General features: G+C 42.7%; 5 protein-coding genes and 1 long non-coding RNA gene across 7 annotated transcripts; 2 read left to right on the top strand and 4 right to left on the bottom strand.

The window, feature by feature from the left end:
• Positions 1–82: 82 nt before the first annotated feature.
• LOC120045962 (apoptosis regulator BAX-like) lies at positions 83–5,888 on the bottom strand. Its single transcript, XM_038990886.1, has 6 exons — positions 5,542–5,888; positions 4,800–4,848; positions 4,543–4,704; positions 2,066–2,198; positions 1,843–1,947; positions 83–687 (listed from the first exon to the last, which is right to left on the bottom strand). The coding sequence occupies exons 1-6, from the start codon at positions 5,606–5,608 to the stop codon at positions 589–591; spliced, it is 615 nt and encodes a 204-aa protein (XP_038846814.1). The 5' UTR covers positions 5,609–5,888; the 3' UTR covers positions 83–588.
• A 24,031-nt stretch (positions 5,889–29,919) lies between these two features.
• On the bottom strand, positions 29,920–31,091 carry LOC120055866. The gene is made up of 2 exons (XR_005477728.1): positions 30,798–31,091; positions 29,920–30,611 (listed from the first exon to the last, which is right to left on the bottom strand). It is a non-coding gene; the product is annotated as an uncharacterized LOC120055866 (long non-coding RNA).
• A 12,623-nt stretch (positions 31,092–43,714) lies between these two features.
• On the top strand, positions 43,715–90,601 carry LOC120052169 (anoctamin-1-like). The gene is made up of 25 exons (XM_038999006.1): positions 43,715–43,881; positions 49,171–49,515; positions 63,935–64,033; positions 64,527–64,678; positions 67,070–67,124; positions 67,468–67,519; positions 67,689–67,744; positions 67,831–67,872; positions 71,267–71,331; positions 71,519–71,653; positions 73,311–73,471; positions 75,283–75,365; positions 75,489–75,500; positions 76,795–76,866; positions 77,957–78,031; positions 78,869–79,070; positions 79,330–79,441; positions 79,636–79,693; positions 80,046–80,146; positions 80,391–80,533; positions 84,138–84,290; positions 84,831–84,883; positions 85,049–85,233; positions 90,120–90,225; positions 90,389–90,601. The coding sequence occupies exons 1-25, from the start codon at positions 43,774–43,776 to the stop codon at positions 90,599–90,601; spliced, it is 2,838 nt and encodes a 945-aa protein (XP_038854934.1). The 5' UTR covers positions 43,715–43,773.
• Positions 90,602–94,959: 4,358 nt separating this feature from the next.
• LOC120045951 (FAS-associated death domain protein-like) lies at positions 94,960–96,754 on the top strand. Its single transcript, XM_038990878.1, has 2 exons — positions 94,960–95,296; positions 95,733–96,754. Exons 1-2 carry the CDS (start codon positions 94,999–95,001, stop codon positions 96,020–96,022), a joined length of 588 nt encoding a protein of 195 aa, XP_038846806.1. The 5' UTR covers positions 94,960–94,998; the 3' UTR covers positions 96,023–96,754.
• On the bottom strand, positions 96,522–116,769 carry LOC120045935 (low choriolytic enzyme-like). 2 transcript variants are annotated; one of them, XM_038990863.1, is made up of 10 exons: positions 116,679–116,769; positions 116,491–116,581; positions 106,130–106,136; positions 105,940–106,014; positions 105,702–105,848; positions 105,480–105,597; positions 104,511–104,689; positions 97,237–97,318; positions 96,938–97,062; positions 96,522–96,686 (listed from the first exon to the last, which is right to left on the bottom strand). In XM_038990863.1, coding segments are annotated over exons 2-10 (813 nt in total). In that variant the 5' UTR covers positions 116,569–116,581; positions 116,679–116,769; the 3' UTR covers positions 96,522–96,684. The 2 variants fall into 2 exon arrangements, with proteins under 2 accessions (XP_038846791.1, XP_038846797.1); XM_038990869.1 differs by having other exon boundaries at positions 105,973–106,014.
• Positions 116,770–123,765: 6,996 nt separating this feature from the next.
• On the bottom strand, positions 123,766–131,985 carry LOC120055858 (low choriolytic enzyme-like). The gene is made up of 10 exons (XM_039003883.1): positions 131,975–131,985; positions 131,779–131,869; positions 125,917–125,923; positions 125,735–125,809; positions 125,493–125,639; positions 125,278–125,395; positions 124,852–125,030; positions 124,477–124,558; positions 124,172–124,296; positions 123,766–123,909 (listed from the first exon to the last, which is right to left on the bottom strand). Coding segments are annotated over exons 2-10 (813 nt in total). The 5' UTR covers positions 131,857–131,869; positions 131,975–131,985; the 3' UTR covers positions 123,766–123,907.
• Positions 131,986–144,179: the final 12,194 nt, after the last annotated feature.

Genomic DNA, 144,179 nt, shown 5'->3' with positions numbered 1-144,179 from the left:
GGTTTTTAAACAACTTTGTTTCTATTGAACATGCCATACTAATAAATGCATTTTAATTAATTATATGAAGAGTGCCTTGGTCCTCCTTTCTTTTTGGCAGTAAATTACAAATTCAATATTACTTTGCCTTGGCAAAAAGATTTTTATTAAACATGTGTGCATGTTTGCCACGATTTAAAAGACATTTGTTCCATTCAGATACATACAAATAATATATATTTAAAGCTGTGAAAAAGCTGTAGTGGCTTACTTTTAATTCCAAATCAATAGGAGATTAGGGATTCAATAAAACATCTCATGTTCAAAAAAACACCTTACAAGGTAGTTTTTTTGAGTAATAGAAAAATACAGTTTCACATTGGTACTAATAAATACTTTCTCAGTGTGGAGTACTGTCCCAAAAGGCACCAACTGTTTCTTCTCAGATCAATTCAACATATAAAACAAGATTACTATGTCACCATTGCCCCAAAGTCAAATCTACTGCACAGGACATAACATATGAACCCGTTTAACATTAACCCGTTCCCAGAGAAATGTACACATTTTAAGAGCACTTTGATTTCACCAAGGACACTTCCTGAGATGTCAGCGTGTTTTCCTCCAGTAAACCATGACTGTCACGAAAGCCACTGCAGCCACAAGCGACACCGTACGCCAATGTGACACAGTGCTAACAACCGCCTCCTGCAAGCAAAAAGAAAAGTCAACCACACGGTCACATTCAACAGTGGAACCATTACATTGTCCCTACTAACCATATTCATGGGCTGGACTCAATACCATTCAGCCTGCTGAGCTAAAGCCTAGTGCTAGTTCTGGGATCTATAGGTGTGAGGCAAGGTTACTCATCATCAAACAGGCTTAGCTTTATGAACTGACAGTACTGTGACTTGGCCCAGGTAGTTGCACTCGGTGCTGCCCACATCGGAATTACCTGCCTGCATTGGCCAATGGCCCCAATGTGCTGTGCGACGTTTGAAGTCCCTCTCTAACACCCCCTCCAACCCCTGGTGCAGCTTCATTTAATAACTCCATCTGTGTTTTAAAACTGACAACCCCCAAGCAGGACCTCCTTTCGGAGCCTCCGCATTACATGTGCACACAATGCTGTCGAGTACACATATGTTCATGGTCGTATTTGAGTAGGAGTGAGTGCTTCCTCCTCTTGATATGCATGCATGTGAGTCACCATACGCAGTATGTACACGAGCGTTTCAACTAGCATCCTTTACATTTTTGTTTTGTCAGATGGGCGTGTGACTTATGTCTATACTTGTCAGATGTGCATTCTTGAATAGATCAGTTAAGAGTTCGTCCAAACCAATGGACAGGCCATGGAAACGCTGTGGTGGATCGATCCAGAATCTCCTCACCTCCACCCAAAGTTAGCCTACATTTAGGCTATTGTTTATATGTGTATTTGACATTATGTTTGGGTAAAAAAAAAAAAAAAGTGTACAATGCTTGTATGGAAACCACAATACATGTTCACGTCATCTTTACCAATAAATTGCATTACACTTAAAAACAACTGAAAATAACACCACTGATTGCTATATGGCTAGCTATGCTATCAGCTTATCTGAACGGTGGTTAACATTTAGGACATCATGACAGATTTGACGAATATCCACTTTGTTAGAATGGGCATCAAAGACGGCGTCCTTCCTCTATCCCCCCACGGTCTGTTTTCAATTGATCTCTTTACTGCATGTATGTACTGATTGTGACAGTGTCTCTGCTCTTGTGGTATTAATAAATAAAATATGGTCTCCATGTAAATCTGGCAGTGGAGTCTTCATGGGTGGGTATGTTGGCATACTCCAGCAGGGTACTCACCCATCCTCCTTGCTGTCGGATCCAAGTGGAGACATTTTCCCTGATGAACTGTAATACCCAGTTAATAACCTTCTTGATGCTTTCTAAGTGGTTCTGTGTCAGTGCCTTGGAAAGGGGGATAAAGAAATATATATATATATATAGTGAGGGGAGATTCATTCTGCTTTACATTTGAACGTTTCAATGATTTCATATTCAGTAACATGCACATTCTGGGTGTTACCTTGTAAATGAGCTTGTAGGCCAAGTGAAACAGGGAGACCACTCTGCCCCAGTTGATACCATCTGCAAAGATTTCCCTGGCCACTGAGAAGAACACATCCTGGGCACAGTTTACCTGGACTCTGTTTATTAGGCTGTCAGAGGAAGGAGAGGCAAATAATTAGAAACTGAGGAAGAGTTTCTTTTTCCATGTTTCTTGTTGTCAAGGAAATGAAACAATGACAAAATAATAAAGTTCTTAATTCGATGAACATTTGCCAGACCACCACGATAGGATATGGGAATATACTCATTTGTGTTCACATCCAGGCTTACAATCTTTGTTGTTTGAGTAAAATAATAGTACATAAAACCACCACCATAACATAGACCAGCCAAATACAGTGCCTTCAGAAAGTATTCACACCTCTTGACTTCTTCCACATGTTGTTGTATTACAGTCTGAATTTAAAATGGATTACATTTTGATTTTTTTTGTCACTGGCCTACACACAATACCCCATAATCTGTTTTTCAAAATGTTTACAAATTAATTCAAACTTAAACGCTGAAATTGAATGAGTCTAAGTATTCACCCCCTTTGTTATGGGGAGCCTAAATACTGTAAGTTCAGGAGTAAAAATGTGCTTAACAAGTTACATAAGAAGTTGCATGAACTCACTGTGTGCAATAAGTGTTGAACATGATTTTTCAATGACTACCTCATCTCTGTACCCCACACGTACAGATAATTGTAAGTTCCCGCAGTCGAGCAGTGAATTTCAAACAGATTCAACCACAAAGACCTGGGAGGTTTTCCAATGCCTCGCAAAGAAGGGTAGATGGGTAAAAAACAAAACAAGACATTGAATATCCATTTGAGCATGGTGAAGTTATTAAATACACTTTGGATGGTGTATCAATACACCCAGTCACTACAAAGATACAGGCTTCCTTCCTAACTCAGTTGCCAGAGAGGAAGGAAACCGCTCAAGGATTTCACCATGAGGCCAATTGTGACTTTAAAACAGTTACTGAGTTTAAACGCTGTGATAGGAGAAAACGGGGGATGAATCCACAACATTATAGTTACTCCACAATACTATCCAGATCCTCAAAAGGTTCTACAGATTCACCATCGAGAGCATCCTGACTGGTTGCATCACTGCCTGGTATGGCAACTGCTCGGCTTCCGACAGCAAGACACTACAGAGGGTAGTGCGTACGGTCCAGTACATCACTGGGGCCAAGCTTCCTGCCATCTTGGTCCTTGAGGCTTCTAAACAGCTTCCACCCCCTAGCCATAGACTCCTGAACATCTAATGAAATGGCTACCCAGACTATTTGCATTGCCCCCCCCCCCCCCCCTTTACACTGCTGCTACTCTGTTATTATCTATGCATAGTCACTTTAATAACTCAACCTACATGTAAATATTACCTCGACTAACCGGTGCCCCCGCCCACTGACTCTGTACCCCCGGTATATAGCCTCGCTATTGTTACTTTACTTTTTAATGTATTTTTCTTAACTGCATTGTTGGTTAAGCGCTTGTAAGTAAGCATTTCACTGTAAGGTCTACACCTGTTATATCCACGCATGTGACAAACACAATTTGATTTGATTTAAATAGAAGGAAGCCTGTACAGAAAACAAATATTCCAAAATATGCATCCTGTTTTCAACAAGGCACTAAAGTAATACTGCAAAAAATGTGGCAAAGCAATAAAATTTTTGTCCTGAATACAAAGTGTTATTTTTAAGGCAAATCCAATACAACACATTACAGAGAACCACTCTCCATATTTTCAAGCATAGTGGTGGCTGCATCATGCTTGTAATCGTTAAGGACTGGGGAGTTTGTCAGGATAAAACAGAAATGGAATGGAGCTAAGCACAGGCAAAATTCTAGATGAAAACCTGGTTCAGTCTGCTTTCCACCAGACACTGGGAGATGAATTCACCTTTCAGCAGGACAATAACCTAAAACACAAACACAAATCTACACTGGTGTTGCTTACCAAGAAGACAGTGAATGTTCCTGAGTTGCCGAGTTACAGTTTTGACTTAAATCTACGGCAAGACCTGAAAATAGTTGTCTAGTAATGATCAACAACCAATTTGACAGAGCTTGAAGAATTTTGAAAACAATAATGGGGAAATGTCAAGGTGTGGAAAGCGCTTTGAGATTTACCCAGAAATACTCACAGGTGTAATCACTGCCAAAGGTGATTGTACAAAGTATTGACTCAGGGGTGTGAATAGTTATGTAACTTAGCTATTTCTCTATTTAATTTTCAATCAATTAGCAAACATTAAAAAAAAAAATATATATATATACACACTTTTGTCATTACGTTATATTGTGTGTAGATGGGTGAGAAAAACAACAATTTAACCCATTTTGAATTCAGGCTGAAACACAACAACACTTTGAATAAGTCAAGGGGTATGAATACTGTAGCTAATATGCTAATTCAGAAGAAAATAATGTCATACTGTTGTAGCTCAGCATTTCTGTTCATGTCATCAGCAATCAGCAGCAGCTGGTGTACCACGTCTTTGACTTGGTGGTCCTCTTGTTCGTTGGGTCTGCCACCAAGGTCCTCTGGAGCCAAATGTCTCTCTGGGTTTTCTGCATTGATCCTCTCTACGACATACCTTCATGGATTAAAAAAATACATTTTTTTGGGGTGAAAATGGATAATGTGATAATCAGGATGGATACTAATGGTAATAGTGCTATGTTTATTTACCCTCTTAAAACAATAGCTCCTTGTTCCATAATTCTGTCGTCGTTGACATCTGTTACAAAGATTTTGTTAGTGATTTTATGTTTTTATTATCAATGTTTAATGACATGATGACAGTTTATTGGGGTGATTAGATAGACGTGTTTATCACGCATTGTGCTCCAATTCAATTGGTAGATACTTTTCCCTCACTCCCAGGACCTACATGTTAACTTCATGATGTAGACTTTGTACTTCACTGTACTTGGGGGTTAGAGTTATGTCGCGTTCAAAACAACTGGGAATCTCTGACTTCCAACTTCAGTGCATTCAAAACCACTGGGAACTCGGGGAAAAAATCTATTTGAACAGTCATACAACTCGGAATTCCAACTCTGGCCCCTTTCTAGAGTTCCCGACCTCGTATTACACTTTTTGTTTCACATTTGTTACAGTGAAGTGACGTCAGAGGACATTCCTATGGACTTCCAAGCCCAAAGTGTGTAGGCCAAAATAGTTCTAGATTGTTAGTGCTAGATTTTTTTATTTTTGAAATAGCCGACCTCACTTGACTGTTTTCACCATTTCGCTAATTAGTCTAGAACTAGGCCTATATGCTGAAAGATCAGAGAACAACATGAAGTCTAGCTTCGACCGCAAGTAAGGATTCTGACGGGAGCATATAGTTTGTTATTTGACAATATTTTAGATTTTAAAACATTTAGGTGACGACCTTTCAAAGTCTCATGCGCCTATTCATATGTACCTTCACCCCCGACTGCACCCTGAGGCTCATCTTCGCCAGTTTTCCTTCTTTCTCGGGAGTCTGCCATCGACGAGAAGTACTGGGGCGAAGAAGTCCTACAGTTCCTGATCTCCTCAGCGGGTCTGTCCCAATCAGTAACCGCAAGCCGGGGATCTAAAGAAAAAAACTATTAGAATTATGTGTCGCTCGCGTTGATATGTAGCCGAATCAAAAAATGTTACCGCTGTTGACCTATTTCTCTCCGGAAAAACACCAGAGACTAGACAGAACAAGGAAGTAACACGGAAATAAACATTGGGGTGTGCAAGTGCTCAGGGCTGCTTGTGTGTCTAAATTGTGCCTCTTCTTCGTGTGCTTTCCGGCAGAGTAGACACTATGTTGCGTATTGCTACCTTTCACAGTTTGGAACGTGCATTACGCATTCGTTCACAAAGAAAAGGGAATTTAAAAAATTTTACAAATTGCACCACCATCTAACCCAGGGTTGGGCAACTGCCCCAGACCCAGATAACACGAACTCCAATAATCAACTATTCATGATCTTCAGTTTAGAATGCAATTCGTTTAATCAGCTGTGTTTTCTAGGGATGGGGAAAAAACTGTGACACCTCTCCGGCTCCTGAGGACCTGATCTAACTGAGTGTAGAAAACATTAAGACCACCTTCCTAATATTGAGTTGATTTAACAAGTGACATCGATAAGGGATCATAGCTTTCTCCTGGATTCACCTGGTCAGTCTATGTCCTGGAAAGAGCAGGTGTCCTTAATGTTTTGTACACTCAGTGTATATACCACTATACCCAACACACCCCACCACCCCTTCCCACTACTTTGGCCCAGACAGATCCTACACCAGTCCGTTGGCCTGGGAGGCTGGAACCCCTTCTCTCAAAACCCCATGTAGTTCTTCTGCACTAAAATATCTAACATCACAAAACTTCTCTGCTGCTGCTACTATCAATTCAATCTTCTGGGATTTTTTCCATCTGTGTGGTACAAATAATGAACATTTCTGATCTTCAGCAACATTGCCACCCCCACAATTGAAACACTACATTTTTTCCACCGAAACTACGTCGCACCAAACATCTGCGTCGCACCAAATGGCGCGCATCACAGACAATCCCCAACTTCCGTCGATCCAACTTAACACTCAACCCCACCCCAGTTATCACTCCTTTCAGCGGCGCTCTGCTCCGGAGAGCAAAGCAGGACTGGTGGCATGACACTGCTTTCATCCCGAGTCTTGAAACGCCCTCTCCCTCTGAGCAGCAGACACACAAGAAATCCCACTCAGGATACTTTGATTGAATTGACCGAACCCAACTCCTTCCATAAACGGATCATCCAAAAGGCATGGATCCACTTTCTCCATGAATTGTCCTCCCACTGGGCCAGAGTCATCCAGGTCATTTTCCTGATCATTGGGGTGACCTGGCGACACAGGTTCTTCCTCCTCACTTTTGTCAGGTTCAATTTCAAGTACACTATCCGTCGACTGCTCAGTGTTTTCAAGTGTGTAACATGCAATTTTATCTCCTGAACTTGACCCAAAGGAGAAAGTCCTCGGCTTGTATTTCGCAGTCGGTTTGGGTATGCACCTCGCACCCTTTTTTCTGCTTTTCTCGCCATCTGCCCTCTTCCTTGCCTGGGCCTCCAACATGAATTCCATCTCCATGTGGGACTTCAGGAAACTCAGTATCTAGCCACTGGTACTGCCATGCTCCCTTCCCGATCCTACCATTGTAGTACAGTGTCGCCCAGGGGTTATCCAACTGGGATTTGCGGCCAGATAGAAAGCATGCAGAAAAGATATTGAACTATATATATTTTTTTATGATACCATCTTTGAGAACTAACAATCAACTAAAGACTAGACAGTCAGGGAGAATCAAAAATGAAAAAAAGGGGGCATTCATGACATGCTCATTGATTTTGTTGTTTGAGCAGAGGAACACAGCATTAGCTATAGCAAAATGCATAGATTTGCAGGAAATTAGCTTACAAACCGCAAAATTGTCTCTCAGCTCCATGCGAAACTGTGTAGAATTGCTGGAAATTAGCTTCAAATCTGCGAAATGTTCTCTCAGCTCAATGGAAAAATGTGTAGAATTGGAGATCATTAGCATTACAACAGCAAAATGTCTCTCCACTGCAATGATACCTTTCTAGCTAATAGACTATGTTAGAGTTAACACTTCCTTTTCCAATGTTCTGTGGGGGGGTCAAATAATGAAACTGTTTAACAAATCTATTAATTTAAAAATGGATTACTTCTACTTGACAAGACATTACTTTTTTTGTTCTAACATATGATGGGGTCCCTAGGTTGCCGGTTTGCCTGGGCTGTGGAAGGAAAGTTTGAAAAGCCCTGGTGAAGCCTAGGCTAAATTATTGTCTTTCATGATTTTAAAGGTACAGACGCAGGCATTACACTGACTGAGACTCACATCCTTAAATTAACTTAATTAAATTACACAATAACAAACAGAACATTCACGCACATTATTTAAATGAACATTTTAGTTAACAAAGTTGTGAATTTGCGTTCATGCAGACACTGCAGTGCTTTATTAGTTTGAACTAAATGAATACATTGCATTCATGGGATTTACCTTTTCACAATGTTTTTTACTCAAACTACAAACTTCTTAGGAGATGTCGCTGTTGCCCTATGGAATTCTCCTCTACTAGGAATAGCCTATCAAGGAGGCAATCTGTAGGATGACACCTACACAGAGCAGCACCAAAATAAACACAGCCTTGTTACATGGTCACTAATAGCCTAACCCTAGGTGGTGCTGTGTCATTTCTGTTTTGATGAGCAGACATGGGATTTTAGTGTCCCAACCCCCCTCCTTCACACTCCACCTGCTTCCCTCCAGCCATCTTGCTTGTCTGGTTTTTCTACCACATAACAAAAGCCCAATGGACTCTCAGTCTCACTATGCCCGCATGGAAGACACGTGGGCTATTAGGCTCTACCACCAGCTCCCACATTGCCATATGGTGTGATGTTGATAGATTTCCACTACCAGTGTAAGCAGGTAGCCTATCACAACAAGAGAGACAACACAACACTACACAAAGAGAGACCTAAGACAACAACACAGCAAGGCAGCAACACATGACAACACAGCATTGTAGCAACACAACATAACAACAACGTGGTAGTAACACAACGTGGTAGCAGCACAAAACATGGTACACATATTATTGGGCACAGACAACAGCACAAAGGGCAAGAAGGTAGAGACAACAATACATCACACAAAGCAGCCATAACTGTCAGTAAGAGCGTCCATGATTGAGTCTTTGAATGAAGAGATTGAGATAAAACTGTCCAGTTTGAGTGTTTGTTGCAGCTTGTTCCAGTCGCTAGCTGCAGCGAGCTGAAAAGAGGAGCGGCCCAGGGATGTGTGTGCTTTGGAGACCTTTAACAGAATGTGACTGGCAGAACGGGTGTTGTATGTGGAGGATGAGGGCTGCAGTAGATATCGCAGATAGGGGGGAGTGAGGCCTAAGAGGGTTTTATAAATAAGCATCGACCAGTGGGTCTTGCGACGGGTATACAGAGATGCCCAGTTTACAGAGGAGTATAGAGTGCAGTGATGTGTCCTGCAAGGAGCATTGGTGGCAAATCTGATGGCCGAATGGTAAAGAACATCTAGCCGCTCAAGAGCACCCTTACCTGCCGATCTATAAATGATGTCTCCGAAATCTAGCATGGGTAGGATGGTTATCTGAATCAGGGTTAGTTGGCAGCTGAGGTGAAAGAGGAGCGATTACGATAGAGGAAACCAAGTCCAAATATAACTTTAGCCTGCAGCTTTGATATGTGTACCGTCTAGCCATACTCCCAAGTACTTGTATGAGGTGACTACGGCAGGTAGCCTAGTGGTTAGGGCGTTGAGCCAGTAACCGGAAGGTTACTAGATTGTATCCCTGAGCTGACAAGGTAAAAATCTGCCGTTCTGCCCCTGAACAAGGCAGTTAACCCACTGTTCCTAGGCCGTCATTGTAATAAAGAATTTGTTCTTAACTGACTTGCCTGGTTAAATAAAAAAAGCTCTAAACCCTCAGAGGTAGTAATCACACCTGTGGGGAGAGGGGCATTCTTCTTACCAAACCACATGACTTTTGTTTTGGAGGTGTTCAGAACAAGGTTAAGGGTAGAGAAAGTTTTGTTGTAGAGTATTTCACACAAAATCCAGGGAGGGGCCAGCTGAGTATAAGACTGCATATAAATGGATGCGAGAGCTTCTTACTGCCTGAGCTATGTTGATGTCTATGATTTTCTGGAGGGAGATTTCTTGTAGAAAATGCCAGTGAATGGTCTTTGAACAGCAGGAGGGTGCTTCATAAGGGGGCTTCAAAGACTCCTGCCACTTGTTGGGCCCAAAGGCCTTGACACCTTTTACTTCATACCTCAGTGCTAATTGAAGTTGTATCTGGTCTATCCTTGCATGCCTGGCAGCCTTAACTCAGCATTCAGTCCCAATAAAGTAAAATATATCATTGTAATGTACTTTTTTATTTTTTTATTTTTTTTATTTTTTTGTCTTAGCTTTCAAAATAGCATCAGACCAAACACTACTCACTCAGCTCCAGGTTGGATGGTGTCCTCAGGTCTCTGCTGTTTGTTTGCTAGAGCACCCTCCGTATAGCTTGGAAAAGGAAAACTTGGTAGCAGTAATCTTTCCGGTTAATTTTGGTCAAAATTAGGTTGTAGGTCTGGAATCTTGATCTGGAGCAAAGGCCATGCTGTAGAGGGTAGCATCCTGCATATGTTCCTGCTGAAAAAGTTTATCTAACTCCAAATCTATCCTTTTGTAAAAAAACATGTTGAAAAATGTGAGAGCTCACATGCAGCTGTGTCTCTCTCTCTGAGGACTGCTAAGCAGCAAGCAGAGAGCCTGCTGCCTACATAGAGACCCAAATCACTGGACACTTTAATAAATGGATCCCTAGTCACTTAAAACAATTTCACTTGAATAATGTTAACATAACTTACATTACTCATATCATATGCATATACTGTACCTTATACCATCTATTGCACCTTGCCTATGCCGCTCAGCCATCGCTCATCCATATATTTATATTTACATATTCTTATTCCATCCCTTTAGATTTGTGTGTATTAGGTAGTTGTTGGGGAATTGTTCGATTACTCGTTAGATATTACTGCACTGTCGGAACAAGAAGCACAAGCATTTCGCTACACTCGCATTAACATCTGCTAACCATGTGTATGTGACCAATAACATTTGATTTGATTTGATTTGACATAAGTACATAAGCCAGAGTAGTGGAGTGGTTAAGCTGCAAAATTTGACTCAATTGTTCACTTTGAGAAAAAACAATTTGCTACAGACCTTGGGATTTTTGAATGTAACTATCAGGAATCAAGGTAAGACCCAGATGCAGACACGTCGAATTGACAATGGTTTAATATTCCACAATGGTTTAATATTCCAACAGGGGCAGACAATAGACAGGTCAAGGCAGGCAGGGGTCAGTAAACCAGAGGTGGGGCAACGGTACCGGACGGCAGGCAGGCTCAGGGGCAGGCAGGTGGGCTCAGAGTCAGAACAGGCAAGGGTCAAAAACCAGGAGGGCAAGAAAAAGAGAGACTGGGAAAAGCAGGAGCTGATAACAAAAACACTGGTTGACTTGACAAACCACCAGAGGACAACAACACAACGAGATGCAACAATTCAAGTTTTTTCTGTCAATTACTTTTTGCTTTTGCTGTGATTGGTGTGAAGCCAAATCCAAACTAGCTTCCCTTGACACTTTCTTTTGGTGCGCCAGGAACATTCACAGTTGAACTCACTCAGTTTAGCTCAATGCTGACTGGCTATTATTTTATGTTTTTTTATCAAGGGAAGCCAAATGCTCGCTGGCTTCCTTTGCATTCAATGCTACGGTCGGCAACAATGTCATACTCTTTTTAACCAGACAGCATTAGATATATGGGCTACACATACAGAGACAGACAGGCACTGTTTCGCTTGCTCGGATGCTTTTTCTGGTGAGATACATTCAGTGTGTTGCGAGTTTAAGGAAAAGAATTCAACACAGAAAGACGAAAGACACATCGTCTTTTTCTTGTTAGATTTTTTTGGGAAGCCTGGCATCCATGAATACAAGTCACTGTCACAGGTACACATAGGCATGTGACAAAATCACACAGACCCATACTAAGGCAAAACAAATATCTAAACAAAGTCTATTGTATAATGGTCACAGTACCAAACCCTATGACACACGAAACACATAACAGGCTTGGAGCAGTACAGGGTCAGCATTGCCCTTAGCAGTTTAAGGGCAAAGTGACTTACTCATGGCGGTAGGGGATGGCACCTGAAAAAGTGATGTAGGTGTGGAGTAAACTTGTCTGAGAGCTTAGCGCTGAAGACCTAGAATATGCCTATACTTTAGCTTATCAGCGTGATGCATTCTTGTGGCCTGAAGAAGACCTACATTAGAAACCAGTCTGTCCCGTTGGTGACGTGACCCAGATTTGTGAGGAGGAGGTGAAATGAGTGGTGGAGCGTAAAACATGCTTTTGTGTTGAGTAACCTGTCTTGATACCTACAGACGATAGAGTGGCAGGCCAGTAGCTGGAAGGTTGCCAGTTTGAATCCCAGGGCTCACAGAAACAATCTCGGGTGGGGGGGGACCAGACAGGTGCTGGTGTTATCAAACCTGGGGCCTCTTGTTACCTTGCTGAACTATGCTGGTTTAAATTCTGGGTCTGATGGGAAAAATCTAGTGAATGTGACCCTGCAACTGGAAGGTTGCTGGTATCTAATCTTAGATGCTATCTCCTGCCGTTGTAACTCAGTTGGTAGAGCGTGGTGCTTTCAATGTCAGGATTGTGGGTTCAATTCCCAATGGAGACCAGTAAAAGAAAAAGTGAAAATGTATGCACTCAGTACTGTAAGTTGCTCTGGATAAGAATGTCTGCTAAATTTCTAAAATGTAAAATGCTGTGCCATTGAGCAAGGTACAACCACAAAATGGTTCCAAGGTGTAATCTTCTTAATCTCGGGGGAACTAACGCAAGTCTTCAGGTATCGCACTCAACATGAAACTACCAAACCACCTCTGTTACACTTCACCCCCCTTTGACTTCCCCTTCCTGGAAGAGACCCATCCTGGCACAGACTCGATTCTAACCCGGGTCTCAAGCAAGGTTACTCATCATGATACACAGCCTGTTTTGTGTTTGGTGTGTCAGGGGTTGGATAATGTGACATCAAAAATACAAGTTCCAGTTGTACAATGAAACTTTTTTTTTTAGAAAATCTCTTTCCAATGATGTCATGACTGGTTTCATAAAGGTGCTGTGAATGACTATCTATAATCAAGTATAGTGTTACCTGAGAATGTGTGTTTGTTTGTGTGTGTGTGTGTGTGTGTGTGTCTGTGTGTGTGTCTGTGTGTGTGTCTGTGTGTGTGTCTGTGTGTGTGTGTGTGTCAGTGTGGTCATCGCAGGGGCCAACAGGCGGAATTCCATCAAGACCGCCACAGAGGCAGCCGATAGAGCCTCTACGTGGCTGTGGATCAAGAGAAATGATCAGTGAGTGACATAGTGCTACTTGGACACATGTCTGGGCTTGATCAACCCCGGCTGGGTCACCTGGGCGAGGGTGTCTGATGTTGAAAGACATCGAAACACCCAAATGACCCCATGTTACATCACCGATGATGTGTCCAAGTGCATCGCAAGATGTATATTTCAAAACCCTTTCGTATAACATACCGAACAAGTAAAAAACAGGGTCAAACTTTAGTGTGTGTGTACACATCTGTGTGGGTGCGTGTTCCGTGTGTGTGTTGAGCTTGTGTGCGTGTGTGTCGCAGTTGTGCATGTCACGTGTGTGTGGGATACAGTATGAGAGTGTGAGAAATCTACTGGTTCTACACTATAGACACAGTAGATATTTTCCTTCTTGCTTAACACACCCTCACATGATTGGACCTTTAAGGAGTGGACAACCCTTTTTTTCTCACCCATGATGTTTATAAATATTCATATGTGGCAGTATTAAAGTCTCAGAGAGAGTTAGAGCAGAGAGACTCTTCAGACACTGAACATTGAGACTGCTCATCAGTCAGCTGGGTAAGACAGAGACGGTGTGTAGCTCCTTTTTCAAACGATCAACGGGGCTGTCATGGATTGTCCTTGCATCTACTGCACTGTGTATGAATTTGTAAGCTTCCTCAGCCCCATCCCCATTCATCAAAAGAGTGACTTGCTTCTGACGCTAAGCAGGCTTGTTGCTACTTGCTCCCTGGATGGGGACCAGGGGCCTTTTTTATAAAATGATTGTGCGCACAGATTTGACCGCAAATTGTAGGTATGATGAAATCCACAGCAAAAATGTGAACATTTGGTTGTTTAGCCAACTAACATTTTTGATAGAATTGAACAAGCCATGACAAAGACAGAAAGAAATGTGGACCAACAACAACATGACCCACAATCACAATATCAGGTTACAGGTAATCATTTCAATCGGATAGATGAGTCTGTTTTACTGTTAATTGAGATGATCAGGACGATCATACTTTATTGTATGTCGATGACTTTAGTTTAAAAAAAAGAGGTGTCATAACTAGGTCAATTTTGTAACGGAATGAGAAATGTTTTGATATACATTTCATGTTCAGTATATCTTATAGAACAAGTAACAAGTACAGACACACACACACACACACACACTGTAGTGTTTGTAATTGGTTAGTGGTGGTATGTGTATCAAATTGAGGCAAGACATACATACAAACATGGATTTTGGTATGTTATTACATGATCGGTTGAAGTTATTACATTATTCATCCAAAGAGTTGTGACATCTGATAAAGTAGTTCATCAAATCAAATCAAATTGTATTTGTCACATGCGCCGAATACAACAGGTGTAGGTAGACCTTACAGTGAAATGCTTACTTACAAGCCCTTAACCAACAATGCAGTTAAGAAAAACACCTAAAAAAAGAAGAAATAAAAGTAACAAATAATTAAAGAGCAGCAGCAAATAACAAAAGAGAGGCTATATACAGGGGTGACGGTACAGAGTCAATGTGCAGTTGCACCGGTTAGTTGAGGTATTGAGGTAATATGTACATGTAGGTAGAATTATTAAAGTGATAATAACAGAGAGTAGCAACAGTGTAAAAGAGAGGGGGGGTATTCAAATAGTCTGGGTAGCCATTTGATTAGATGTTCAGGAGTCTTATGGCTTGGGGGTAGAAGCTGTTTAGAAGCCTCTTGGACCTAGACTTGGAGCTCCAGTACAGTTTGCCATGCGGTAGCAGAGAGAACAGTCTATGAGTAGGGTGGCTGGAGTCGTTGACCATTTTTAGGGCCTTCCTCTGACACCGCCTGGTATAGAGGTCCTGGATGGCCTAGCGTTGTCCGGGTTAGGGAGGGTTTGGCTGGTAGGGATATCCTTGTCTCATCGCGCACTAGCGACTCCTGTGGCGGGCCGGGCGCAGTGCACGCTGATCAGGTCGCTAGGTGTACGGTGTTTCCTCCGACACATTGGTGCGGCTGGCTTCCGGGTTGGATGCGCGCTGTGTTAAAGAAGCAGTGCGGCTTGGTTGAGTTGTGTTTCGGAGGACGCATGGCTCTCAACCTTCGTCTCTCCTGAGCCCGTACGGGAGTTGTAGCGATGAGACAAGACAGTAACTACTAACAATTGGATACTACGAAATTGGGGAGAAAAAGGGGGTAAAAATAATCATAAAAAAAAAAAAAAAAGTCAGTGAAGACACTTGCCAGTTGGTAGCGCATGCTCAGAGTACACGTCCTGGTAATCCATCTGGCCCTGCGGCCTTGTGAATGTTGACCTGTTTAAAGGTCGTACTCACATCGGCTATGGAGAGCGTCGTCCGGAATACGAGGTCCATAGGGTGACGCGTCCGGAATAGCTGATGCTCTCATGCATGTTTCAGTGTTACTTGCCTCGAAGCGAGCAGAGAAGGAATTTAGCTCATCTGGTAGGCTCGTGTCACTGGGCAGCTCGTGGCTGTGCTTCCCTTTGTAGTCTGTAATAGTTTGCACATCCGACGAGCATCGGAGCCGGTGTAGTACGATTCGATTTTAGTCCTGTATAGATGCTTTGCCTGTTTGACGGTTCGTCGGAGGCCATAGCGATATTTCTTATAAGCTTCCGGGTTAGTCCCGCTCCTCAAAAGCGGCAGCTCTAGCCTTTAGCTCAGTGCGGATGTTGCCTGTAATCTACTGGTTAACGTATTAACTATTTACATTAAGCGGAGAAATGTATTACGCTACCCGTTCAACATTTTATTACATTAACTGTGTTATAATATTAACCATTGTTACAAGCCCTTAGCTGTGGTATATCTAAGCAACAAGGCCCGAGGGGGTGTGGTATTTAAGTGATAATGCCTGAGATGCCGGTGTTTTGAGGATATATTGGCAGGCCCAAGACAAAGTTGTTCATGCTGGCTGGCAATGTTCTTATCCCTTGCTTGCTAGCTAACCAACTACGGCTAACTTACAGTCACGTCAGAAAGTGCAGCCAGAATAACAGCAAAGTAGCTGCATTTGCATTTGTTTAAAGCTGTTTTCTAGTGACATGTATTTGGATATATCCATAACTATAAGCTGATGAGGCGCGATTTTGCCTGGCATAGAAAATGTGCTCACTCATCAGGACACTGTTGTTCGGAGGAGCTAGCCAACCACACAGCTACAGTAACACAATCACTTCAAGGTAGCCGTTGGAAAGACTGCAAATTAGCTGCGTTTCGTATTTTTTTGTATATATCCATAAAAATGATGCCAGCTGAATCAAGATTTAGACTGGCTGAGAAACGCTGCCTGCCTGTGTAACGCCCGTCGGAAGAAGTGGACCAAGGTGCAGCGTGGTACGTGTTCATGATTTTATTTACTCAGAACACCAAACAAAACAACAAAATAATAACGAACGTCACATTCTGTAGGCTTCACAGAGCTAACAAAAAACAACATCCCACAAAACTAAGGTGGCAAAACAGGCTGCCTAAGTATGATTCCCAATCAGAGACAACGATAGACAGCTGTCCCTGATTGAGAACCATACCCGGCCAAAACATAGAAATAAAGAACATAGAGTTTCCCACCCGAGTCACACCCTGACCAACCACACATAGAGAATAAAAATATCTCTACAGTCAGGGCGTGACAGCCTGTCTGTCTTGTCCCGACTCACGACACATTCATTACTATGGGACAGCAGGAGATCGATTGAATATTGAAACAATGTTGCAAATGTCGGAGAGACAGAAAGCAAGGTTTATGCAAATCTCTGCTGTTGAAAACTAAATGGTAGTCTAAATAAATGTGAGATAATGTCTAGATGCTTTTTATAGTGGAGATCAAGTTCATAAATTGCTTACCTGGGCTGATGAGACAATGGATTGCGCAGTCAGAGTAAATAGGCATTTTAATTGTCATAGGTTTAGCTGGTGGCAACTTGTGAAATAGACACCGATTGGAATGCGGTTTTAACCAATCAGCATTCAGGATTAGATCCACCCATTGTATAAATGGCCAATATACCATGGCTAAGGGCTGTTCTTTGCACAACGCAACGCGGAGTGCCTGGATACTGCCCTTAGCCATGGTATATTGGCCATATACCACAAACCCCCAGAGGTGCCTTATTGCTATTATAAACTGGTTATCAACGTAATTAGTATAGTAAAAATACATGTTTTGTCATACCCGTGTTAATCGGTCTGATATACCATGGCTGTCAGCCAATCAGCATTCAGGGCTTGAACCACCCAGTTTATAATGGCCAATATACCACACCCCTTTCGGCCTTGTTGCTTAATTATAGTTTAGAGACCCCTGTGTACATCTCCCAACGTTTTTGTAACATGCCTGCTGTTGGTTGATATACGGAATTGGTTGTACAGCATACACTTAAATGCAGGGTATCAGGTAACGGCTTTTGATGCTGTGCTGATTTCTTTTGATATTCTGTCTATTGCTGTGTATTGCTCCACTGACCCAATAAATCAAATCAAATCAAATGTATTTATAAAGCCATTTTTACATCAGCAGATGTCACAAAGTGCTTATACAGAAACCCAGCCTTAAATCCTAAACAGCAAGCAATGCCGATGTAGAGGCACAGTGGCTAGGAAAAACTCCCTAAAAAGGCAGGAGCCTAGGAAGAAACCTAGAGAGGAACTAGGCTATGAGGGATGGCCAGTCCTCTTCTGGCTGTGCTGGGTAGAGATTATAAGAGTACATGTCCATTATTAAGGCCAGATTGTTCTTGAAGATAATAATTAGGCTGTCTCTTAGGGAGCAGTAAGTACACCATTACCTGATGTTGCCTCAGACCAACATTCACCATCAAATGTCCATAGCATACCGAACTGTGGCATGGCCTTTACTTTGTTGAAATAGCAGGATATTATATTAAACTGCAAGAAGAAAAACTAGTGTATAATTTTATTTAACTAGGCAAGTCAGTTTAGAACAAATTTGATTTACAATGATGGCCTACACCGACCAAACCCGGACGACGCTGGGCCAATTGTGCGCCGCCCTATGGGACTCCCAATCACGGCCGGTTGTGATACAGCCTGGATTTGAATCAGATTGTCTGTAGTGACGCTTCTAGAACTGAGATGCAGTGCCTTAGACCGCTGCGCCACTCGGGAGCCCATACAGTATTTTGTCATGAAACGGGTTGAAAGTTAAAGAGGTGTGCCAGCCACAGTTCTTGTCTGATTGAAGCACAGCTTTCAAAATGTTCCACAACAATTGTAAACAATTCTAACTCAATGTCTCCGTGCATTGCAAAGTTGCATTAGTAGCCATTCATATAAATGCTCATGTAGAATGTGAACCCCAGTCTCCCACTCAGGAAGTCAACGTCTTAACCAATAGACCAAAATAATATTTCATTCACGGCCGAGGCTGGTGTTAAATCTCAGGCAAGGCTACCTCATCAACATAAAATCAAATCATATGTTATTGGTCGCATACACATATTTTGCAGATGTTATCGCAGGTGCAGTGAAATGCTTATCTTCCTAGCTCGTACAGTGCAGTAATACCTAATAACACACACAACTCCCAGAAATGAAAAGAAAGTGATTAAGAATTTTTCTACAAGCAATGTCAGAGTACGGAATATTATGATATACAATGACCGCATTCATTAAGTAGAGAGATTAAACAGAATCTTAAGCACTTACAAATTTGTAACATATTGTATGAATTGGCATTCATAACATATCATAATATTTGCAGGAATGTGTATATATACAGTTGAAGTTGGAAGTTTACATACACTTAGGTTGGAATCATTAAAACTCATTTTTCAACCACTCCACAAATTTCTTGTTAACAAACTATAGTTTTGGCAAGTCGGTTAGGACATCTACTTTGTGCATGACACAAGTAATTTTTCCAACAATTGTTTACAGACAGATTATTTCACAATTCCAGTGGGTCAGAAGTTTACATACACTAAGTTGACTGTGCCTTTAAACAGCTTGGAAAATTACAGAAAATGATGTCACGGCTTTAGAAGCTTCTGATAGGCTAATTGACATAATTTGAGTCAATTGGAGGTGTACCTGTGGATGTATTTTAAGGCCTACCTTCAAACACAGTGCCTCTTCACTTGACATCATTGGAAAAATCAAAAGAAATCAGCCAAGACATCAGAAAAACAATTGTTGACTTCCACAAGTCTGGTTCATCCTTGGGAGCAATTTCCAAACGCCTGAAGGTACCACGTTCATCTGTACAAACAATAGTATGCAAGTATAAACACCATGGGACCACGCAACCGACATACCGCTTAGGAAGGAGACGCGTTCCATCTCCTAGAGATGAACCTACTTTGGTGCGAAAAGTGCAAATCAATCCCAGAACAACAGCAAATGACCTTGTGAAGATGCTTGAGAAAACAGGTACAAAATATCTATATCTGTCACGATCGTCTTCTTTAAAGAGAGTGGACCAAGGCGCAGCATGTGCAAAATACATCTTCTCTTTATTTTGAAGAAGAACAAACAAAACAAAACAACGACCGTGAAGCTATAAATGACTAAGTGCAAACATGCAACATAGACTAGACATAGACAATTACCCACAACCAGCTAAAGCCCATGGCTGCCTTAAATATGGCTCCCAATCAGAGACAACAATAACCAGCTGTCTCTGATTGAGAACCAATTCAGGCAACCATAGACTCTCCTAGACACCTACACTGAACACTAAACCATCTACTCTACTTAACCCCCTAAACCATACAACACCCTAGACAATACAAAAACACACAAAGACAACCCACCCCAACTCACGCCCTGACCAACTAAATAAATAAAAGAAAAAGGAACAATAGGTCAGGAACGTGACATAACCCCCCCCTTAAGGTGCGAACTCCAGGCGCACCAGCATAAAGTCTAGGGGAGGGTCTGGGTGGGCGTCTGTCCACGGTGGCGGCTCTGGCACTGGTCGTGGTCCCCACCCCACCATAGTCACTACCCGCTTTCGTAGCCTCCTCCAAATGGCCACCCTCCACATTAACCCCACTGGATTAAGGGGCAGCACCGGACTAAGGGGCAGCACCAGGATAAGGGGCAGCACCAGGATAAGGGGCAGCACCAGGATAAGGGGCAGCACCAGGATAAGGGGCAGCACCAGGATAAGGGGCAGCTCCGGACTGAGGGACGGCAGCTCCGGACTGAGGGACGGCAGCTCCGGACTGAGGGACGGCAGCTCCGGACTGAGGGACGGCAGCTCCGGACTGAGGGACGGCAGCTCCGGACTGAGGGACGGCAGCTCCGGACTGAGGGACGGCAGCTCCGGACTGAGGGACGGCAGCTCCGGACTGAGGGACGGATCCTGGCTGGATGGCGGATCCTGGCTGGCTGGCTCTGGTGGATCCTGGCTGGCTCTGGCGGATCCTGGCTGGCTCTGGCGGATCCTGGCTGGATGACGGCTCTGGCGGATCCTGGCTGGATGACGGCTCTGGCGGATCCTGGCTGGATGACGGCTCTGGCGGATCCTGGCTGGATGACGGCTCTGGCGGATCCTGGCTGGATGACGGCTCTGGCGGATCCTGGCTGGACGGCTCATGGCTGGCTGACGGATCTGGCTGCTCATGGCTGGCTGACGGATCTGGTTGCTCATGGCTGGCTGACGGATCTGGCTGCTCATGGCTGGCTGACGGATCTGGCTGCTCATGGCTGGCTGACGGATCTGGCTGCTCATGGCTGGCTGACGGATCTGGCTGCTCATGGCTGGCTGACGGATCTGGCTGCTCATGGCTGGCTGACGGATCTGGCTGCTCATGGCTGGCTGACGGATCTGGCTGCTCATGGCTGGCTGACTGATCTGGCTGCACATGGCTGGCTGACGGATCTGGCTGCTCATGGCTGGCTGACAGATCTGGCTGCTCATGGCTGGTGGAAGGCTCTGGCTGCTCATGGCTGGCGGAAGGCTCTGGCTGCTCATGGCTGGCGGAAGGCTCTGGCTGATCCTGTCTGGCGGAAGGCTCTGGCTGATCCTGTCTGGCGGAAGGCTCTGGCTGATCCTGTCTGGCAGAAGGCTCTGGCTGATCCTGTCTGGCGGAAGGCTCTGGCTGATCCTGTCTGGCGGAAGGCTCTGGCTGATCCTGTCTGGCGGAAGGCTCTGGCGGCTCCTGTCTGGCGGAAGGCTCTGGCGGCTCCTGTCTGGCGGACGGCTCTGAAGGCTCATGGCAGACGGGCGGCTTTGCAGGCTCAGTACAGACGGGCGGCTTTGAAGACTCAGTACAGACGGGCAGTTCATTCGGCGCTTGGCAGACGGACAGTTCAGACAGCGTTGGGCAGACGGGCAGTTCAGACAGCGTTGGGCAGACGGGCAGTTCAGGCGCCGTTGGGCAGACGGCAGTTCAGGCGCCGTTGGGCAGACGGGCAGTTCAGGCGCCGTTGGGCAGACGGGTAGTTCAGGCGCCGTTGGGCAGACGGGTAGTTCAGGCGCCGTTGGGCAGACGGGCAGTTCAGGCGCCGTTGGGCAGACGGCAGACTCTGGCCGGCTGAGACGCACTGTAGGCCTGGTGCGTGGTGCCGGAACTGGAGGTACCGGGCTAAAGACACGCACCTTCAGGCTAGTGCGGGGAGAAGGAACAGGGCATGCTGGACCCTGGGAGCGCACATTAGGCCTAGTGCGTGGTGCCGGAACTGGTGGTACCGGACTGGGGACACGCATCTCAGGGCTAGTGCGGGGAGCAGCAACAGGACGCACAGGACTCTGGGGACACACAGGAGGCTTGGTGCGTGGTGTAGGCACTGGTGGTAAAGGGCTGGAGACACGCACCATAGGGCTAGTGCGTGGAGGAGGCACTGGTGGTACTGGGTTGGGGCGGGGAGGTGGCGCCGGAAATACCGGACCGTGCAGGCGTACTGGCTCCCTTGAGCACTGAGCCTGCCCAACCTTACCTGGTTGTATGCTCCCCGTCGCCCGACCAGTGCGGGGAGGTGGAATAACCCGCACCGGGCTATGTAGGCGAACCGGGGACACCATGCGTAAGGCTGGTGCCATGTAAGCCGGCCCGAGGAGACGCACTGGTGACCAGATGCGTTGGGCCGGCTTCATGACATCCGGCTCAACGCTCAATCTAGCCCGGCCAATACGTGGAGCTGGAATGTACCGAACCGGGCTATGCACGCGTACAGGAGACACCATGCGCTCTACTGCGTAACACGGTGTCTGCCCGTACTCTCGCTCTCCACGGTAAGTACAGGGAGTAGGCGCAGGTCTCCTACCTGACTTCGCCACACTCCCTTTAAGGCCCCCCCCCAATAAATTTTTGGGTAGTACTCACGGGCTTCCAGCCTTGCTTCCGTGCTGCCTCCTCATATCGCCTCCTCTCGGCTTTAGCTGCCTCCAGCTCTTCACGAGGGAGGCGATATTCTCCTGGTTGTGCCCAAGGTCCCTTTCCATCCAATATCTCCTCCCATGTCCATGAATCCTGTGTAGGTGGGTCCTGTTGCCGCTTGACACGCCGCTTGGTCCTCGATTGGTGGGTAATTCTGTCACGATCGTCTTCTTTAAAGAGAGTGGACCAAGGCGCAGCGTGTGCAAAATACATCTTCTCTTTATTTTGAAGAAGAACAAACGAAACAAAACAACAAAATGACGACCGTGAAGCTATAAATGACTAAGTGCAAACATGCAACATAGACAATTACCCACAACCAGCTAAAGCCCATGGCTGCCTTAAATATGGCTCCCAATCAGAGACAACAATAACCAGCTGTCTCTGATTGAGAACCAATTCAGGCAACCATAGACTCTCCTAGACACCTACACTGAACACTAAACCATCTACTCTACTTAACCCCCTAAACCATACAACACCCTAGACAATACAAAAACACACAAAGACAACCCACCCCAACTCACGCCCTGACCAACTAAATAAATAAAAGAAAAAGGAACAATAGGTCAGGAACGTGACAATATCCACAGTAAAATGAGTCCTATATCGACATAACCTGAAAGGCCGCTCAGCAAGGAAGAAGCCACTGCTGCAAAACCGCCATATTAAAAGCCAGATAGATGGGGGGCAATCAATTCACATATGGTGTCCAGGGCACAGCTGTGGGCAGAAGGTGGTCTATAACAAGCGGCAACGGTGAGAGACTTGTTTCTGGAAAGGTGGATTTTTAGAAGTAGAAACTCGAATTGTTTGGGCACAGACCTGGATAGCATGACAGAACTCTGCAGGCTGTCTCTGCAGTAGACTGCAACTCCGCCCCCTTTGGCAGTTCTATCTTCTCGGAAGATGTTATAGTTAGGGATGGAAATGTCAGGATTTTTGGGTAAAAAAAACTTAGGTAGGAGGCTTCTAATGTTAACATGCATGAAACCAAGGCTTTTACGGTGACAACAAATCAACAAATGAGAGCGCCTGGGGAATGGGAGTGGAGCTAGGTGCTGCAGGGTCTGGATTAACCTCTGCATCACCAGAGGAACAGAGGAGGAGTAGGATAAGGGTACGGCTAAAGGCTATAAGAACTGGTTGTCTAGTGTGTTCGAAACAGAGAGTAAAAGAAACACGTTTCTGGGCGTGGAAGAATAGATTCAAGGCATAATGTACAGACAAGGGTTTGGTAGGATGTGAATACAGTGGAGGTAAACCTAGGCATTGATTGACGATGAGAGAGGTTTTGTCTTTAGACATAATTTAGACCAGGTGAGGTCACCGCATGTGTGGGAGGTGAAAGAAAAGGGCTAGCTAAGACATATTGAGCAGGGCTGGAGTCTCTACAGTGAAATAAGACAATTATCACTAACAAAAACAGTAATGGACAAGACATATTGACATTAGGGAGAGGCATGCGTAGCCGAGGGATCATAGGGACCAGTGGGAGGCTAGGCAAGCTGGAGACACGGCGATTCAGACAGCTAGTGGGCCGGGGAAAGCAGGCTAGCAGAAGGGCCTTAGGGGGGACGTCGCGACGGAAGAAGTCTGTTGTAGCCCCCTCGGACGGTTACGTCAGCAGACCAGTCGTGTTGGATTGTCAGGGCTCCGTGTAGGCAGTAAAAGGGTCCAGGTCAAATGGCAAAATAGGTATTGTAGCCCAAGAAATTGGCCGATGGTCCTCTTCAGCTAGCAGTCCGATATGCTCTCAACAGCTAGCGGGCCGCAGCAAGCAGGCTAGCGGATGGGCCTTCAGGGGACGCTGCCACGGAGGACCCTGTTGACACCCCTAGGGCGTATTACGTCGGTAGACCAGTCGTGCTGGAATCAGCGGGGCTCCGTGTTGGCAGTAAAAGGGGTTAGGGTTAGGGTTAGCCCTAACCCTAACCCAGGCCAATTGGCAAAATATGTATTGTAGCCCAAGGAGTGGCTGATGGACCTCTTCAGCTAGCCGGGGGATGGGCCTAGCTCGAGGCTAGTTCCCAGGCTCACTGCTGCTTGCTTCGGGACAGAGACATTAGCCATGGGGTAACCACTCGGATAGCAGCTAACTAGCTGCGATGATGCAGGTGAAAAGGTTCAGAGCTTGCGGTAGGAAACCGGAGATGTGGAGATAGAGCAGTCCGGTAAGCTCTGGGTTGAAAAGCGCTGTGCAGACTGGTAGGAGTTGACCAGGCTAAGTTTAGATGATGACTGCTAGCAGTGGCTAACTGACTATTAGCTAGTAGCTAGTTAGCTGGCTAGCTTCTGTTGGGGGTTCCGGTTCTAAAGTATAGAAAATAGTAGATCCATACCACATTAGGTGAGGCGGGTTCCAGGAGAGTATGTTGAAACTGAGGTTAAAATCTAAAAAAGTATATATGAAGGGAAAAAAAGATATATACACGGGACACGACAAGACGAAAACAAAGACGTCTAAACTTCTACGCCATCTTGGAATTGAGAGGAACCGAGAAGAACCTGTGGTGGCGCCATAAATATAATGTGTCTACAATTTGGCCTACACGACTGCTGTATTTCCGTCTGACCCTCGTTGATTTATATTGTGTGTAACTGCTAAATCTTTTGGTTTTCCGGAGATTCAGACCAAGAAGTATAGGCCATAACTTTTGGTATATTAAAGGTTTGTAAAATAGTGGTACAGTCTGTGGCCATTTAGTAAGATGGCTGCGATGGCTCCCAGGGGCCAAATCTGTGGTGGCTCCATATCTAAATATTTTTAGGGTACTTAAATTGACCTCTGTGCCAAATTTGGTGTGTTTATAAAAAAAGGCCTTCAGAACTGTAACATTGTATTACCAACAATGGCCATTTTGTAAGATGGCTGCCATGGCCCTAAGGGGCTAAATCTGTAATGGCGCCATATCTAAATGTTTCCAGGCTACATAAATATAGCTCTGTAACACATTTGGTGTGTTTGTCACAAAAAATATTCTGAACTAATAAATAGTGCTGCCACAGCCCCCAGGGGCCAAATCTGTGGTTTCTCCGTATCTTTTCAGGGTACATAAATCAAGCTTTGTGACATATTTGGTGCCATTACCTCAAAGCAGTCTCTCTGACGTGAAATAGGGGCCAAATATGTGGTGGCTCCATATTTAATTATTTTAAGGGTACATAAAACAGCATCTCTGCCAAATTTGGTGCTTTTATCAAAAAGTGAATGATTTATCAGCTTAACTGCCCCACTAGAGGTGATAAGTGAACTAAACATAAGCTTGTTTAGTTATGTTAAAATGGACAGAGGTTTGTATAGCAGCTGAAAACAGTCATACTGTAACTGTGTGTTATTCAAATATGCATTCATAAATAAACCTTAACAACAGTAGATAATATGATTTAATAATGACCCCTAACATACTGGGCTCAATCATGGCAAAACAATTATGTATGTCAAAATGTTACCTTAATTCATAATGCCCAGGCACTTTGATGTCTCTTACAGACTATCTTCCAATAGGGAAGTGTTTAAAATGTATTACTGATTTCACCCACAGTTGTTGCCTTTTAGAGTATTTGTTTTTCCTCTGCCTTTATGGCTGCAAGAGGACTTTAGAGTGGCAGTATACTGTGGTCGAATAACCTGAAAAGTGTGCCTCCCACATGTTAGGGCACGGCTTTATCTAACAGTATCACATTGTGTAAACATAAAACACCATGTCTGGCCATTTGTGGAAAAGCATGTATGACTACTGTGCAGAGTAGACATACTGATTCCCCATAAAATAACACTTCACTTGCCCTTAGGGCATCACACTAACCAAAGTGATTAAGTCGTGTCTGAGAATTAGCCTGTGATATTTGCCTCCAAGTCTCCAGAAATGAGAGAGTCAAAGCATCATAGCCACAATGCACTACACTGCCCCTGTACTAGAGGCTTGTAGAGTATGTTTCTATTAAAGGGGAAGTGCAGTTTTTTGATGACGTCATCACACTATGTGGTCAAAATAATACTCTGAAATTGTGAAAATTATGATAATGCCCTTTTAGTGTAAGAGCTTTAAAAAGAATTTCAGCCTGTTCAGGTGGGATGGAGTTTTTGGCCCACAGCATGACATCACAATCTGATCTCATTATTCTGACCAATGACCAGTCATCTTTAATTTGCATATGTATCCTCCTACTTTCAAGGGGTAAGCGGGGTAGGCTCTAGTCTAGAGTCTAGACAATCCTATCCGCCAATCCAGGCTGTGTACTGTATGTAAATATATTTCAATTTTGTATCAACATGCCCACACGATCAGACTGAGCATTTCAATGGCAAAAGGAGGCTCAGGGAAATAAATGATCAAAATATCTTTTTTGTTATTTTCATGAAATAAATACACACTGTGATTTATTAGACACAGAGTGATGATTTAAAAATAACATAAAACACACAGCATTCCATTCCAGTTGGAAAAAAATCACTCCGACATCCAGCAGTGCTCTGTCAATCTCGATTGCCACTCTCTTTATCTGTGAGAAAATGTTCTCACTGTCTGCTCTAAGGGATTGGGTCTGCCAGCTTGTTTTAATTTCAGCCTTGTCATGACAGGATGTGTAGGGACAACAGGAAAAGGACAGTGCGTGGGAAATGGTTAATGCACTTATTTTAGACTAGAGTGTTTGCCGGTGTGAGGAGGACACTCGAAACGCTTCTCATAGAGAATTAGAACCCATGTTTTGCAAAACCATGGCTGGTGATTTTGCCACAATAAAAATATTAGGGTATTTGTTTTGACTTTGTAACTGACAGATTAACCTTGACTTAAATCTGAGGTCACATAAATAATGTTTTACTGATGATGAAAGATAGGCTTGAAAACACATTCAAGCTGTTCTCAGCCCAACCTGTATAAGCTGATAATCAGAATAAGATATGAACACAGATCTTCCTTCTCAAACAAATCTCCACTTATGTTTAAATTTCATTCTTTGCCATCTGTGAATGTCAACCAGCAGAGTATAAAAAGGAGGAACACTGGTAGCATACAACATTCAATCCCTACCCATCTCTTTGTTTGACCTGTTTAGCAGAAGTACTATCATCCATGCAAAGAGATCCCTTACACTAATCCAAAGGCCACAGGGCATGGGTAAAAGTGGAAGCGGAGCTGGTGAACTTAATTGTATTCATTGCTGTGTCTGTGTGTTTGTGCGTGTGTGTGTGTGTGCGTGAGAGACAGATCGAGAGAGATAGAGGAGAAAGTCATTCAGGCTGGGAGGGTCTATGTCTAGCAAGACACACAGATGTTGACCAGAAGGAAGCGTTTGTGAAACTGTCCAATCTTCTGTTTGTCCACCATTCTCATGGGAGTGTGTGTGTGGGGGGGGGGGGGGGGGTTCATTAAGTGTAAACAACTTCCTCTCATGCTTGTCTTCCTCTCCTATACATATCAACTTTTCCACAGTGAAGTTTATGAAATGATGGCCTTATAACTTTCAGGGACAAAAAAAAAAGAATCCCCAGGGCCTATGATTTCTTAATCTGGCCCTTCATGCTCAAATGACAGTCTCCTAAGCATTTACCATTTGGGTGCACCTCAAAGTGGAGGTGTTACTCATGGAGCAAAACATTTATTTATTTTAATAACGAAACACCTGAAACAGGACACAGACATTTTAGAAGATATATGTTTGGCCAAATCGAAAACAAAGATAGTATTGCCAAGTTAAGGTTGGTTTAAAATTCTCTGTGCTACCCCAAACAGTACCTATCCTGTAACGGCGAATGGAGCATCGCATTAGCCTGTTACAATCTGCTAGCTACCCTCCCCCACAACTACACACATAGCCCCAGGAAGATGTTCTGCACTCAATGGAAGCAGAAATGCCTCTTTTTTTTCTCTTCATTGTTCAATAAAGGGTGTGTCCAAACAAATGTCACACAAGGAAGTGTAGGGAAATATGACAAAGACAAAAGAGTGGCAGAGAAAGTTTGGTTTGTTTAGAGTAGGGATAGGCAACACCAGCCCTTGGCGGCTGGCCAGTCGTGTATAACCGTAACACAATTTTGGTGACCTTATTTGACCTTTTCTGCCGTGTTTTGAGACATGGTTCAATCCCACCCAAGGACACATGAATTACAGGAGGAGGGAACCAACTGTGATTAACTAGTTTTACAGAAGAGGAGTGGAGCCAATGTGATTAACTGAGTGCCTCTTTAGAGCAAGGCATCTATATCCTGTGAAATGTAAAGAAAAAGAAAATCTGAAGTTAAACACACTTTCAATATTCTACCTTGGCAGTTACATGCTTCATGATCAGCACCTATTTATGAATTTCTTCATGCAACAAACCTAGATAGTTGTTTAAGGTCTGTTTAGTGTAAACGGTTTGATATGGGAATGTAAATACAAAGCTTTTTATTTTCTTAAAAATGGCACTCGTCTCCTTTACACCTCATGTAACACCTGATTTACTTAACAAGAGGCACATCTCAATAGGTGTTCCAGGTAAGTCATGACACAGCAAAAGTGGGAGCTTTCCTCTTTTGTTCTCTATTGTTCCTCTATTGTTCCTCAAGCAAGATTAAATCACAAATTCCCATCAGACCAACACCTTGAATGACTGAAACGTTGTGTCTAAAAAACATTATTTTGTTAAAAATGTATTTTGTAACCTGTGTACTTTACTGTATTTATAGTTGGGATATCGCTCAAAAGTTAAAGTTCAAGACATTGCTGGAGGACATCTTGCATTTGGAGGACGTTGCATTTGCCATTGTAATGCATATATAAAGACAACATGAAAAAACAAGAGAAGATTGCTGTACGTTGAGGTTTAATTTAATGAAATCAAACTTCAGTAAAAGTAAAGTTACCTTAATAGAAAATGACTCAGTAGAAGTGAGTTATCCAGTAAAATACTACATGAGTGAAAGTCTAAAAGTATTTGGTTTTAAATATACTTAAGTATCAAAAGTAAAAGTATAAATAATTTCAAATTCCTTATATTAAGAAAACCAGACGACACAATGTGTTTTATTTCTTCAAATTTACAGACAGCTAGGGGCACACTCCAACACTCAAACATCGGACATAGGAAGAATTTGTGTTTCGTGAGTTCGCCAGATCAGAGGCAGTAGAGATTCTCCTCTAAGTGCGTTAATTGGACCAATTTCCCTTCCTGCTAAGCATTCAAAATGTAATGAGTACTTTTGGGTGCCAGGGAAAATGTATGGAGTAAGAAGTACAATATTTTTTTTAGGAATGTAGTGAAGTAAAAGTAAAAGTTGTCAAAAATATAAATAGTAAAGTAAAGTACAGACACCCCAAAAAACGATTTAAGTAGTACTTTAAAGTATTTTTACCTAAGTACTTTACAGCCCTGATAATATATCCAGTGATATACAGCAATGTATGTACAGTAAAGTAAAAGAATGGACAGTACCTGTGAAATAAATACAAAATCAAACAAACCACTTCCATCAATGGAAATTTTCAGCTCCAATTTATTTCAGTCACTCTCCCTTCCCCACCATCCATCTACTTTTCAGTCTCATTAAAAGGCAGACTGTTGGCGCATCCGCCAATGCCCTGTATCAGGCACAGAGAAAACTTTGGCTAGGTAGTAGATATTTTCCTGCCACTCAAGGAAAGCTGTTGGATGGCTGTTGGAGCCTTGTTTCAGCGACTGGTGGCAGAACCTGTACAGATGGACAGAGGGATGTTGCTCTAAGGATTTTCTCTTTCTTCAGTTTGCTCCTTCCTCACAGCCTCCCTCTGCTTCGAGGCCTCCAGCTCCCATTGAAAGAAGGCAGCGGCAGCAAAATACTGAAATGGCATCCTTGAATTGGTGAGGCTTTCTGCTGTGTAAGTGCAGGTGGTAGGGGACGTGACTGGGACACTGACCATTTTACTCTCTGCAGTAAAATAATGTCACAGCTGTGTGTCTCTAGGAGCTTCTCTGGACTGGTGTTGAGAGCAAAGCAAATCTACCCACTTCAGGATCTCTTCCTCCCCATGGTGCTTGGCCAGTAGGACATCACTGGCAGCTTCAAGGGGCTCTGTCCATCGGCCGTGGTCCAAGATGAAGAGGCAACCTCATCTCTTGATGGGTCCAGTGGAGAAGCTATCAAGGGCAGTGGTGATGTGGCTGGCAGAGGTGTGCTTGGAAGATCTGAACGAGGCACAACATTATTTTAATGACAAAGTCTTTAATATACATGAAGCTAAATCAAGTGTGTGTGTGTGTGTGTGTGTGTGTGTGTGTGTGTGTGTGTGTGTGTGTGTGTGTGTGTGTGTGTGTGAGAGAGACAGAACGAGTTAGTGCCTACAAGTATGTGTGTGATATCATTCAGATTACCTGTATCCAGCAGGAACTATTCAGAGGAATCCTCTTTTGTAGTGGCAGGAGCTGGTGCCAAAGGGGAGCGGAGCAGGACAGCCTGTAGAGAAGACCACTGTGAGAGCTGGGCCTGTTCTGCTGGGGCCTGAGCAGAGAGGAGAGCCAGAAGGTCATGCATGTCATTCCTCTCCTGAAATAGAGATCCAATTATCTTAAATGAGAATAATCCTAAAGCGAAACTATGTGAGTAAGTGAGTGCATGAGTGAGTCTGTGATTGAGAGGCAAAGAGTGAACTGTGTGATCATGTCACTGTGCTGTTTCTTTTTGTTGCATTCAGTCACAAATTGCACAATATTAGCTTTTCCAGACTGCTCAGTGTACCCGCCCTGGCAATCCCTGGTGTGTGTGAGTTCATATGACACATACGTTTGTCAAGCTGACCGAGTCCTTGTAGTAGGACATTCAATGATTAACTTTGGCATCAACTACTATCAACAGTGTACAGAAAAAAAGGATATCAAACATTCAGATCTGTATTGACATAGGCTTAATCATGTGAAGTTACAAATCTTCTTGGGCTTAGTCATCACTCAAGTTTAACAACGGATGTAGATTGCAGTGTGTATGCACTTCTCGACCGTTGTGATATGCATTAATTGGCACAATTAATTGGCACAACAAATGCATTACATATATGTTGTTCCACCTGAGTGTAGACTGAGGCTGGTCATGATCCAATTCTTGTCAGTTACTCTAAATCTAAATATGAACATGAGTGATCTTAATTTTACTCAATACTAAGTCATAACTCTTAAGCCCCTTTTTCTCAATTTTTGACTAAAATGACATACCAAAATCTAACTTCCTGTAGCTCAGGCCCTGAAGCAAGGATATGCATATTATTGGTACCATTTGAAAGGAAACACTTTGAGGTTTGTGGAAATGTGAAAGGAATGTATGAGAATATAACACATTAGATCTGGTAAAAGATAATACAATGAAAAAAAAAAACGTTTTTTTTTTGTACCATCATCTTTGAAATGCAAGAGAAAGGTCATAATGTATTATTCCAGCCCAGGTGCAAATAAGATTTTGCCACTAGATGGCAGCAGTGTATGTGCAAAGTTTTAGACTGTGCCAATGAACCATTGCATTTCTGTTCAAAATGTTGTATCAAGACTGCCCAAATGTGCCTAATTTGTTTATTAATAACTTTTCATGTTCAAAACTGTGCACTCTCCTCAAACAATAGCATGGTATTCTTTCACTATAATAGATACTGTAAATTGGACAGTGCAGTTAGATTACCAAGAATTTAAGCTTTCTGCCAATATCAGATATATCTATGTCCTGGGAAATGTTCATGTTACTTAGAACCTCATGCGAATCGCATTAGCCTACGTTAGCTCAACCATCCCGCAGGGGACCCACCAATCCTGAAGAAGTTTTAATTAAGCCAACACTTTTCTCTGGTCCTTTCTGCTAGGGTCAGGCGGCTTCATGTTCGGGAATGGAGGACCTAGGGTAATGGAATATTAACATGAACTATGCTTAACTTAGGTAGGCCTAATAACTCAGTAGGCCTAATAACCACACATATTTAACTGCCAATTTACTGGTAGTTTCCTTCAGTTGGTATAGATGAGAGAGACGAGAGAGAAGTGTCCTCCCTGTCTCCTGGGATGGCACCCAGGAGACAAGGAGAGCAGTTCTCGTGTCAAGCCCAACTCTAGAAAGCAGATGCCCTCCTCCTCCACTTTGGGGGAGTCTGTCTTCTGCCCGAGAAGGGGCAGGGCCGGACACTGTATGAGCTGTGCCCTGCTCCTCTCTGCCGCTGGGGACAGACCCTTTAGGTCGGCTGCAGTGAAGGACCGCTTGCCCAGGACTGTGTCGGTGGGATCTGGAGCCCCTGGACGCCGAAAGCTGTCCACAAGCCTGATGACTCGCACTCACCAGAAGTAGGCTTTTATAGGCATAACAAGGCTCTGTGCCCCTTGGCAAGGGGACATAGAGTGATATATTTCTGGAGGTGGTGACTGATATTTACCAGTCCAGCCTCTGCTTGAATTTAAATCGGTACAGAGGGGACAATTTTAGCTTGGAAGACACAGAACAACCGTCTTTTAGCCCAGCTTCGGTGAGTAGTTGTAAAAACTAGCCTTGACGTGGTAGCTGGCTTGGTTTTAGAGTCTCTTGGACCGTAGTACCGTGTAAGTGGGACCATTTAAGTAAGCAAGGACGACTGACAGAAAGTAGGTAAACTATATTTAAGAGAGCTAAGCTAGCCGTGTGCTAGCTAAACGAGGGGAGAAGTAACGCTACAAAGTGTAGGTAGAAATAGCTAGCACAATGAGTGAGCTCTAATCGTGTGCTGTCCGACGTTAGCTGTGGAGCTAGTCCAGGCGTCAACTAGCTAGCATTCACCCCTTGGGCTAATATCCTAGCTATTGCTAGCACACTGCTAGCTGGAGAGAAAGCGTGTTCTTCACAATCTAGATAGGTTAGCTTTGCCCTGCAGCGTGGTCTAACCTAATCTCAAAAAGGATATTTTCTCTCTTCCACAATGGTGTGAAAAAGCAGCACAAAGTGGGAAGCTAAGTGGGTTAGAGGGGGGAAGGCTGTGGCGTTAGCTTCGACAGGAGACTGAGACGTACATTTTTCGGTACGTGTGCTCAATCCTCATGAAGAGCTTGCCTTTTCCGCAAGGGAGAAAACGAATCATGAAGTGGAGGATGGAAGTGTGGCGCCTTATAAGGAGTGGGGTTCTCTGACACTTGTGTGATTGGAGCTTCCTGTGACTCTGCCTAGAAGGGTGTGTCCCCATAGTGAGAGACCAAAATTAGTATTTGAAAGAGGACCCACTTTCACCATACCAAACTGTTAGTTGAAGGCAAAACACATATGGGTTGTTTCACAGTTGTAACTTAAAACTTATGGCTGCAATCCCGTTAACGGGATCGATATGACAACAGCCAGTGAAAGTGCAGGGCGCCAAATTCAAACAACAGAAATCTCATAATTAAAATTCCTCAAACATACATGTATCTTATACCATTTTAAAGGTAATCTTGTTGTTAATCCCACCAAAGTGTCCGATTTCAAATAGGCTTACAGCGAAAGCACCATAAACGATTATGTTAGGTCACCGCAAAATCACAGAAAAACACAGCCATTTTCCCAGCCAAAGACAGGAGTCACAAAAAGCCGAAATAGAGATAAAATGAATCACTAACCTTTGATGATCTTCATCAGATGACACTCATAGGACTTCATGTTACACAATACATACATGTTTTGTTCGATAAAGTTCATATTTATATCCAAAAACCTCAGTTTACATTGGCGCCATGTTCAGAAATGCCTCCAAAATATACAGAGAAATTGCAGAGAGCCACGTCAAATAACATAAATATTTATCATAAACTTTGATGAAAGATAGATGTTTTACATAGAATTAAAGATACACTTGTTCTTAATGCAACCGCTGTGTCAGATTTCAAAAAGCTTTACGGCAAAAGCACAATATTCAATAATCTGAGAACAGCGTTCAGCCACAAAAGGAAGCTATACAGTTACCCGCCAAATTGTACAGTCAACAAAACTCATAAATAGTATTATAAATCTTCACTTACCTTTGCTGACCTTCGTCGGAATGCACTCCCAGGAGTCCCACTTCCACAAGAAATGTTCGTTTTGTTCGGTAATGTCCATCATTTATGTCCAAATAGCTATTTTTGTTAGCGTGTTTGGTAAACAAATCCAAAGTCAGGAAGCGTGTTCACTAAAAGCAGACTAAATGTCAAAAAGTTCCGTAACAGTCAGTAGAAACATGTCAAACGATGCATTGAATCAATCTTTAGAATGTTTTTAACATAAATCTTCAATAACGTTCCAACCGGAGAATTCCATTGACTTCAGATGTGCGATGGAACAGAGCTCCCTCTCATGTGAACGCGCATGGTCAGAGCATGGTCCGGTCATGGTAGACCTGACTCATTCCTGTCTTCTTCGGCCCCACTTCACAGTAGAGGCATCAGACAAGGTTCTACAGACTGTTGACATCTAGTGGAAGCCGTAGGAAGTGCAAACTGATCCATATCCCACTGTGTATTCAATAGGGGCTGGGTTGAATATCGACCAACCTCAGATTTCTCACTTCCTGTTTGGATTTCTTCTCAGGTTTTTGGCTGCCATATGAGTTATGTTATACTCACAGACATCATTCAAACAGTTTTAGAAACTTTAGAGTGTTTTCTATCCATTACTAATAATAATATGCATATATTAGCAACTGGGACTGAGGAGCAGGCAGTTTACTATGGGCACCTCTGGGCACCTTTCATCCAAGCTACTCAATACTGCCCTGCAGCCATAAGAAGTTAAAGTGAATGAAGAAGAACGCCTGAGTAGTTAACCATTCCGCATAGATACAGTCATCGGGATTGTGGTTCGTCACATGAGAGTTTAGCCTAGCTCAGGTTACCAATGAACTGACATCATGAAAAGGCTCCAGAAAACTCATCAAATGAACAATAGAATGAAACCAATGCTTGGATAAATTTTAAGATAAATTATTCTTGACACCACCCAGATTGATATCCCTATTATTCTATATTCCATAGTGGATTAATCTGATGTGTTTAATGTTAGTGGTTATAGGCCTGTAGGCTGTGCACCAGCATTTGTCCAGAGCACTGCAGGAAAGTTTTACATATGTAAAGTCACTGTTGTTGCAGAACCATTTGGTAGGAAAATATATTCACATCGTCCCTCGTTGAAACTTGGAGACACAAGCCAAATGGGTATACCATAGAGCATGATAGAGAGTGCTTCCCTATATACTTCCCACTATGGTGTCTGTGAGGGCACTGGCAGCGCCATTGAGGCGCCAAATTTTGAAGTCATCAATTTTGTTTTTCACGATTGGCTGATCCCTCCTGATGATGTAGTTAAAATGGTGAAACAACATTAAAATGGTGAAAGCTCTCAGTGGCGCTGCCATTGCTAAAATGGCCTTTTGGCCACTAGAGGCCTCTATCATTCTCTATTTGGGGCAGGTACTGAAGATGCAAAGCATTGCGGCAAATTTGACATTTGGGCACTCTCCAATGTTTTAATTACATACGCTGACTTTCTCTGTTTCCTATTTCTATCAGAATCAAACGTCAGTAGGCCTAATAAGCACACATATTTAACTGCCAATTAACTGTTAGTTCCCTTCAGTTGGTATAGCTTTCCATTTAAACCTTTGTTTCTTTAGCTTAATTTGCTTCCTCTGTAAACGGCATCACGGCCGTTTGGTTGTTACTGAGAATCTCTAACAGTTGAAAATATTTAATGTAAAAAAATACATGTAACCTACCGAGTGGTGCAGCGGACTAAGGCACTGCATCGCAGTGGTTGAGGCATCACTACAGACCTGTGTTCGATCCCAGGTTGTGTCACAGCCGGCCGTGACCGGGGGAGACCCATGAGGCAGCGCACATTTGGCCCAGCGTCGTCCGGGTTAGGGGAAGGTTTGGCCGGCCGGGATTTCCTTGTCCCATCGCGCTCTAGCGACTCCTTGTGGCAGGCCGGTCACCTGCAAGCTGACTCCGGTCGCCAGCTGGACGGTGTTTCCTCCGACACATTGGTGTGGCTGGCTTCATGTACATGTACTGTAACTCCAATAAATTGAAGACCACTAATCATGGTCTTCCGTTTGGAATGCAATTACTTTCATCAGGTGTGTTAGCTATTAGGATTGGGGGAAACAGTGTGATACCAATCAGGCCCCCGAGGGCTGGAGTTGCCTATCCCTGCTTTAAACAAACCAAACTTTGCCACTCCTTTGGTATCTGTCGTATTTCCCTACACATCCATGTGTGATGTTTTTCTTGACACACCCTTTATTGAATAATATATATATATATATAAAGAGGTATTTCTGCTTCCATTGAGTGCAGAACATCTTCCTGGGGCTATGTGTGTAGTTGTGGGGGAGGGTAGCTAACAGACTGTAACGGGCTAATGTGATGTGTCAATAGCTGTTACAGGATAGGTACTGTTTGGGGTAGCACAGAGAATTTTAGACCAATCTTAACTTGGCAATACTATCTCCGTTCTCAATTCGGCCAAACATATATCTTCTAAAATGTCTGTGTTCAGTTGCAGGTGTTTCGTTATTAAAATAAATACATGTTTTGCTCCATGAAGTAATACAACACGCCACTATCTTATCTATTTTAAATATTCTCTCAGTGATTGAAACACCGCACTTAGGTACAGACGTCAGTTCAACGTCTAGTTTTGATTTTCATTTGGTTGAGTTGTCAACTAACGTGAATTCAACTAGAAACGAACAATGTCATGTCATTGGATTTAGGTTAAAAGTTGGGTGAAGATGACATTTTGCAAATCCAATGAGTTTTCCATTTTCATTCAGGCGCACCGGTTTGTATCAAGAACTGCAACGCTGCTCGGTTTTTCATGCTCAAGTTTCCCCTGTGTATAAAGAATGGTCCACCACCTAAAGGACATCCAGCCAACTTGACAGAACTGTGGGAAGCATTGGAGTCAACATGGACCAGTATCCCTGTGGCCCCGCTTTCGACACCTTGTTGAGTTCATGCCCCTACAAACTGAGGCTGTTCAAAGGGGGAAGGGGGGGTGGAACTCAGTATTAGGAAGGTGTTCCTAATGTTTGGTATACTCAGTGTATATATCAACTTTTTTTGCAGGATGTAAAAAGGATAATTCAACCTTCTGAAAGATGCATTTAAGGTTTTGTATATTTTCAGCCGGTAGATTTGAAAGTAGAGCCAAAATAGGTCCCCAAAAATTGTGCACAACTGTGTGCAACGTCATCCATCTCGTATGTTGTGCACAATTTTTGGGGACCCATTTTGGCTCGTGAGCGGCTACTTTCAAATCTACCGGCTGAAATTATACAAAACCTTTAACGCATCTTTAAGATGCTAAACGCCTAGCTGTAGTTATCACTTCGTTAGCCGGAGAGCATCGCGTGAGGGTGATACTCTAAAGGCTGAAAATCTCCCACAACTGTAGTATGGAGAGGCAAAACCAGTTAGTCTAGCCAGTGCGGGCGCTGATAAGCTAAACGAGTAGATAAGTAATGCTACCAAGTGTAGTTAGAAATAGCTAGCAGAAAGAGTGAACTCTAATGGTGTGCTGGCCAATGTTAGCTGTGGAGCTAGTCCTGGCATTAGCTAGCTAGCATTCACCCTTTGGGTTAATATCCTAGCTATTGCTAGCACACCGCTAGCTGGAGAGAAAGCATGCTCTTCGTGAGCTAGCTAGGTTAGCCTTGCAGCGTGTTCTAACCAAATCTCAAAAGTCTCTTTTCTCTCTTCCACCATGGTGGGAAAAAAAGCAGCATGAAGCGGGTGGCTAACTAGGCTAGAGGGGTGAAGGATGTGGCGCTATCTTCGACTGGAGACTGAGAAGTACATTTTTCGGTAAGTGTGCTCAAACTTCACGACGGAATGCTGTTATCCTACGCTCAGTGGCGAGTGCAGAACAGGTCACCTGTGAACAGTTAAGCAGGACAGAAGTGGTTCAAGTCGTGCTGAGGAGAGATAGAGATCTTGCCTTTGCTGTAAGGAACAAAACAAATCATTAAGTAGAGGATGGGTGCGTGGCGCCTTATAAGTAGTTGGGTTCTCTGACAGACGTTGTGTGATTGGAGCTCCCTGTGACTCTGCCTAAAATGGTGTGGCCCCACAGTGAGAGACCAAACTTAGTATTTGAAAGAAAACCACCATACCAAACTGTTAGCTGAAGGCAAAACACACATTGATTGTTACACAGTTGATTACTACAGAAAGTGAATGAAGAAGAATTCCTGAGTAGTTGCACGCTCTGCATGGATACATTCATTGGGATTGTGGTTTGAGAAGACCACAGCCTCTACCAAAGGACTGACATCATGAAAAGGCTCCAGACAACTCATCAAATTAACAATACAAGGATACCAATGCTTGGATAAATTGGAAGGAGAAATTATTTTTGTTACCGCCCAGAATAACATGCCTATTTGTCCAGAGCACTGTAGGAAACATTTTACATATGTAAAGTCACTGTCGTTGCAAAAGCATTTGGTAGGAAAATATCTTCAGATGGCCTTTCATTGTCCATTGATTATTTGCATTAAAAAAAGTCCATCAGTTGAATATGATTATTTCTTTTTAACCTAATTACATCCATCCCCTCAACAGGTATTTCTATTCCATTTCCCATCTGTGTTTTCAACATTTTAAACAAGACTGTATTCACAGACACAGGCTACTTTTTAAAGATGTGACAGAACAAGTGGTTGAATCCAGATGTGAATGATGCACAATATAATACTTTTTATGCATGTACTGTCACTTTCCTACTGAATTCCGAAGTCTCAGGTTGTCTGGCTCTGATCTGAGAACAGCCGAGAGTGCCATCCTGTTGGACCTTATTCCCTGCTGCATACCAGTCCCCACACGCCCAGGCTGGAATGTGTGTGCAGAGATTTTGAAAGCATTCCTAATGTGTTGAATTGCATTTCCTATTGTCATCCTAGGCTTACCTGATATTGATATGTAATTATTCTGAATCACAGACTTGCAAGACTATTTGTAAACTTCAATGGTAATCCAATGCGAAACTCTGTAGGCTATTGTTTGTTGTGGCACTAAGGTGACGACAACAATACATTTTTCCTGATTCATCCTTGAGGAGGGAGTAGTAGTAGGGGGGTTGCTGAGCAGGTAGACACAGGCAGAGAGGAAGAAGCGAAGGGAGAGGATTTACTCTTCCCAAAATCTGTCTGCGTGAGATGAGACATTTTTTGTATGGAGGTCTGTAAGAGAGTGTCGAATTACGTAAGGCATATTTCATCAAATATAAGTTTCATAATGTTTAGGCTGTTAAAATGTACTGACATAAGTGGAAGCAAGTGGCATAAGGTAACTTTGAGAAAAACGACTTAGTTGTTTCACTGTTGTTTTGCCCTCTCATTGGCTAGAATGGTCCCACCTGATCTCGTTTGACCCTAACTTTGAGGACACGTATTTCTAGTCGGCTATCTTGTCATTATAACATATAATCTTCGACACAGGTGAGTCGCAGAAAAAGGTGAGACTGGAACCATGTGTGAAAGTGCAGTTTTTTTTACTTGTGTGTCTGGACAGTATTGCTTTATTGTGCTGAACTAAGGTAGGCCTAATTGCTATCTTTCAGTAATTTCAGTAAATATTGTTTCGTTCATTCAAGTTCATTTCAAGTTCATTCAAAGCCCAGGTGCGTTTCGTTGTCGCGGTGGTGGTTTCGCTGGTGTTTCCATGTGGCATCCCGGTGGCATCCCGGTGGCATCCCGGTGGCATCCCGGTGGCATCCCGGTGGCATCCCGGTGGCATCCCGGTAACCTAATCGTAAAGAGTATATTTTCCAGAATGTTTCGAAAAACAGATTATCCACATGTAAATATAGGCCTACGAAATATCTCTACATATAAAAACACGTTTTTAAATGTTTTGTTATGGAGAGTTACATTTTGTACCATGATCATGCTCCTGACAAATGTAAGCATTGTACAGAACGAAGTCGTTCCCACGCCGGCTACGTAAAATTCAAACTCCGCAGGTATCCATAATGTCCCCCATAAAAGTTAGATATAGTTTGCGACTGGGCATCTAAATTGTACATTCTGTACATGTTCTAGGATACTTCTGACCTTTTTCTTGATCGCTTCATCTGTGACTGTCCCTCTTGGGTTCGGACTGTCGCCTCCAGGTATTGACTTGGTGAAATGCCCTCATTCGAACTACTATATACTGGGTTCTTTCATTGAAAAAATAAATCCATTGATTAAGTTAATTTGCTCATTTGTGGGGTTCACCAAATCAGCAATCAATAATTTGATACGGTTATGAAAAGCCGAGTGCATGACAGTGCAGGTCAAATCATTACATTATTAGAAATCATAGAACCATATGCACTGTAATATGTTGCTCAGTCAAACGAGTTTCGTAATGCATGAAACATCTGATTTTGCCAGATACCCTCACACCTACCCATGTTGGAGGAGATATCAGATCGTGGCGTGGGCGGCACCATCTGTCTTTTGCTGGTGCTCTCGCCACCACTTTTAAAAATCCTAGTGATGAACTGCACTGAAATATATTACAGCTATTTTGCGCGACGTACTGTGGGAGGGCACATAATGCACATTAAATAGTTCGTAACGCGTATGGATTAGATGTCTTGTTTAGAGAGAGCGAGCCTCTGTAGTAGGCTAGCCTTCGCGGGGAAGCAGTGGGACGTTTGTGGGAAACCCAACGTTTCCATGCCACGCCATAACCATTGAGCCCACGGGCGCAGTGAAGGCATCGGCTAGATAGATGGTTTTCAGAGCGTGGAGGATAGAGAGAGGAAATCTGTTGTGATCACCGGTTTAAATAGTCTGTTCAAATGGAGAGACATGGTGATGATGATCCGATGCAAACCATAATCAATCATGATAAAGTATCTGGTAAGTTAATGCTGTTTGAATAATGGTTCATTTGAAATGATTTTCTAAATGTAGGCTATCAACTCCAATAAAAAGCGCACCACAGGTTGCATAAAGTAGAGCTTTATTTGATGGATGAATATGCGGCAGATTAGCGGTGAAGAGCGTTGGACAGTAACTGAAAGGTTGCTGGTTAGAATCCCTGACCCGACTAGGCGAACAATATGTCCATGTGCCCTTGAGCAATACACTTAACCCTAATTGATCCTCTAAGTCGCTCTTGATAAGTGTCTGCTAAATGACTAAAGTAAATGTGAAATGTAGGAAGGCAGGCAGGCTGTAGCCTTTTATTAACTATATATAAGCCCTCTCGATTTAGTTTTAACTCACAACATTATTTTGGGGGGTTTGAAACGATGTATTACACATTTGTCATCATGACCATTCACTATAATGTAGCTTTGAGAGGTTTGTTTACCTGGATGTCAGTATTCTGAGACAAGTGTTCATTGTGGAACCAGTTGGACTACCCTAGGCTACAGTAGCTGATAGAGAGAGACGCACAGACAGATATATTTATGTAAGCACGACTCTATTCAAGCATGCCTTATACTATCATTCAAACCATTCCAGCTTGAATTCATAAAAACAAATATGTTAAGAAATATGTTTCTGACAGCTTTTGGTATATACAGTATCTATCTACGACTGCTATTGAATTATTCTAATGTTGAATGGCATGAGGAATGGAATTAGCATAGAAATGTGTTTTTTTCTGATAAGCATGAAGGCTGGTTCATAGTTGGCTGGTTCATAGCTGGGAAATGTCCATCTAATTGGTGTAATTTCATTTTGTATTAGCTACTCCATCACATCATATTCCTTCAGCTCTCAATAACTTCACATAGGTTTGTTTCATGTTGATATAGCAAATCAAGCTTCTAAATCAGAATAAATTCACTTGACTATTTGGCCATTTTGATTCATATAGCATCTTTATGGAGAGATACAAAATCATTTTTGTATCATTACTGAATATTACTGAATTGTAAATTCCAACACAGAATTTTGCAATGCAAGACATCAGGTCACAGATTTTGATTTGAATGGAGCTGCCAGTGTAATTATATCATGTAATTCTTAAGCCTATTATGGTCCATATCAGGCTCCTCCAAATTTCAGCACACACTCCTTTTTCTCTCCTAAAGAGCACCCAAGGGCCCTTATCTGTGAAAGGTTATTACAAGGATTTGACTTACAGTATATAGGAGTCTTTGGCTGTCAGAAGCTGTCCCTAGCATTGCCGAGGGTAGGGGAATCCCTGTAAGTCGCTGCCCAAGAAAAGGCAGATACTTGGTGGGGTTCCATTGTATTCCCTCTAGAAGATTTTCTCAATGTACTGTGAAAGGCATCTCAATGATTCCTAATCAAAGACCAGATCTGCACATTGTCTAGGTACGCTCAGATATTAAAATATTTATAGAAATATTGTCATACAGGCATGTGGGGTGACAAATGAGCGAAAGACTAAGCGGTAAACCGAAACAACATTAGCCTTTAGGCCATGAGAGATTCATAGACGTGCTTACACAAACCAGTGCTTTTACATTAGCTCTTTGAAAAAACCTTTTTGCTCAACATTCACACAACATGCACGTAGATGTTGAGTGCAATTAAACTACGGTCAGATTCTCAGTGATTATAGTCAGCTATATGGGTACTTCCTCATCCACATTGTTGGTTTACCCTAGAAATGAATACCCAAAGCATGTTGGTTATTTTTCTGTGGCTGTCAAGAACCTCATCAGACAATACACAATGGTGGGATGCTTCTCATGCCATTGAGCTGGACAGTACACTCTTTTTTTTTTTTTTTACCCCTTTTTCTCCCCAATTTCGTGATTTACAATTTTGTTAGTAGTTACTATCTTGTCTCATCGCTACAACTCCCGTACGGGCTCGGGAGAGACGAAGGTCGGAAGCCATGCGTCCTCCGAAACACAACCCAACCAAGCCGTACTGCTTCTTAACACAGCGCGTATCCAACCCGGAAGCCAGCCGCACCAATGTGTCGGAGGAAACACCGTGCACCTAGCGACCTGGTCAGTGCGCACTGCGCCCGGCCCGCCACAGGAGTCGCTAGTGCGCGATGAGACAAGGTTATCCCTACCGGCCAAACCCTCCCTAACCCGGACGACGCTAGGCCAATTGTGCGTCGCCCCATGGACCTCCCGGTCGCGGCCGGCTGCAACAGAGCCCGGGCTCAAACCCAGAGTCTCTGGTGGCACAGCTAGCACTGCGATGCAATGCCTTAGACCACTGCGCCACCCGGGAGGCCCCGGACAGTACACTCTTAGCACCATTTGACCTGGAAGCACATCTCAGAGTATCAAATACTTAGAGTATATTGTTCCATACTAATCATATCTCTTTCCTCCCACACAGGTAAAACTTTCCTAGTACACAACCTCTCTGGTAGTCTTCTCCCTGAGTTGGAAGAGCAAGACGCCATGAGGAGGAATGACTATTATATCCCTGTATCCGGCGAGGAGAAGGCAGCTGACTTTGGGAACACTAAGGATGGTGGCGTTAGCAAATATAGCAAGTATGACTCCATCGTAAGTGGTCTTCTCTACATTGGGAATGTGTATTTATTAGGGATGCTGCATTTTTGTCAATGCAGCAGCTACTCTTCCTGGGCTCCAAACACATTAAGGCACTTACATCACACCTAAAACAAAATATAAAACAGTACATCATATAACATTATTACACCACTACATATCTACAATACAAAATGTATAATAACACCATATAACAAGATTACAATGTGCATGTGTGTAGAGTGCATGTGCTAGCGTGTGTATGCGCGTGTCTATACAGTACCTGTGTGTATGTATCTCTTCACAGTCTCCGCTGTTCCATAAGGTGTATTTGTATCTGATTCTACTGCTTGCATCAGTTACCTGATGTGGAATAGAGTTCCATGTACTCATGCCTCTATGCGCTACTGTGCACCTCCCATAGTCTGTTCTTGACTTGGGAATTGTGAAGAGACCTCTGATGGCATGTCTTGTGGGATATAATTCAAAAATAATGTGACTTTTTTCCCCCCTCAAGATCAAAGCATTTAATAAAGTAGTTCAAAGTGTGTAAACAGCTGATGGGCACACTGTTGAAGTCGGAAATTTACATACACCTTACCCAAATACATTTAAACTCAGTTTTTCACAATTCCTGACATTTAATCCTAGTAAAAATTCCCTGTCTTAGGTCAGTTAGGATCACCACTTTATTTTAAGAATGTGAAATGTCAGAATAATAGTAGAGATAGTGATTTATTTCAGCTTTTATTACTTTCATTCATTCCCAGTGGGTCAGAAGTTTTCATACACTCAATTAGTATTGCCTTGAAATTGTTTAACTTGGATCAAATGTTTCGGGTAGCCTTCCACAAGCTTCCCACAAATAAGTTGTGTGAATTTTGGCCCATTCCTCCTGACAGAACTGGTGTAACTGAGTCAGGTTTGTAGGCCTCCTTGCTTGCACACGCTTTTTTAGTTATGCCCACAAATTTTCTATGGGATTGAGGTCAGGGCTTTATGATTGCCACTCCAATACCTTGACTTTGTTGTCCTTAAGCCATTTTGCCACAACTTTGGAAGTATGCTTGTGGTCATTGTCCATATGGAAGACCCATTTGCAACCAAGCTTTAACTTCCTGACTGATGTCTTGAGATGTTGCTATAATATGTCCACATAATTTTCCTTCCTCATGATGCCTTCTATTTTGTAAAGTGCACCAGTCCCTCCTGCAGCAAAGCACCCCCACAACATGATGCAGCCACCCCCATGCTTTAAGGTTGGGATGGTGTTCTTTGGCTTGCAAGCCTCCCCCATTTTCCTCCAAACATAACGATGGTCATTATGGCCAAACAGTTCTATTTTTGTTTCATCAGACCTGAGGACATTTCTCCAAAAAGTACGATCTTTGTCCCCATGTGCAGTTGCAAACCGTAGTCTGACTTTTTAATGGCGGTTTTGGAGCAGTGGCTTCTTCTTTGCTGAGCGGCCTTTCAGGTTATGTCGATATTGTCAGGAGGTCTATGTGTAGCTGGTGTATAGGAGTCAGACGCAGGACAGCAGATAAGAGTAAATAAACATATTTACTCAACATATAATGAATGCAATACAAAAACAGAGCCCACAATAACGGACCTACCTACATAGAAACAATCACTCACAAACAAACATGGGGGAACAGAGGGTTAAATAATGAACAGGTAATTGGAGGGTTGAAACCAGGTGTGTAAGACAAAGACAAAAGAAATGGAAAATGAAAAGTGGATCGGCGGTGGCTAGAAAGCCGGTGACGTCGACCGCCGAACGCTGCCCGAACAAGGAGAGGGACCGACTTCGGCGGAAGTCGTGACAGATATTGGACTCGTTTTACTGTGGATATAGATATTTTGTACCTGTTTCCTCAAGGATCTTCACAAGGTCCTTTGTTGTTGTTCTGGGATTGATTTGCACTTTTCGCACCAAAGTACATTCATCTCTAGGAGACAGAACGCATCTCCTTCCTGAGTGGTATGACGGCTGCGTGGTCCCATGGTGTTTATACTTGCGTACTATTGTTTGTACAGATGAACGTGGTACCTTCAGGCATTTGCAAATTGCTCCCAAGGATGAACCAGACTTGTGGAGGTCTACAGTTTTTTTTCTGATATCTTGGCTGATTTCTTTTGATTTTTCCCATGATGTCAAGCAAAGAGGCACTGAGTTTGAAGGTAGGCCTTGAAATACATCCACAGGTACACCTCCAATTCAATTAGCCTATCAGAAGCTTCTAAAGCCGTGACATAATTTTCGGGAATTTTCCAAGCTGTTTAAAGGCACAGTCAACTTAGTGTACGTAAACTTCTGACCCACTGGAATTGTGATACAGTGAATTATAAGGGAAATAATCTGCCTGTAAACAATTGTTGGAAAAATGACTTGTGTCATGCGCAAAGTAGATGTCCTAACCGACTTGCCAAAACTATAGTTTGTTAACAAGAAATTTGTGGAGTGGTTGAAAAATGAGTTTTAATGATTCCAACCTAAGTGTATGTAAACTTCCGACTTCAACTGTATCTAATCCTGGGTGGAATCTTTGTTTTGATCCTCATTCATAATTTTTACCACACTAAGATGAAATTCTGTGTATAATTACTGTATCTTAATAACCTAAAGCTGTTCAAAATAATCTCTTCAGCACTGTTCAACTGGCTTTTGAAGAAAGAAATGGTGCAATTAATGAATTCTCATAGGAAGTTGCCCTCATGTACTGCCTGTAGAAGGTTAAAAAGTCAGAGTTGGTGTTCCTCTGTTGATGAGGACTACTGCCCCATCACTGTGAAGACTGCATTAGGTCAAACTTGTGGATCTTCCATTGGGTCGGAGGGTCATTTGGACAGTAATTGCGGTCTTGGTCTATCTAATCACAGACACACTGGAATGATTAAGCAAGCTGATATACGCACCTAATGCAGTTAAGAAAGGTCAAGTACATTGTTCGAAAACACTGAGTCAATTAAATCAGTGCGGAATGTGGATGTATTGTTATGTATCAAGTGACTACTTAAACAGACACTGATGGATTTTTGTTGTTTGTTGTGAGGACCTATTTCCAGAATTAGTTTATGTATTCATTATGATATTAAAATGATGCAGTGTTGTTGTTCAGCTATCCTATAGTGACCCTATGGATGTTATGTTCAACCCTCTCTCACAGGACTTAGCTGATAATGAATGGGCATGATAGTTAGGTGGCTTAGCTTCAGTAGCCATACACCTGGAAAGGTTGATATGCAAATGTGGAAGAAGATATGCATGCCTCTCTAGATTAGGAGGGCCTGTGGCTGAGTAATAACACGATTGATATGCATGCTGGTTTTTTCTCACAGCACAGGAGCTAGGAGGTGGGTGGCTGAAGGAAGGGTACTGGTGTTCTCCGTTCCTTTATCTGTAACATTCCGTAACCACGTCCTTATTTTCACCTTTGCTGTGACTTCCTGTTCTGAGAGGGCTGAGGCTTGTCGTCCAGTGGGATGCTTGGCCTGAGATGTTTCTCCCAAAACTAGAGCTCTTTTGTCTCTCGATTATCAATTAGGTTTGTTTTCCATAAGAAGACAACTGTTTGTTCTCAACAAAGCGATGAATTTCAAGCAAATAATTGCAGAGCAAATATTGTGTTTTGGTGTGCCGTACCAGTAGAGAGAACAGACAGGTGAGGCCATTCAAACTAGAGTCCTTAAACAATATCTACACACATTTAGTTTGTGTTAATGCATACAATCCATTTTGAATGAGTTATTTTAAGGTAAAAATAACTATATCCCTATTATATATCAATGTGTGTCACTATACCTAACAGTTATTTTGCAGTAACACATCTATATAGCAAAAGGGGAACATATTTGTGCTTAATATATAAATGTGTAAACATGATTGCATTCATGAACCCTTCCCCGCAGAGTAGGATTATTTCAGAGTCAAAGTTGTGATGTTTGTTTATAACATGCTATATGGCACACATGTAGCTTTTCACATATCAGCTGTTATCAGATGCAGTAAATTTAATTTGACAAGGTCGTGAGTTCAATGTGGACAAGTACAGTCCATTTTTGAAAGATTAAATACAATCCATGTGTCATTTACACAATCCTCATCTGTAAAACAAACATCTTTTTGATTTTGTAAAGTAGGACAAATTGAACTACAACATTTATAAATTATTATCCCTTTGGGATGGGGGCCTCGCCGGGCCGGTGGCTCGAGGCGGGAGGGGAACTCGGATCTGCCCTGTTTGTTTGCATTTTTAGATATAGTTTTACATGTGTCACGTTCCTGACCTGTTTTTCCTTGTTTTTGTATTTGTTTAGTATGGTCAGGGCGTGAGTTGGGGTGGGCATTCTATGTTGTGTGTCTAGTTTGTCTGTTTCTGTGTCCAGCCTAATATGGTTCTCAATCAGAGACAGCTGTCAATCGTTGTCCCTGATTGAGAATCATATATAGGTGGCTTGTTTTGTGTTGGGGATTGTGGGTGGTTGTTTCCTGTCTTTGTGTTTTGTCTGCACCAGCTAGGACTGTGACGGTTAGTTTGTTTTGTCATTTTGTATAGTGTCTTGTTTTGTGTGAATTAAATAATGGAAAATTACCACGCTGCACATTGGTCCTCAGATCCTTCTCGCCTCTCCTCGTCTGAGGAGGAGGACGACTTAGACTGCCGTTACAACATGTATGTTTTGTGTTTGATGTTCTGTTTATTTGTGATGTATATATATTTTTTTAAATGACAATATTCCATTTAACTTAAAGCCTTACTTCAATTTGCTGCCAAATCCCATTTCACACTACAACAAATCATGTATTTAAGGATAATGGAGCAATAATGTTTTTAGGTCACAGGTGAAGACAAACACCAGAGTCACTTTGTTACCATATGTTCCTCTATGAGTCGTACTGTAAAATAGCGTTTAATTGATTTGGTCACTGGTCTTCCGGTACAGTATGTCCTTATGAGTTGGATTAGGACATGTAGTATTATGAGAAAGTCTAACGTAATGTTTTGAAGGGTGCAAAGATTATTTTGTCATCTTTTGAGGGGCATCATTTTAATCTGTACAGAACGATTAAATTTCCGCTCCTTGAAGAAGGCAGTAGCAGAGATGGGGTTGAGTGCACTGATTCATCACGGTGGAGAGAGGGGATTTGACTATCCACAAGGCTTAAGCTTTTGCAATTTAAAAGATAAGCAAATGTACATACAACAAACTCACAGGCTAGAACACACATGCCTTCTCCTCATGATCTGCCAACATGTCTCCATTAAAATTACAATCCCCCTTTCTCTCTCTTCTCAGCCATTGAACTCCCTCACGTCAGATGAGGCAGCCTCAGGCCCAAATCAGGGGCCTACATTCCAGGACGGCCAGCGGCGGGTGGACTATGTTCTCACATATCATGTCCAGAAACCCCAGAGTGTTCGCCGCAAGACATCCCGGTTTGCAGATTACCGCATCCTCAGGAGCCTGCGCCGCAGTCTGAGCGTGATGCGAAGTGGGGACACGCCACCATCCAAAGAAGACCCTGAGATTGCTGCCCACAAGCATCGCCTTGACTACCATGAGGATGACAAGCGCTTCCGCCAGACTGAGTTTGAGGATAACCTTCGAGAGATGGGACTGGAGCTTGAGAAGGATGAGGGGGTGAGTTAGTGGCCTTGGACTGTGTGTTTCCCCCACAGCTTGGAAGACCTCAACGGTAGAACATCTCAAGAAGTCTTTTTGGAATAACCTAGCAATTAGACTCCTTAACCTAACTGATACAAAAATGTTGATCAAACTATTCTGTAGTAGACTCTGGGGTAATATTCAAGCCCTGGTGTGGTGGTGCATTTAGCCTAAATGCTTGCTTGTAGCTGCATTCTTTCACATCTTGGCAATCAATGTTCAGATGTTGTCTTTGAGGTCAGGTTGTTCTATTGAACACGACTTAATTCTCCATTCCTCCTTACTGGTTGACATTTGTCCATCTATTTTTCATTTAGCGATTGTGTCATGTATCTTTTTCATACTGGAACAAAGCGTTGAGGGTTTACTGTGATCAATTATGATTTTTCAAATCTACAATAGACCTGCATTCGTCACGTTATTGATTTTTATCAAATGAACAGCTTTCACCAAATATACATCTGATAAGAAAGGACAGCATGTTGTGGTGGTTCATTTCTGTACTATCAAACGAGGAGAGACAAACTTATCACACAAGTCAGAGTTATACTTAAACTGAATCTTTATTAGTGAGAGCTTTGCAATAGTGATGGCTGGTCGACGAATCACCGTCTCTGATGATTCGCTGAGAGCCCCGAGACAAAAGTACAAAGGTCTTTTATAGCCAAGATACACCCCTTTCAACCTACATGACAAACAACAGATATATAGAATGGGTCACAAGGTTAAGATTTGTATGAAAGATACCTATAATACATAGCAGACAGTATCTGCTGTGTCAACAGTTTTCATTGTATTGAGCAGGGTCTGGCCCTCCGACTCCAAACTGGAGCCATCTCTCCCTGGTACGGTATAGAACAGAAACATTAACTCATGCTCTGGAATGCTCTTTAGGTTTTATCACCCAAAAGAAATCGAAAATCTCCTGTCAGTGTTATCTATCAGAGGCCCATCCTCAGTAGAACATACACACAATAGTTAAGAATACTGTCGTGGTAATTTCCTGTATTACTAAACGAGGTGAGTTTACAAACCACACACAAGTCAGAGTTATATTTTAAAGTCCATCTTTAAATATGAGCTTCACCATAGCCCTTTGACTCTCAGATCAATTCAGTGTCTATAAATGAATTCTCTGAGAGTGCTTACAAAATAATACTTAGTATCTTTTATAGCCAAGATACACCCCTCTCAACTCACATGACAAACCACAGATCTTAGGAACTTCACAAAGGGCCTTTTACTTGAAAGAGGAGTATCCCATAGCCAGATAGCATTAGCTATAAATTATCGTTCAGTTTGGTTTCTTAGACGAGGTTCTACTTCTCGTTCTTGGTACTTCATATTACCAAAACATTACCTCATCCAATGGCATATATCAATTGTCAATTCTAGATACTCCCATCTCAAATACAACCCACCCCTGGACAAGCTCCCTGAGGGGAGTGAGCCTCTAGGTCATATACTATGAAAGATAAGTTTCAACATCAGAGGGGACATACAATGGTTCCAGACACTGCCATACTCCTCCCCCCAATGGGAAAAGGAGGGAATGACTGGAGTACAGACATAGTGGAGCCCTTCACATGGTTTCACAGATATATTCATTATGAAGACAATGTTCAAACCTGACTCTTCCCTTTCTGATATTCTGCCTATTACCAGACATGTAAAAGACAAGCCTGACCTCTCCCCTCTCTTGGCCCCAAGTGACTTTTCCCTAGAGGAGAAAGGAAAATGCAACTGCCAACAGTATAGTCCAAAAGAAGACATTCTAATGACAAGTATAAAGTAAATAAAACATCTTATTTATCTATGTTACCTAACTAATTCTGATTCAGCTACGACAATACTATATTCTGTTGAATAAAACAACCATTTGATCCAATAAAAGTATTATAACATAATCTTGCAATTTTGCCACCATAATCCCCCATTTTGAGAATCCTCTCAACTTAAAAGAAAATTACAAAATTTAAGAACATTCATTCACATGTAGAAAATGCATATATTCTACAAAAACCAAGAAGCATAAAAACAATAACTCATTGCATGGGTTCCTGCACATGACCAGCTGCTATAGCACTGGCTCAGCCTCCTTCCAAGAAACTCCGCACTTTCTCCCCTTTCAACCTCCAACACATTTTCTAAGCACTCTAGCAATTTGTCTGGGAAGGTTATGATGCACAGTCACCTGCACGAACCCATGAAGAAAAATGCATACAGTTTATGTGTCACGTTCCTGACCTGTTTTCTGTTGTTTTGTATGTGTTTAGTTGGTCAGGACGTGAGCTGGGTGGGAATTCTATGTTGTGTGTCTAGTTTGTCTGTTTCTATGTCAGCCTAGTGTGGGTTCTCAATCAGAGACAGATGGTAGTCGTTGTCTCTGATTGAGACTCATATATAGGAGGCTTGTTTTGTGTTGGGATTTTGTGGGTGTTTGTTACCTGTCTCTGTGTTTGTGTTCTGCACCAGATAGGTCTGTATCGGTTTGGCACATTTGTTATTTTGTATGTTTGTAGTGTTTCACTTGTTCTTGTATTAAACATGTTTAACACTAGCCGCGCTGCACTTTGGTCCTCTCCATCACCTATGGAAGAAAGCCGTTACAGAAACACCCACCAATCCCGGACCAAGCAGCGTGGCAACGGGCAGCAGCAACAGCAGCAGCGGTGCCAGGAGGAATGGTCATGGGAGGAAATCATAAACGGAAAAGGACCCTGGGCAAAGGTGGGAGAGAATCGCCACTCTTGGGAGGAGAAGGAGGCAGCCACAGCCCAGGAGCGCTGGATTGAGGAGGCAGCACGTAAGAGAGGCTGGAAGCCCGAGAGGCTCACCCAAAAATTTCTTGGGGGGGGGCTAAAGGGGCGTTTGGCGAAGCCGGGTTGGATACCTGAGCCAACTCCCCGGGCTTACCGTGGAGTGAGAGGGCGTCGTACTGGTCAGACACCGTGTTATGCGGTAAAGCGCACGGTGTCCCCAGTACGCGTGCTTAGCCCAGTGCGGGCTATTCCACCTTGCCGCACTGGGAGGGCTAGGTTGGGCATCGAGCTGGATGTCATGAAGCCGGCCCAACGTATCTGGCCTCCAGTACGTCTCCTCGGGCCGGCGTACATGGCACCAGCCTTACAGGTGGTGTCCCCGGTTCGCCTGCATAGCCCAGTGCGGGTTGTTCCACCTCGCCGCACTGGCAGGGCTACGGGGACCATTCAACCTGGTAAGGTTGGAGAGGCTCGGTGCTCAAGAGCGCGTGTCCTCCTTCACGGTCCGGTATATCCGGCGCCACCTTCCCGCCCCAGCCCAGTACCACCAGTGCCTACACCACGCACCAGGCTTCCAGTGCATCGCCAGAGCCCTGTTCCTCCTCCCCCGCACTCGCCCTGAGGTGCGTGCCCTCAGCCCGGTACCTCCAGTTCCGGCACCACGCATCAGGCCTATAGTGCGTCTCAGCCGGCCAGAGTCTGCCGTCTGCCCAGCGGTGCCTGAACTGCCCGTCTGCCCAGCGGCGCCTGAACTGTCCGTCTGCCCAACGCCGTCTGAACTGTCCGTCTGCCCAACGCCGTCTGAGCCGTCCGTCTGCCCAGCGCCGTCTGAGCCGTCCGTCTGCCCAGCGCCGTCTGAGCCGTCCGTCTGCCCAGCGCCGTCTGAGCCATCTGTCTGCCCAGCGCCATCTGAGCCATCCGTCTGCCCAGCGCCATTAGAGCCGCCCGTCTGTCCCGAGCCATTAGAGCCGCCCGTCTGTCCCGAGCTGCCAGAGCCGCCAGCCAGTCAGGAGCTGCCAGAGACGCCAGCCAGTCAGGAGCTGCCAGAGACGCCAGCCAGTCAGGAGCTGCCAGAGACGCCAGCCAGTCAGGAGCTGCCAGAGACGCCAGCCAGTCAGGAGCTGCCAGAGACGCCAGCCAGTCAGGAGCTGCCAGAGACGCCAGCCAGTCAGGAGCTGCCAGAGACGCCAGCCAGTCAGGAGCTGCCAGAGACGCCAGCCAGTCAGGAGCTGCCAGAGACGCCAGCCAATCAGGAGCTGCCAGAGCTGCCCTACAGTCATGAGCTGCCCTTCAGTCATGAGCTGCCCTCCAGTCATGAGCTGCCCTCCAGTCATGAGCTGCCCTCCAGTCATGAGCTGCCCTCCAGTCATGAGCTGCCCTCCAGTCATGAGCTGCCCTCCAGTCATGAGCTGCCCTCCAGTCATGAGCTGCCCTTCAGTCATGAGCTGCCCTTCAGTCATGAGCTGCCCTTCAGTCATGAGCTGCCCTCCAGTCATGAGCTGCCCTCCAGTCATGAGCTGCCCTCCAGTCATGAGCTGCCCTCCAGTCATGAGCTGCCCTCCAGTCCGGAGCTGCCACTCAGTCCGGAGCTGCCACTCAGTCCGGAGCTGCCACTAGTCCGGAGTTGTCCCTCTGGCCTGAGCTACCTCTCTGTCCTGGGCTACCTCTCTGTCCTGGGCTACCTCTCTGTCCTGAGCTACCTCTTTGTCCTGAACTACCTCTCTGTCCTGAGTTGTCCCCTCTATTGTAGAGGGGAGTTGGTGAAGGTTCCTGGACCATGGTCGGGGGCGAGGGTCGCCACTCAAGGGACGCTAAGGAGGTGGACAAAGACAATGGTGGAGTGGTGCCCTCGTCCACCGCCGGAGCCGCCACCGCGGACAGATGCCCACCCAGACCCTCCCCTTGAGTTTTAGGGGTGCGCCCGGAGTTCGCACCTTGAGGGGGGGGTTCTGTCACGTTCCTGACCTGTTTTCTGTTGTTTTGTATGTGTTTAGTTGGTCAGGACGTGAGCTGGGTGGGAATTCTATGTTGTGTGTCTAGTTTGTCTGTTTCTATGTCAGCCTAGTGTGGGTTCTCAATCAGAGACAGATGGTAGTCGTTGTCTCTGATTGAGACTCATATATAGGAGGCTTGTTTTGTGTTGGGATTTTGTGGGTGTTTGTTACCTGTCTCTGTGTTTGTGTTCTGCACCAGATAGGTCTGTATCGGTTTGGCACATTTGTTATTTTGTATGTTTGTAGTGTTTCACTTGTTCTTGTATTAAACATGTTTAACACTAGCCGCGCTGCACTTTGGTCCTCTCCATCACCTATGGAAGAAAGCCGTTACATTATGAGATTCAAAGCTATATCTTCATAGACAGTGAAAATCACATATTTAATGCATAATGCAGTGCATGCAACAATGGAGTTTAATAAAATAAGCTTTAGTTTATCCATCACACTCCAATGGATCAGCATGGTGGAAATAACTTTTTCCATCCCAGAAACTATAATTTGCATATCTTGTTGGACAAATCCAGGTAGGAACTCCTAGTTAAAGTAAAATGTATTCCATTGGTGCCTAATGAACATGACCCAAGACAAGCATCATGATTCCACTATTTATGAGGCCATGCCTATAGATCAAATAGATTAGGATCAGTTTCACTCTCCGGATCAGAGTTCACCCTCTCCATTCACCATGGCATGCTGAGAATAGTGTCAACATCCTTAGTTCATAACAACAATCAAAACAATCAATCCCTAATACATTAATGGCTTCACTCATATAGATATTAACATACTAAACTCAAATCAATCCTTCAATTTTAAAAATCATTCAGTTTCCAAATCATAATTAAAAACCCAAATAATTATCCGACCAAAATTTTGAATGACATTGCTCAGGGATTCAAATTGGTCCTATCACTCAAAGTAAAAAAAAACTCAATTTAACACACATCAACATTGGCAGAATGTACATTTATATTAACATCCAGTATAATTATCCCATAATTCTACTATTAACTTTTTTATCACGATTATAATACAGATCAGTATCTCAATGCATTCTTAATCTAAATTACAATAATTTGATGTGTTGTGTAGACCTCTACAATCAACCTGATACCCCAAAAGTCTAAAATAATTTTGGGCACAGTTGACCAACCCCCCCTTCAGGCACTGATTCTTTTGGCGTCCTATTCATCTTCTTCAGATAGCTTTACAGTTCAAAGTCGATGGCCATGATAATGTCTCACCTGAGCCGCCATCACCTTTACCACCCATTATGTCTTGTCCATTCGTCAACCAGTATACCAGCAGCATAAGATAAGTTTAGAACAGATCTCTCCCCATGCTCACTCCACGTGGACTCATCTCACACTCCTGAGAAAAACATGAGAGAAGAGCAGTTGATAGCTTAGATTGGATGCTGTACACCGGTTGCTGGCTCGGACTCATTTCTCTCGGTAGAAGTGGTGCGGACCGGGCCATATTGAACGACTTTGTCACATATTGAACGCCTTTGTCACTCTTCTTCAGTCAGTTAGAGGGGGGTTTGAGGTACACACACTGTTCGGTCCAATTATCTCTTCCATGCATTAAGATACTGGCTGATGTCACTTTTCATGATAACCTCGAAAGGATAGATCAGAACAGTTTAGTTCAGTTCATTAACTACATGATAAATTATTACTTTTATCAATTATTCTTAATACAATGTCTAAACATATGTCAAAGAGAATAACACATTCTGTTGAGACTATTCTTTCAAATTGGCTTATACTCCCCATCCCACTGTCAACTTCATCACAGAGCCACAGGATTAGGAAGTGTGACCTATAACCCATCAGGAATAGAACAGAACAAACAACAAAACGATAAACTCCTTCACATGTAACTCCATACACTCATACACATCACTCAAGGTGTGTAAACTTCAATCCAAAACCTCAAAGGACTGTACCCTCCCCCATTTTTGACACATAACTCTCCATGTGAGTAATGTGTATAAAAAAAAACAACACTACTACTGGTCAAAAAATAAAACAAAATTTCAAATAGCAAAATCAAATTAAAATCACTACTCTTAAGAACTCCATAAAGAAAAATTATTGTACCCATATTGTAACGGGTGTCCTCCTCCTCTTCGGAAGAAGAGGAGGAGTAGGGATTGGACCAAAGCGCAGCGTGATAGTTCGACATAACGAAGTTTATTAAAGTAAAGACGAAAAACCGAAAACACTTCAACAAACTACAAAATAACAAAACGACGTAGACAGACCTGAACATGGAACTTACATAAATACACGAAGAACTCACGAACAGGAACAGACTACATCAAACGAACGAACAAACCGAAACAGTCCCGTGTGGTGCAACATACACAGACACAGAAGACAATCACCCACAAACAAACAGTGTGAACAGCCTACCTTTATATGGTTCTCAATCAGAGGAAACGTCAAACACCTGTCCCTGATTGAGAACCATATAAGGCTAATTACCACTAACCTAAACATAGAAACACAAAACATAGAATGCCCACCCCAACTCACGCCCTGACCAACTAAACACATACAAAATAAACAGAAAACAGGTCAGGAACGTGACACATATGGTCATAGGAAAATAGACTTAAGGCAGCCTACCCTTAGTCAAAGGCAATGCCCTCTCCTTCTTCACATTCATCCAAATCACAAATATGGCTAAGAACTATAAACTTAATCATAATTAACAATATTACAAATGACCTTGAAATCAGTATTACAAATGACCTTAAATTCATTATCCAAATGGCTTTCCAATGAGGGTGATCAAACCACAATGGAAAGTCATGACAGAGGCCAGAGGTCATATAAACCCTTCAAAGAAGTGCTTCTTACTATTTTAGACAAATTAATGAAAAACAGTCAAACATTTCATACATGTTGTATCTCAGGTTTCCAGTACATTCCTTTATCAAAAGAATTCACATGTTTAATTAAAACTCTGGAAATAAAAACTTCTGAAAATTCCATGTGTGTGCGTGCCCCTTTAAGATACCTTGGCACTAAGACAAATGGAAAACTTACTAAACCCAAAGGAAATAGAACACACAAATCAAACATAGTATTTTAAACACCAACAAATAGTCAGTGATATTTAATCCCAGGCATTTAATAAAATGTTGTTTTGAGACGTGTTCTCCTGTCTCCTTTTAACATATGCACTTTTGGTGACGTCCATCAGTCCCAGAAGGAGGAATCCTACTCAAAACACATCAGATAATACAGTGTTTCATTAAGTGAACTTGACACCTAAAATAAACAATATACAATAAATAACCCCTTTCCAGTAATCTATACATTTCAACCTGTTACATAAATTTAGTAAAAACAAACATGTTGTTTAACAAATCTGAAACCTTTAAAAAGTTGCTGCTGTCTCATCAGTGTAATAGTCAAAACTAACTTTTTCCCACTCTTAGCCACAATGTTGGCATGCCCCAAAGGTCAATACTGTTCAGCTTGTACATTAATGATCTACCTTCTGTTGGTACTGGGTCAGAAGTTCCAATGTATGCAGATGATACAGTGATATATGCATGCAAATAACAAACAAGTTAAACAAGAACCCCCTACTGTAATGGTCCAGGTGACAAAGTTGCTCAGGGACTCATATTTGCATCTAAATGTAAAAAAAAAAAACAGTCTGCATGTTCCTCACAAAGAGGACAACTGATGCCACTGAGCCAGATGTTTATGTGTCAGGGGAAAAGCTCCAGGTGGTATCCGATTTTAAGTACCTTGGCATCATACTTGATTCCAACCTCTCTTTTAAAAATCAAATGAAGAAGGTAACTCAAATAACCAAATTCAACTGAGCTAATTTCCAAAACGTATGAAATTGTTTGACTACAGAGGTAACAAAACTGTACTCCAAATCTATGATACTCCCCAGCCTAACATACTACTTGACTAGTTGGGCCCAAGCTTGCTTTACAACATTAAAACCCATTCAGTCTGTCTGCAGACAGGCTCTCAAAGTGCTTGATAGGAAGCCCAATAGCTATCATCACTGTTACATTCTCAGAAAGCATGAGCTCCTGAGTTGGAAAAATATTGTGCAGTACACTGTCTTGTGCATGTCTTGTATTCAATATTATAAATGGCCAGGCTCCCCCTCCACTCAGTATTGTTGTTAAACAGAAAACCCAAACCTTATGGCAGCAGATCCACAAGGTCCGCCATGAGAGGTGATTGTATAGTTCCCTTAAGGAAAAGCACCTTTAGTCAATCTGCTTACTCTGTGAGAGCTTCCCATGTCTGGAATACCCTGCCATTAGATACACACAACTGTGATTAATGTGCACTGTCCCTGTAAAAATCTAACTCAAACTGCAATCCACTTTAATGAGCTGACATTGTTCCACGTAATAGAAACAGATTATAATGTTAGAACACATTAACTTCCTGCTCAAATTCACTGGTGTTACCTAAACTATAAAACCAAGCAACAATAATCAGAAACTGTCACAAAACGTTTCCGATTCAACTATTCAGACCTGAATCCCTTACAGCCCAATATAGCCCAGCGAGCACAACCAACTCTACTATTCTTACCAGTAGGAAAAATATATAATCCATACTCAAACAACGTTCTGCCTTACCTCTATCGTAAGATTAAAAACAAACTTTACAACTTTCTCTTCTTTTTCGGCTTCACACTTATGAAATGTCCAAGACTTTAAAAATAACATGTAATGCGGCAAATTTATAAAATACATCAGTCAATCCATAAGAATAAAAAACACATTTTGGTGGGCACAACTCTATCGCAATTACCTATCCGCTATTATCAGAATTCATTAGATTTAGGTAACTGTCTCTTCTTTGATTCAGTTATTTAAATACGACTCCATTCTCAATATGTTATTTCAGCAGACCATTTAGGCAACATCGCTATTTATGTTGAATGAGTTAGTCTTTCAATTTGAACTAAGCAAGCTGTTAAAACGTTCAGTTTATATCTTAAACAAACACTAGCGACCGTATCGTTCCAGGCAAAACATACCAATAGTTGAATTACAATCAGAAACCCAGATTTTAGTCAATACCATATACTACCCAATGCTATTGAAATGACGATGCTATTGAAACCCCGCAAATAACCCAATTTATGATTGTCTGTAGTCGTAAAATCAGGCACACACTAACGACACAATTCCCAGAAAATAGCCTTAATTAAAGGTCCAAGCTTTTCTCCGGCGATGATTCTCACATGCCAAATGAACAGATTAGCAGTCTGAGTTAAATCGACATTCATTGACTAGGAAACAGATCTTGCGCTTTTTATTTTTATTATTTTTTTTTTCTTTACCCCCTTTTTCTCCCTAATTTCGTGGTATCCAATTGTTAGTAGTTACTGTCTTGTCTCATCGCTACAACTCCCGCACGGACTCGGGAGAGACGAAGGTCGAGAGCCATGCGTCCTCCGAAACACAACTCAACCAAGCCGTACAGCTTCTTTAACACAGCGCGCATCCAACCTGGAAGCCAGCCTCACCAATGTGTCGGAGGAAACACCGTACACCTAGCGACCTGATCAGCGTGCACTGCGCCCGGCCCGCCACAGGAGTTGCTAGTGCGCGATGAGACAAGGATATCCCTGCCGGCCAAACCCTCCCTAACCTAGACGATGCTAGGCCAATTGTGCGCCGCCCCATGGGCCTCCCGGTCGCGGCCGGCTGTGACAGAGCCTGGGCTCGAACCCAGAGTCTCTGGTGGCACAGCTAGCACGCCACCCGGGAGGCCCCAGATCTTGCGCTTTTTAATAAAACTAGATTGTTTTCTCATGCAACGTATTTCAATTAGTTTACTACATCACATTAATCACGCAGTGATAATTAGTTTGATGGATACCCTAGGCATTGTACGACGTTATAAATTACGTCGAGATTCCATCTTAAATCACTCTAACTTTATGGAAAAGGTGTATTCAATATATCCAGCAACTCCTCTCATACTGGGAAGAAAGAAATAAAACACATTTTCAGGCCTTAAGGGCAGTTTTATTTCAAATGTAGTACCCAGATGGAGAAAATCCAATAAGCGTTTATTACTTACATCATTAGGGTAAGTTAATCAAAAGTGGACACACTCTGTCACGCCCTGACCGTAGAGAGCCTTTTTATTTCTCTATTTGGTTAGGTCAGGGTGTGATTTGGGTGGGCATTCTAGTTTTTCTATTTCTTTGTTGGCTGGGTATGGTTCCTAATCAGAGGCAGCTGTCTATCGTTGTTATCTCTGATTGGGGATCATACTTAGGCAGTCTTTTTTCCACCTTTAGTTTGTGGGATCTTGATTTTGTTAGTTGCTGTGTAGCCTGCAGAACTTTACGTTCGTTTTGTATTTGGTTGTTTTTCGGTGTTCATTTTAATAAAAGTAAGATGTTCGCCTACCACGCTGCACCTTGGTCTCCTCATTCAAACGACAAGCGTAACACACTCCAATCAGTTTTTAGACAATTGCCCAGACTTTGTAGACAGTTTAATAATGCTTAAACCTCATCTTTATCAAATTATCCATTAAAGATACCCACTCAAAACCTACGTACGTCTACAAATGGTGGTTTAAATTGTATCTAATTATATTCCCAGTATTACTTTATCAAATCTCTAGTAATCGATTATACACACATACAATTTATCATATTTTCATATATTCACAGAATCCATATAAAACGTAAGAAATTCTTAGGTACTCACGACAACCATTCCATTTGCTTTTTCAAGGACTCTCCACGGCTACGAAGCAGAACCAAAAAAATCTACTTTTGTTTCCCGGATAATGACCATGGGACCCTCAACGGTTCTCTAACCTCCCAGAGACCACGGCAAAATCAAGCCTCTCAGGAACTATAGACCTTCCTCTGCTGTCTAAAATATCATCCCGCTCTCAATACCACCCCGTGATATTCTATGATGGGCAGTGAAGGAACCCCAAGATAACGTTATATCAAAGCTTATTATCCAAATTTCAATAATCTGATTAAGCATATTTCTATATGTTACTAGCCAAACGTCAGATTAAGACTAATTTCCATATTCTCACAACTCTCATATCACATTCACACAATGCTTTTCTCAAACATACCTAATCAATTAGTTGTTTTTCAACAATATTTTAACCTGCAGGAATATTTTCTATCTCATGATTAGTTCCTAGGATAATGCAACTCATACATTTACATATTTCAATACTTCTAAAATGGGGTACATGTTTAAAACAATTACAGGTTTAAAACAAGTACAGGTTCACCTTACTATCTTATACTATATCACAAATGGTCTGAACTAGTTCACACAGATTCTGTATGGTTTAACATTAAATGGCCAAAACTAGTTCACACAGATTCTATATATTTAACGCTAAATTACCAAACCCAGGGAATACCTGGCTAGCACATTTAAAATAATTGGAATTCACCACTTCTGAGGGTCAGTTAGACAGTCAACAGACACTTTTCAGAATGAGGTTCTTCTTCCAATAGGCTTTCACCAGGTACCGTGCTTCACACAGAACCCACAGTCACCCTGGCCCCTCACCCCTACAGACCGCACTAATCCCCACTGTGATCAATTCAGTGTCAGGACGGCTGTAGGTCGCCCGCAACCGACCAATAATAGGTGTCTTTGAGTCGACTAACTCTCAGATCATCTTCCACTGACTCGGCCCTGTTTACGCCTGCAAGGTGCCCCCCTCACACAGGAATACACACTCAGGGCCTATACACACTCAGGTCTCCCTGAGATCCCACATTTGAGGGATCCCTCGTGCACGATTTACCCATGTCGTTAGGAGCGGTCACCAAGTGAAGATTCACATCCCATCCTCGTCGCCAAATGTGGTGGTTAATTTCTGTACTATCAAATGAGGAGAGACAAACTTATTACACAAGTCAGAGTTATACTTAAACTGAATCTTTATTAGTGAGAGCTTTGCAATAGCGATGGCTGGTTGACGAATCAACGTCTTTGATGATTCATTGAGAGCCCCGAGACAAAAGTACAAAGGTCTTTTATAGCCAAGATACACCCCTTTCAACCTACATGACGAACAACAGATATATAGAATGGGTCACAAGGTTAAGATGTGTATGAAAGATACCTAAAATACATAGCAGACAGTATCTGCTGTGTCAACAGTTTTCATTGTATTGAACAGTGTCTGGCCCTCCGACTCCAAACTGGAGCCATCTCTCCCTGGTACGGTATAGAACAGAAACATTAACTCATGCTCTGGAATGCTCTTTAGGTTTTATCACCCAAAAGAAATCGTAAATCTCCTGTCAGTGTTACCTCCCAGAGGCCCATCCTCAGTAGAACACACACACAATAGTTAACAATACTCTATTCTGTTGAATAAAACAACCATTTGATGCAATAAAAGTATTATAACATAATCTTGCAATTTTGCCACCATAATGTGCAATAGATTTTATCTAAAATGGGAGTAATTATTTTCAGCCTTACAAGCAAAAAGAAGCCTATTGTCATAGGTAATTACATACTGTACACCCTAGAGAGTGGCTATTGACCCATTAATCATTACTCATTCAGCATAAATCATTGCATTGATCAAGACACAAGATACATTGTGTGTCCCATTCAGATTGAATTACCTTTACAGCGTAAAACATATTTGGTTTTTAAAATCCATGGGAAACTGCCCCGTATGAAAGAGTAATGGTAAGGCCTAGTTCCTAACCACTCCATTTTGCAGACCTCTACTGAAACCACTTAAGAAAAGATTTGACATGTGTTTACTGTTCTATCTTTTATCGTTGATATGTGTTTCGTAATGTCTGTTACGCGACATTTCGCCGAAAAATGGTAGGAGGCATGTGGTTCTGTGGGAGTTGGTTTCCCATTGCATGCATGAAGAAGTCTCTTACCATTTAGTGAGTGTTGCTCGCAAGGGAGATGTTTTGTTTTGAGTGATATTAAGGCAAATTCAAAATGATTTCATACTTGTTGACAACATCCTTATGCTTTGTTGAGTAAGTCTGAACATAGTTTATTCAACCCTCCTTGTTTTCTTTTATTAACTGACTTTGTCCATGAATGAGGGTTGTTTGTGGATAATCGAACCAGAGCCCCAAAATAGAATTGGCAGGATCTTTTCTGCTTGATATTGCTGTGGAAAGTGTAGTCTGCCACGGTGTTCTCAACAGACAGGGCCAGGACCCTGAAGTGGGCTGGGAGGTATGAGGAAGTAGGTCAGAAGCATATGAGAGGGACTTACATAACCATTGTTGTTTTTTTATAGAGGAGATTGTGGAGAGAGAACTTTTGTCCGGTATATATTCGACTATCAGACATTGTTTTCTATTCAAGTGGATACAGTCTTTGGCTGACACTAACCGACAACAATCCTTGCTACTGTAGCATTGCGATTTCTTTTCAGTTGCAATGCTGAAGTAGCATTTCTGTGCTTTACCTTGGAAAAACTTACTGTAGTCCTTAGAGACGTGACGGTAGCTTTATTCTAGGTATGCATATATCACGCAGGTAAAACAGGGGAAACTTATTTCAACACACATAAAATATCCATGAAAACCTTTTGCCTGATTTTTATTTTATTCAACATCACATTCTCTGTTTTCCAGAACAAAATCCCAGGAATTGGCTTCCTGAAGATCCATGCTCCCTGGGATGTGCTCTGTCGGGAGGCAGAATTCATGAAGCTCAAGATGCCCACCAAAAAGGTATGGCCTACCTTTAGATGGATCACTGGTCAGTTTCTATGGGAGGGCAACACCCGCTCAGCCCAGTCGAAGCTCTTCTCTCTCTTAGCACCCCAATGGTGGAACAAGCTTCCCCTTAAAGTTAGGACAGCGGAGTCCCTGCAAAACTTCCGAAAACATCTACAACTCTTTTTGAAGAGTATCTTAAATAACTCTCACAGTGTCACGATGCCACCCTCCCCACCCCAAAAAAAGTAAAAAAGGGACTTTTTCTACTAGCACTGACGTTGCTGATAAACACATTGTTGAGGGAACATGTCCTTGATACGATTGTGATGGGTTGTTGTCTCACCTAGCTATCATAAGATGAATGCACTAAATGTAAGTCGCTCTGGATAAGAGCGTCTGCTAATTGACAAAAAAAAGTTTTTTTTAAATAAGAATAATGTAACTGATAACCTTTCATGCACTCATTTCTAAACATGTCTTCTTCCTGTTTTCCCTTTCCCTTCAGGTGTACGAAGTCAAACAGGGAGGTAATGTGGTGGAGAGGATCAATCTGTTCATCCACAAAGTGACTGCGCCACTTCATCCTAAAGTGGAACCAAATAGACCCCAAAATGTGAAGCATCTTTCCCACCCGTTCTCCCGGGAAAAGCAGCACCTGTGAGTATAGTAGTAGCACTGAGACCTGTGGCATGGGTTCAGGGGTTTAGGCTCATCATTGAACATTAAGCACGTTCTGACAAGTGATCAATGATGCAGAGCTCAAAGGTTAATGGGTCTACTTCCAGTACTCTGCATGTGAGAAATTCAAAGTGGCCTGAAATGTCTGTAATGCAATAGGAAAGAAATGTATTTGCAATTCAAGACATGGGTACAATGCAAGAGTATAGCTATTGAAATTATTACAGTACTGGTTGTGGCTTATTAACACTATAACCGCTAAAGCAGTCATTTTGACTGCTCATGAGTTTAAAACAATTATTACTCTGCCATTTTTTAAGTTTTGCCGCCTCAGTCCTTGACTTTTCCTAAATAAGTACATATAACACACTGCCGTTGTTAGAATCTCAATAGGACAAACAGAACTGGAGTTACAACCAGTTTTATGAGGACATGCCATTTAAAAAAAATATATAATTGGGGGGAGTACACAGTGAGAGCGTGCGTAATTTACAATGGCAAGACGACCAAGATGAACGGATGCACATGTTGTGTTAGCGATGCTACAAGTTCCGATTGAAAACAACTCAGATGGCGGGAAGAAATGAATCATGACATCTCTGATTATTCTTCTGATTCTAAGCCTCAGCCTGAATAACCTACACCTTCTAGAGTTAAGAGCAAAAAAATCCAGAATGGTAGGCACTGTGTAGGTCCCCCGCCAGTGAGACAGGAGAGCGGAAAGAATGGCACCATTTAGATAGAACAAGCCGATGACATTTGCTACATGGCGATTATCAACTCAAAATGTCATTACGGGTTAAGGAGACACTGCCTGGGATCTCTGTTGAGCTGAAAGCGTTCATTTTAATCCTGTATGTCCATGGAGTATTCGGTGGAAAGAGTGTGTATATGGAGAGCTTCTGGTCAGACTTGTATGGGATAATTTTATTTGGATAAAACATGTCACGGGATCGCTTCAGATTTTGATAACGAAGTAACAAACACATTTGCCATGGTATCCAACGTATAAATAATGGACTATTTTTCACTGCTGTCATATCGACACTTCTTATAATGCCATTATTGCTTATGTGCTGATTTTCACTATTTATTAAGCACACTTGGGCTTATAATGATGTTTAGGCTACTGATGTTTTCGTCATTAGACTGCGCGTCTTGCTGACTGCGCGCCTTGGTGGTTGGGTTATTATTATTTTTTTTGGGGGGGGGGGGCTCATTTATAAAAAAATAAGCTGTTAGCGTGTTCAATGGACATACTGTATGCTTTCTGTTTCATAGCTGTAACAAAGGCACTCCACTAATAAAATTGAGGGAACACTTACATTTTTGTGTTTTTATTTAATAATTTTCTTTACATACTGTATAGCCTACAGTAACAGAATCTAATGAAAATGCAATAGTTATTTGAAATAAAATAAAGAGTATTCTGTTACGTTAGACCTTCATAAACACAATCAAATTATAACTTTTGCGATCGCATGTTTGACATATATTAATTACACTGTTAGTGTTGCAGTAAAAATGACTGCTCATTAGCTTGAAGGGGAGTCCCACAAGGCCCAGTGGTTTTAATGTTAAAATATTTTAATTAGTGAGCTGGATGCTTAATGTGTAGGAGATGTGATTATGTATGAATGATACTGGTTGCTACCTGTAATTATTAATCTCAGTAGGTGCATTTCCCCATAATGTGATCTGGCTGAGCTGAAGTAAATGGAATTTAAATTGTTCTTCTACCCGCAGTCTTCACCAGTCTTGAGCTCTTTGTCATTTTTGACATGGCTAATGGCCCCACTGTGCCTTGACAGTAATAATGTAGAGGTGCAATCAACCGGCACAAAATCACCAGGCACAAAACCAACGGATACAAAATCAACAGAAACAAAATCTGAACCAAGCTGTTGTTTGGAAGACATCCACACTGCGATTCAATATTATTTTTAATCCGAGACTTATCCTCTGATGTTCCAGGAATAGTTCATCTGCGTTTGGATGTTAGAATATTATGTATTGTAAAAAGCACAATATTTGAATGTGTTTTGAGTGAGGCTAGTAAACAAGCTAGGTTTTATTCAAGAGAGTGTGCATAGAGGTTACAGGCTATTTTGAGCTCCTGTCTCTCAATGAACACTGTGTAGGCCAGGCTTCTGACTAAGACTAGCTACCAAGACATGTTGCAACCAGTATTATCCCTGTAGCCACCCTGTATTGTATGTTTGGTCTAAATAATGACAATGTGTGTGACATCTTGGCCACAAAAAAAAAAACATTGCTCTCCGCGTACCTACAAAACTAACATTCTTTCTCCTGGTTGAGTACATGGCTCTTTAAATAAACCGCTGACAGAAGGCTCCTCTGTATTAACAGGTTTGATCTCTCAGACAGAGATTCTTTCTTCGACAGCAAAACCAGGGCCTCAATAGTAAGTACTATAGATCTGCTTGAATGATGGGCAAGTCAATAAAAAGCCCTTCGCACCACAAGTAAATGTATGATTTGCTAATGTAATTTACTTTCCATTGGATTCTTTCTCGGTCAGCGTATGTTGCTCGCAGTGGAGATTGCTGTGAAGTTTAAAAACAACTTGTCCATCAATGCATTTAGAGTTGTTCATAAATGGCCAGGAGCTGAGGTCCATTTCTTAACACATTCATGGCACAAGACAGGATTTCTGCCCTATTTGGATGTGATTCTTACCTGAGATCATCTTAATACATTGCAGAAGTATATTTGTATTTATTTTCATGTTTTTTTTACCCATTTAGGTATATGAAGTGTTGAAACGTACAAGATGCACGAAAGCCAAATACACCATGGGTAAGCCAAGCCATGTCCCCTATCTCTTAGGGATATTACAATGAATTTGGATCCTTTAGGGGTGTAAATGACATCTGTCTTATCTTTCCAGACAGCACTACATGTAGTAGAATAGTATTGCTATTGTGTGCCTTCTGTTTGATAGTAAATTTGAAAATGACGTTTACAGGAATCACCAGTCTCCTTGGCAACGGTGTTTACACTGCTGCGTACCCTCTTCACGATGTGAGTATATTACCACACATATCAATACCCATGCGAAGCCAGGCACTCTGTGACCAGATATAATTCTGTCATTACTTGTCTTGCAGGGGGATGTTGACGGCAAGGGGGCGGAGGCCAATGACAGAAAGGTGAGACGAGCAAATCATCGGCCATGTCAATAAGCAATCAATGAAACTACAAACACATCCATTATTTGTGTCACTGTTAGCGATTATCATAAACCAGGAAAGGACAGGAAAGTCTTGTCGATAGCGTCAGAGCATATTGAAAAGGTTAAAGCACACAATTCAAACGCTTTCTAAACACAAGCCGTCAGCAACGTTGGAGAGGAAAAGCCCCCTTTGGCTTAGATAATAATTATACTGTATGTATTGAAAGTGTCACCACGGCAACAGGCTTAATCCCTTTTCACCATCCTCAAGCATTGTACGACAACCAGTCTGGTCGAATCTAAGCGATTAAAGCCCAGAGCAAAGTAAATCTAAAGCCTCAGAGAAATACTCAATTTCCAAGCTGCGATATGGCAGTGGTATGTTTTTTCCCACTCATCTGGTGTAGTCCGTGCACAGAGAGCAAATTGAGTGCTCTGTCACAGAAATGACTTATGTCCTTGAGATGACGGCATGATTACATTTCAGAGGCTATGTCGTGATGAGTTGTTCCATGGTTTGTTGTTTTTCCAGTCCTGTGTTCTGTTACGCTAGGCTGGTCTATGATGAGTCACAAGCATCACTAATTTGTCTTGCAAAGTGGGAGCTCTGTTTGAGAACAGACAGGACCATTTGGCTAGAGGATAGTACATTTACATTTTACATTTAAGTCATTTAGCAGACGCTCTTATCCAGAGCGACTTACAAATCGGTGCATTCACCTTATGATATCCAGTGGAACAACCACTTTACAGTAGTGCATCTAAATCTTTTAAGGGGGGGGGGGGGTTAGAAGGATTACTTTATCCTATCCTAGGTATGGTATAGTATAGTAACCTACTGAAGCTCTGTTCGGTGCTGTGCCATTGGGACTACTGTTCAGTGTTCAGTAAAAAAAAATATTTGTGAGTCTCTGATGGCATGACCCCTGGGTGCCCATTTCCCTGCCTGACAGTGATGGCACTTCATTAGTGAACCCTCATGTATGACAGGCAGAGGAGTGCAACATGAAACCAACAGTGAAATTCACTTATATTATTTAATGCAGATGCACGCTAGGGACTACTGAGGGGCAATATAAGTGTAATCTAAATAACATTTGATGCTCAAGGATGACCTTGACCTGTCAGACGACACAGACCACAGCACCCTGTCCCTACATGCTGATCCTGGGCCCAGTTGCATAAAACATCTTAAGTGTTTCCCTTAAGTACGAAAGTCCAGAGAGGACATATGAATAAAAATAATTCCCTCGTTATCGAGATCACAACTTATTTGTCCCATGATCACGACATAACAGAAGTTGTTTTGTCGAGATCACGAGAAACTCTATAAATAGGAGTGGACGTAATGATGATAGATTGTCAGTATGGCTGAGGCGGCAGAGCCCACAGTGGATCGGCACATACGTTTTTATTGATTGCTGCACTAAGGGATGCTACATTTCATGTAAACATCATGCTTTCATTTGTGTTATCAGTTTATAAGTTAGAATGTTAGCAAGCGAAATGTTCCTTACCTTGACCTAAGAGCTTCTGAGCTCGTGGGGTATTTAAGCCCTGAATGATGCCTGACAGGTAGCACTGTTTCCCAGGCCGAGTGCCACCCCAAAGACCACAGCCAATCGCATGCAAGCAACAACGCAGATAGCTTGGCTAGTCTTGTTAGCTAGCTAGTATCTCGGGCTCTGTAGTAGTCACATTATTATTATATATATATATTTTTTTACCCACTTTTTCTCCCCAATTTGGATTTTGTCTCATCGCTGTAACTCCCCAACGGGCTCGTGAGGCGAAGGTCGAGTCATGCGTCCTCCCGCCAAACTGCTCTTCTTAACACCCGCTCACTTAACCCGGAAGCCAGCTGCACCAATGTGTCGGACGAAACACCGTTCAACTGGCGACCGAGTTCAGGCTCCCGGCCCGCCACAAGGAGTCGCTAGAGCGTGATGAGCCAAGTAAAGCCCCCCCGGTCAAACCCTCCCCTAACCCGGACGACGCTGGGCCAATTGTGTGCCTCCCTATGGGACGTCCGATCACGGCCGGTTGTGACACAGCCCGGGAACGAACCCGGGTCCCCTAGGGAGGCCCAGTAACATTATTTCTGACACCTTTATCGGAATCCCACAGTTCTTACCTTTCTACGTAATGAGGGTAGTATACAAGATTATGCATAATTTAGAAAATGCCACCAGAGGGGGTCAGAGTTTAACAGGTTAAGGGGGGTTCGTGGTAGTTTGAAGGCATGTACTGCAGAAATAGTATCTGGTTACCATGGAGACGGCCTGATTCACTGACTGAACATCTCATCAAAGAGATCGCATTTATTTTGTGAGCTAGCAAAATAGAACTTCTACAATCAAGACCGGATAGCCAAATTGCTTCAGAAGATAATGAACCACGTTTCTTGTTGTAACTTCTTTCTCAAATTGTTTCTATTAGTTTCTACTAGCTGTATAGCTATGGATTGTGCATCTTCCATTGTTTAGCTAGGTAGCTTAGCAGGTTGATGTTTTCCTATTGTAACCAACCATAAAAGCAACATTCACCTCCACAAATGCTGTTTACATTGATATCCACACTGAAGGAAGCAGTTAAGGGACTTCATAGGCACCTTTAACTTTTTTACTTAATTTAAGGGGGAATTCACCTTAAAATGTGTTCTGCACCTGATTCAAGTTAAGGAAACTTTAAGGGAAAAGATCAGGGAAAAATAAACTTAAGGAGTTTTATGCAACCGGCCCCTGGGCCTTAAGGGCACTGATTTCTTTAGCAAAACTCATGCTGTAAATATAGCATTGTGATGTCACGTGTGCTCCCTCTCCGGCCTCTAGGTCACCAGGCTGCTTGTTATGGCGCACACCTGTCACCATCGTTACGAGCACCTGCGTGTCGTCAGACTCACCTGGACTCCATCACTTCCCTGAATACCTTCCCTATACATGTCACTCCCTTTGGTTCCTTCCCCAGGTGTCATTGTTTCTGTTTCATGTCTGTGTGCTGTTAGTGTTTCTTGTTTTTGTATTATGTTCCGTTTATTTTATTAAAACACTCATTCTCTGAACTTGCTTCCCGACTCTCAGCGCACATCGTTACAATTGAGATCACAGCATAGCTGTGACTAGTAACGGCTATGCATTATTTCATAAGGGCTTTGTAATGGGACTGACCTTTTCCTACCAGCATTGTTTAAATTAATAATTTGCATGATGAATTTCAATCATTTATGAGCCCAACCCGACTTTTCCTCTGTTCTATAATGAGACTCAGAAGTAAGATAAGAAGCTATATTAAATGTAGTCTTCCATCATGGTTTTGCCTCTCTAAGTATTGTTAAATTTAAGACGTTGTTTTACCCGTTATTGTCTCGTCAGATCTTGTATGAAGAATGGGCAAGCTACAGTGTCTTCTACAAGTACCAACCAATTGGGTTAATCAGGTGAGAGAATCCTGCTCTAAACTCTAAGACATGATAAGGCAGAGACTATATGCTATACTGTATTGTAGCAATCAAAAAGACAAAGCATTATATCATTGGCTTGGCTTGAGTTAATGTTAGTTAATCACCATATCTGAACTGATTCCTGATGTATGTACTCAGTGCTGCTTTCCTTCCTCTCCTGCAGGAAGTACTTTGGGGAGAAGATTGGCCTGTACTTTGCCTGGCTGGGGGTTTACACCCAGATGCTGATCCCTGCTGCCATAGTGGGGGTCATCGTGTTCCTGTACGGCTGTGCGACTGTGGACAATGACATTCCCAGGTACAATGACATCTTACAACTACACCCACAACTACAGTTAAATCCACAACTACACTTACATGGTTAGATTTCTAACGGCATGGAAGCACAAGTGATGGTTTATCAATAACCCAAGAGCTGCTGAACACAGTGCTGTAACAGTTGCCTTGCACAGACATGCTGTGATTTGTTATTTGCTTTTCATTTTGAGTCTGTGCGTTCCTGGTGTCTTTTTCCCTGTATGTATCTATAAGCGACCCTACCTGTGTAGCGCCTTCTAACGGTCTGTTGGCCTGAGTTGAGAGACTCTGCCAGTTACCTTGGCCATAAACCAGTGCTCCTGTGGATTTTTCCACAACACAGTCTACCTAGAGCAGAACGATTGGGCGGCAGACCCACTTTATGATCACGTATCCCATCAGGACATTCCCTGGAGACCTATCCTCCTGTAGGTTTCTGCTCCAACCCCAGTTGTAACAAACCTGATTCAGCTTACTCAACCAGCTAACTATTAGAATCGGGTGCGCTAGATTAGGGCTGGAGTAAACCTGCAGTACGGTAGCTCTCCAGGGGCCTCGTTTGTCATCCATGCATACATTTCTCACTAGATTCTGGCGTCTGTGGACATTCCAGGATTTGCGTGCTCAACAAACTGTTGCATGCAACATATACACGTTTTCATTGATAATTCAGACCCATACTGTATTTCTGCGCTCATTAACGAGCGTTACAACCCCGCCTAGAAAACGCCCTCTATTCACCTTTTATGGTAACAAAAAAACACCCTAATTTGCTGTATGATTTGGAGATGTTGAAACTGGACCATGACAGTTTATAAAAGAGAGAGCAATGGCAAAGTTGATCACATTTCTGTAAAGGTGTGGGCAGAATGTTTTTGCAGTAGTTTTTTTTTCAAACCAAAAAAATTCATGCTGCCTATACCTAGTGCCAAACACTGGCCGCACATTCTACAAGATTGATTGTCTATTGACCAGTTTAAAAGTAAATGCTGCCTACAGCCAACACTTCTAATCAAAATACGAATTGCCGTTCAATGTTTTGTTCATCAGTACATGATTGTGTTTCTGTCTCCTACCTTGGTATAGGTTCTGCGATTAAACAGGCCATTTTGTTGCGCTCCTATTGCACAGCAATACTGTGGCCTACCCATACTGCCATAGGCTACCGGTCTATTTACTTTCGAGCATGGTTGGCTATTAAATGAGCGATGGAATGGTAGCCTAATATTTGTTGTGTATCAGTAAATGCTGCTATGCCATCTTCTTACCAATGGCAAATGCATCCGTTTTATCATTAGACCTACGTTTTTATTAGCCAACTAGAATTACTGTTCATCAACCACCTCCATTTCCCAAAATGACAGTATTTGCTTGCAATACAGTTGATCAACCACTAGAAGTTGTGCGTACGCATGGTCTGAGATGTGCGTGGAGATACGCACACTTTCCCGTCAAGTTCAACATTTGATAAATACCAACCTTTTGCGGGAACTGGCGCATGCAAGGTTTAGTCTTTTTTTACATTCTATTACATTCTTTCATTCCTCGTTGCTTTTGGACTCTATAGCCTCTCAAACTGGTCATTTAGTTTATGCTGACCATTCTGGTTAGATCTCTTTTACTCAGGCTTTCCACTAACGTTCTTCTCCCACACGCAGCATGGAGATTTGTGATCCGAGAAACAACATCACCATGTGCCCACTGTGTGACCGCGCTTGCAGCTACTGGAAGCTGAAGACCGCATGCGGCACGGCCAGGGCCAGCCATCTTTTTGACAACCCGGCCACTGTCTTCTTCTCCATCTTCATGGCCCTCTGGGGTGAGCCGTACCTCCCATGTTCTCTCATCTTCTGCCAATAAAACAATGCCATCTGCTACAGACCACAGGACCAGGCAGAGTCCTGCAGAGCAACCTGGTCTCAGAGCCACCTTACTTTCGTTTATGACTTAAATAACCATCTGTCTTATGTGACCATACCAAATATAACATGTCATACTTATTTGAGTGTCCCGGATTTACATTCACTATGTTACGTCTAGTCTATGAGACCAGGAAGTGCAGGAGCCACGGGAGACCAGTGTCAGTTGCCATTAGACAATCTTTTGAGTTAAAATTGTGATAATGGTTTGGATTGTAGGTTCCTATATTTGGAGGAGATAATATCGTAACTTGTTTGAGTTTCAGAGATGTTGATATTTTTTACTATATTTATAAAGTATAAAGTATAAACCCTGGTCCTTTGTCTTTCTCGTACTGTAGTCATTAAGCAGGGGTGGTTATAAAAAATATTACGGCAATTCTGATACTGTTCATTGCAAAATGCGATGATTTTGTCCAATTTGTCAGAAATACGCTGAGGGAAAAAGTTTGACATGTGGCTTGATTGAACCATATTATGCGGTAAATGTGCCATGATTGGTTGAAATTGTGAGTCCTCTTTGTTATGCGGTGATCGGTCAGTTTTAATGACATATTACTGCAATTATGTGGTAATAGTGCATTAATTGGTCTAATTTGCACACCCCTTGCATAATAGTTTCGAAAACCAAACCTTAGGCAGAAACTAGACCTAGGGTCTGATTTCAATATTGGACTCTTTTGGCATAGAGCAGGGGCATTCAACCAGGGGTCCGTGGAGGTACTGCAGGGGGTCCACATTTTTTCCAAATGTATTGCTAGCACCAACAGAATAAAGGCATTTTGAATTACATACCTACAGTAGAAAATAGGACAATATCTTATTTCTAATGGTTTCAACTTTATTTCTCAACTCCTAATGTTGAGCAAATAACACTCATTGGAGCCAATTACACTAACTGGAGTATCTGACAGGCTTTAAAAAATCATCTGCGAATATGCTACAGTGTGGCTGCTGGTCAGCTTTCTTGACTTGGATATACATTGTTGCCAACACATGGCTAACCTTTGTCTAAACAGCTGCTCTTAGGAGTTCTGAGTTACCTTTCTAGCTTATGGGCTATGTTAGTTTACACTTTCTCTTCCAATTATGTTGGGAGATCAAAATAATGAATATCTATCTACCAAATCTATACATTTTAATATATTGATTATTTCTCCTTGCCATATTATTATTATTTTTTGCTAACGTATGATGGGGGTCCCTGGGCCTCCGGTTTGCCTGGGAGGGGATCCCTGGGCAAGAAAAGGTTGAATACCCCTGGCATAGAGGAACTTCAACATTGCCGACGTCAGTCAGTACACTTTAATAAAATATAAAATAGTAGCTAGCAAGATTGAGATCAGAGGTTATTTTTAATGAGTGCATTTCACAAGTGGCTAGTTTTACATCAATTACCTTTCTAAAACCACTGCAAAGGTTTTGCCTTCAAATGTTTGGTTTGAATCGCGACGTCCTGGCATGTCTGCCTCGTGATATGTTGGTCGAGTTTTCTGTCTGAATAGGACCCACCCTGGATAGAGTAGTGATGTAGTTCCTCTATGCCAAAAGAGTCCATCATTGAAGCCAGACCCTGGTCACTGTTGCCTAGTGTCTGGTTTTCGAGACTGTGCATAATATCCTGGCTATTGTTGATTTTGCAAAAACTAATTTTGATCGCAAAATCTTGGAGGGATTGATTTTTAAGGATGGGTTGTGTTTTGTTTCCCAGCTACCATGTTCATGGAGCACTGGAAGAGAAGGCAAATGAGACTCAATTACATCTGGGATTTGACTGGCTTTGAAGAGGAAGAGGTGAGCCTATGCCCTTGTTTTGGACCTGTTTGGCCAATTTGGACATGAACGTCTAATACAATGAAAAAGGATTTCTCCTCTTAATCATGTTTTTTATGTTTTATATTATGGTGGTTCCTGAAGCAGGCGCACAAGGTTTGAAATTGATTTTATTTATTAACTTAATTTTCTTGCAGCTTTCTCTACAGCTGCTGTTACTCAATACTAACCAACTTCCCCCGACAAGGTTTATATCACTCTCCCTCACTCTGACATTCTTATCTATTTCAGACAGAATTCATGGTATGTTACTTGTAAAAAAAATAATAATAAGGAATTGTTTATATGACCCCCTTTCAAACAGTCCCTTATTTGCCACTTTGAGGGGTGAGGGGTGGGAGTAGCCTGGCGATCTGGCCATCATTTCAAGTTTCAAAGTTTATTCACCACATGCACAGGATACAACGGATGTATAACAGTACAGTGAAGTGCTTACTTGTGAGCTCTTTCCCAACAATGTAGTGATATAAAATAACAAATAAAAACACAAGAAATATGAGATAAGATCAAGACAATGACTAGGTCTTGAGGTGGAATTTAATGTACCACGTTTTTTTTTATTAACCCCACCCCTTTTTAAATATAAAGAAGAGGCCGTGTAAAGAAGGTGTCTTTTTGTCTAGATATGGAAGGAATATCTGTTCTCTCTCTTTTTGTCTCTCTCTCTCTCTCTCTCACCACCCTCTCTCACTAAGATGCTTCTTAACATCCCCTGTCCTTTTTTTTAAACGTTTAGTCACTAGGCAGCACCTACTGATGTTAGCAGAGTTGACAGTTGTTTCCCTCATACCTGCCTTACCACCAGGGTGTCTGGTAAACCGTGCTTCGTGACTGCCTGCCCCGGTTCTCCCTCGGCTCTTTGCATGTCAGAGATGGTTAAAAGACACTTGCTTAGCCTTCTCCGTTTCTGTCTGCTCGCACAGTTATGGGCTTGTTTCTGTTTAATATCCAATGACTGCAATGACTGTTTATGTTTACTGGTAGCTGGGGGTAAGGTTGTTAAGTAGACAGGCAAGATAATGAATATAACCCGTAGAGGTATTCTAGTAGGTGTCCTTATCAAAATGAAGTAAACATTTCCAAATGCATGAATGCCAAACCCATTTTTGAAAGCCTGCATCCCCTCTTACAGCTACTGTACTCCTAACATTGTTCTGTCACACATTTCCTCCTGTATGCTAGAAATGTCGGTGGTGGTACCCCACCGCACTGAGCTGAAACACTTAGCAGATGACCGAGATTTTTTGTGTGGGTGTTGCTATGTACTTGACAACTGGTTAAAAACGCCATTTGACCTGGATGATGTCAGTTCCTCCATTTTTGAGTAAAATGTGTTGATGATGATACCGCTGGACGAGCTTGTTTATTAATGTGCATCTGTCCACTCTAGGACCACCATAGGGCTGAGTATGAGATCCAAGTCATGCAGAAGACCCTGAGGAAACAGGATATGTCTCCCAAGGTAGGCCTTTTCCTATCACTCATGTGCCTCTTGGTGGGCTGTCAAACAACACACCATAAATATTATTACATTATTTATTTCATTCTATGTATGCATCCATGCATAGAATAAATGAAATATTGAAGATTATTTATGGTGTTCAGTGTTTCTCTGTCTATTATTTTGCTGCATCAAGTGTCTGTTGCGCTGGTGCTCTTGACTTATAGTGTCAGAGATGGGACTGGAACCATCCTAATGGAATCACACAGACTGCTTCTCCCCTGTCGCTCTTGTCTCTGGGCGACATTTCCTATTTGCGAACACACATGTGCTATGAGTAAAGGCACGGTTACGTAACACATGGCGTTTGTCGCCTCCACCTTTTGTTCTCTCGTGAACTCCACCCATTGTAAAGTTATCGACATAGTCACAGTCCAGAACTTTATTCAATGTCACCGAAGAATGCCAATCTAAAGTTGGTCTCCTATATAGATTACCTCAATTCTACTGACACTGTCTCCACATGCACATCTCATCTTCTCCTAGGCTCTAAAATATAATGTATCCTGGAGTTGTCCACAACCCATACCCCCACCCTCAATACTCCTATCAGCTATTTTATTAGTCTTAGATGCTCTGCAGTCTATAGTAAGCTGAACAACCTCCACTGTCTCTATTTACTGCTGCATAACAACAGTTAGCACATGTTGGATATCAACACAGGTGGTTGTTTGTCTGGCTTCCTCTGAACTGCAGCTCGTGCATGTCAGCTCCTTTCTCATCAGACCACGAAGGGGTCATTACGCTACATTCCCTTGCTCATCTGGAAACACGGTCTGAAGTCGCTGACCCTCTTTTTATTTATTAAAAAATTATACTTTTTTAGACACATTGAGATGCGATTTGACTGCACAGTTTCGTGTCCAGGAGCTCAGATTATGTGTGCTTGGTTGGAGCGGTGTTAGTCCGCTCGGGGCGAGAGTCGCTCTGACTTGATTGGAAATGGCTGTCAGCATAAGCAATCACGGCTGAGGACACAAATCGCTGTCAGATAGTTGTTTCGGTTTGCTCCTATTTCTCACCTGATTATGTATTAATTACTCTGTTTCAGGATAAAAAAGTGAAACTGACATGTACAGACCGTGCACCAGCATATATGATGGGATTTTTCATCATGCTTTTTATGGTAAGTTGATGTGCCCAGGGCCCACACAGCATGTTAGTCTGTGGTATTAGATCCAGGGACGTCACTAGGATCGGGCTTTCAGTGATTTAGCCTTGAACCCAGGGTGGGGTACACGCTTAGTTCGTAGAGCCGGGGGTTACGTGAATTTCCCAAAGTCATCCAACCGTTATAATAAACGTAAAGCAATTGCCGTGTGTGGTCAAGTAGATGGTAATTTCAGCACCATTTTAATTGGGACATTGGCATTGTGCTGCCTTGAGACAAGCACAGGAACTCGTCTTGATAAATCAATGTCTGATTTTTGTTTTCACTGAATCTCCATTTGTATATTTGGTTACACAATTAGGCTGGGAAAGTTTACCTAAGTTGAAGTGAGTGCTCATGATCATTAGTCTAGCAATTGAAAGCAATGCAGATCTTCTGGACACACACACAATTAGGCCTATAGGTAACTGCCGAAATAATGGAAACACTTCAGTAAATGAGGGATACAAAGTATTTTGAAAGCAGCTGTGGACAAGTCCAGTCCTGGAGTGTCCTGACAAAAGGAAACAAAAATATTTAGCTTGACTTCATCCAGTGTCCAGAAAAATGTATTTGCATGGTATGCAAATATGTGCATGTTTAATTAGATATGGCCTAATTTGCATATTTTAACACAATATTTCAGAAACATTTTAATATAAAAAATATTTAATTTGTGTTTACATTCAACTGGTAAAAGTTGATTTGTGATATGATTAAGATTTTAAAAAATATGTACCTTTATTAGGGTGTGGTGCCTGGCCTTAAACAGCTCATGAAGTCAAAGGTTTTCTTCTCTTGTCTCCTCTGCAGGTTGGTGTGACCTTTGCTGTAGTGTTCGGGGTCATCCTGTACAGAATCTCCATCAAGGCTGCCTTACACATGAGCTCCAATCCCACGGCTCGCTCCAACATCCGGGCAACTGTCAAGGGCACAGCTGCTGTCATCAACCTGGTGATTATCATCATCATGGATGAGGTCTACGGTGCCGTAGCTCGCTGGCTCACTCTTCTTGGTTAGTCCCTCAAAATATGAAAAGGAAGCATGTGATCACACAACTGTACCATCTTAGCAAAGCTCTCCCTGTATTAGACCCTGCAGTCTATCTGGGAGTGCTACCTGTATTGACCAATATTTTTTAAACTACATTTTTAACTACTTTCTGGTGTTGGCAACAAAAGCTACAGTTCTGGATTATATCCCCCTTGACCACTGAAACCTCTTCAGTTCTTTATCAGTCAAGTGATATAAACTCATTGTGTTTTTATTCTCAGAGGTGCCAAAGACTGACAAGAGTTTTGAGGAGAGGCTGATAATCAAGACCTTTGTTCTGAAGTTTGCCAATGCCTTCTCCCCCATCGTCTACCTGGCCTTCTTCAGGGGCAGGTTGAACTCTCCTCTACTCTATTTGACTAATAAGCTTCTCCACAACTCAAACATCTTAACATATATTCGACCATAGATACACTTTCACCATAAAACCTGATTTTATGTTTAATCATTTGTTTTGTAGTGTGATTTACACCTCTTAAGGATAGTGGCCAATGAATATGAACTTTTTTCAACCTGTATGTCCACAGAATGGTTGGGCGTCCTGGGGACTATGTGTATGTTATCGGGTCATACAGGATGGAGGAGGTAATCAACTGTGTTCGTCTTTGTTTATCTTTGAACATTGACCAGAATGCCTTTTAAATGTTGACCAAAATAAGTTCTAATGATTCAATGCTGGATAATCAATGGAAATATTACCATATGCTGTAATGGTAATAACCCTCCCTTATTTACGAAGTAACAGGGGCAAGATCCACAGTAGGTATCCCAGGGCAGTTGTATAGGTTCCAGGCCTGGTGCCCTTGAGCCCTATCCTAAAGACAGTTTGCGTTGTAGATCAAATCAAAGCTAGCCAACCTTCAAACCTGTTAGATGGAGATTACCTCTGTTATCTGTGTGTCTGATGGGGTTGACTGCTGTCTCGTCTGTACACCAGTGTGCCCACGCAGGCTGTCTGATGGAGCTGTGCATTCAGCTCTGCATCACCATGCTTGGCAAACAGCTCATCCAGAACAACCTGTTTGAAATCGGCATCCCGTAAGTACAGTACAGAGCAGGTGCCATTCTGTCTGGATGAAACTAGGACATAATCACACACCCACTCTCACACACATGCAGGCACACACACACACACACACACACACACACACACACACACACACACACACACACACACACACACACACACACACACACACACACACACACACCCAAGCACTAAAAGAAAGATGCTCAGGGCTGGACTCATGTTACTACCATTTCTTTTCTCTGCTCAAAACAGTAAAATAAAGAAGATGATCAGGCGTCGGAAGTCTGACATGGACTCTCAGCAGCAGGAGGACTATAACATGACCCTACAGCGTCATGAGAAGGACCACTTCCTGGGTCCCTTTGTGGGCCTCAGCCCAGAGTACATGGAGATGAGTGAGTCATATGTCAGTCTGTCCAGTAAAGCTCCTGACAGCTTACTGAGGATCAGCCGCCCTCAGCCCACCCTATTCCAAATGTTCCTTATCACACGAGACAGAAGGGAAATGAACTACTGCAGTGTGCCGTGAGTAGAGATTTGGAGCAAAGGATCATAGAGATCATAGATACAGTGGGGCAAAAAAGTATTTAGTCAGCCACCAATTGTGCAAGTTCTCCCACTTAAAAAGATGAGAGAGGCCTGTAATTTTCATCATAGGTACACTTCAACTATGACAGACAAAATGAGAAAAAAAAATATCCAGAAAATCACATTGTAGGATTTTTTATGAATTTATTTGCAAATGATGGTGGAAAATAAGTATTTGGTCAATAACAAAAGTTTATCTCAATACTTTGTTATATACCCTTTGTTGGCAATGACAGAGGTCAAACGTTTTCTGTAAGTCTTCACAAGGTTTTCACACACTGTTGCTGGTATTTTGGCCCATTCCTCCATGCAGATCTCCTCTAGAGCAGTGATGTTTTGGGGCTGTTGCTGGGCAACACAGACTTTCAACTCCCTCCAAAGATTTTCTATGGGGTTGAGATCTGGAGACTGGCTAGGCCACTCCAGGACCTTGAAATGCTTCTTACGAAGCCACTCCTTCGTTGCCCGGGTGGTGTGTTTGGGATCATTGTCATGCTGAAAGACCCAGCCACGTTTCATCTTCAATGCCCTTGCTGATGGAAGGAGGTTTTCACTCAAAATCTCACGATACATGGCCCCATTCATTCTTTCCTTTACACGGATCAGTCGTCCTGGTCCCTTTGCAGAAAAACAGCCCCAAAGCATGATGTTTCCACCCCCATGCTTCACAGTAGGTATGGTGTTCTTTGGATGCAACTCAGCATTCTTTGTCCTCCAAACACGACGAGTTGAGTTTTTACCAAAAAGTTCTATTTTGGTTTCATCTGACCATATAACATTCTCCCAATCTTCTTCTGGATCATCCAAATGCTCTCTAGCAAACTTCAGACGAGCCTGGACATGTACTGGCTTAAGCAGGGGGACACGTCTGGCACTGCAGGATTTGAGTCCCTGGCGGCGTAGTGTGTTACTGATGGTAGGCTTTGTTACTTTGGTCCCAGCTCTCTGCAGGTCATGCACTAGGTCCCCCCGTGTGGTTCTGGGATTTTTGCTCACCGTTCTTGTGATCATTTTGACCCCACGGGGTGAGATCTTGCGTGGAGCCCCAGATCGAGGGAGATTATCAGTGGTCTTGTATGTCTTCCATTTCCTAATAATTGCTCCCACAGTTGATTTCTTCAAACCAAGCTGCTTACCTATTGCAGATTCAGTCTTGCCAGCCTGGTGCAGGTCTACAATTGTGTTTCTGGTGTCCTTTGACAGCTCTTTGGTCTTGGCCATAGTGGAGTTTGGAGTGTGACTGTTTGAGGTTGTGGACAGGTGTCTTTTATACTGATAACAAGTTCAAACAGGTGCCATTAATACAGGTAACGAGTGGAGGACAGAGGAGCCTCTTAAAGAAGAAGTTGCAGGTCTGTGAGAGCCAGAAATCTTGCTTGTTTGTAGGTGACCAAATACTTATTTTCCACCATAATTTGCAAATAAATTCATTAAAAATCCTACAATGTGATTTTCTGGATTTTTTTTTCTCATTTTGTCTGTCATAGTTGAAGTGTACCCTATGATGAAAATTACAGGCCTCTCTCATCTTTTTAAGTGGGAGAACTTGCACAATTGGTGGCTGACTAAATACTTTTTTGCCCTACTGTATACTGTTTCATTCTAGGGAGTGTGATAAGCATGTCTGATTGGATTTTCCCTTTTAAGGTCAACTAATTACTGGCAATGAATTACTCCTAATGTGCACACACTACATACATAATTGGTCAACTAATGTACATTAGTTGACCAATTATTTTAAGCTTTTAAGCTCTTGCTATTGAGGTCAGGTCTTTGTGTGTTTTTATGCAGGGACGACAAAACCATGTTTGTATGAAATTGGCAACTTCTATAAATGTCACTGATTACTGCGTAAAGAGCGGTGTTACCGAGGATAACATTTTCTTGCTTGCTAATTCCAGTAATCACTTTATTGACGGCATAGCGTGACATTTGATAAGAAATGTTACTTCATGCCGCTCACGGTATTAGATCCTGATTAGTTGTAAAACCTCCGATGTGGAACCCTTTCTAAAATGCGTATTCTCTGCATGAGATAATCTTCAGTGGAGAAGCAGAGAACTGTTTTGTCTATGATGCCGACGTAATCAACGTAAGTGGATTTAGTTGACCTGATTTTACTTTAGTCCTTAGATGTCTTTATCAGTGGCTTCTTTCATAATTGCAGCATCCGACTGAATAACTGGGCAATCATGTTCATTGAAAAGACACATTGTGTAAGACGGAGATGGGGGGAAACCTCAAACGTCCGTACATCTGTGCCATAACATACTGATACTACTACATTACTTACTGTATACCAGGAGCGTTGCGCCAGTAACTGAAAGATTGCTGGATCGAATCCCCGAGCTGACAAGGTAAACATCTGTTGTTCTGCCCCTGAGCAAGGCAGTTAACCCACTGTTCCCCGGGCATCGATGACGTGGATGTCGATTAAGGCAGCCCCACCCCCGCACCTCTCGTATTCAGAGGGGTTAAATGCGGAAGACACATTTCAGTTGAATGCATTCAGTTGTACAACTGAATGGGGTATCCCACTTTCCCTTCTTTTTCCCACACCTTATCAGTCATAAGAAGCCTTACTGCTCCCTCTCACTATCCATTGCAGTGGATAAACCTTGAATAATTACTGTATGGAATTCATTCACAGTATTTTGAACTACGGTGTTTATAATGCAGTTCCATACCCTGATACACAGAAGCCATAAAGAAGGGTTCTGGTAATGATTGCAGGGTTAGTTCAATATGTCTAGTTATTATTTATACTGTACAACTTTATCAACTAGAAATAGTTCATGTCTGGGTAGCAGCTATAGAAGCACAGTCATATTATTGTAGCATAGCAGTCCTATATACACTGACTCAAAGATTCAGTCCATCTTTAGGTTGGTAGGCATGCCTGTTTTTAAGTGGCTTTTTCAAGGGTACTCAACTGAAAACCAGCTAGGTTTAATATATGGATGCAGCAGACATAAAACCTGCACACAGGCACAAAAGACCAGAGTGTTTAAACCCATTCAGAGTGTGAAGTGGGCAATTTTTGTATATATTTTGTTGCTTGGATCTCTGGAAGTTCTACCCAGTACATTTCAGTAAAGTTTCTGACTGGCCATCCGAAAGCAAGTGCAGAAACATGGCGTGTCCTCATTCCACCATCTCATTCATGTTCGTCTCTCATATGTTCTCCTTGTAGTATGTACTGTGTATTTTAAATGTAAACGCGTATCTAGCGTAGTCTGGTATTAAGAGTAGACTATTATAGGCTTGTGCTCCTCTTTCCACTTCCCTCTATACTCGTGCTCCAGTTATCTCATTTGAGATCTAATCTACCCAGCATGCTTTGTGTTTATTTCCTTGTGGTTATAATGTCCATTTTGAATATATTTTACATTTTTTAATTTTAACTTGCAGTCATCCAGTTTGGGATGGTGACCCTGTTTGTGGCCTCCTTTCCCTTGGCGCCACTCTTTGCTCTGCTCAACAACATCATCGAGATCCGTCTGGATGCTAAGAAGTTTGTCACAGAGGTCAGGAGGCCCATCGCAGCCAGAGCAAAAGACATTGGTACAGTAGGTTTCCATCTCCACACTTTTAACAGCACTGGTCTATTGATGCTATAATAAAAGGAACATTTTTACATAATTAGAGATTCCTAGACTTGACCCTACACAATAGATACCAAATTGAATTAGATTGCAGGAGTTTCCCATCTGAAAACACAGGTCCCTCACAAATGTTCTGGTCTTGTTTGTGTGAATACATAATTGAGTAAGTCTCTGACTTTGACCAAATACTGTGGCTATTTGGTTTGAATGCAGTACATTTTTAGCCTACAAGAATGCAGTAAAATCGAATGATCCTTAAAACCCCTTATTAACCCCTTATTAACAATCCATTCAGTATATCAGTGAGATATACATTTTAAGTTAATGTTTTTCTGGTGGTGCACATTGATGGTGTGATCATTATTAAAAAAAAAATTACCAATGAATCAACCATTGCATCTACCATTTTTAATTAAAATAGGTACATGTTATGAAGCCCGCTTGTCTACCCAGTTATTGGTGTTTTGGGCATATCTCTATATCTTATTTGTTCTCTCAGGCATCTGGTATAATCTTCTGAGAGGGCTCAGCAAAGTAGCAGTCATTGTAAATGTAAGTGCATACCTTCACATTAATAAAAACATTTAAAGTGCTCATTATTTCCAGGTCTGTCATCAAGATTATACAATGTTGACATTTTGTCATTTGCATTAGTGGACATTTGAAAATAATTTTGGTCATAACTCCACTCCCCTCTCCTCTGTCTGCTCTCTCCAGGCGTTTGTGATTTCCTTTACGTCAGACTTCATCCCTCGACTAGTCTACCAGTACATGTACAGCCCCGATGGCTCCATGCACGGCTTTGTCAACCACACTCTGTCCTACTTCAACGTCAGTGACTTCCAGCCTGGCACTGCCCCTCTGCAGCCTATGCACCTGGGGTATGAAGTGCAGATATGCAGGTAAGACAGTCAAAATATTATTGCCCCCTACGATGAAATCGGGAAGAGGACTATGAATCTGTCTCCGTGTGTATGTGTGTACGTCACCACTGGCCCGATTTTGACGAAACTTGGGTGAATGATGTCTTGCCATAGAGGTCCGGCATTTACCAAATGACACTGATTGGCCAGATGGTGGTGCTATAACAAGCGATTGAAAATTACAACTTTGAAAGGTCACGCTCCGCACTCTGTTTGACATAATGTCATGAAATTTGCTACATAGGTCCCTCTCCTCACAAGGAACAAGTTTGCCTCAGCGACCCATAAGGTCCACCATGATGGATTTTCCGCCATTTTGAATGTTGTGAAAAACATTAAAAACGCTACTCTGGTACCGAATTATCGATCTGCACGAAAGGTCTCAATGCAATATTTTCCAGACTAGTAATTAAAACAACAATATTGACCAAAGCTAATGGTAATTTACCAAAGTAACCGGAGTCTTCAATAATTTGGGCAATTAACAGAATCTATGGTCACTTTTGTCATTTATACTTAAATAACTTTTATTTTTGTTATATCTGTGTCCATGAGTTTATATTAGATAGATCATATGGTTCAAGAGAAAAATAGCCTAATTAATGAAAAAAGCATCTAATCAACAATGGCAAACTCTGCAACTCTTCCAACTATTGACTTTTTTCACAACTTCCACCAGTTTGACAACAAAACATTGACAACAAATACACTACAAGACCAAAATGTCAAACATCTCATTCCAAGATCATGGGCATTAATATGGAGTTGGTCCCCCCTTTGCTGCCATAACAGCCTACACTCTTCCAGGAAGGTTTTCCACTAGATGTTGGAACATTGCTGCGGGCACTTGCTTCCATTCAACCACAAGAGCATTAGTGAGGTCAGGCACTGGTGTTGGGCGAATAGGCCTGGCTCGCAGTTGGCGTTGCAATTCATCCCAAAGGTGTTCGATGGCATTGAGGTCAGGGCTTTGTGCAGGCCAGTCAATTTCTTCCATACCGATCTCGACAAACCATTTCTGTATGGACCTCGCTTTGTGAACGGAGAGCATTGTCATGCTGAAACAGGAAAGGGGATTCTCCAAACTGTTGCCACAAAGTTGGAAGCACAGAATCATCTAGAATGTCATTGTATGCTGTAGCGTTAAGATTTCCCTTCACTAGAACTAAGGGACCTATCCCGAACCATGGAAAACAGCCCGAGACCATTATACAGTTGGCACTATGCATTCTGGCAGGTAGCGTTCTCCTGGCATCCGCCAAACCCAGATTCGTTTGTCAGACTGCCAGATGGTGAAGCGTGATTCATCACTCCAGAGAACGTGTTTCCACTGCTCCAGAGTTCAATGACGGTGAGCTTTACACCACTCCGGCTGATGCTTGGCATTGCACATGGTGATCTTAGGCTTGACGGCCATGGAAACCCATTTAATGAAGCTCTGACGAACAGTTATTGTGCTGACATTGCTTCCAGAGGCAGTTTGGACCTCGGTAGTGAGTGTTTCAACTGAGGACAATCGATTTTTACAAGTTACGCGCTTCAGCACTCTACGCTCCCGTTCTATGTGCTTGTGAGGCCTACCACTTTGCGGCTGAGCCGTTGTTGCTCCTAGACGTTTCCACTTCACAATAACACCACTTACAGTTGACCGTGGCAGCTCTAGCAGGACATACATTTGACGAACTGATTTGTTGGAAAGGTGGCATCTTATGACGGTGCCACGTTGAAAGTCACTGAGCTCTTCAGTAAGGCTAGTCTACTGCCAATGTTTGTCTATGGAGATTGGATGGCTATGTGCTCGGTTTTATACACCTGTCAGCAATGGGTGTGGCTGAAATAGCCGAATCCACTAATTTGAAGCGGTGTCCACATACGTTTTTATATATAGTGTACATATTGACATAGTAAAATAAATACAAGTGTATAATAAAAGGGATAATGCTGAAACTCTCATATTAAACACCAATGGTATTCACAAAGTTGATGGATTAGGAGGTTTTATAGCTTTGTCATTCTATATTATTTCATATATTTTACATGTGATAAGGCCACACAGTGTGCCAAAGATAATTACAGACACCTGTAACAATCTGTTTTATGATAGATTACATAAAATCCTTGAAAGAAACCAAAATTCTGGTTGTTTACTTGTAAACTTCACAAGTTTCCAGTAATATATCGTCCCTTTGCAACCATTCTCAAGACTCAACACATGCAATCACATTTATATCGACCACACAATGGCACTCTAACGGGCACATGTTTTGTTACTTTCAGTATAGTCTAGGTTGAATTGGGAGAGGATATATGGACATGCCTGGTTCCCAATATTGATGACTTATGTCATGCAGGGAGAGTTGAGTGGGGACAAACGGATTAGGTTCAGTCAGTTCCATCAGTCATCCTAATGAGCCTTCTCCAACTCGCTAGTTTATGCTTGTGGCTAGAAAATTCAGTGAGAATTTAAAACTTGTCTGCCGTAGTTGGGACTTAGGAGAGTGTTCAGAATCATTCTGTTTTTATCAGAGAAATTGTTTGTTTTTTTTCATCCCAAAACATAGATGTTAATGCCGTAGTTGTACATTTTGGGTGAAAATCACTCCAATGAATGTTTTAGCTGTCACACTGGCGTGATGATATTGGCTACACTATCGAGCTACTTCCCCCAGCAGTGCTCTGCAAGCGGGAGCGAAGGAAACACTGTGCCCAATTATTTAGAAACACTGAACAAAAATATAAATGCAACATGTTAACTGTTTGTCCCATGTTTTATGAGCTGAAATAAAAGATCCCAGAAATGTTCCATAAGCACAAAAAGCTTATTTCGCTCAAATGTTGTGCAAAAATGTGTTTACATCCCTGTTAGTGAGCATTTCTCCTTTGCCAAGATAATCCATCCACCTGACAAGTCTGACATATCAAGAAGCTGATTAAACACCATGGTCATTACACAAGTGCACCTTGTGCTGGGGACAATAAAAGGCCACTCTAAAATGTGCAGTTTTGTCACACAACACAATGCCACAGATGTCTCAAGTTTTAAGGAAGTGTGCAATTGGCATGCTGACTGCAGGAATGTCCACCAGAGCTGTTGCCAGATATTCAATGTTTATTTCTCTACCATAAGCCGTTGTTTTAGAGAATTTGTCAGTACGTCCAACTGGCCTCACAACCGCACACCATGTGTAACCACGCTAGCCCAGAACCTCCACATCTAGCTTCTTCACCTGCAGGATTATCTGTAGTTGATGAAACTGTGGGTTCACACAACCAAAGAATTTCTGCACAAACTGTCAGAAACCGTCTCAGGGAAGTTCATTTGCGTACTTGTAGTCTGCAGTTCGGCGTAGTAACCGACTTCAGTGGGCAAATTATGAATCCCAGTTTCAACAGTACCGGGCAGATGGCAGACAGTGTGTATGGTGTTGGCGAGCGGTTTGCTGATGTCAACGTTGTGAACAGAGTGCCCCATGGTGGCAGTGGGGTTATGGTAAGAGCAGGCATAAGCTACGGACTACGGACAACGAACGCAATTGCATTTTTATCAATGGCAATTTGAATGCACAGAGATACCGTGATGAGATCCTGAGGCCCATTGTTGTGCCATTCAGCCATCACCTCATGTATCAGCATGATAATATACAACCCGATATCGTAAGGATCTGTACACAATTCCTGGAAGCTGAAAATGTCCCAGTTCTTCCATGGCCTGCATACTCCCCAGACATGTCACCCATTGAGCACGTTTGGGATGCTCTGGGCCGACGTTTACGACAGCGCGTTCCAGTTTCCGCCAATATCCATCAACTTCACACAGCCATTGAAGAGAAGTGGGACAACATGCCACAGGCCACAATCAACAGCCTGATCAACTCTATGCGAAGGAGGTGTGTCGCGCTGCATGAGGCACACCAGATACTGACTGCTTTTCTGATCCATGCCCCTACTTTTTTTTAAAGATATATTTGACCAACAGATGCATATTTGTATTCCCAGTTGTGGAATCCATAGATTAGGGCCTAATGAATTTATTTCAATTGACTGATTTTCCTTATGAACTGTAACTCAGTAAAATCTTTGAAATGGTTGCATGTTGCGTTTAAATTTTTGTTCATTGCGTACACTAGATGACTGACAGAGTGAGCTGTTTTGAAGCCACCGCACATCTGTCTGTCTTGGCGCTAACCCATCATTGTAAAAAATATGCATTTATTAATGTCTACATTTGTTTTTGCCGTGTTTATGACATGACACCTTAATGCATACTTTTAAATTGTATTATGTGAGCTAAACATAAAGTAGCTAACGTAGCTACCGCCAGCGACATGTGATACAGCTGCCCGGTGAAGCAACTGCTGCCCAGCGAGAAGCAACATTGGTAAATTGGAAACACCTCGATTCTACACTGTTGCACTTGTCATTCACACCGACTTGTCATTGCGTTAGCTTGTTTCCATGTCACAGTGACATCCAGATGGTGACCAATACTACAAGGTATTTCTCCCTCGCCCATCGAAATACTCACTTTATTTTACAAGTTTTAACCAGAGCCATGCTGCTGTTGTTGCCAGCTAGCTAGCATCAACTAGCTCGTCAGGACGACTGACTGAACCGAATCCGTTCATCTCCACTCGACTCTCAATTTGGGCACCAGGCGTGTCCGGATAGCCTCTCCCGTTTTTGAATTGTTGCCACTAATTGTCCCAAGTGGGGGGCGCTGCGTCATTCTTGCGGGGCCGACATGTTTACTGTGCCTTGTTTTCAAATAGGTATTACATCATGAGAATGTGTGTGAAGTCTATCGTACTCGTTGGATGCGTTGTCATTTATAGTCAATCATTTTGCCAATTCTATCCTCTCTCCAGATACAAAGACTACAGAGAGACACTATGGTCCAACACCCCCTATGACCTCTCCAAGGAGTTCTGGGCTATACTGGCTTGCCGGCTGGCCTTTGTCATTGTTTTTCAGGTCAGATGCCTATACAAAAACAAACCTATGAGTCATTGAGGGTTTAATCTTTTTATGCTGAAAGTATTTTTATCATATCCTTTTGAATGACTGTTTTTGGAATTGTATTGAAGGAATTGTGAAAGAAATGCCTCCGATCCGTACCATCTGTTTTCCCTTCTAGAATGTGGTGATGCTGATGAGTGACTTTGTTGACTGGCTGATCCCAGACATCCCCAAGGACATCAGTCTGCAGATCCACAAGGAGAAGATCCTCATGGTGGAGCTCTTCATGAAGGAGGAAGAGGGCAAGAAGCTCCTCCGAGACAACCACACCAACCAAAGTCCTTTTCAGCCCCGCTCTCGCCCTGCCTCGCATACACATTCTAACTGCTAGTGCCCTAGGGGGCGGCTCCATCTGTCCGTTCATCTGGTCTGTTTAAAAACCTTCAGTCCCTCTGTCTGGACTTGCACACTCCACACACACACACACAGCGGCCTACTCAAGAAAAGAGGGAGGCAGTTATTGGCAGGCTTCTGCACCTGCACCCCTTCTGACTTGTAGCAAGTCATTGCCCATCTTTTTGGTGAACCAGGTATCAGGCAGAAGGCTCAAAGTGCTTTTTCTCTCTTTTGCACAAAAATAATACAATGCAGGAAAACATGTAGATCTTTTTTGAATATGCAATTTTGCTAGCTAATGTTTTTATTTTGTAACTTTTGCCTTTTTAAGACACTGAGATCAGGTAAAGGAGCTTGCCATTCTGCCTGTTTACCATGCCAATTTTCACTTATGTCATGTTTTTTATGTCCTGTTTGTTATTAGACTAATTCATAACTATCATGGGCTAGGTTTCCATCCAATTGGCAACAGATTTTCATGCAAATATTCTAAAATCTGCATAAAAACAATATGCAAATTTTCCCACCAGAGATGTTTCCATCAAATTGACATGTTGCAGATAAAAGTATGTGCATGATGACGTTGTACACATAAAAATACCTTTTGCAGTTAAAGTCCCACATACCGAATAAAAAAATTGCCTACAAGTTAAAGGTATCCATCACATTTTCAAATTTACTGATGGTTTTCTCACAAAAAATGTTACGTTATATAGCGAGTGTGCCCACTCTGGTATTGGCAAGTGCGCTCTAGCCAACGTATCTGCGCGCTGTTGGCTAGAGTGCGCATATAACCTACATGAAGATATTATGGACAAAAGAGCGAGATTATTTTTATTTGTCAAATAGCAGCCAAGCATCGACGATCATATCACCAGAATAAGATCCTCGATATTTACTGGAAAGGAGCATCAAGCTCATCACCTAGCACTTTCACCACCATGTGAAGTTCATCATAATTTATTTAATCTGTAGCCTAAAAAACTGCTTGCTTTCCCGACGATTCGTAGTGGCAGGACCACACATGTCATCGCGTGACTCCCAAGTTTACTTCGATATGTTGGTTATTCCACCGATATGTCTCGCATAATTAATTTTACCTACACAAAAAGAACCCACCTTGTCGATCGTATTTTGACGACATTTGCAAAGTTTACTAAACATTTGACTGTTTCCATCAGACCTGTCATGACATGTTTTACCCTGACATGTACTTTACTAGCATAAAAAGGTTGGATGGAAACCTGGTTACAGAAACGTTATAATAGCCATGTTGTGAATAAAATTCTAGCAATGCTCTGTCAAACATTTAGACTGGGACAGTGGCCTACATTTTTGGTTCATAAACACAAATTACTTTGAAGGAGTTTATTTTCTGATTAACAAAAATTTGAATGGATCCCATGCACAGACAACAATTTCAAGGAGAGGAAGAAGGTATTTTGTCAGCTCATTTTGTATATCATTTGTAAGTAAACTTTACTTTTTAATGCATATCCGATACATAATCAATATTGAATCCTATCAATATACACAGTCTACAAAACATTAGGAACACTGTCCTAATATTGAGTCGCACCCTCTTTTGCCCTCAGAACAGCCTCAATTAATCAGGGAATGGACTCTACAAAGTGTTGAAAGCGTTCCACAGGGTTGCTGGCCCATGTTGACTCCAATGCTTCCCACAGTTGTGTCAAATTGGCTGGATGTCCTTTGGGTGGTGGACCATTCTTGATTCACACAGGAAACTGTTGAGTGTAAAAAAAAAAAACCAGTGCGCCTGGCACTTACTACCATACCCTGTTCAAAGGCACTTAAATCTATTGTTTTGCCCATTCACCCTCTGAATGGCACACATAAACAATCCATGTCTCAAGGCTTAACCTGTCTTCTCCCATTCATCTACACTGATTTAAGTGGATTTAACAGGTGACATCAATAAGGGATCATAGCTTTCACCCGGTTTCACCTGGTCAGTCTGTCGTGGAAAGAGCAGGTGTTCCTAATGTTTTGTACACTCAGTGTATATGATTTGTAAAAACAGGATCAACTTTCATTAAAAAAAAATCTTAACCCAAGTTTAACAACATCATTAAAAGCCTTTTTAAAACCGCATGATCAAACCAAGGCCATATTTACAAATGAACCACAAAAACAAACGAGAGGAAAAACATTTTTTTCTATCCTTTGTGGTACCATGTCCCTGTTTTGCTTGTTTGTGACCACTGTATTTTATACAGTATGATCTGTAAATGTGTGTTTAGGAATGTGACAGACCTTTGATTTAGTCCCTTTTTGTGCCATAAGACTTCTGATCAAACAGGTGTTTTTTTGTTGTTTTTTTCACTTCACTTCAATGGAATGACATGGAACCTATACCCCCCCCCCCCCCCCCCCCAGACTGTTGGAATGAATTACATTATTCACAATTAACAATTATGATTGTTATCATCATTTTCAATGATATGTACAATATTTAACTGTCTTAAACTTCTGTTTTGTGTGTCTACGGTATTGAAATGTGTCAACATCGACTTCTTGCAATATAATATGTTTGGAATATTACATTACGCCTGGATGCATACCCAGGTGTTTGATACTGATTATATAAGATGTCTTTCATTTTGCTTATAGAAAGAACTCTGTTGACCATTAACGTAGTCTAAAATGTATTTGTTAGGACACTGCAGAATATTGCATTACCTCATATTTTAATTTCTGATGCAAGGACATGTTCTTGTTTATTTTTATTTTTTTCAACTACTAATCGACTTAATATGGTATGTTCATTGTATGACTTATAGGCCGACGCTGAATGGCAGCCACAATACCTTGTTTTTGATTCGAGTGGCATCTTATTCCCAACTGATCCTTAGATATTTCAGTCCTTGATATTCCTCTTGATATAGATTTAACTGGAGCAGTAGAGATCAACTTGGTGTATTAAATCTTTACCTGAATTGTACAGCAACATTACAACTATAATTGATTAGGATAGTACTACATTTATTTCATATTTCAGTTGAATTTTTTTGTTGTTGTTGTTGACAGCAGGGCTTATATTTACACTCGAGGTCTCTGTCAGCCTAAAGTTAACATTTTTGGATGTTTGAATTCCAATAAAAGAATACAAGTTATGAGAAGTGTACAGTATATGTATGTATGCGTGTCATGTGTTCTTTATATAATTGATGTCTCATGTTAGCAATACAATGTTTTCACCCTGATCATGGAACAAAAGTGCCACTAGTGTTAATCAAAAGCGAAACATTGGCAAGAGCTGTCGTGTGTGTGTGTGTGTGTGTGTGTGGTGAGGAGGGGGTAAGCAGAGGGCCTATGGGGACGTGACTGAGGACGTGAGAAGGTGTGTGGAGAGATATAGAGAGAATCCAGTTTTATTTGTATTTAAGGATATATACAGATGGTTCAAAGGATCCAGTGAGTGGAAGGGTGGGGTCTGGGGTATATATCCCAGATTTGAATGTTGGAGTATGTAAACGGTTAACTGATTGTGTCAGTGTATACGGCAGAGATGATGGCCATGATTGTAGGTTTGAGATGGGTGGAGGAGGTGAAACCACACAGTGGTGGTCTGCTCCGATTCGGCTGCAGTGTTGAGTAGTGTGAAGAAGGGCAAGTTGAATTGGGGAGACTTGTTGGTGGAGATGATGGTGCTGTTAATGGGATTGGAGAGGATGGGAGTAATGGCCATCTTTTGTTGTGTTCCCAGCCATGTGGGTGTGGAGGGTAATGAGAAGGCCGATGTGGTGGCTAAGAGTGCTGTTGAGGAGAGGGGGTAGATATTCAGGTCCCGCAGGGCCGCAGAGAAGTCAAGTCCTTGATCCGGGAAAAAGGGCTCGATCTTTGTCAAAGGGAGTGGGATGCTAGTAGTAGAGGGAGGCAATTTTATGGCATGCATTGGTCAGTAAAGGAAGAGGTGGGGAGTATGGGATGTAGGAGAGATGAAGTTGTGTGCAATAGACTACGGTTTGGGCACACAGGTTTGAATGCCACGTTGTGGATGATAGGGAGACAAACGGGAATGTGTGATGAGTGTTTACCGGAGGAAACTGGGGAGCATGTGTTGGTTATTTTGTGAATTGTATGAAGTAGACAGGGAGAGGTTGTGTGACAGGGTTAGAGAGGCATGTTCGGGTGGTGTAGTGTGGGGAGACGAGAGGAGGGAAGTGGTGTCTAGGGGTCTATTTCACGTTCTTAGAGGAACGGGACTAATGAAGAGAATTTAATGTAGTTTGCCCGTGCCTGGGCTCCCAATCCCGTACAGTAGGTGGCGATGTATACACCTTGAAAGTTGAATGCGATCCGCCAACCCAATCCCAAAGAAGACGGGCTGTCGTGTGTGAGGAAGTTACTTGCTTCACTACAGCCAAGATGAGCTCATTTAACAACCTTTTGCTGAAGATTTCAGGTGAACTTGTTGGTGATCAATTGGAGAAAATGAAGTTCCTTTGTATTAAAGAAATAGGGAAAAATCGTCTCGAGAAGATGACCAATGGTTTACAACTTTTCACGGGTTTAATGGAAAGAAATAAACTTGGACCTGACAACACGGTATTTCTAGTTTCGCTTTTGAAAGACATTGGCCGCCTAGATCTTGCAGACAAAATTACCAACTGTGAAAGTCAATATGCTGGATCACCGAATGATCTTCCTAACGACGAGGAGCAAGGTAAATTAAGTGGTTATCCCCACTCCCGAATATTGATGGCAAAATGTTGACATAGCATAGGCCATTTTTTTCTTGGGCTCTGACGCCTGTTTCAACAGTTAAAAGGGAGGTGTTGCTTAGTCATTCTACAGAGGGAAGTGCCCTATGTCTTGTTGAATGTAAGAATGTATCAGAGATCATGACTTCATGTTATTTCGGGAACCCTGTCACAATTGCTATGAAAGATATTAGGCTACATTGTCACTATCTTTCTGACATGATCTCCCATACAGTAAATGTTTGCCAGTGTAAATAGGATATTTCCTCTGAGGGCAAATATGAAATGCAACTGTATGCCTCAGATAATGTATAGCCTACTGTATATAGTGCAGTGTGTTGGAAATATGACTTTTGTAGGGGACTTATTTACATTCCTTGGCATCTTCTCTCTTCCCAGCAAAACTTGACATTGCAACCAAAGTGATCACTGACAACCTTGGAAGGAGGTGGCGAGCATATGGCCGTAAACTTGGCGTGCCAGAGGCCAAACTGGACCACATCTCACAGAAGCACCCTAATGACCTGGAGGAGCAAGTGGTGGAGCTTTTGAAGGAATGGCGAAAAATGCAGAAAGCTGAGGCCAAAACAGACACTATGATAAAGGCCCTTCGCTCCTGTGATCAGAACTACACTGCTGATCTGATACAGACAGAACTTGAAAAACTTAAAGCCAATGGTGGACAGTGAAAGTGTGACAAACAATATTCATCTCTTCTCAGGCCTCTGTTATTTTGTTATTTACTCAATGGATTATTTATTCATTGTTTTCACAGTGATTTTGGTACTTTTATAAGATTCAGTAAATCACCACAATTTGTTGGCAATATTGGTATACCAGTATACTCATGGACCAGTATAATTTCATGCAGAGTAGCCCAGTGCACTCTGGGTACATACATTCCTACTACGTACCTTAAGGGAATTTGGGAGAAACTTGATTGAACTATGGATATTATGAAATTGTATAGATAATGTGCATTCAAATTTGATATTGATGTATCCACTGTTGAGATTAGTAAAATTTTGTTGAAAGAAGTCTTTCCCTCAAGCTGGTAAAAATAATTGTCTACTTATTTAATACTTGTTTAGAATATTTAGCATTAGAATACTTATGTAGAGTAAAGCATGTTGTATGGACACATATTTGGAGAACTGTATTGAAAGGAAGGATCAATGCAGATTAAGCTTTTGATTTCAGTTGATCAGATTTTTATTGTGATTTTCAGTTTGCAGTCTTGATGTTTTGAGGCAAATTACATTCTAACAGTTCTACCACTAGAGGTCACTCTACTCCTTCAGCGGAATGATCTTGAGTCCATCGGGAAGCGAGACCACAGGTGTCCAACTGTTTCTATTGGGGGGGAAATGATCATTTTTGTTGATTATTTACTCATGCACATAAAGCTATGTCCATTGTAATATATCCTCCCACCATCAATCTCACAGTTATTAAGCTCTAGGTACATTAGAGCTATATTAGCTCTGGGGAAGAGGCATCCAGGAGGTTGTAACGAGGATGTATGAGCCATTCGAGCAGCCTCGGCCTATATTTTAATCATCCAAACCCAAGTACAGTAAGTTGTTCAGTGTGACAGTACTCACAGCAGCCATACAGCCTGTTCAGCCTGTCGATGTCGTTCTTGCTCATCTGAGTGGCTTCTCCGAAAGACACATTGCTGTCGGGGAAGGGCACCATGGTGGGGCGGTTGTTTTTCGAGAAGGCGTACCTGTAACCACACCAAATCACAATACATGCCTATTCAACAATGTCACTGCTGAAGGTACAATATAGCTTGGCCTGAATGAAAGCTCACAGGAATGGATGGTGTATTAGCACTTGCAATACAATAGGGGTCCACTCCAGACATATTTGTAATGATTATAAAGACATCATAGCTGACCTGTGGTACTGCATGACAGAGTTGTAGTCATAGGAAGTTCCCTGGTTCAGGGTGGCAATCTTATCGAATGCGTACTTATACTCTGGAGAAACACAAGACAAAATGTTCACAGAGTTGATAGGCTGTGTTTCAATCTACTTCATGAGCAAGGTCAGTAAGGGGATTCGATTAAGATGGCCCTGGTGCCCGGGTGTAAAGTGATTGTGTTCATTTTGGAAAGGGGCTGCCTCTACTCTGGCCAATGGCGAATTGGGCTCAAATCAAAAGTGAAGCATGTTAAGCACGTGGAGTAATGTAGGATTCTGTGTTTTAACATGCGAATGTGATTTTGCTTTTAGTAAAAACGTTTTGGGTTCTATTCAGTCCGTATTGCGGAAGTTCAGCATAATTTAAATGTAAAGGCAATATTCCTGTGTTATAGCGGAGACTGGATTCACAGTAAGCGCTGCATATGTCGGCTCAAATCGGAAATGATCATGACATTTCTATCACTCAATCTGTAATGCTTCAGCTATACAGACTGAATAGAGGCCAAGATCTGCCTTCCCAATGAAAACTAGTTTGACAATTCAAACATATATTTTATGGAAAAGAGATGTAGGCCTATGTTTCTGAACGATGCATCATGCTGCCGTGTTGACAATAAGTCAAGAGGCGCAGATTATGGTTCGATTTCAGCAGGTCATGCCTCCCCACCGATTATCCATTATATTGACCAGATAGGCTACTCCATTGGCCACTCTTAACTCTAGCTAGGCTAGGGGTTTGAGGTTAGGGTTAAGGTTAAGGCTAAATTCAGGAGTTAGATTAAAGGGTTAAGGTTAGGAAAAGGGTTAGCTAAAAGGGTTAGGGTTAGGGGAAGTGGCAGCTAACATGCCAAGTAGTTGCAAATTAGCTAAATATAAGTAAGTAGTTGAAAAGGTGCTAATTAGCTAAAATGCTAAGGTTGACCGTGAGGAGATTCAAACACGCAACCTTTGGGTTGCTAGACGTTCGCCTTGCACACCCACCCCATCCACCCGACCAATCACCCTCCTTTCGTTTTTGCATTAAGTACCTTCTGTCTTATGTAACCATACCAAACATAAATTATCATACTAATTTGAGTGTCCCTGATTTGCATTTACTATGTTACGCCTAGTCCATGAGACCAGGCTGCCATTCTAGCCAATGAGAAGGCAGATACAAGTGTGACAACAGGGACAACTCTGATATAAAGTGTTTTTTCTCAAAGTTGCCAGGAAGTCATGTGTCCTACGTATATCATTACACTAATAACAACCTAAGCATTACACAACTTCTATTTGATCAAATAAGCCACGCATAGCAAATAAGAAATTACATTTTTTGTTAACCAAATTCGACGCTCTCTTATTGACCTCCATACAAGAACTCGCCACATGCAGGAGAAGACTCTTCTCTTCCTCTCTGGAAGAGAGGAAGTAACGTGACTGGCCATAGCCTGGTACAACCCGGGGTAGCTTAATTGAATCCCCTCATTTGTAGAAAAGGCCATTCCTTTCAGCCAATCAGCATGTCCGAATGGAAATTTGGACTCTGGCCTATCCCACTGTAGGTTGGTTGTTAGAGTGGTTATCTTGTCAGCAGATAAAGAGGAAAGTTGCAAAAAGGATCAAAGTTGTTGATGACGATAAGTGGTCTAATAATCCCTCGTTTCTTGTTGGAGTTCGTTTCATGAGCATTGATGTGTTTTTGGGAGTTCCAGCCACCCTAGTCATAGACTGTTCTCTCTGCTACCGCACGGCAAGCAATACAGAAGCGCCAAGTCTAGGTCCAAAAGGCTTCTGAACAGCTTCTACCCCCAAGCAATAAGACTGCTGAACAGCTAATCAAATGTCTACCTGGACTATTTGCATTGAATTGCACTGTTTATTATCTATTATCCATGCATAGTCACTTTACCCCTACCTACATGTACAGTACCAGTAAAAAGATTGGACACAACTACTCATTCAAGGGTTTTTCTTTATTTTTACTATTTTCTACATTGTAGAATAATAGTGAAGACATTGACACTATGAAATAAAACATATGGAATCATGTAGTAACCAAAAAAACTGTTAAACAAATCAAAATACGTGTTATATTTTAGATTCTTCAAAGTAGCCACTCTTTGCCTTGATGACAGCTTTGCACGCTCTTTGCATTAATCTCAACCAGCTTCATGATAAATGCATTTCCAACAGTCTTGAAGGAGTTCCTACATATGCTGAGCACTTGTTGGGTGCTTTTCCTTCACTCTGCGGTCCAACTCATCCCAAACCATCACAATTGGGTTGAGGTCGGGTGATTGTGGAGGCCAGGTCATCTGATGCAGGACTCCATCACTCTCATTCTTGGTCAGCCTGTAGGTGTGTTGGGTCATTGTCCTGTTGAAATACAAATGATAGTCCCACTATGCGCAAACCAGATGGGATGGCGTATCGCTGCAGAATTCTGTGGTAGCCATGCTGGTTAAGTGTTCCTCAAATTCTAAATACATCACTGATAGTGTCACCAGCAAACCACACCCCACACCATCACACCACCTCCTCCATGTTTGATGGTGGGAACCACACATGCGGAGATCATCCGTTCACCTACTCTGCGTCTCACAAATACACAGCGGTTGGAACCAAAAATCTCAAATTTGGACTCTTGGCCCAAGTAAGTCTTGGCCCAAGTAAGTCTCTTCTTCTTGTTGGTGTCCTTTAGTAGTGGTTTCTTTGCAGCAATTCGACCATGAAGGTCTGATTCAAGCAATCTCCTTTGAACAGTTGATGTTGAGATGTGTCTGTTACTTGAACTCTGTGAAGCATTTATTTGGGCTGTAATTTCTGAGGCTGGTAACTCTAATGAACTTCAAATCAAATCACAGTTTATTTGTCACGTGCGCCGAATACAACAGGTGTAGTAGACCTTACAATTAAATGCTTACTTACAGGCTCTAACCAATAGTGCAAAAAAGGTATTGGGTGAACAATAGGTAAGTAAAGAAATAAAAACAACAGTAAAAAGACAGTGAAAAACAGTTGCGGGGCTATATACAGTAGCGAGGCTGTAAAAGTAGCAAGGCTACATACAGACACCGGTTAGTCAGGCTGATTGAGGTAGTATGTACATGTAGATATGGTTAAAGTGACTATGCATATATGATGAACAGAGAGTAGCAGTAGCGTAAAGAGGGGTTGGCAGGTGGTGGGTGGCGGGACACAGTGCAGATAGCACGGTTAGCCAATGTGCGGGAGCACTGGTTGGTCAGGCCAATTGAGGTAGTATGTACATATGTACATGAATGTATAGTTAAACTGACTGTGCATATATGATAAACAGAGAGCAGCAGCGTAAAAGAGGGGTTGGGGGAGGCACACAATGCAAATAGTCCGGCTAGCCATTTGATTACCTGTTCAGGAGTCTTATGGCTTGGGGGTAAAAACTGTTGAGAAGCCTTTTTTTCCTAGACCTGGCACTCTGGTACCGCTTCACATGCGGTAGTAGAGAGAACAGTCTATGACTGGGTTGGCTGGGGTATTTGACCATTTTTAGGGCCTTCCTCTGACACCGCCTGGTGTAGAGGTCCTGGATGGCAGGCAGCTTAGCCCCAGTGATGTACTCGGTCCTCCTTTTCCTGTAGTCCACAATCATCTCCTTAGTCTTGGTTACATTGAGGGATAGGTTGTTATTCTGGCACCACCCGGCCAGGTCTCTGACCTCCTCCCTATAGGCTGTCTCGTCGTTGTCGGTGATCAGGCTACACTGTTGTGTCGTCTGCAAACTTAATGATGGTGTTGGAGTCGTGCCTGGCCATGTAGTCGTGAGTGAACAGTGAGTACAGGAGGGGACTGAGCACGCACACATCAAACTTATCTATTGCAGTAGAGGTAACTTCCTTTCCTGTGGCGGTTCTCATGAGAGCTTGTTTCATCATAACGCTTGATGGTTTTTGCGTCTGCACTTGAAGAAACTTTCAAAGTTCTTGAAATTTTCGCGGATTGACTGACCTTCATGTCTTAATGTAATGATGGATTGTCGTTTCTCTTTGCTAATTTGAGCTGTTCTTGCCATAATATGGACTTGGTCGTTTACCAAATAGGGCTATCTTCTGTATACCACCCCATGCCTTGTCACAACACAACTGATTGGCTCAAACGCATTAAGAAGGAAAGAAATTCCACAACTGAACTTTTAACAAGGCACACCTGTTAATTGAAATGCATTCCAGGTGACTACCTCATGAAGCTGGTTGAGAGAATTCCAAGAGTGTACAAAGCTGCCATCAACGCAAAGGGTGGCTAATTTGAAGAATCTAAAATCTAAAATATATTTTGATTTGTTTAACACTTTTTTAGTTACTAAATCATTTCATATGTGTTATTTCATAGTTTTGATGTCTTCACTTATATTCTACAATGTAGAAAATAATAAAATAAAGAAAAACCCTTGAATGAGTAAGTGTGTCCAAACTTTTGACTGGTTCTGTGATTGATTCCTCAACTCCTTGACTCCCATTTCTGAGTGTCAAGATTCGATTCTGCTAGGAATCGACTCTTAAGATTCAGTATTTTTGAAAGGGAGGCGACTGGTTAGTTGCAGTACTTCTGAGGGGTACACTATAGGCTGGTTGGTCACCAGGCAGACAGTTGGAACCGTTCACTAGGCCTATCTATCGGCAATAAAAAGCTGTATCTCGCAATGGAATGCTGTATCTTGCAATTTCTTGGCTTGCAACGTCTCGCAACTTCAGTAAAGCAGGGCCTATCATCAATGAATAGGCTAGGATATTCTACATGCAACAGACCGAAGACTGAACACACGCTCGCATCATTAGCGAAGAGAAAGAGCAGGTGAACCAGCGTGAGGGAGAGCGGAAAGGGGCAAGCAGAAAGAACCATGCGCATATGTCTTGGTAATCTGTATCTCGCAATGTCTTGTCTTGAATGCCTCGTAAATTCACCAAAGTACCCTTAAGTTCACGTCTTTCTGTACGGTTGAGATTGGGAACCTATCTGGGCTAGCTGAAGCCAAATTGCTAGGTGGCTAGTAGTATTACGGCGAAACAATAACAATGAAAATAATTGAATACAGTACTATTATTATTTACAAAAGGCCAAATCTGAGCTTCAGTGGCCTGCCCACCATTATCAAATGAGCAAGGGGGGGGGGGGGGTTGAGAGAGAGAAAGAAAGATATGACGTGGTGCACATATGTGACATAGGATGCAATTTTCGGGGACCACTTTTGGCTCCTGAGTGCTACTTTCAGAACTGCACTCTTAGAAAAAAGGTTCCAAAGGGGTTCTTCGGCTATCCCCATAGGAGAACCCTTTTTGGTTCCAGGTAGAACCCTTTTTGTTCCCGGTAGAACTCTTTTGGGTTCCATGTAGAACCCTCTGTGGAAAGTGTTCTACGTGGAACTCAAAAGGGTTCTGCCTGGAACCAAAAAAGGTTATTCAAAGGGTTCTCCTATGGGGACAGCCGAAGAACCCTTTTAGATTCTAGATTGCACCTTTTTTCCTAGGAGTGTACTGGCTAAAAACTATACAATAGTACCTTCATCAATAAGTGCATCGATGATGTCATCCCCACAGTGACCGTACGTACCCCAACCAGAAGCCATACATTACAGGCAACATTCGCACTGAGCTAATGGGTAGACCTGCTGCTTTCAAGGAGCGGGACTCTAATACGAACGCTTATAGGAAATCCCGCTATGCCCTCCGACGAACCATCCAACAGGCAAAGCTTCAATACAGGACTAAGAGTGAATCCTACTACACCAGCTCTGACGCTCGTTGGATGTGGCAGGGCTTGCAAACTATTACGGACTACTAAGGTAACCTGCCTAAATGACTACCGACCCATATCACTCACATCTGTAGCCATGAAGTGCTTTAAAAGGCTTGTCATGGGAAAGGCCTGATCACAGACAGTGAAAGGCTGGTCATTTGAAAGACTTGATCACAGACAACGATGAGACAGCCTACAGGGAGAAGGTCAGAAACCTGGCAGTGTGGTGACAGGACAACAACTTCTCCCTCAACGTGATCAAGACAAAGGAGATTATCGTGGACTACAGGAAAAGCAGAGCCGAGCACCCCCCATTCCCATGGACGGGGCTGTAGTGGAGCAGGTCGAGAGCTTCAAGTTCACACCCCAAAAATTGTGAAGAGGGCACGACCTACACCTATTCCCCCTCAGGAGATTGAAAATATTTGGCATGAGTCCTCAGATTATCAAAAAGTTCTACAGCTGCACCATCGAGAGCATCCTGACTGGTTGCATCCCCGCATGGTATGGCAACTGCTCAGCATCTGACCGCAAGGGGCTACAGAGGGTAGTGCATACGGCACAGGACGTGACTGGGGCCAAGCTTCCTGCCATCCAGGACCTCTATACCAGGCAGTGTCAGAGGAAGGCCCTAAAAATTGCTAAAGACTCCAGCCACCCTAGTCATAGACTGTTCTCTCTGCTACCGCACGGCAAGCGGTACCGGAGCGCCAAGTCTAGGTCCAAAAGGCTCCTTAACAGCTTCTACCTCCAAGCAATAAGACTGCTGAACAGGTAATCAAATGGCTACCAGGACTATTTGCATTGACCCACCCTTTTTTTAATGCTGCTGCTATTCGCTGTTTCTTATCTACGCAAAGTCACTTTACCCCTACCTACATGTACATATTACCTCAATTACCTGGACTAACCAGTACCCCGGCACATTGACTCGGGACCAGTACCCTGTATATAGCCTCGTTATTGTTCTTTTATTGTGTTGCATTTTTTTCTTCTGTTTTTATATTTTTTACTTTAGTTTATTTCGTAAAGGTTTTCTTCACTCTTATATTTCTGAAAACTTCGTTATTGGTTAAAGGATTGTAAGTATAGCATTTCACGGTAAGGTCTACACCTGTTGTATTTTATTGTATTTGATTGGGAAAGGCGGAGTCCATCCGAGGGACTAGGAGTGGTATGATGGGCTCAGAAGCCAACCACTCAGACGGCTTCAGCAGCTACCTGTTTACTAAACAGAAATGAACAACAACTGTAATATCATCTATAGGCCTCAAATTTGGAGTCTATAGATTACACTAATGTTACAGCTGGAATACACTAATGTTACAGCAGGCTTACTGACAAGTCATATGCAACCCCAAAGAAGTCACACATTGAAAAACCCAGTGTGTATTGTTAGAATTATCAGTGAGATAGAGGCACTCCATTTCTTATCATTAGAAATGAATGTCAGTGAAAGGGATACAGAATAAAGGCATGGTATCAAACCATCAATGATGTTCTCCCAGGCGACACGGATGTGGTTGTCACGGTCGCTGCGGGTCTGCTCGTGGTTAAAGCCCAGGGCGTGGAGGAGCTCATGCTGGACGGTGCTGTGGTACAGGCAGCCCTGACGTGCCAGAGACACAGTCTGGGCATTACCCCGACGGCCAACATAAGAGTAGCACCTGGGAAGAAGAGCAGAGGAGGGTCAAGGTGTCCCAATCCAATGCCAGAAATAGGGCCTTCCCTAATCATCTAGTTTATTGTAAAGGTTTTAGGAAACCTCAGGGTAATGGGTTCATAAGCGATGAATGGTGGTGGGGATCACCTGACAGTGCAGGTTTGCAAAAACAACTATTGTATGGATTATGATCTTCAAAGGGAAATTCAATGAACTATGTGTTGATGTGACATTATAATTGTTTAAGGATGTTAATGAAATTCTAGAGCTGAGGATATAAGGCAGAGGAGGATCGAGGCAGACCATTAAATCCAATGCCAGAAAATATCCAAATTATGTATGTAGTCAGTTCAGTAATGCTGCGTTCGTTATCAAGTGGGAGGTTGGAATTTACCAGATGTGAAGTCATGAATACACCAGTTCGATGGATTTACAGGCTTTGAACTCGTTGAGAAACCCTGATTGGCTAATGGCCAACAACTTGTGTAAACCATCAACTAAAAGTGCAGATATCATGCTTGTAAACTAATTATAGTGTTCAAAAACCATATTCATCGTTTGCTTTTTATAAATAACGTTTTGTCGTCTCTACTTCCCACTTGGTTACGAACACAGCATAACGTTCAGAAAACTTCAGGCTAATGAAAGATAAAGGTGAATCATGAAGGATAAAGGAAACGGGCAGGTTTGCAAAAACAATTATTGTATGGATGATCCTCAAAGGGAAATTCAATGAATAATGTGTTGATGTAATATTCTAAGTGTTTAACGATGTTATTTAAATTCAGGATCACCCGCTGCGATTCTCAATGCTGAGATAGTCCCTCTCGTTCTGGCGCTGGAAGAAGCGGATGCAAGTGGTTTCGGCGAAGGAGTCAAGACCACGCTGGATGATGGCTACTTCGCGAGATGCTGTTGTAGAGATCAAATTAAGAACAAGAGATAGTAAAATTATTGTATCGCTTGTACAATATCTCAACATATGAAATGAAATGTACATGTAAGTGAACACTTACAGAAGTGGTTGGCAATGACGTAGGGCACCCAGATGTTTCCGTCACTGTACTTTTGCCACATGCACCCGCGGGCGGTGCAGGGGTCAGCGTTCTTCTCCGAGGGCATGGCAATGTCTCCCATCAGAGTAGGCTCATCGGCTTCGGGGGCTTGAGAATAAAACACGTAGAACAGGTTACTCTGAGGGCTAGTCAAAAAATGCTCTTTAATCCTTGAGGATTGAACATAGTGCCAACTTACTGAGATCCCTGTTGGCTCTGGTCAGCAGCTCACCAACAGAGAGCTCAGCAGAAGTGTCTTCCTCAGCAACATTCTCTGTAAAAAGGACATCGGATCCATTAAGTCTGCTAAATCATGACATGACATTGTTAATATTTTTCATATGGTTGGAAATGTGTGATAGTGCCAAAATAGTTTTTATTCTTCTCACCTTTAGACTTCGGGGAACAACATGAAATAAGACAGACAATGACAAAGTAGAATACAAATGAAATGAATGTAAAGTGTATGAACTCATAAAGAACACATTACATGAATATATTTATTGTGTGAAGTTTTTTAAGGTCACAGCAGGGATGGACAAAAATTACAAAATACAATTACAAAATAAGACCAACAAAATAAATTACAACATACGTTTTCATTATTTTAGCAAGTAGCCCCGTTAACAACAACATTCTCAGTAATGGTTACAGAAATGTTTTACTTGCTATGACTGTGATTGTCTTCTTTATCTACCTAGTTGAATCCACTACCTGTAAGTCGCTCTGCATAAGAGTGTCTGCTAAATGATTCAAATGTAAATGTACAAATGAACAACTGAAAAGCAGACCGTTTTTGTATTGGCCTTGTTTCAGGGCAAAGCTCATAAGAATAATACTAGGTATGCTTTGCAAGTGTTCATTTCTACATCAACATTAACATTTTGGTCATTTAACAGACATCCCACAATATAGTGCCATCCAAGCAAACCAAAACTGGTTCTGTGCAAGTTCTCATAACACAAAAACTGTCCAGTTGTGCTGGTAATTATAGAATGTTTGTATAAATCACTCAACTGATGTTGCAAGAACGTTCCTAGAACGCTGTGTAAAGGTTCCCAGAATGTTTTATTAGGTTGTGGGTACAGTCTGGTGAGAAGATTTATGGAACATCACATAAGATATGTTCCTTTCCAGTTGTGCTGACATTCAGATCATGTTCATATCAGGGTGCACAAAACATTCCTTTGATGTTGCAAGCATGTTAACAGAACAGCCTTTCTGAGTTCTTTAAAGGTTGCCTGAACATTTAATTAGGTTGTGGGAACAGTGTGGGTACATTACAAAATATACTCAGTTGTGATGATATTCATGCAATGTTTAAGTTAGATTGCACAAGACACTCCTATAATGTTGTAAGAATGTTGACAGAGCACCTGGTCCTTGTTCTTTAAATGTTCTTAGAACATTTAATTAAGTTATGGGAGTTGTCTGGGATGTTGAAAGAATATTCCGACTTTACGCATTCCGACCAGCAAAATAAAGTTAGGAAACCGTTTGAACCCCAAAAATGTAACGGTTTATATAATTCCTTTCTGTTCCTTTTTAAACCTCTGAAGTATATATATTTTTACATTTAGCTCAACATTAAATTTCTTCACCAATCAATGCGGATAGAGCAGCTTGCTGGAGCGGGCAAGCTATAGTTGTTTACATGCATTGGAAAGACAAGTGTAGGGTGTGAGATACGGCTGCGATTTTGCAGGTTGGGAGAGAGCAAGAGAGGGTGGGGGAGGTGGGAAACATAGATAGTATCCTTAACTAGCATTAAAAAAGTAAATCCATTATTTTCCTAATTAAATATCTCTCCCTAATTTCTGAATCACACTTGTAATGTCAGTAGGCTACAGTAGCCTATGCTTCAGAGGGGGAGGGGAAGGTAGCCTACACACACACCCACTGGCAAAGATTTTCAGCTGGTTGGCAGACAACGGAATACGTTTATGAGTGACAAGAGTGAGGGCTTTGCATGGGAGCTGTGTTGTGTTTTTTTGTGGGACTGGGAAAAAATGCAAGAAACGTAAAATAACGCTATTAACTGTTTTCCATGCTTTTAAAATAATGGTTTTGTTCCAGAACAGTATACAGTTGTGGCCAAAAGTTTTGAGAATGACACAAATATACATTTTCACAAAGGCTGCTGCCCCAGTTTGTATGATGGCAATTTGCATATACTCCAGTATGTTATGAAGAGTGATCAGATGAATTGCAATTAATTGCAAAGTCCCTCTTTGCCATGCAAATTAACTAAATCCCCCAATAACATTTCCACTGCATTTCAGCCCTGCCACGAAAGGACCAGCTGACATCATGTCAGTGATTCTCTCGTTAACACAGGTGTGAGTGTTGACGAGGACAAGGCTGGAGATCAATTGAGTTCGAATAACAGACTGGAAGCTTCAAAAGGAAGGTGGTGCTTGGAATCATTGTTCTTCCTCTGTCAACCATGGTTACCTGCAAGGAAACACATGCCGTCATCATTGCTTTGCACAAAAAGGGCTTCACAGGAAAGGATATTGCTGCCAGTAAGAGTGCACCTAAATCAACCATTTATTGTATCATCAAGAACTTCAAGGAGAGCAGTTCAATTGTCGTGAAGAAGGCTTAATGGTGCCTAAGAAAGTCCAGCAAGCGCCAGGACCGTCTCCTAAAGTTGATTCAGCTGCGGGATCGGGGCACCACCAGTCCAGAGCTTGCTCAGGAATGGCAGCAGGCAGGTGTGAGTGCATCTGCACGCACAGTGAAGCGAAGACTTTTGGAGGATGGCCTGGTGTCAAGAAGGGCAGCAAAGAAGCCACTTCTCTCCAGGAAAAACATCAGGGACAGACTGATATTCTGCAAAAGGTACAGGGATTGGAGTGCTGAAGACTGGGGTAAAGTCATTTTCTCTGATGAATCCCCTTTCCGATTGTTTGGGGCATCCGGAAAAAAGCTTGTTCGGAGAAGACAACGTGAGCGCTACCATCAGTCCTGTGTCATGCCAACAGTAAAGCATCCTGAGACCATTCATGTGTGGGGTTGCTTCTCAGCCAAGGGAGTGGGCTCACTCACAATTTTGCCTAAGAACACAGCCATGAATAAAGAATGGTACCAACACATCCTCTGAGAGCAACTTCTCCCAACCATCCAGGAACAGTTTGGTGACGAACAATGCCTTTTCCAGCAGGATGGAGCACCTTGCCATAAGGCAAAAGTGATAACTAAGTGGCTCGGGGAACAAAACATCGATATTTTAGGTCCATGGCCAGGAAACTCCCCAGACCTTAATCCCATTGAGAACTTGTGGTCAATCCTCAAGAGGCGGGTGGACAAACAAAACCCCACAAATTCTGACAAACTCCAAGCATTGATTATGCAAGAATGGGTTGCCATCAGTCAGGATGTGGCCCAGAAGTTAATTGATAGCATGCCAGGGCGGATTGCAGAGGTCTTGAAAAAGAAGGGTCAACACTGCAAATATTGACTCTTTGCATCAACTTCATGTAATTGTCAATAAAAGCCTTTGACACTTATGAAATGCTTGTAATTATAATTCAATATTCCATAGTAACAAAAATATCTAAAGACACTGAAGCAGCAAACTGTGGAAATTAATATTTGTGTCATTCTCAAAACTTTTGGTCACGACTGTAGATCACTTGCATTCCAGGTTGTGATTCTGTTCCTCTGAAAATGTCTTTCTGTTACGGTCTTCTGTTCTGTTCCCTGAACCGGTTCCAACCCCTGGATAGAAGGTTAGTGTACATAGAATTATAATAGGGAGAATAGTGTACAATAGAAGGCTACACCCTTGTCTATCGCCTACACTAACCATGGAACTGTGTGATGACAAGGGCAAGTATTGCACCATGCGTAGGGTTCAAACTGTTACGGCTTGGTCTGCGCTCTGCTCGAAAATGATTTAATTAGACAACATGCCTTTATTATATTATCAACTGTTACTAAAGGTCCTCAGCAAGGAAGCAAATCAAGTTAAACCAAACAATGAAATTAAATTGAATGATAATGTAGGCAATACAACTGAAGGGAACTAACAGTAAATTGGCAGTTGAATATACGTGGTTAGGCCTACGGAGAGTCAATATTGACAGTGGCTAATATTTAATATGATAGAAATATGAAACAGAGGAACTCAGGGTAGCCTATAAATAAGACATTCGAGAGTGCCCATCCCTACAAGTTAAAAGGTAATTCAATAAAAATGATGCATAATAGCACAGCATTTAAAAAAAATGTACTGTGGGAAAGTTGATATGTTGATATGCATCAGTTCTACATTTCTCTGGTAGAATCGGGAAGTTACGATTTCTTCTGTATTCGGCTGCTCATAGTGTACCACAAAGTCTAGCATTCATAGTGAATGCAGATACCACCTGCTAGATAGATGGGGCGTGCCCACAAACTTGGATAATTGTTTACTTCGAACGACCAACACAATAATCTCAGAACTTCTCTAGGCAATATACATTTTTAAAAATGTTTATTTTTCACTAACGTTTGTCATCATGCCCGTGTGGTGTTCTGTGTCTGGCAGTGCTAATTACCAGAGGTGTGGACTCGAGTCACATGACTTGGACTCGAGTCAGACTCAAGTCACAAATATGATGACTTGCAACTCGACTTTGACTTTAACACCAATGACTCGTGACTTAACTTGGACTTGAGCCTTTTGAATCGACCTGACTTGATACACTCCCCAAGGCCAAATATTAAAAATGATGCTATTTTAAAAAGTATGCAACGCATCAACTCTTCATTTAACAGATTACAGTTTGAATCGGACAGCAGCCAATCAAATTGTGCCAGCTGACAAAAAGTTGTGTGTGGCAGTGCAGAGGAACGTCGGCGGGTGAATTCAAATGGAGCCCTTGGAAAGATGATACCCCAAATTATTATTTTTGGATATAAAGACGACGCTGTATCAACAAAAAACGGATTGCACCTTGCAAAACATGCGGAAAGAAAATTACAGACGGAGGCGCAACAATTTCCAACTTTGTTCGACATTTGAAGCTGCACAAAGAACGGTAAGTTGTGGCTAATATAGCCGACAGCTATATAATTTATAACTTTACTAGTGTAGCATGTAGGCTAACGTAACGTTAAATCAATGAGCCTCCACACAGTCAGTCAGTGCGGGAACGTGATCATTGCACCCAAGATTGAGCTACAACTGGCTGATGTTACTGCTGTTCCTAAAACCATTTATTTGGAAAGTAATAAATATATAGATATTTTTAAAAGCATTCATGATTTGCGTAAATGTAATATACTAACTATTACTCTTGTTAAAAATATGAAATGGTATTACATTTGGTGAGGAGCACATTATAACTTGTTTAGGACTCGAAATCTCAAAGTTTAGGACTTGAGACTTGACTTGATACTTGACGGTCTTGACTTGAGACTAGACTTGGGACTTGACTTGGGACTTGAGTGCTAAGATTTGAGACTTACTTGTGACTTGTAAAACAATGACTTGGTCCCACCTCTGCTAATTACAAACAAGTGCGTTCTACCTACCAGATATTTACCCCATCCCCGATGCTGCCAGTGGCTTGCTCCTGACCACCAATCCAAACGCATCTCTCGGCATGTCCTGCCCAGCCATTATCTCAGCCAATCATGACTGGCGGGAAGGTTCCAGTCTTTTTCCGTAGCTAAACCAACTAGTCTCGTAATTTAACAATTTTATTCTTATTCACATATGGCATATAAGTTTGTGGTAAAGGCACATCAAAGTTACCTGCTCCAGAAGGCATTTCTGCCAAAAAACACATTTTGATTAAAAAAAGTTCAAATGCCTCTCCTGTGAGGTAGTGACGCGCGACATACACATAGTTTCCTGAAACGGGTCACATATTGCCATGGCTATATACTGAAAAATAAGATGTAAGAGACCTTCCCTGGTTGTGCAGAGGCTGAAAGACCTGGCTTGGGAAAGAAACGCCACATGTGCAGATTGTCAACATATGAAGTGCAAAAAATATGATTGTGTTTGTATGATGTAAAAAAATTATATTTAGGCAAGTCAGTTGAGACAAAGTCTTATTTACAATGACAGCCTACCCCGGACGACACACATATTATACTGTTCAAATGTCCTATGAATTAAATAAGCTGCAGATTGTCAACATGTGAGAAATAAAAAATAAACTTAATGGGGAGGTATTCCACAGTGGTGGAAAAAGTACCCAGTTTTCATACTTGAGTAAAAGTAAAGATACTTTCAAATAAATGACAAGTAAAAGTAAAAGTCACCCAGTAAAATATTACTTGAGTAAAAGTCTAAAAGTAAAAGTATAAATAATTTAAGCAAACCAGATGACACGATTTTCAAGTTTTTAAATTTACGGATAGCCAGGGGCACAGTTCAACACTCAGACATAATTTACAAACGAAGCATTTGTGTTCAATGAGTCTGTCAGATCAGAGGCAGTAGGGATGACCATGGGTGTTTTCTTGGTAAGTGTGTGAATTAGACAATTTTCCTGTCCTGCTACGCATTCAAAAAGTACTTTTGGGTGTCAGGGAAAATGTAAGGAGTAAAAAGTACGTTATTTTATTTTTGGAATGTTTTGGAGTAAATGTAAAAGTTGTCAAAAATAGAAATAGTAAAGTAATGTTGAGATGCCCCAAAAAACTACTTAAGTAGTACTTTAAAGTATTTTTACTTAAGTACTTTACACCACTGATATTCCAACATGCTTTAAGGAGCTACAAATTTGAATGCTGAGAATGCTGTGGTAAATATAACATTTTCTAAATGTTCTTGAAATGTTCTGAGGACATCCGAGACAAAGTAAAATGTATATTGCGTGAACATCAATAGAATATTATGTTAAACCTATAACAAATATGCTATGAACATCATAAAAACTGCATGACTTATTTGGAAATCGTGGAACATTGTGGTAATGTTTGTGCAACCTGCGTGAATATCACAATAATATTTTAGCAACATCCCAGACAAGTCCCATAACTTAATTAAATATTCTGCAAACCTTTAAATAACTTAGACCAAGTGTTCTGTCAACATTTTTACAACATTAGCGTAATATCCTGTGCAACCTCACTTTAACATTGTGTGAATGTCATCACAACTGAGCATATTTTGTGTTTTGGGAACTTATCTCTTGTCATAGCTACACATTTCTTGTTCTGGGAACGTTCTTGTAACATCAGGTGAATGTTTTTTTGCACCCTTTTTGTAAATGTAACATTTATTTAACCAGGAAAAGCCCATTGAGACCCAGAGTCTCTTTTTCAAGGGAGACCTGGCCAAGAAGGCAGCAACAATCAATACATTGCATAATTAAAACATACAACAATACAATACAATACAACATGATCCAGCCTAAAAAAAGCATTTACACTCCTCCGTAACACAGTCTCCCTAAAATAAACATTGTATAATCATCCGCACAACTGAACAGTTTTTGTGTTTTGGGTACATATCTTATGTGATGTTCCCATAATGTTCCCACCAGACTGTTCCCACAACCTAAAGATATATTCTGGGAACCTTTAAAGAACAGACTAAATGTGTCCAGGAACATTCTTGCAACATCAGGTGAATGTTTTTTGCACTAAAATAAACATTGTAGAATGACTCGCACAACTGGACAGTTTTTGTGTTTTGGGTACATATCTTTTCTGATGTCCCCACAATGCTCCCACCAGACTGTTCCCACAACCTAAAGATATATTCTGGGAACCTTTAAAGAACAGACCAAATGTGTTCTGGGAACGTTCTTGTAAAATCAGGTGAATGTTTTTTGCACTAAAATATACATGGTAAAATGATTCGCACAACTGGACACGTTTTAATGTTTTGGAAACATATTTTTTGTGATGTCCCCACAATGTCCTCACCAGACTGTCACCACAACCTAATGAAACGTTCTGGGAACTATTAAAGAACATACAAAATGTGTTCTTAGAACATTCTTCTAACATCAGGTGAATGTTTTGTACAACCACTGTATAATCATTAGCATGACTGTACAGTTTTTGTGTTATTTGCCGTGGCCTAACAAATGTTCTGGGAACTTTTACAGAACCACATTTTGTTTGCTGGGAAAACCTTACTGGAACATAGTGTTATTACATTACCTGGAAACCTAATGAGAAATTTGGGGGAATGTTTTGTCTTTGATGTTACAGATGTTATTCACAATGTTTTAGTGAATGTTAGAGCATTCCAAGGACATTTTATTTAAAACATTAAAATATATTTTTTAAATTATCAAAAGCATTCTTTTAATGTTTTTGGGATGTTATCATGCTAATGTTAGATAAAACCCTAACTAGAATTTAATAGGAATCTTAGCTAATGTTCTGTGAATATTCCCTGTTTGCGGGGATCAGACTTCTGATACCAACGCAGGCTGAAAGGGGCCACTAAATTGTGAACCACTATAAAAACAATTTTTTATAGAAAAGTATTTTGTCTTTTTTTAAATAAAAATGACAGCTCTTGAAAGTATTTTGTTATAAAATACATTGGATTGTAGTTCAGGTAAAAGAAATATACAGTGCCTTCGGAAAGTATTCAGACCCCTTGACTTTTTCCACATTTTGTTACGTTACAGCCATATTCTAAAATGGATGAAATTGTTTTTTTTACTCATCAATCTACACACAATACCCCATAACGACAAAGGAAAAACATGTACTTTTTGCTAATAAAAAAATGTATAAACTGAAAAATCACATTTACATAAGTATTCAGACCCTTTACTCAGTACTTTGTTGAAGTGCCTTTGGCAGCGATTACAGCCCACAAATCTTGTTGGGTATGACACTACAAGCTTGGCACACCTGTATTTGGGGAGTTTCTCCCATTCTTCTCTGCAGATCCTCTCAAGCTCAGGTTTTCAGGTCTCTCCAGAGATGTTCGATCGGGTTCAAGTTCAGACTCTGGCTTGGCCACTCAAGGACATTCAGAGACTTGTCCCAAAGACACTCCTGCATTGTCCTGACTGTGTGCTTAGGGTCGTTGTCCTGTTGGAAGGTGAACATTCGCCGCCGTCTGAGGTCCTAAGCGCTCTGGAGCATGTTTTCATCAAGGATCTCTCTGTACTTTACTACGTTCATCTTTGCCTCGATCCTGACTAGTCTCCCAGTCCTTGCCGCTGAAAAACATCCCCACAGCATGATGCTGCCACCACCATGCTTCGCCGTAGGGATGGTGCTAGGTTTCCTCCAGATGTGACGCTTGGCATTAAAGCCAAAGGGTTCAATCTTGGTTTCATCAGACAGGAGAATCTTGTTTCTCATGGTCTGAGAGTTTTTAGGTGCCTTTTGGCAAACTCCAAGTTGGCTGTCAGGTGCCTTTTACTGAGGAGTGGCTTGCGTCTTGCCACTCTACCATAAAGGCCTGAGACTTACATTTCCCTCACTAACTTTAAACATCAGCTATCTGAGCAGCTAACCGATCGCTGCAGCTGTACATAGTCCATCTGTAAATAGCCCACCCAATCTACCTACCTCATCCCCATATTGTTTTTATTTACTTTTCTGCTCTTTTGCACACCAAAATCACTACTTGCACATCATCGTCTGCTCATCTATCACTCCAGTGTTAATCTGCTAAATTGTAATTACCTCGCTACTATGGCCTATTTATTGCCTTACCTCCTCACGCCATTTGCACACACTGTATATAGACTTTCTTTTTTTTCTATTGTGTTATTGACTGTACGCTTGTTTATTCCATGTGTAACTCTGTGTTGTTTGTGTCGCACTGCTTTGCTTTATCTTGGCCAGGTCGCAGTTGTAAATGAGAACTTGTTCTCAACTAGCTTACCTGGTTAAATAAAGGAGAAATAAAAAAACAAAATAAAAAATTGGTGGAGTGCTGCAGAGATGGTTGTCCTTCTGGAAGGTTCTCCCATCTTCACAGAGAAACTCTAAAGCTCTGTCAGAGTGACCATCAGGTTCTTGGTCACCTCCCTGATCAAGCCCCTTCTTCCCTTATTGCTCAGGTTGGCCGAGCGTGGCCAACTCTAGGAAGAATCTTGGTGGTTCCAAACCTGTTCCATTTAAGAATGATGGAGGCCACTGTGTTCTTAGGGACCTTCAATGCTGCAGAAAGTTTTTGGTACCCTTCCCCAGATCTGTGCCTCGACACAATCGTGTCTTGGAGCTCTACGGACAATTCCTTCGACCTCATGGATTGGTTTTTGCTCTGACATGCACTGTCAATTTTGGGACCTTAGACAGGTGTGTGCCTTTCCAAATCATGTCCAATCAATTGAATTTACCACAGGTGGACTCCAATCAAGTTGTAGAAACATCTCAAGGATGATCAATGGAAACAGAATGCAGCTGAGCTCAATTTCGAGTCTCATAGCAAAGGGTCTGAATACTTATGTAAATAAGGTATTTCTGTTTTTTATTTTGAATACATTTCCCAAAATTTCAAAAAACCTGTTTTCGCTTTGTCATTATGTGGTATTGTGTGTAGATTGCTAATTATTTGATCAATTTTAGAATAAGGCTGTAACGTAATAAAATGTGAAAAAAGTAATGGGGTCTGAATACTTTCCGAAGGCACTGTATATTACAAAATACTCAAAGGTAATGGAAATACTGTACGTATTTCAAATACATTTAAAAGAAATACTGCCATTCTCTGGGTCCCAGTAGGTCCCAGTGTTACTTTGGATATGCATTGACTGTTCGATAGATGTTAGCAAAGCAGACAATGTTTTGGCATGGTAGCTTCGTATCCTGTGTCACTCACCTCAGTCAGTTCCTTAGCCCAAGCAGAGGACACCAGTATTAGGGCCAGGAGACCCACAGTGAACTTGAACACAAACATGTCAGCAAAAGGACTGTAGGATAAATACAACCACAAAGGGAATTTCATTAAAACCAGCCATAGTGTTAGTCATTGAAGCTCACTCACACAATACCGAGCACATTGCTTACCTCAGAGCTCCGAGAAAGTATGAGTGAAATGGCAGTAGTTAGGGTTGTTTTTTATACTTTGTCTTCAGGCATATATACACGTAGATAACGGACCCCCAGATAAGGGAATATGAGCACAAAAATAGGCTGACAGTTGAGGACATTAGGTGGGAATTCTGCAGGAAATCCTTGAAACCGGTGTGAAACGTGGCATGTGTGAGGTGTGCATGTAAACTTTTTGTGTTCTTATGTTCGACCTTGAGGACTTCAAATCAGGTGGGGTTTTTTCATATTCCGAAATAGTAGTTGTACCTTGAGGTGTACATTTTTTTTTCTCAAAAAGTTGGATCTTTTTCGTAATTTTCTCTTTGAACAGAAATCAACATATTTTTAAAAACACAACATGTTGGCAATCTCCAAAAGACTGCTCCAATAACACACTGTGAAATCTTCTGATGCTGTGAAATCTTTGTTGGCAGCCCACGCGCTCCATTAGGTGTCAGTGTGTTCTCTCATTCAACATAGATGTTACATTACTCTTGTGCACATAGCGTAATCAAATGTTGTCTCTTATACTGTAGGCCTATGGATGGGGCTAGAAGTAGCTCGCTATATCCATTTTGTTGGGTTTGTTAACTTTATTTCTCTCTAAGGTGGCCTGATTTACTCGTTTGAATGTGTGCAAGAACACACAGGATAAGATTGTAACGGTTTCCAGCACGGTCATAGAGGGGCAACCTACACAATTATCAGAGGTTTTTCCACAAATTGACTTAAGTAGTTGGAAAAACAAATAGGCTACCATCCTTGACGGTACTGGACTGTACCTCTACAGTGATTGTAACCTCCTCATGTCATTGTTTCAGACTTCCAAAATGCAAAAGTAAGAGAACAACATTACATTTCCTTTATCCTGTGTAATAAAGGATTTTCTCTTTCTGTGGGTGTGGGAGTTGCCATTATGGAAGCCTTTCACAACCACTATGAGAGATACTCTTTCCTTTGGATCTCCCATACAGTAAATGTTTGCCCGTGTAAATAAAGCACCTGTCAAATAAAAGAAAAAACAAAGATGGAACATATAATTTTATTCGTTTATCAAGAATGTCTCTGAAATATTGTTTTTTGTGTGCTGGTGATATACAGTACATTTACATCGCTGGTACCTTCTCTTTTTTCTAGAAAAACTTTGCAACATTGCAACCAAAGTAATCACTGACAACCTTAAAGGAGGTGGCGAGCATATGGCCGTGAACTTGGCCTGCCAGAGGCCAAACTGGACCATATCGCACAGAAGCACCCTAATGACCTGGAGGAGCAAGTGGTGGAGCTTTTGATGGAATGGCGGAAATGCAGAAAGCTGAGGCCAAAACAGACACTATGATAAAGGCCCTTCGCTCCTGTGATCAGAACTACACTGCTGATCTGATACAGACAGAACTTGAAAAACTTAAAGCCAATGGTGGACAGTTAAAGTGTGACAAACAGTTTTCATATTGTCTTAGGCCTTTATTTTGTTGTTTACTCAATGGGTTAGGCTTGACCTGGGTTGGTTTTCTCAGGGGTTGGTTTTCTCAGGGGTTGGTTTTCTCAGGGGTTGGTTGTCATAGTCCTAATTACTCCCAAACTAAATGTCACCGTGTAATAATTTTAAGGGTGAAATGTGTGAATTCTTTGAAAGAACTCATCCAACTGGTCAATTAATGTCAGCATGACACAACATTGAGGGTGAGGGGAATTCATGTGTTTTTTATAGGAACTTTCTTTGTAATATGTGCATTTTGGGAGTATCCATCAGCAATTATGTTTGTTAAAAAGAGGAAATGGAGAACTATAATTCAAACCTATTTCTGGGGGGTTGTTACATGGAATGTGAGGTTGGTTGTCACAACTCCATTCTAACAATTTTGGGGGTTGGTTATGGGCAATTCCACAGTAATAGAATGTTGGTAACAGAATGACATCATGGGTCCCCGATACATAAATGCATAATTATGAATGTCATTCTCTTCATGGTGATGTATCCTGCATAGGTACACAAAGTAGAACATTTTAGAATGTTCCTTTGCATGTTTGGGTATTATTCTACAATGGGTAATATGTTAATGAGCTCTGCCCCCAAACAAGACCACATTTGGTTGGCCCGGACCGGAACAAATCTTTACCAATCATAGATGTCTATGTTTCACAGTTTTGGACATCCCAATACTGCACAGTAAATCACAGTGGAGCGCAGCACATCACAGCACAATAGAGTAGAGTTCAGTACAGTACAGTACAATACAGTCAATTATACTGTACTCTACTCTAGTGTGCTGTACTGTACTGAACTATAGTCTACTGTACTGTACTGTACTGTACTTTTCTGTACTGTACTGAACTATACTCTACTGTTTTCTAAGACCAGAAACCATAGCCTTAGCTTTTTCCTTGAAAACGGTATGTACAGTATGCCTTCATTAAAAACAAATATAGCCTAAATATAGACTTAGTTTTTATTTGACACTAAATTTGAGGCATAAAACGCTGAATTTTGTTTGGAATATCATTCTATCAAAGAAAGGCAATTTCTAAGACTGTATACTATATTGCTTCATTTCCTGTTACAAAAGGCAATGGGGCTGGTTGTCACAGGTGGACAGAGTGTGTTTGATGGCTTTTATCCCCATGTCAGAATAAGATGTGAGGATAAAAAGGGTCCCCATTTCAACCCAAGACCTTGGTCTTTCTCCTAATATTGAAAATAGTCTTGTAAGATATACTGGTGCTAAGAAATACACAGAAGAGTAAAACGTGTGATAACCAACCCTGGTCTCCGCTATTCATTCATTGCTCTCACAATGAGTTTAGTGCTTTATTTATATAATGGTGTCATTCTGTTGCTGATTCAAAACCCCATGTCCTCAATCCAACCGCTGCTCAAAACTGTAGAGATGTTTTCAGTTATTTCTGGATACAAGGTTAATGGCATAAATACAAGGCTATGCCCGTCTCTACTAAATCAGACTAAGTCAGAGTGCTAACCTCCTTGTTATATTCCCCGGGCAACAGCTCCAGCAATGACCCCAGCAATGACCCTAGTATTCAATACCACATCCAGGGCGAGCTACTGCTGGCTAATAGCACCTGCACCGCCCTCACAGGGCGATATATAAATTAATGGAGAGATTGTGCGCTGGGCTAGCAACCCACCACAGAAAAAGACATTGCCACAAATGAAATTCTACTCAGACTGACCCTGATGACTTGACCCTGGACCACCTTGACCATAAGAATATTGGACCCACACTCAACATTGCAAGCTGGAATGTCCTATCTATGAAAAAAGATGGCTCAGCTAGTAGCCAAAGAACTGTTGCGCATGAACATTGCCATTGCTCTGCTAACTGAGGTGCTCTGGCACCTGCACCTCCAACGGCATGACCTCTCTCTGGTCAGGCAGAGAATTACATCGTCAAGGTGTGAACCTAGCTTACTCAGCCGCTGCAAATCGGCCCCTCATATCCTGGAGAGCAATACACAACCGATTCCTACTAGCCTGACTATTATATAACACGGCAAGCTCACAGTTATAGTGTGTTATGATCCAACAGCTGTGGCCTCAGAAGATGAAAATGACTTATTTTACACAGATGGAAAGCCTAACCAATAGAACTACTGGCTCTGACAGCAATGGCTTTGATAGCGCACTAGGACAACCATGCCTCTTGCATCCGAAAAGACAATGGTAACGGACTCCTGGAATTTTTAACCAGCCACAGTCTAAGGACTGAACAATCCTTCTACTCTCATAAATACATACATTACAGATTAGTAATGATGGCCGCAAAATCAAATAAATAGATCACATACAGATCACATATTCACTAACCCCCGCTGGCATACCTCCTCAAACTGCTGGGTCTACCGCAGTGCGGAATTTGATAACACATATCACACAGGCTTCTATGCATGACCCTCCATCTTCACCTGAAACGCAATACATCCTCCTCCAATCAACCCAGGTTTGATGTTGCTAAACTACAGTTCCCTGTTGTAAAACAGATCTTCCAGCTTAAGCTGCACAACCGCTTCTCTGTTCCCGCCCACAATATCCCAGCCAATCCAGAGGGGATCTTCAAGAACGAAATCACTGAAGCAGCTGCAAAGATATTTGGTCACAAAATAACAAAGGAGTACTTCATCTCAGGAAACTCTGAGTACAAGTGAGGCCAGAAGTGTACAGAAGTACAGAAGGTTGAGCTCCTTGTGCAACCAGGACAAACAGACGTGGCATGACACCCTTGCTGATGAAGCCAAGGCTGCCTCTAAGGCAAGCAACCCCTGGGCTCTTTACAAAACCCTCCGGGTTCTCACTGGGAAGACTACATTTTGCCCTTGAAATCATGGATGAGGAGACCCACTCAGGCACATGATCAGCCTGGACAAAACAAAAATCCAGTCCTTAAAGATGTACTCCGGGATCTTAAGCACAACAAATTTGTAGAATATCCCATGAAATGGATGACATAATCCACAAAAAAATGGGGACCACTTTTGGCTCGTGAGCACCACTTTCAAAACTACTGGCTAAAATTATACAAAAGTTTGAGAGTGCATCTTTAAGTGACTTTGAACCCCCCTCCAACAAGCCTGTTATGGATACCCACCATCGTGGCGTTGTTCCTAAGTGCTGCTACCTTGGAAGCACCCTAACAACTAACTGAAGGAGCAACACCGACATCTACCTACAGTACTAATTGGCCAGGCAGCCTCAACCATGACCAGCCTCGATAACATCTGGAAACAATGGACCCTGTCTCTGAAAACAAAACTCTGCATTTACAATAGCATGGTCATCTGCATCCTGATGTACGGATCAGAGTCATGAACTCTCACTTTGGACCTCACACGTCACCTGGACGCCTTTGACTGCAAGGGCCTTCGCAGAGTACTGGGTATATGGCGCGACCACATCCCAAACTCTATAATACTCCAAAAGACCAACTAACCACCTGTCTCCACCCTGGTTAGATTCTCCCGTCTCCGACTGTTTGGTCACCTGGCCAATCTAACCCACCTTTGGAGCCTGCCCTTATCCTCAAGGAGCCATGCCCCAACTGGCCACACCAAAGAGGAAGACCAAGAGCCAGAGATGGTCCTACCAGTTGGATGACAACCTACACCCCCTCGGAATCAGCACCACATCAGCCTGGGACCTGGCACAGAATAGGATGGTGTGGAGATCCATATGTTGAGGTGCCACGCTCCAAGGAGCGAGCAAAGATGAGTGAGTGAGTGAATATGCCATTCTCTACAATATGGCATCAGCCATGGTTACTTACCCATTTTAATTTAATGTCGATGCAATACGGTATGAGGTATCTGGAGATTCTATTGACATCAGAGTTAAATAAGATAGAATAGAATAGAATAACTTTGTTTTTCCCGCAAGGGAACTTCTTTTTGGTGTGGTTCAGAAAATAAATAAATAACATTAACATGGTACCTAGGTTAGGCTACACACAGTACCTAGCTACTAGGCTGAACTTGCTTGCAAAACTAACAGAGGATAGGACGATGATAACACAACATAAAAACAAACTAAAACAACAGTGCTTATGTCTCTCACCATGGTGCTGGCTGGCTGGTATTGGCATCCTAAACTCAGAAGAAGAAAAAAAAATCCCTTTTTCAGGACCCTGTCTTTCAATGATAATTTGTAAAAATCCAAATAACTTCACAGATCTTCATTGTAAAGGGTTTAAACACTGTTTCCCATGCTTGTTCAATGAACCATAAACCATGAATGAACATGCACCTGTGGAACGGTCGTTAAGACACTAACAGCTTACAGACGCTAGGCAATTAAGGTCACAGTTATGAAAATTTAGGACAATAAAGAGGCCTTTCTACTGACTCTGAAAAACACCAAAAGAAAGATGCCCAGGGTCCCTGCTCATCTGCGTGAATGTGCCTTAGGCATGCTGCAAGGAAGCATGAGAACTGCAGATGTGGCCAGGGCAATAAATTGCAATGTCCGTACTGTGAGACGCCTAAGAGAGCGCTACTGGGAGACAGGACGGACAGCTGATCATCCTCACAGTGGCAGACCACGTGTAACACCTGCACAGGATCGGTACATCTGAACATCACACCTGCGGGACAGGTACAGGATGGCAACAACAACTGCCCGAGTTACACCAGGAACGCACAATCCCTCCATCAGTGCTCAGACTGTCAGCAATAGGCTGAGAGAGGCTGGACTGAGGGAGGCTGAACATCACCGGCAACAACGTCGCCTATGGGCACAAACCCACCGTCGCTGGACTAGACAGGACTGGCAGTGAATGAAAGCACTTTACGTATCTAGTCCCCTAGTCCCCCCGTACACGTCTCACACGTCCGAAGTAAGAGGGATTAACCAGACAGAATTTAAGAAACACAATTTAAGAAACACATACAACAAGTTTGTAGAGTCACAAGCTTGATGTAGTCATTGCATGCTAGGAATATGGGCCCAAATACTCAACTTTTGACTAAATTGAATACGGGGGGACTAGATACGTAAAGTGCTTTCATTTCTAAACAGTAAAACAGATATGAATGAAAATACCCTAAAATAAAAGGTGACATTCGGTACTGTCGCCTCATATTTAACATTAATCTCAAATCCAAAATGCTGGAGTATAGAGCCAAATTAAACATAATAGCTTCACTGTCTAAATTCCTACTATGTACTATAAGGGAATTAGGGAAAACTTAGATAAACTATGGATATTGCACACTTTTATAGATAATATTGTGCATTCAAATTTTACATTGACGTATTCTCTGTTGAGATGAGTTAAATGTTGTGAGTGAGAAGTCACTTTTTATATTTTCCTCAAACTGGTTATTATACTTTTCTAACGTAGAAGTAAACACAAAAGACTTCCACGACTGTATTTCTTATTCAACACAGCCCACAAATTTTTCTGTCCAGGGTTGCTGTGAAGATGTTCCATAGCTGTAATACTTGTTCAACGCATCATAATACTTATGTTGAGTAAAGCATGTATGGACACGTATTTGGAGAACTTGTATCGAAATGGAAGGATCAACACAGATGAAGCTTTTGATTTCAGTTGATCATATTTTTATTGTGATTATTAGAGGTTGCACAGCCTTGATGTTAGGAGGCTAATTGAATTCGAATAGTTCTACCACTAGAGGTCACTCTACTCCTTGAGCGGAATGATCTTGAGTTCATCGGTAGTGGGACCACAGGTTTCTATTGGGGGGGAAAGGAGGAAACGATAGTGATTATTTAGTCATACACATCAAGCTATGTCCAGTGTGATATATACTCCCACCCTCAATGTCACAATTCTCACAGTTATTAAGCTCTAGATATATTAGAGCTATATTAGCTCTGGGGAAGAGGCAAACCCTGAGGTCGGAACGAGGAGATTTGATCCGGTCAAGCAGCCTTGGCCTATATTTTAATCATCCAAACCCAAGTACTGTAAATTGTTCAGTCTTGCAGCACTCACAGCAGCCATACAGCCTGTTCAGCCTGTCGATGTCGTTCTTGCTCATCTGAGTGGCCTCGCCGAACGACACGTTGTTGTTGGGGATGGGCTCCATGGTGGGGCGGTTGTTCTTGGAGAAGGCGTACCTGTAACCACACCAAATCACAATGCAACACAATGTAGGCCTACTCAACAATGTCACTGCTGAAGCTACAGTATATCTTGGCCTGAATGAAAGGACACTGCGGAAGGGATGGAACGTTACGTATAATTGGGGTCCATTCCAGAAATATTTGTAATTGTTAGAAAGACATCACATAGCTGACCTGTGGTACTGCATGACAGAGTTGTAGTCATAGGGAGTTCCTTGGTTCAGGGTGGCGATCTTGTCGAAGTTGTACTTCATGTCTGGGATGAACAGATTAAAGACAAAATGTTCATAGAGCTGATAGGCTGTGTTTCACCCTACTTTATGAGCAGGATCAATCAGTTACAATATTAAACAGAAATGAACAACTATAGAACTATAGATCACACTACAGCTTGAAAAACAAAAAGCAGGCATGCTGACAAGTACAGTATTATGCAGCCCCCAAAAATATTGTCTTTTGTTAGAATTAGCAGTTAGAGATAGAGGCAGTTTCTTATCATGTAAAGTGAAAGTAAGTTAAAGGGAAACAGGATAAATGAATGGTATCGACCATCAATTATGTTCTCCCAGTAGACACGGATGTGGTTGTCACGGTCGCTGCGGGTCTGCTCGTGGTTAAAGCCCAGGGCGTGGAGGAGCTCATGCTGGACGGTGCTGTGGTACAGGCAGCCCTGACGGGCCAGAGACACAGTCTGGGCATTACCCTGACGGCCAACATAGGAGTAGCATCTGGGAAGAAGAGCAGAGGAGGGTCAAGGTGCACCAAGCCAATGCCAGAAATAAGGCCTACCCTAATCATCTAGTTCATTGTAAGGGTTTTAGGAAATCTCGAGGTAATGGGTTCATAAGAGATACATGGTGCTGGGGATCAAAATGTATTATTGTATGGATTATAATCTTCAAAGGGAAATTCAGTTACATACGTATTGATGTGATGTTTCATTTGTTTAATAATGTTATTTAAATTCAGGCTCACCCGCTGCGAGACTCAATGCTGAGGTAGTCCCTCTCGTTCTGGCGCTGGAAGAAGCGGATGCAGGTGGTTTCGGCGAAGGAGTCAAGACCACGCTGGATGATGGCTATCTCACGAGATGCTGTTGTAGATGAACAACAACAGATAGTGAAATTGTTCCATCGCTTGTACAATATCTCCACATATGAAATGAAATGTACACGAAAGTGAACACTTACAGAAGTGGTTGGCAATGACGTAGGGCACCCAGATGTTTCCGTCACTGTACTTTTGCCACAGACACCCGGTGGCGGTGCAGGGGTCAGCGTTCTTCTCCGAGGGCATGGCAATGTCACCCATCAGAGTAGGCTCATCGGCCTCGGGGGCTTGAGAAAAGAACATGGAGACAGGTTACTCTGGAGGTTAGTCCAAAATAATTCATCTGCATCCTCTTTATTCCTTGAGCATTAAACCAACTTACTGAGGTCCCTGTTGGCTCTGGTCAGCAGCTCACCAACAGAGAGCTCAGCAGAGGTGTCTTCTTCCACAACATTCTCTGTAAGAAAGAACATTGGATCCATGAAGTCTGCTAAATCATGACATTGTTTTTATTATTTATATGCTTGGTAATGTGAGATAGTGCCAAAACTGTTTTTTTCTCACCTTCAAACTTTGGATGACAATGTGAAAAACGACAACGACAACGGAGAATACATATAATATGAATATAGAGAATATGAATTCATGAAGAACAAAATACAGGAATATACATCGAGCTCCAAAAGCATTGGAACTGTGACACATTTGTTGTTGTTTTGACTTTGTACTCCAGCATTTTGGATTTGAAATTATACGACTATGAGGTTAAAGTGCAGACTGACAGCTTTAATTTGAGGGTATTTTCATCCATATCACAAATGTTGTACCCTCAAGGCATGCTAACTACTCACCATCACAATAACAGAAGGCTAGCATTTTCTGGGGGGTATGATATTCATGCGTCTGTAACTTTCTCACTCATCATTATTTTATTTTTATTTTAATTTCATTTTAATTTCATTTTAATTTCACCTTTATTTAACCAGGTAGGCAAGTTGAGAACAAGATCTCATTTACAACTGCGACCTGGCCAAGATAAAGCAAAGCAGTTCGACACATACAACAACACAGTTACACATGGAGTAAACAAACATACAGTCAATAATACAGTAGAAAAACAAGTCTATATACAATGTGTGCAAATGAGGTGAGATAAGGGAGGTACGGCAATAAATAGGCCATGGTGGCGATGTAAATACAAAATAGCAATTAAACACTGGAATGGTAGATGTGCAGTAGATGAATGTGCAAAGTAGAAATACTGGGGTGCAAAGGAGCAAGATAAATAAATAAATACAGTAGGGGATGAGGTAGTTGTTTGGGCTATTTACAGATGGGCTATGTACAGGTGCAGTGATCTGTGAGCTGCTCTGACAGCTGGTGCTTAAAGCTAGTGAGGGAGATAAGTGTCTCCAGCTTCAGTGATTTTTGTAGTTCGTTCCAGTCATTGGCAGCAGAGAACTGGAAGGAGAGGCGGCCAAAGGAGGAATTGGCTTTGGGGGTGACCAGTGAGATATACCTGCTGAAGCGCGTGCTACGGGTGGGTGCTGCTTTGGTGACCAGCGAGCTGAGATAAGGCGGGGCTTTACCTAGAAGGGTCTTGTAGATGACCTGGAGCCAGTGGGTTGAAGATGTTTGATGTGAGTCTGGAAGGAGAGTTTACAGTCTAACCAGACACCTAGGTATTTGTAGTTGTCCACATACTCTAAGTCAGAACCGTCCAGAGTAGTGATACTGGACGGGCGGGCAGGTGCGGGCAGCGATCGGTTGAAGAGCATGCATTTAGTTTTACTTGTATTTGTATATTTAAGAGTTTGGGTCAAGAGTGTCCCCCCCCTTTGAAGAGGGGGATGACCGCAGCTGCTTTCCAATCTTTGGGAATCTCAGACGACACGAAAGAGAGGTTGAACAGGCTAGTAATAGGGGTTGCAACAATTTCGGCAGATCATTTTAGAAAGAAAGGGTCCAGATTGTCTAGCCTGGCTGATTTGTAGGGGTCCAGATTTTGCAGCTCTTTCAGAACATCAGCTAACTGGAAACGGGAGAAGGAGAAATGGGGGAGGCTTGGGCGAGTTGCTGTGGTGGGTGCAGGGCTGTTGACCGGGGTAGGGGTAGCCAGGTGGAAAGCATGGCCAGCCGTAGAAAAATGCTTATTGAAATTCTCAATTATAGTGGATTTATCGGTGGTGACAGAGTTTCCTATCCTCAGTGCAGTGGGCAGCTGGGAGGAGGTGCTCTTATTCTCCATGGACTTTACAGTGTCCCAGAACTTTTTTGAGTTTGTGTTGCAGGAAGCAAATTTCTGCTTGAAAAAGCTAGCTTTCCTAACTGCCTTTCCTAACTGTCTTATTCACGATTCATGTCACGGCTGTCGTAAGAACGGGACCAAGGCGCAGCAGATGTCGAGTTCCACATTTTTAATACAAAGAGAAACTGAAACAAAGCAAAATATATCAATAAACGAACAACTAACCGTGACTACGTGGTGCACATGCACAAACACAAAACAATATCCCACAAACACAGGTGGGAAAAATAGCTACTTAAATATGATCCCCAATTAGAGACAACGATTACCAGCTGCCTCTAATTGGGAATCATACAAAACACCAACATAGAAAATATAAACTAGAACACAACATAGAAATATTAAACTAGAATACCCCCTAGTCACGCCCTGACCTACTACACCATAGAGAAACAAGGGCTCTCTATGGTCAGGGCGTGACAATTCATGCAGGATTATCCGTAATCATGGTACCATCTACATTAATGTAGAAGTGTTTAGAAACCTATTATATTCTTATTTCCAATAAAAGTCACTCCAAAATGACACAATACATTATTTACCATTAATTTCTATTGGGCACAAAATAATCTGAAACACAACCAAAACAAACAGCAAATGCATCCAACAAATGTGTAGAGTCACAAGCTTGATGTGGTCATTGTGTGCTAGGAATATGGAACCAAATACTTAACATTTTACTACTTTAATACACATAATGTAACGTCCTGACCAGAGTTCGTATGTGTTTTGCTTATTTAGTGTTGGTCAGGACGTGAGCTGGGTGGGAATTCTATGTTGTGTGTCTAGTTTGTCTGTTTCTATGTTGGGTTAAATGTGTTGCCTGATATGGTTCTCAATTAGAAGCAGGTGTTTGACGTTTCCTCTGATTGAGAACCATATTAAGGTAGGCTGTTCTCACTGTTTGTTTGTGGGTGAATGTTCCTGTGTCAGTGCTACACGGGACTGTGACGGTTAGTGTGTTTTGTCAGTTTGTATAGTGTTTTGTTTTTGTTTGATTAAATTCATTATGTCTAATTACCACGCTGCACATTGGTCCTCTGATCCTTCTCGCCTCTCCTCGTCTGAGGACGACGTAGACTGCCGTTACAGAATCACCCACCAAACTCGGACCAAGCAGCGTGAGTACGAGCAGCAGCGGCCCACTACACAGGAATCCTGGACATGGAAGGAAATTCTGGAGGGTAAAGGACACTGGGCTGACATTGGAGAATATCGCCGCTCTCGGGAAGAGATGGAGGCAGCTAAAGCCCAGGAGCGGTGGTATGAGGAGGCAGCACGGAAGCGTGGCTGGAAGCCCGTGAAGAAACCCCAAAAATGTCTTGGGGGGGGCTAAAGGGTAGTGTGGCGAGGGCAGGTAGGAAACCTGCGCCCACTTCCCATGCTTACCGTGGAGAGCGGGAGTACGGGCAAACACCGTGTTATGCGGAAGAGCGCACGGTGTCTCCTGTACGGGTGCATAGCCCGGTGCGGGTTATTCCACCTCCCCGCACTGGGCGGGCTAGAGTGAGCATTGAGCCAAGTGCCATGAAGCCGGCTCTACATATCTGGCCTCCAGTACGTCTCCTCGGGCCGGGGGTACATGGCACCAGCCTTACGCATGGTGTCCCCGGTTCGCCAACACAGCCCAGTGCGGGTTATTCCACCTCCCCGCACTGGGCGGGCTAGAGTGAGCATTGAGCCAAGTGCCATGAAGCCGGCTCTACATATCTGGCCTCCAGTACGTCTCCTCGGGCCGGTGTACATGGCACCAGCCTTACGCATGGTGTCCCCGGTTCGCCAACACAGCCCAGTGCGGGTTATTCCACCTCCCCGCACTGGACGGGCTACGGGGAGCATGCAACCAGGTAAGGTTGGGCAGGCTCAGTGCTCAAGGGAGCCAGTACGCCTGCACGGTCCGGTATATCCGGCGCCACCTTCCCGCCCCAGCCCAGTACCACCAGTGCCTACACCACGCACCAGGCTTCCAGTGCGTCTCCAGAGCCCTGTTCCTCCTCCACGCACTCTCCCTGTGGTGCGTGTCTCCAGCCCAGTGCCTCCAGTTCCGGCACCACGCATCAAGCCTCCTGTGCGTCTCCAGAGCCCTGTACGCACTGTTCCTTCTCCCCGCACTCGCCCTGAGGTGCGTGCCCTCAGCCCGGTACCACCAGTGCCGGTACCACGCACCAGGCCTATAGTGCGCTTTGAGAGTCCAGTGTGCCCTGTTCCTGCTCCCCGCACTAGCCTTGAGGTGCGTGTCTCCAGTCCGGTACCACCAGTTCCGGCACCACGCACCAGGCCTACTGTGCGCCTCAGCAGGTCAGAGTCGGCCGTCTGCCCAACGCCGCCTGCACTGCTCGTCTGCCCAACGCCGCCTGCACTGCTCGTCTGTCCAGCGCCGTCTGAGCTGCCTGCCTGCCCAGCGCCGTCTGAACTGCCTGCACTGCTCGTCTGCCCAACGCCGCCTGCACTGCTCGTCTGTCCAGCGCCATCTGAGCCATCCGTCTGCCCAGCGCCGTCTGAGCCATCCGTCTGCCCAGCGCCGTCTGAGCCATCCGTCTGCCCAGCGCCGTCTGAGCCATCCGTCTGCCCAGCGCCGTCTGAGCCAGCCGTCTGCCCAGCGCCATCTGAGCCATCCGTCTGCCACGAGCCTTCAGAGCCGCCCGTCTGTCCCGAGCCATTAGAGCCGTCCGCCAGTCAGGAGCCGCTAGAGCCGTCCGTCAGTCAGGAGCCGCTAGAGCCGTCCGTCAGTCAGGAGCTGCCAGAGCCGCCAGCCAGTCAGGAGCTGCCAGAGCCGCCAGCCAGTCAGGAGCTGCCAGAGCCGCCAGCCAGTCAGGAGCTGCGAGAGCCGCCAGCCAGTCAGGAGCTGCCAGAGCCGCCAGCCAGTCAGGAGCTGCCAGAGCCGCCAGCCAGTCAGGAGCTGCCAGAGCCGCCAGCCAGTCAGGAGCCGCCAGCCAGTCAGGAGCCGCCAGCCAGTCAGGAGCTGCCCTCCAGTCATGAGCTGCCCTCCAGTCATGAGCTGCCCTCCAGTCATGAGCTGCCCTCCAGTCATGCCCTCCAGTCATGAGCTGCCCTCCAGTCATGAGCTGCCACTCAGTCCGGAGCTGCCATTCGTCCTGAGCTGCCTCTCTGTCCTGAGCTACCTCTCTGTCCTGAGCTACCTCTCTGTCCTGAGCTACCTCCTAAATCATGTGGGGGCCTTGGGGAGGATTCTTAGGCCAAGGTCGTGGGCGAGGGTCGCCACTCAAAGGACGCTAAGGAGGGGGACAAAGACAGTGGTGGAGTGGTGTCCTCGTCCACCGCCGGAGCCGCCACCGCGGACAGATGCCCACCCAGACCCTCCCCTTGAGTTTTAGGGGTGCGTTCGGAGTCCGCACCTCAGGGGGGGGGTACTGTAACGTCCTGACCAGAGTTCGTATGTGTTTTGCTTGTTTAGTGTTGGTCAGGATGTGAGCTGGGTGGGAATTCTATGTTGTGTGTCTAGTTTGTCTGTTTCTATGTTGGGTTAAATGTGTTGCCTGATATGGTTCTCAATTAGAGGCAGGTGTTTGACGTTTCCTCTGATTGAGAACCATATTAAGGTAGGCTGTTCTCACTGTTTGTTTGTGGGTGAATGTTCCTGTGTCAGTGTTGGTGCTACACGGGACTGTGACGGTTAGTGTGTTTTGTCAGTTTGTATAGTGTTTTGTTTTTGTTTGATTAAATTCATTATGTCTAATTACCACGCTGCACATTGGTCCTCTGATCCTTCTCGCCTCTCCTCGTCTGAGGAGGAGGACGACGTAGACTGCCGATACACATAATACATGTTTGTTCCCCTAAAATGGGGTGACTATGTACAAAAAGTGCTGCAATTTCTAAACGGTTCCCCCAATATGGATGAAAATACCCTAAAATTTTAGCTAACAGTCTGCACGCTAATCTCATAGTCATTTTATCATTTCAAATCCAAAATGCTGGAGTACATAGCCAAAACAACAACAAATGTGTCACTGTTCCAATACTTTTGGAGCTCACTGTATTTATTGTGTGAAGGATTTTTAAGGTCCCACTGTTACTTTGAATATGCAGACTGTTTGACTGAGTTTAGCAAAGCAGCGATCTTATGGCATGGTAGCTCCATATCCTGTGTCACTCACTTCAGTCAGTTCCTCAACCCAGGCAGAGGACACCAGCATCAGGGTCAGGAGACCCACAGTGAACTTCAACACAAACATAGTAGCAAAAGAACTGTAGGATAAATACAACCACATAGGGAAAATCATTAAAACCAGACATAGTGTTAGTCATTGCAGCTCACACACATACAGTACGAATACTGAGCACAGTGCTTACCTCAGAGCCCCGAGAAGGTATGGGTGAAACGGCAGTAGTTAGGGTAGTTTTTTATACTCTTTCCTCAGGCATATACACGTAGATAACGGACCCCCAAATAAGGGTATATGGGCACAAAAATATGCTGACAGGTAAGGACATTTTATCTTGAGTCGAGGATGCTGAAAGTCAGGTGGGAATTCTGTAGGAAATCCTTGAAATGTGTGTGAAACATGACATGTGTGAGTTGTGAATGTAAACATTTTGTACCATGACATCATATCATGGCTAAATATGTTTGACCTTGAGGATTTCCAAACAGGTAAGCCCTCCTCTGTGTGTCATTCTTCCTTTTCAGGATGCATATAAGTAATTCAATTCATGAAGCCTCTTAATTAAAGTTAGATTTTTTTTCTGCTTTCATTCATTGCATTTTTTCATATTCAGAAATAGTAGCTGTGTATTGAGGTGTGACAGGTGTGTTACACGTGTTAACATTTATTGATTACTTTTTTGTGATTTTCTCATTGAACAGAATAAAAAATAGATATATACATGTTGACAATCTTCCAAAGGCCCCTCAAATCAAATGTTTACATTTGAGTAATTTAGCAGATGCTCTTATCCAAAGCAAGTTACAGTAATGAGTGCATAAATTTTTGTTCACACAGGTCCCCCATGGGAATCGAACCCACAACCCTGGCATTGAAAATGCCAGTAAAACCAACTGAGCCACAAGGGACCACAATAACACATTGTGAAATCTTCTGATGTAGTACCTGCTGCTAGGAAATCTTTGTTGGCAGCCCACACACTCCATCACGTGTCAGTGGGTTCTCTCATTCGTCTTTATTTCAAGAGTGTTTCATAGATGGGCAGGTCTTACAAATTCTGGGTAATTTCTCCTAAATATTACATTACTCTTGTGCACATAGCGTCATGAAAGAGGCAAATGTTGTGCAGTTTATAATAGGGCTTATAAAGTATGGATGGGGGCTTAAAGTAGCTATATCTCCTTACTGTTGTGTTTATATACTCAGTCTTTCTCTATGGTGGCCTGGTTTAGTCATTTGAATGTGTGCAACAAGAACAGACTGGATAAGATTGTGAAGGTTTCCAGCAAGGTCAACCGACACTATTATCAGAGGTTTTTAAGAAATAGACCTAAGTAGCGAGAAAGAATGGCTACACTTTACAATAAGGTTCCATTTTAAAAGGGATTATGAAGGGTTTGTAATTATGTCATTATCAGTTATTTGTAAATGCATTATAAACTATTAATAAATGGGTTATATAAATTGGTTATAATATAATATATATATATAATTTATAAAACATTTAAAACAGAAATATCTTATTTCCATAAGTATTCAGACCCTTTGTTTCCATTTATCATCCTTGAGATGTTTCTACAACTTGATTGGAGTTCACCTGTTGTAAATTCAATGGATTGCACATGATTTGAAAAGGCACACACCTGTCTATATAAGGTCCCACAGTTGACAGTGCATGTCAGAGCAAAAACCAAGCCATGAGGTTAAAGGAATTGTCCGTAGAGCTCCAAGACAGGATTGTGTCGAGACCTGGGGAAGGGTACCAAAATATTTCTACAATATTGAAGGTCCCTAAGAACACAGTGACCTCCATCATTCTAAAATAGAAGAAGTTTGTAACCACCAAGACTCTTCCTAGAGCTGGCCACCCAGCCAAACTGAGCAATCTGGGGAGAAGGGCCTTGGTCAGGGAGGTGACCAAGAACCCGATGGTCACTCTGACAAAGCTCTAGAGTTCCTCTGTGGAGATGGGACAACCTTCCAGAAGGACAACAATCTCTGCAGCACTCCACCAATCAGGCCTTTATGGTAGAGTTGCCAGATGGGAGCCACTCCTCAGTAAAAGGCACCTGACAACCCGCTTGGAGTTTGCCAAAAGGCACCTAAAGAATCTCAGACCATGAGAAACAAGATTCTGTGGTCCGATGAAACCAAGATTGAACTCTGGCCTGAATGCCAAGCATCACGTCTGGAGGAAACCTGGCACCATCCCTACAATGAAGAATGGTTGTGGCAGAATCATGTTGAGGGGATGTTTTTCAGCGGCAGGGACTGGGAGACTAGTCAGGGTCAAGGCAAAGATGAACATAGCAAAGTACAGAGAGATCCTTGATGGAAACCTGCTCCAGAGCGCTCAGGACCTCAGACTGCAGCGAAGGTTCACCTTCCAACAGGACAACAACGACCCAAAGCACACAGCGAAGACAACGCAGGAGTGGCTTCGGGACAAGTCTCTGAATGATCAGCCAGAGCCCAGACTTAAACCTGATCGAACATCCCTGGAGATGTGCAGCAACGCTCGCCTTCCAACCTGACAGAGCTTGAGAGGATCTGCAGAGAAGAATGGGAGATACTCCCCAATACAGGTGTGCCAAGCTTATAGCGTCATACCCAAGAAGACTCGAGGCTGTAATCGCTGCCAAAGGTGCTTCAACAAAGTATGAGTAAAGCATCTGAATATTTATGTGAATGTGTAATTTACTGAAATGTATGTAAATTTCAGTTTTTGCTTTGTCTTTATGGGGTATTGTGTGTAGATTGATGATTTAATAATTTCTCAAATAAGGCTGTAACCTAATGTCTTTTTTTTCTCCCTTATTTTACCAGCTATGTTGACTGAGAACATTCTCATTTACAGCAACAACCTGGGGAATAGTTACAGGGGGGAGGAGGGGGAATGAATGAGACAATTGTAAGCTGGGGTTGAATAGGTGACCATGATGATATGAGATCCAGATTGGGAATTTAGCCAGGACACCAGGGTTAACACCCCTACAATAAGTGCCATGGGATCTTTAGTGACCACAGAGTGTCAGGACACTCATTTAAAATCCCATCCAAAATGTATATTCTGACACCCCCTGTTAATCTCGGCTATTCACTACCAATGATAGGCTACAGATCGAGACACTGCAATTACAGTTTTCCAAATTGTTTACACACGTTTGCTGAATCTTTGGCCCATTTTCCCAAAACTCTAAACATAAAACCACAAATGCAAAATGCAAAACACTACAAATCTCGAGCAAAAACAAACATTGCATTCAAAACTGTTTTATCTCTTTCCAAAATGTTTTGTTTTTGCATCAAAATGGCCCACACACACGTCATATGAATAGATCTGTCTACCAACCAACAACACACTGATGTGCTCAACACAAAACACTACTATGAATATCCCTTCAGTAGGTTTATGCCTTTTGCATGTTCAGTGTTACACTGTAGCCGGTTGTAAAAGATTGTTACAGTAATGTATACCTACTCAAATATACATAAATAAACACACACAAATGCAATACAGTAACAAAAGCATTGTCACACCCTGACCATAGATTGCTTTGTATGTTTCTATGTTTTGTTTGGTCAGGGTGTGATGTGGGTGGGCATTCTATGTTGTATGTCTAGGTTGTCTTTTTCTATGTGTTTGACCTGGTGTGGTTCCCAATCAGAGGCAGCTGTCTATCGTTGTCTCTGATTGGGAGCCATATTTAGGTAGCCTGGTTTTCATTGTGTTTTGTGGGTGATTATTTTCTGTTGTTTGTCTGCACCATACAGAACTGTTTCGTTTTCGTTTCTGTCTTTCACGTTGTTATTTTCAGTGTTCAGTTGATTCATTAAATATTGACATGGACACATACCACGCTGCGCATTGGTCCTCCTCTTCTCATTCCAATGACGAGCGTTACAGAATCACCCACCAACCAAGGACCAAGCAGCGTGGTATCGGGCAGCAGCGAGTTCTGGACTCATGGACATGAGAGGAGATTCTGGACGGAGAAGGACCCTGGGCACAGGCTGGGGAATATCGCCGTCCCAAGGCAGAGCTGGAGGCAGCAAAAGCTGAGCGGCAGTGGTATGAGGAGGCAGCAAGGCAGCGTGACAGGTACGAGAGGCAGCCCCAAAAAACTTTTGGGGGGGGGGTGGCACACGGGGAGTGTGGCAGAGTCAGGTTGGAGACCTGAGCCCACTCCTCGTGCTTATTGTAAGCAGCGCGTTACTGGTCAGGCACCGTGTTATGCGGTTAAGCACACGGTGTCGCCAGTACGCGCCCATAGCCCAGTGCGCTATAGGACAGCCTCCCGAAAGTGTCATGCGAGTGTGGGCATCCAGCCAGGGCGTATTGTGCCTGCTCAGCGTGTCTGGTCTCCGGTACGCCGTTTCGGTCCAGGGTATCCTGCCCCGGCTCTGCGTGCTGTGTCTCCGGGGCGCCGGGAGGGTGCAGTGCGTCCTATGCCTGCGCTCCGCTCGTGCCGGGTGAATGTGGGAGTTGAGCCTAAGGGAGAGGTGCGCGTAGTATGCACTAGATCTCCAGTGCTTACCCACAGCCCGGTTCAACCTGTGCCTGCACTCTGGAGGGTCCGGGCTAGAGTAGTCAACAAGCCTGGGGCTACGCACCAGAGCTCCAGTGCTCCCCCACAGCCCGGTCCTTCCGGTGCCTCCTCCAAGCACCAGGCCTCCTGTAGGTCTCCCCAGCCTGGTGGGTCCTGTGGCAGCCCCACGCACCAGGCTGTCTCTCCGTCTCCTCCCTACAGGTGCTCCCGTCTGTCTTGAGCCGCCAGAGCCGCCTGTCTGTCCTGAGCCGCCAGAGCCGCCCGTCTGTCCTGAGCCGCCAGAGCCGCCCGTCTGTCCTGAGCCCCCAGAGCCGCCCGTCTGTCCTGAGCCGCCAGAGCCGCCCGTTTGTCCTGAGCCGCCAGAGCCGCCCGTCTGTCCTGAGCCGCCAGAGCCGCCCGTCTGTCCTGAGCCGCCTGAGCCGCCCGTCTGTCCTGAGGTGCCTGAGCCGCCCGTCTGTCCTGGGCCGCCTGTCTGTCCTGAGCCGCCCGTCTGTCCTGAGCCGCCTGAGCCGCCCGTCTGTCCTGAGCCGCCAGAGCCGCCCGTCTGTCCTGAGCCGCCAGAGCCGCGCGTCTGTCCTGAGCCGCGCGTCTGTCCTGAGCCGCCCGTCTGTCCTGAGCCGCCCGTCTGTCCTGAGCCGCCTGAGCCGCCTGTCTGTCCTGAGCCGCCCGTCTGTCCTGGGCCGCCCGTCTGTCCTGAGCCGCCCGTCTGTCCTGAGCCGCCTGAGCCGCCCGTCTGTCCTGAGCCGCCCGTCTGTCCTGAGCCGCCCGTCTGTCCTGAGCCGCCCGTCTGTCTTGAGCCGCCCGTCTGTCCTGAGCCGCCCGTGCCTCAGGAGCCGCCCGTCTGTCCTGAGCCGCCCGTGCCTCAGGAGCCGCACGTCTGTCCTGAGCCGCCCGTGCCTCAGGAGCCGCCCGAGCCTCAGGAGCCGCCCCTCAGTCCAGAGGTGCCCTTTATTAGGGTCCCCAGTCCAAGGTCGGCGGCGAGGGTCGCCGCTCCAAAGACGCCACTTAAGCTGGCTAAGACTATGGTGGAGTGGGGTCCACGTCCAGCGCCAGAGCCGCCACCACGGACAGATGCCCACCCAGACCCTCCCCTATAGGTTCAGGTTTTGCGGCCAGAGTCCGCACCTTTGGGGGGGGGGGGGGGTACTGTCACGCCCTGACCATAGATTGCTTTGTATGTTTCTATGTTTTGTTTGGTCAGAGTGTGATGTGGGTGGGCATTCTATGTTGTATGTCTAGGTTGTCTTTTTCTATGTGTTTGGCCTGGTGTGGTTCCCAATCAGAGGCAGCTGTCTATCGTTGTCTCTGATTGGGAGCCATATTTAGGTAGCCTGGTTTTCATTGTGTTTTGTGGGTGATTATTTTCTGTTGTGTGTCTGCACCATACAGAACTGTTTCGTTTTCGTTTCTGTCTTTCACGTTGTTATTTTGTATTTTCAGTGTTCAGTTGATTCATTAAATATTGACATGGACACATACCACGCTGCGCATTGGTCTTCCTCTTCTCATTCCAACGACGAGCGTTACAAGCATTGCCATTTATTTCCAAAATGCAGTATTTTTTAACACTTGTGTATGTAACACTTTCCGTACCCAACAGGAGAAAACCAGGAAAAACATTCAGTAAGATAAAGGATTTTCTGTACAAATATTAAAGTGGCTCATTCTTTCTAAACTCTAATCACAAAAAGACAAAAGCACATGCAAAATGTAAGAAAAAAGACATTAGGCTGCATCCTGGCTCCTATTTTGGTCTGGCCACAGCACCTCATCTACATCACAAGATACGTTCTCCCTGGCTAAACAGCGGGGAAAGAATCTTCTGGAGTGACGGATCAAGTTCCCGAAAGCTCCCAAATCAACTTCACCACATACATCCTCTTTTGCCTGGAGAAGATGCATGCACGCGAGGGGATGGTGGTCATACACCTTCCATCGCCATGCCAAAAAAACTATTGAATTGGGTTTAGGAATGGGGAATATGGTGGGAGGTATAGAACAATAAATTGTGGGTGGTCGATGAACCAGTTGCGGACCAGAGCAGCCCGGTGGAAACTCACGTTGTCCCAGATGACAACATACCTGGACTGCCCTGGTCCACCCTTCTGCTCGGCTGGAATGAGGATGCCATGTAGTGTGTCCAGGAATGTGATGAGAAGGGCGGTGTTGTAGGGACCAAGGTTGGCATGGTGATGGAGGACACCTTCCTGGCTAACGGCTGTGCACATGGTGATATACCCTCCATGCTGTCCAGGGACATTCACAATGACACCGTGGCCAATAATGTTCCTTTCCTGTCCCCTTCTTTTGGCTAGGCTGAAGCCAGCCTTATCAATGTAAATACAAACGTGCTGAATTGCAGCAGCATCCAGCTCCAAGACTCTCTGAAACAGACAAGACAATATAGACCTAGAGCAGTCAATATGGTGAATCACAATACACTGGATTACAGTACTGTAATGTGTCTATACAGTGCTGATATGATAGTAAATTCACAGTATAGTACTTACTTGCACACATTCATAGCGCTGTTCTTTAACCCTCTGAGTTTCCTCAAATGGCACCCTGTAGACCTGTTTCATCCGGATTCGGTTGCGCTGTAATACACGGTCCAATGTAGAGAAGCCCACCTAGTGATTATGTGGTTCAGGATTTCTTGTAGTCTAATGGTGTTGTTTGCCACCACCATGTTCACAATAGCGGCCTCCTGTTTTGGTGTGAACACCCGGTGTCTTTCACTATGGCCTGGCCGTCTCTCAGTTCTGCAGGAGATCCACAAATATGATATGATTGGTTACAGGAAGCTAAAATAATCAATTTTCTTTCAATATGAAATGGCTTTACTGTAACATTGGCCAACAATCACTGAGTAACATAGGCCTACTGATATGTCAGACTGCAGTATACTACAGTATACATACATAAAGAGCATAGTGTAGATGGTAGGTAACTTACCAGTTGTCATTTCTAAATGTACGGATGATAGATGTAACCGTGTAGCGGCTCAAGGTTAGCCTTCCTCATACTCAATTCATAAGTGAACAAGTGAACAATTCAGCAACTAGTGTTCACACCTGTGAGGAGTGGGTGTTGCCAACTGGTGTATAGAGCGTGGCATTGTGATTGGCGTTGCTTTCCAAAGGGGCTGAAGATATATTAATTTTGAATGTTGTGCCTAATGTAGAGAACTGTGTGTAGTGTTTTGCAAAACGTGTGATATGGAATTGAAAACTGAGTGTAAAGCAGGAATTGTGCTTGCAATTTTGCAGACTTGGTTTAGGGATTTGGTACATGAGTTTCAGGTTTCGGTGATTGCATTTCAAGTTCCAATATTAGTGTGTAAACAATTAGGAAAAACTGTGAAATTGTTTTCCCAATGTATCCTTTTATTAATTAAATAAATTTTTGTTCTTACTATGTATTGCATGATTGTGGAGATTATATGATGTTATAAATATTTGCAACTCATTAACAAATGGTCAGTAGGTTTCCACTTTCTTGAAAGGTTTCTTTTCAGCCGTTTTAAATGTTGGTAACTCATTTGTTAATGGTCAGTGGATTGCCACTTTAAAATATGGTATAATTTTGTAGTTATAAATGTAAATAACTCAGTTATACATGTTTGTAGGTCTGTCACTTTAAAATAAGGTATACTTTTAGCCGTTATACATGTGGGTAAATCATTTATATATGATTTGAGAGTTCACTCAGAGCTTAGACATACTGTACTTATAGGCAGTATTGGATAATCATCACGATATCACTAACATTCAAAAGTTTGGGGTCACTTAGAAATGTCCTTGTTTTTGAAAGAAAGGCACATTTTCTGTTCATTAAAATAACATCAAATGGATCAGAAATACAGTGTAGACATTGTTAATGTTGTAAATGACTATTGTAGCTGGAAACTGCTGATTTTGAATGGAATATCTACATAGGCGTACAGAGGCCCATTATCAGCAACCATCCTGTGTTCAAAAATGGCACACTGTGTTAGCTAATCCAAGTTTATCATTTTAAAAGGCTAATTGATCATTAGAAAACTATTTTGCAATTATGCTAGAAAACTGTTGTCCTGATTAAAGAAGCAATAAAACTGGCCTACTATTTCACACCAGAGCATTCACGCTACTTGGACTACCACAGAGCAGTGGTAAGTGGGTTAATATAATCTGGAAAGGGGTAATATATTAGGAACAATAATGTAATACTGTCCTGGATGTACATTTGGCCAGTGTCATCAGGGTTTCAAAAGTGGTTCAAGACACATAATTAAACTCAACCTCTTCTGTTCCTGTGACAGAGCCCCAATGGATCACACCCAACATCAACAGTGAAGAGGCGACTCCGGGATGGGATTGCTGGCCTTCTAGGCAGAGTTCCTCTATCCAGACTGCAATATATATATTTTTAAATTCTTTCTTTGTATTATCTTTTACCAGATCTAATGTGTTATATTATCCTATGTTCCTTTCACATTTCCACAAACCTCAAAGTGTTGCCTTTCAAATGGTACCAAGAAAATGCATATCCTTGCTTCAAGGCCTGAGCTACAGGCAGTTAGATTTGGGTATTTAGGCGAAAATTGGAAAAAAAGGGGCCGATCCTTAATAGGTTTAATGTTGTATTTTTAAATAGTTAATCTGCTGTCAATTGTATTCTGACTTGTAATCTTAAAAAGGGGAGAAAAAGACACCCCCATGTGTATGAATTATTTAGAATACTCACTATACAATGATAGAATACCGATTTTGAGACATTGCAATTAAAATTGTTTTCCCAATGTATCTTTCTATTATATTACATTATGTTTTTACTATGTTCTTACCTGTTTGGAAATATTGGGTGAACTGTTGAGAAATTACAGCACTTTTTGTACATAGTCCCCCAATTTTAAGAGACCATAAAGTATTGGAACAAATTCACTTACAGTGCATTCAGAAAGTATTCAGACCCCTTGACTTTTTCCACATTTTGTTACGTTACAGCCTTACTCTAAAATGTATTCAATTGTTTTTTTCCTCCACTAATCTACACACAATACACTATAATGATAAAGGAAAAACAGGTTTTTAGACATTTTTGGAATTGTATGTTGATTACGGCCTAGAGTCTTCTTGGGTGTGACGCTACAAGCTTGTCACACCTGTATTTGGGGAGTTTCTCCAATTCTTCCATGCATATTGTCTCAAGCTCTGTCAGGTTTGATGGGGAGCATTGCTGCACAGCTATTTTAAGGTCTCTCCAGAGATGTTAGATCGGGTTCAATTCCGGGCTCTGGCTGGGCCACTCAAGGACATTCAGAGACGTGTCCCGAAGCCACTCCTGCGTTGTCTTGGCTGTGTGCTTAGGGCCGTTGTCCTGTTGGAAGGTGCACCTTTGCACCAGTCTGAGATCCTCAGCACTTTGGAGCAGGTATTCTTCAAGAATCTGTCTGTACTTTGCTCTGTTCATCTTTCCCTCGATCCTGACTAGTCTCCCAGTCCCTGCCACTGAAAGAAATCCCCACAGCATGATGCTGCCACCACCAAGTTTCACTGTAGGGATGGTGCCAGGATTCCTCCAGACGTGACGCTTGACATTCAGGCCAAAGAGTTCAATCTTGGTTTCATCAGACCAGAGAATGTTGTTTCTCATGGTCTGTGAGTCCTTTTGTTGCCTTTTGGCAAACTCCAAGCAGGCTGTCATATGCCTTTTACTGAGGAGTGGCTTCCGTCTGCACAATACCATGATTGGTGGAAAGCTGCAGAGATGGTTATCCTTCTGGAAGGTTCTCCCATCTCCATAGAGGAACTCTGGCGCTCTGTCAGAGTGAACATCGGGTTCTTGGTCACTTCCCTGACCAAGGCTCTTCTCCCCCAATTACTCAGTTTGGCCGGGCGGCCAGTTCTAGGAACTTCTTCCATTTAAAAATGATGGAGGCTACTGTGTTCTTGGGGACATACAATGCTGCATAAATGATTTGGTAACCTTTCCCATATCTGTTCCTTGACACAATCCTGTCTTGGAGCTCTGAGGACAATTCCTTCAACCTCTTGGCTTGGGTTTTCCTCTGACATTTGCTGTCAACTGTGGGGCCTTATACAGAGGGATGTGTGCCTTTCCAAATCATGTCCAAGTATTTGGTCCCATATTCCTAGCACGCAATGACTACATCAAGCTTGTGACTCTACACATTTGTTGGATGCATTTGCTGTTTGTTATGGTTGTGTTTCAGACTATTCTGTACCTAACAGAAATGTATGGTAAAAAAAAGTTTGTCATTTTGGAGTTACTTTTATTGTAAATAAGAGTAGAATATGTTTCTAAAAACTTCTACATTAATGTGGAGGCTACCATGATTACGGATAATCCTGAATGAATTGGGCATAATGATGAGTGAGAAAGTTACAGATATCATACACCCCCCCCCCCCAAAAAAAATGCTAACCTCGCGTTATTGCAATGGTGAGAAGTTAGCATGTCCTAGGAGTATAATATTTGTGATATGAATGAAACTACCCTCAAATTAAAGCTGTCAGTCTGCACTTTAACCTCATAGTCGTATAACTTCAAATCTAAAATGCTGGAGTACAGAGCCAAAACAACAACAAATGAGCCACTGTCACAATACTTTTGGAGCTCACTATTTATTGTTTGAAGTATTTTTAAGGTCCCAATGTTACTGGGGTCCCAGTAGGTCCCAGAGTTGCTTTGAATATGGGTTCACTGTTCGATTGAGTTTAGCAAAGCAGTGATCTTATGGCATGGTTGCTCCGTCTTCCTATGGCATGGTTGCTCCGTCTTCCTTTTCAGGATGCATATAAGTAATTCAATTAGTGAAGCCAAATATTTAATGTTAGATTTTTCTTCTGGTTTTATTCATTGCGTTTGTTCATATTCAGAAATAGTAGGTATAGATTGAGGTGTGACAGTTGTGTTATAAGTCTAAAAATGTACTGACGGATTATTTAGCAATTTTCTTATTGAACAAATTTGAAAAAAAATCTAATTCACATGTTGGCAGTCTCCAAAAGTCCCCTCAAATAACATTTTAGTATCACTACTTAGGATAAGACCCAGATGCAGACAGTTCGAATTGCAGATGTTTATTGACAAAACAGGGGGCAGTCAAACGACAGGTCAAGGGCAGGCAGAGGTCAGTAATCCAGAGCAGAGTCAGTTAGGTACAGAACAGTAGGCAGACTCAGGGTCAGGGCAGGCAGAATGGTCAAAACCGGAAGAACCTAGATTACAGTTACTGGAGAGAACAGGATTATGGGAAAAAATATGCTGGTAGGCCAGACGAGACAAGACGAATTAGCAACAGACAAACAGAAAACACATGTATAAAGGTACAGGGGATAATGGGTAAAATGTGCGACACCTGGAGGCGGGTGGAGACAAGCACAAGACAGGTGAAACATATCAGGGTGTGACATTTAATAATTTAGCAGAAGCTCTTATCCAGAGCGATTTACAGAAGTGAGTGCAAACATTTTCGTTCGCACTCGTCCCCCGTGGGAATTAAACCCCTTAACCCTTGCGTTTCAAGTGCAAGCTACACCAATTGAGCCACAAGGGACCACAATAAAACCTTGTGAATACTTCTGATGTAATATTGGCTGCTGTGAACTCTTTGATGGCAGCCCAAACACTCCATCACGTGTCAGTGGGTTCTCTCATTCAACATAGATATTACATTTACCTGAACACATAGCGTCATGAAAGAGTCAAATGTTGTGCAGATCATAATAGGGATTACATAGTATGGATGGGGGCAAAAGTAGCAATCTCTCCTTACTGTTGTATTTATATACTCAGTCTTTCTCTATGGTGGCCTGGTTTAGTCATTTGAACGTG

This window comes from Salvelinus namaycush, chromosome 1, assembly GCF_016432855.1.
Source record: "Salvelinus namaycush isolate Seneca chromosome 1, SaNama_1.0, whole genome shotgun sequence".
NCBI classification, from domain to species: domain Eukaryota; kingdom Metazoa; phylum Chordata; class Actinopteri; order Salmoniformes; family Salmonidae; genus Salvelinus; species Salvelinus namaycush.
Note: the sequence above shows the minus strand (reverse complement) of the source record. Positions and strands in the feature narration are given on the sequence as shown.

Coding starts and splice junctions, on each gene's coding strand:
- LOC120052169 (XM_038999006.1), top strand. CDS start 43,774: ATGAGGAGGAATGACTATTATATCCCTGTATCCGGCGAGGAGAAGGCA. Junction 71,332..71,518: donor CAACCAATTGGGTTAATCAG/GTGAGAGAATCC, acceptor CCTCTCCTGCAG/GAAGTACTTTGGGGAGAAGA. Junction 85,234..90,119: donor TATGAAGTGCAGATATGCAG/GTAAGACAGTCA, acceptor TCCTCTCTCCAG/ATACAAAGACTACAGAGAGA.
- LOC120045962 (XM_038990886.1), bottom strand. CDS start 5,608: ATGGCAGACTCCCGAGAAAGAAGGAAAACTGGCGAAGATGAGCCTCAG. Junction 4,705..4,799: donor GGAGCTATTGTTTTAAGAGG/GTAAATAAACAT, acceptor TAATCCATGAAG/GTATGTCGTAGAGAGGATCA. Junction 1,948..2,065: donor CCTACAAGCTCATTTACAAG/GTAACACCCAGA, acceptor CCCCTTTCCAAG/GCACTGACACAGAACCACTT.
- LOC120055858 (XM_039003883.1), bottom strand. CDS start 131,856: ATGTTTGTGTTGAAGTTCACTGTGGGTCTCCTGACCCTGATGCTGGTG. Junction 125,640..125,734: donor CAGAGCCAACAGGGACCTCA/GTAAGTTGGTTT, acceptor TCTTTTCTCAAG/CCCCCGAGGCCGATGAGCCT. Junction 125,396..125,492: donor CGTCATTGCCAACCACTTCT/GTAAGTGTTCAC, acceptor CATCTACAACAG/CATCTCGTGAGATAGCCATC.
- LOC120045935 (XM_038990863.1), bottom strand. CDS start 116,568: ATGTTTGTGTTCAAGTTCACTGTGGGTCTCCTGGCCCTAATACTGGTG. Junction 105,849..105,939: donor CAGAGCCAACAGGGATCTCA/GTAAGTTGGCAC, acceptor TTTATTCTCAAG/CCCCCGAAGCCGATGAGCCT. Junction 97,319..104,510: donor CTGGGAGAACATCATTGATG/GTTTGATACCAT, acceptor GTGTTTCTCCAG/AGTATAAGTACGCATTCGAT.
- LOC120045951 (XM_038990878.1), top strand. CDS start 94,999: ATGAGCTCATTTAACAACCTTTTGCTGAAGATTTCAGGTGAACTTGTT. Junction 95,297..95,732: donor TCCTAACGACGAGGAGCAAG/GTAAATTAAGTG, acceptor CTCTCTTCCCAG/CAAAACTTGACATTGCAACC.